Source organism: Onychomys torridus, chromosome 11, assembly GCF_903995425.1.
Source record: "Onychomys torridus chromosome 11, mOncTor1.1, whole genome shotgun sequence".
Taxonomy (NCBI): domain Eukaryota; kingdom Metazoa; phylum Chordata; class Mammalia; order Rodentia; family Cricetidae; genus Onychomys; species Onychomys torridus.
This window is the reverse complement of record NC_050453.1, coordinates 21,206,441-21,316,984: the sequence shown is the minus strand read 5'-3', so window position 1 is coordinate 21,316,984 and position 110,544 is coordinate 21,206,441. Positions and strand designations below refer to the sequence as shown.

The 110,544-nt window shown below is 38.2% G+C and overlaps 2 protein-coding genes across 2 annotated transcripts in view; both read right to left on the bottom strand.

The window, feature by feature from the left end:
* Positions 1–4,972: 4,972 nt before the first annotated feature.
* On the bottom strand, positions 4,973–83,709 carry LOC118593284. Its single transcript, XM_036202653.1, has 16 exons — positions 83,491–83,709; positions 73,751–74,041; positions 72,719–72,831; positions 72,137–72,295; positions 68,209–68,625; positions 66,623–66,811; positions 65,649–65,785; positions 56,929–57,047; positions 17,308–17,598; positions 16,053–16,205; positions 15,259–15,344; positions 14,074–14,241; positions 11,226–12,311; positions 9,813–10,229; positions 5,662–5,850; positions 4,973–5,134 (listed from the first exon to the last, which is right to left on the bottom strand). Exons 2-16 carry the CDS (start codon positions 74,016–74,018, stop codon positions 5,099–5,101), a joined length of 3,828 nt encoding a protein of 1,275 aa, XP_036058546.1. The 5' UTR covers positions 74,019–74,041; positions 83,491–83,709; the 3' UTR covers positions 4,973–5,098.
* Positions 83,710–105,326: 21,617 nt separating this feature from the next.
* Positions 105,327–110,544, bottom strand: part of Mnda (myeloid cell nuclear differentiation antigen) — a 10,956-nt gene continuing 5,738 nt past the window's right edge. The window contains exons 4-6 of the mRNA XM_036202651.1: positions 109,569–109,991; positions 107,689–107,877; positions 105,327–105,463 (exon numbers count right to left, since the gene is read on the bottom strand). Coding sequence (XP_036058544.1) covers positions 105,407–105,463; positions 107,689–107,877; positions 109,569–109,991 — 669 coding nt within the window. The 3' untranslated portion in view covers positions 105,327–105,406. The remainder of the gene's footprint in view (positions 105,464–107,688; positions 107,878–109,568; positions 109,992–110,544) is intronic.

Below are 110,544 nucleotides of genomic sequence, written 5' to 3'. Positions count from 1 at the left end.
AACCACAAGAATATGTTATAAGGAGTTCAGCTGTGTATTAAAGCTATACCTTGACCAGGCCAAGAGTCTGTCAAGTGGGAAGCCATATAGCATGAACTATTTGGTGTTACACAGCTTAATATTCAGCTGTGCCTTGTTCTGAATTGCTTGTATTCACAATTCCCCTAGAATTGTGTACGTGAACTTCTTTGCTCAGGCCAGTACTTGGATAAGGTAACATAGGCAAAGACAAGCTGGCTGGAGATGCATAGCTTTGTTTCTTATGCAATGAAACTCAGACCATCCCTTTGCCTTGAGGCCTAGTGGTTCTCCAGAGCAATTGACTGAAACAAAAGAGGTTTTTACAAATCAAGGTGGAAGGGAGGGTGGAGCAACATTCCTGAGGAAGGAGAGAACCACCTGTCCATGCGAAGAAGAAGACACAGGTGTTTTCTGTAGAGGCAGACAGAGTAGCATGACCAGGGAGAAGGGAATAACACAGAGGTTTTGTAGATAGTAAGACAGAAGCTTTGTAGAGTTCATCAGAGCCAGGTGCTGTGGATACCACTCTGTGTAAATAAAACACTGATTGGTCAGTAGCCAGGCAGAAAGTATAGGTGGGACTAAGAGAGAGGAGAATTGGGAGAAGAGGAAGGCAGGGGGAGACCAGCCAGTGTCCGCCAGGACAAGGAAGATGTAAGGTACCAGCAAGCCACCAGCCATGTGGCAAAGTATAGATTAATAGAAATGGGCTGAATATAAGAGTAAGAGCTAGACAATGGTAGGTAGGCCTGAGCTAATGGCCAAGCAGTTTAAATAATATAAGCATCTATGTGTTTATTTTATTATTTTATAAGTGGGCTGTCTGACTAACAGGACTTGGCGGGGGCTGAAGAGAAGGTCTCTAGCTACAGCCAGGAGTAGAGAGTAAGTAGAAATGGAGGACGAAGAAACGGAGGACAAAGATGAGGCTGGAAGCATAAGAGTTTAGTTGTTAGCAGGAGATTGAGAGGGCAGTAAATGAGGGGACAAAAAGAAACTGAGTGTCAGGACAGAACTGAAGCTATGTAGACAGGATTCCATCCCAGAGAAATAAAGTAGAAGGGTAAAGATCTTGGTGTATCTAGATTTATTCCTGTCCTGAATGCCCGACAGAGCTGTAGCAGAATAGATAGAATTTTGTCTTAGAGGTGTAAAGATAACAGACATTAAGAGCATAGTATATGTAGATTTCATCCCTCAGATATCCAACACTGGACGTAGTGTCTTCCCTGGCCTCTGGGCAATCTGTTGATACAGACTAGCAGGATAGTCTCAGAATGGTTGAAATCTCACATCACGCAGGAAAAATCATTAAGATAAAGAAGTAAACAATTTAGAGGCTTCAGGAAGTCCCTGAAACCAGATATAATAGGGTCCTCCATCCTCAAGAATATACACGTTGTAAGGAGTTGTGCTAGGCATTCTCATATAAGCTGATATGCCTGGAAATTGTTGAGACCAGTCATGCTGTCCTGAAGAGGCTCAGACCAACTCGACTACCTCAGAAGGACACTTTCCAATACATTGTACTATCTGTACATTGTTAAGGGTGCCCCAGGTTTCTTGCTATTGTGAGCTTTTACTCATTTTGAATTAATTGGTGACATAGCTGTCTTTGAGTCATTTCTGTTCCTGTAAGTAACACTTCATCAATATTCCTATAATAAACACAACAATAAATAAATAAATCCCATTGGCTCACCAAATTGAAGTTCAGTTGTATCTGAACTTTGGCCTGGGGTGAGTAGATATTTGTTTACACCCCCCAGGAATATTGTCATACAAAGTAGAAGACAGTTCCAGCCAGCTGTATGTAGGTAGATTTGGCACTGTTACTTTCATCCTTCTTAAATAGCATTTGTGGATTATATAAATTGAAACTTTAGGTCTATATAAGATACAATTTTCTGTCTCTGACACATAATTTTCTTCTGTCTTAGAATTTTTTGTGTTGTATCAGGACACTGCAGATACAGCGTTAATTACGAAAAAGAAATGTAATACATTTCTACAAGTTTGGGAATCCAAGAACTAATCTTTGGCATTTGATGAGATTTCTTCCTGTATCTTTGTTACAGGATGTTGTGGTGGTTAGAGTCAAAGCCAGGTGTTTCCAAAATGTTGCCTTTCATTCAAAGATTTAGGGTAAAGGCTCACACAGATTTTAAAGAAGGAGTGAAACTTTATTCAAAGCAAAGTGTCAGTACAGATCAGGAAGGAATATGTGTGAAGAGCATCCATGGGCCATGTGAGGAAAGGTGCTCAAGTGCCCTGGTTTTTGTTTGGAGCCACTTTCATGGAGTTCAAGAGAAGGAGGAGTTGGGGTGCTGAAGGGGACTGACATAGGTTGGTCTTTATTTCAACTAATGGGCTTAGATTAGGTACGCACTTACTTCCTGTGCATGTACCTTTCCACACAGCATTTTATTTTGATTATATTCACACAATTATACATAGGAAAAAGTTGGTAAGTAGGATATTCATCATAAAAGTTCCCTTTGAGGACACAGGTTGTCTTGTTCATGGCCTGAAACTAGTCTAGGCTGGATCAGATCATCTTTCTTGGTATCAAAAATGTTCTGTGACGTATTTGAATATAAATGTTTTATGAAGGTATTTCTAAGGGCAGTAATCATTTTCATTGTTTGCAACATAGGTATCTATAACCTCATATATGCAGGTGTCCATGTTGCCAACAGTTTTCAGGTATATTGTTAGAAGAACATTGTGTGTACACAGGAGATGGAGATAGTGGTCTCTGGCTGGGAAGTGCAATTGTGGTTATCAGACTATGGTGGAGTCTCAAGTTGCTAAACTGTGCCCCATGCTAGCCTGTCTCATCCCTATGTGCTGGAAGAGCAAAGTTAAACAAAACAATTAATAAAAGAATGTAACATGAATCTTGAAGCGCTCTTATTAATAAGAACAAACCCAAGGCAGGTTATTGGGGTGATTGCTGGAAGATCAGAGAAGCAGAACAAGCCACAGTTTTCTCACCTCACCAGTTCCTCAGCTGGTCTTGTTTCCTCAGACTGCAAGCTTCTGAATCCTCATTCCAATGGTTCTCAGATGAACTGTGCTCGAAAGCCTGAATGCTTAACCAGCTGAATGCTTTACTCACTACATGCTTTTTTCTTTCTCTCCTCTATTTCCTGGTCCTCATGCCTTATATACTTTTCTCTTCCTGCCCCCACTCCCTGGGATTAAAGGTTGGGTTTCTGGAATTAAAGGCATGGGTCACCATGCTTAGCTGTTTCTAAAGTGGCCTTGAACTCAGAGATCCACCTGGCTCTGCCTCCCAAGTGCTGGGATTAAAGGTGTGTACCACCACCGCCCAACTTCTGTTAGGGCTTACTCTTCCTATTTTCTAGCCACCATTTTTGGCTTTGTTCTAGTGGCTGTCTGTTCTCTGACCCCAGATATGTTTATTTCGGGGAACACACAATATTTCAGGGAACACAATACACACCACAAAAGAAAAACAGGCAAACAGAATTCCCTTCTACAAATGCTTTTCTAATGACATTGATCTATTGATGGGAAGTGACTATGAACTAAACACACCCCATTAAGCCCCCATTAAATGGGAAATAAGATATGGATTTCCAAGATGAGAGATGAACTCATCCTTAGCTCTTCCCTCTTCCTGCCTTTATTGCTTCTTTTCTCACCTTCTCTGTGATCTTTAATCCATGTCAGATCATTGCCCCATGTGACTATTAATACTGTTAGTAAACCTGACAGATCTAGTATCACTTATGAGATCCTTTGAACACATGCATGAGGGGCTTTCTAGACTTGGTTAAGGAATTTGGAAACACTCATCTCAAGTGGGAGTGGTATTGTTGAATAGGTTCAGGTCCTGAAGTGAATAAACAGAGAGAGACAGAGAGATAGAGGGACAGGGACAAAAACATAGACAGAAAGACAGAAAAAGGAGAGAGGGAGAGAGAGAGAGAGAGAGAGAGAGAGAGAGAGAGAGAGAGCGAGAGAGAGAGCTCAGCTCTAGAATTCACCTCTTTCTGAGTCCTGCTATAAATACAATGTGACCAGCCATCTCAACTTCCTCTACCATTAAACCATAAGCAAAACCCAAACCACTCTTTCTCCACTTGCTTTGGTCAGGTATGATTTCACAGCAGTGAGAGAAGTGGACAAAACCCCAGCAGGACCTTTCTGGGAATCCTAACACATTTCTTCATTCCTTTATCATAGGGCTTCCTCATTTTGAAGGTTTCCAGTGACATTATTTCATTCTAGAATTGGAGTTGAGATTCCTTACTGCTACAGATAGTATTCCTCATTTTTAACACCCAAAATTTGTGAATTCTTTGCTCAAATAATGAAACTGTATAATACAGTCACAATGACTCACTGAAAATCATCTGAAGACCTACCAGGTCCTCAGCACACTAGTTTGGGAAACTGCATTCAAGGCTGAATTCAGCCTTCTCTTGTGTATTACTAATGTTTGGTTTTTCTGGGCAGGACACAGGCTATTTCTTCTTGAACAAGGTTTGTCCTTAAACATCACACTTGAAGCCTGTATTCCACAGTTTTATCTGCAGATCACTAATATTTTATGTTAGAGCAACTTCAAATGGTTTAAAGATATTCCCAAGGAATCACCACTTTATCAAAAATTGGATTTTTTTAGTTTTTTATATATAAAACTTATAGATTAAGAATTATAAAAGTTTAGATACAAAATATGGAATTTAGATGATACAAAAATGTACAAAGAATATAAGAAAGCACCATTTCCTAGATATAATAGCAGGCAGGGCACTGGAGTCACATGCCTTTCATCCCAGCACTTGGAAGTCAGGGGCAAGGCAGATCCTTGAGTTCCAGGACAGCTTGGTTTACAAAGTGATTTCCAGAATAAAAAGAACTAAACAGAGAAATCTCCTCTTGAAAAAACAAACAAGCAAACAAAAGTTGGCTCTCATAGGTGTGGTATTTCAACAGGTCATATATACATTTACTCTCTGGACTTGTTTCTTATCTCCATAAACAGTATCCTTGGCATTAAGATTGTCAGAAGTGTGGTTCTATAGAGGTTTTCATAACTGAATCAGGGTTGAGTGCCTCTCCTTCTGGCAATGATGACCTTAAAGAAGAAAAGATGAGGTCAGAGCAGTTGAAATTCAGATGGTTCACACTTCTCTCTATATTCCTACTGACTGTTTATATTGTAATAGTGGCCGTTTAAGTGTAAAATGAATCCCACGGAGTGTGTAAGCATGAAAAGGAATGTAGATTTTAGCACATTGTGGTCTGATTTGCTCAGGGCATCCTTGGGAACTTACAGTTTCTGTTCACCATCCTCTGCAACAGACAGTATTTGAAAGTTACAAATAAAGACCCCAAGGTTCTTTGTGTTTAGTCTTTGGTCAATTTGTAAAGTCAGTGTTGTGTGATATTTTGTTTGTGTTCTGACAAATAAAGCTTGCCTGGAGATCAGAAGGTAGAGCTAGCCACTAGTTAACCATAGAGGCCAGCCAGTGGTGGCACACACCTTTATTCCCAGCATTTTGGAGGAAGAAGCAGGAAGATCAGGAGTTCAAGGCCACCCTGGGCTGCAGGAGATTGAAATATATGATCCTTAGGAAAAATTTTATTTCCCAAAGCACACACCTGCATGTAACTGTGCCTTACAGACTTCAGCTGCCATGTATCTTCTCTTGAGGTCAATTCAAAGCAGACAAGTCGAAGTTTATTGCCTGGCTCACACTTGATACTGGTCAGTCGTCCATAGACCACCACTTCCATTTTCCCAGTATCATCTTCAATCCCATAGTAAATGAAGTCACCCCTTTCATTTTTCTGAAAAACAAATTAACATTCATCTTTTAGGAAATATGTGAAAGCTTATCACTTCTATGAGAAACAAAGAATATTAGCATAAACCTGTCCTTGACAAGGCAAGTGTGGCTCTTAGGTTTAGAATCATAGGTAAAAGGCCAGTGAGGTGGCTCAGTGGGTAAGGATGCTTGTTGGCAAGCCTAATTACTACTCAATCCCTAGGACTCATGGGAGAAGGAGAGAAGTCATTTGTGGAGCTTCTCTTTTGACTTCCACACTATTTTCATGGACTTTGTGTTTCCTTCAACACTCACAGACACAATAAAAGAATAAATGATAAAATAGAATTGATTGAATGGAAGAGTTTAACATGCTATGGTGAATAAATCTTTTCTTGGAAATCACTCTGGAGGTTTTGTGTGCCTAGCCCTAATGACTGAGCTGTAATTGAAGCCTTGGAAGCCACTCTTAAGTTTTACCTACTTGAGGTCTTTATTTGCTAATGTCTTTAGAAAAAATGAGTATCTTCCTAAGTACTAGTTGTAACATATCAGAATAGCTGAGATTTCTTAAGGTTCCAAAGTAAGGGATCAAAAATGAAAAAAAAATATATAAATACACAGCAAACCCCATTTGGTTACCATTTCAGGTTTCTTAGTTACATCCAGGAGGCCAGAGAAGAAAAGGCTGCTTTTGGCTCATTGTGAGTCTGAGAAAGACTATTATAAGACCCTTTTCATTTAATTTATTTTACTTTTTATTGAAAATAAAGTTATTTTCACACATCATATTCTAATCACAATTTCCTCTCCCTTACCTCCTCCAACATAATCCTCTCCTCCCCACTTTTCCAACTCCAACCCTTCTTTCTCTCTCTTTTTGTCCCTTTTTTAGGGGCTGAGGACTGAACCCAGATCCTTGTGCTTGCTAGGCAAATGTTCTAACACTGAGTTAAATCCCCAACCCATCTTTCTCATTTCTTTCTTTCTTTCTTTCTTTCTTTCTTTCTTTCTTTCTTTCTTTCTTTCTTTATTTATTTATTTTATTTATTCATTATTTATTCATTATATTTGTGTTTTAATTTTACACATCAGCCATGGATTCCCCTGTCCTCCCACCTCCCTCCCCTACCCCCATCTTCCCCTCCATTCCCATCTCCTCCAGGGCCAAGACTCCCCTGGGGATTCAATTCAATCTGGTGGATTCAGTCCCCCCATTCCAGGCTGAGCAAAGTGTCCCCGTGTAAACCCGAGGTTACAAATAGCCAGCTCATGCATTAAGGATAGGTCCGGGTCGCACTGCGTGGGTGCCTCCCAAACAGTTCAAGCTATTCAATTGACTCACTTATTTAGAGGGCCTGACCCAGTTGGGGGCTCCACAGCCTTTGGTTCATAATTCATGTGATTCCATAATTTTGGCTATTTATCCCTGTGCTTTTCCAATCTTGGTCTCAACAATTCACACTCTTACAGTCCCTCCTCTTTCTCAACAACTGGACTCCTGGAGCTCCACCTGGGGTCTGGCCAAGGATCTCTGCATCCACTTCCATCAGTTATTGGATGAGAGTTCCAGCATGCCCCTTAGGGTGTTTGACCATCTGATCACCAGACTAGGTCAGATCAGGCTTTCTCTTGACCATTGCCAGTAGTCTACAGTAGATATATCATTGTGGATTTCTGGGGACCTATCTAGCACTCTGATTCTTCCTGTTCTCATGTCATCTGAACCTGATAGAAGAGAAAGTAGGAAATAGTCTTGAATGCATTGGCACCGGAGATCACTTTCGAAATATAACACCAGTAGCACAGACACTGAGAGAAACAATCAATCAATGGGACCTGTTGAAACTGAGAAGCTTTTGTAGAGCAAAGGACACAGTCGAAAAAACAAAGCGACAGCCTATAGAATGGGAAAAGGTCTTCACTAACCCCACATCTGATAGAGGGCTGATATCCAGAATATATAAAGAACTCAAGAAATTAGACATCAAAATGCCCCAACAGTCCAATTAAGAAATGGGCTATAGAACTAAACAGAATTCTCAACAGAGGAAGCTCAAATGGCTGAAAGACATTTAAGGAATTGCTCAACATCCCTAATTATCTGGGAAATGCAAATCAAAACGACTCTGAGATACTACCTTACACCTGTCAGAGTGGCTAAGATCAAAAGCACAGAAGACAGCTTATGCTGGAGAGGATGTGGAACAAGGGGAACTCTCCTCCACTGCTGGTGGGAATGCAAGCTTGTACAGCCACTTTGGAAATCAATATGGCACTTCCTTAGAAAATTGGGAATCCATCTCCCCCAAGACCCAGCTGTAGCACTCTTGGGCATATACCCAAGGAATGCTCAATCATACCACAAGGGCATTTGCTCAGCTATGTTCATATCAGCATTATTTGTAATAGCCAGAAGTTGGAAACAACCTAGATGCCCTTCAACTGAAGAATTAATAAAGAAAATATGGTACATATACACAATGGAGTACTACTCAGCAGAGAAAAACAATGACATCATGAGGTTTGCAGGCAAATGGATGGATCTAGAAAAAATCATCCTGAGTGAGGTAACCCAGACTCAGAAAGACAAATATGGTATATACTCACTCATAGGAGGATACTAGATGTAAAACAATGATGACTAGACTGCTATACAACCCCATGGAGGCTACCTAGAAAAGGGGACCCTAGGAAAGACACAGGGATTGCCCAATGATAGAGAAATGGATGAGATCTACATGAACAACCTGGACGATAGTGGGAATAATGAAGGGCAAGGTTTGAGGGAAAGAGAGCTTAGGGGAGCAGGAGATCCCAGCTGGATCAAGAACAGAAAGGGAGAACAAGGAATAACAGATCATGATAAATGAAGACCACATGAGAACAGGAAGAAGCAAAGTGCTTTCTCTGTCTTTTAAGAAAACAGTCAAATAAAGAAGACAAACCAACAAGAATAAAACACAATGAACAAACTAACAGACATAAAAAAGAAATAGCATGAGAAACAAATACATAGTCACACAAAGACACACACACACACACACACACACACACACACACACACCCCTCTTGTTTAAGTGGATCACATTTGCTCAGTGCACACATCGATTCACTCTTCTACTTCCTAATCCCTCAAAAGTTAAATCTACAGCAATATTTCTGGTGTTTTAGTTTGTGTCCCACTTAGTTTATTTATTAATTGTGTAAACAATTTTAGCAGCACTGTCATAAACAGCGTAGATAAAAGGAATAAGCCATGCCTGATTCATACACAATGAATTAAGAAATCATACATTGAACAAACGAGCATACTAATGAATTAGTACATCAGCACTTAAAGAAACATACAAAAGTCATAGAATTCCTTAAATTTCTTCACTTTCATTCTATATAAATTTTGAAATTAAACTAGATTGTTTAACTCCTCTTTCTCTCATTATTTAAAATGTTATTCACTTATTCAAAAGATCTTGATAAAAAGTAAAGAATGTGATAATGAGAACACATTAAAGAAATAATCCTGGCTTGTTGGACATGGCTTCATTCTAGGGCAGAATTGTCTATATGGTTTTTTATTCTCATCATTGCAAACTGTATCTAGACTATGAGTGTGACTCTTCATTCAAAACTGAGTTGCCAATGAGATGGGTTAGGAAACTATGAAAGAAATAAAATCTAAAAGGAAAGTGTGCTATAAACTGAACAGTGTCTGGGAATAGGATGGCTATAGATGGATTGTCAGCCAGGAAAGTGACAAAGGTTATTGATGAATCTCCTTGTAAAGAATTCTCATGCTGGTACCTTGAGGAGAGGAATTGTAAGAGACTATCCCAATACCCAAAGTATGGAAACCTTACTCATCTCTTTCTGATATGAAAGGTGATTATTTCCTGTGTTAAGTAAGTTGAAAAACTTCCAGTACCAAGTTAAAACTTAAAATCTCAGAATGCAAAGGCATTCTACAAATAATGGATGGCTTACCTTAGTTACCACAAACTCTCCATTCACATATGTCCCTTTTTCTTGAGAGAAAAGATCCTTAATTTTAGGAGTTCCATTGGCTCTTCTCCTCAGTGTATTTGAGATAACCATCATTTGGTTAACATTGACATCAGACACACAGGAGGCTCCATATATCTCCAGAAACCCATTGGCGCCAAAATAATCTGATATGGCGATGATCTTTTGTGGGATGAACTTGTTCTTTAGGGCTGTGTCAAAAACCTTCACTCTGAAGAATTCAGTCTCAGTAGCCACTGTGGCATGGAACATCCTTTTGTCATCAATCAAATCGTAAGTAAATGGTTCTGTTACTTTCAACACCACCACTTCTTTGGGAACTCGATGGTGACCTTCCACCTTAGAAGGCTCCTTTGGTAAGTTTCCCTTCTTTGGTGTCTACATAAAACATACACAAGTTAATCATGCATATTTCAGACAGATCTTAGGCACAGCTCCACTGACTAGAGTGGAGAACATCTATACAATGATTCCCATACCTTAACCTAGATAAAGGAAGAAATGGACTAAGTCACTACTTAGTGATTCCACTTACTAATCATACCTGGTAAATAAGAAGACTATACTTATAGTTATGGGGAATGAACCCAAAGCCTCCATGTTCTAGCAAAATCTTCTATCTAGGAATATTTTAAAAATTCTAATTACAAAACATTTTCTATACAGTCAGAGCTTTCTTGTAAAAGAAAGATGCCCTCAAATATTGTTAATCGGCTAGCAGCTCTTCTTTTTGCATAATAGCAGGCATGGAGGAGAATCCTGGAACCAGAAAAAGTCCTGAAGTCATCTTACTTTGATAACCTGCCTCGTCAGTATCCCATTCCATTTCTGAGCATCAGAAGAGCACTATGAAATGGAGGCAACACTGTAGGGCTGAAAGAAGAATGTTGGCAGTCACGACCAACCTGGGTACCAGCTCAGGGAGGCAGCTATAACTGGTAGCACTCTCTGAAATTTGATTTGGAAACATACAGATTTCACTCTATGGATGGTAGGGTTTAACTCTGATTCCTCATCAACGTGTTCTAACTTCAGGAAGCACATTTTCGTTATAACTGTTTCAGCAATTCAAAATATGAAAATAATATCTTGACAAAAAGTTCAAGGTGTAAAATTGAATAAGCAAGTGTCTCACTGTACTCCTTACAGAATAGGAATGATCAGGTGATCACCGAGTCAAACATTTTCTTAATCAAATAGAGCATACAAAGTTTTTTTAAAGTTGAATGTAGGGAAGGATCAGTAACTAAACACAATAAAAATGAGTTGATTATTTGAATAAAAGATTATGTGTGCATATAGATTAATGAAGAAAACTTCCAAGTTTGTGCTGATCTCTGCCATTAATTACACTTTGAGAACAGAAAGGTTTACCTTTGATAGACTGCTGCTGACTGTTTCTGGAGGCACCAGAGGAGCCTGGAGAGCACTGGATGCCATTGCTGGGAACACACGAGGATCCAGGAGTCTGCTGGACGCTTTTGGTGGAGATCCACATAGAGCCAGGAGACTTTCTAATGTTGTTGCTGAAGGCAATTGAGGAGCATGGACGTTGGATGGTGCCCCTGTGTGTGTTTGAGTGGTCTGGGCCCTGCTTGTTCCTATTGGTATGGAAACCTGAGGAGCTGAAAGACTGTTGCACGTTGTTGGTAGACATACCTGAGAAGTCTGGAGACTACTAGATGCTGTTGCTGGAGAAGCCGAAGAAGCTAGGAAACAAACATGTCCTGTTCCTAAGGGACCTGGGACATTGGCATTCCTGGGTGCTCTTACTGTAGCAGAGTTAAGAGTCTGAGTGCCACTGGATGTTGCTCTTTGAGATGTGTGGGTGGTGCTGTCATTTCTGGACACTGCTTCTGGAAGAGCATGGGGAGCCTCAATATTGCTGGATGCAATTGCTGGAGTCATCGTTCTGGACTGGGCTTCACTTTTCAATGTTGCTGAAGGCCCTTTAGGGGTTTGGGCAGGTCTGGATGTTGTTACTTGAGGACTGTGAAGAGACTGTTTGCTTTTGGCTGTTGCTGCTGTAGGTATGTGAATATTCTGGGCACTGCTGGACACTGATACTGGAGACATCTGAGGAGCACTGAAAGAGCTGGACAGTGTTTCTGAAGGCATGTGAGGGACCCAGCTATTACCAGATATTGTTGCTGGAGGTACATCAGGAGCCTGGACACCACTGGACAGTGTTAGAGGCACTGGAGAGTTCAGATGGATGCTGGAGTCTGATGCTGGAGACATTGGAAAATTCTGGCAAAGTGGTGCTGGAGAGCCTGAAGACATTTTCAAAGTGAAGCATGTTCCTACAGGTCTCTGAGAAGTCTGGAGGTTGTTAGGTGAAGCTGCGGCTGCTGCAACTTCTGGAAGAGTCTGGAATTTACTGGCAGCTGAAAAGTTGCTGGTTGCTGAAAATTCTAGAAGCTGGTGTTTTTTCTGGGAAACGTGTGTCTCTATAGTACTCTGTTTTTTTTGATGTTTGTGTTTTTAAGGAAAATAGGATTGAGATATTTTTTAGTATTGCTTATTGGTTTTTGAAAATAAGACCAAACTCATCTTTTCACTTTCTCTTTTCAGAAGAGAACTTTTACCCTGTCATCTCTTTACTGAGCTGAAAGAAGTATGTCAGAACAAACTTAGGTGTTTCCTACACCTAGCTTCCACTCTTACTCATCAATATTACAACTTCTGTTAAAAGCTAGGTATTGAATTTTCACTGTGCTGGGATAGAATACTAGCTCAAAGGGTCTTACAAAGCTGATATTATTTGTCCTCATTCAGCTTTTAGTATTATCTTGTGGGAAATGAAGTTTGTAGTAAAATTGGCTCTTTGTGTACTTTTTTTCAGGTAGACTTTTCAGTCCATCAAATATTCAATCCTTATTGTACACAGACCATGCTCCACACTTCCAGGTGAGGTGATTGAAATTGTGGTACAAATACCCTCATAGATGGATTTTGGTGCATGGGGATGTAGCTCAGTTGACAGCGTGCTGGAATAGCATGCCTGAAGTCAATCCATACTCATTCAAACCTGTATTTAGGTCTTTAAAATGACCATTACTCCAGTTAAATTTTAAAAAAGCCAAAAAAAAAAAAGAAAAGAAAACACCATGAACTTTCCCTTCCAATTAAAAACTAAAAAAAAAAAAAGAAAGAAAAAAAACACCTTCTACATATGTGAGAAATACTTGTACTTAGGCAACAGATCTAGTTAGGGGGTCCTCATTACACTTTTATAATCTGAGAAGTAAAAATGTAAATATTATAAAATTTGCTTTAAAACTGAAGGTGAGTTAATATGCAAATTGTTTAATTGTAATGGCCATTTTTACTGTTTTTGCTTTATGTTTTTGGTTGTTAAAGGTAAATATTCTTCTAAAATGCTACAATGGTTATAAAGCTGACTCCTTTCAAGCCCAAAGTATTACTAACTGTAGCCTATTTTCCAGGCTTGTGTACATTTTGAAATATATTGCTGTCATCATTTACAAACATGGTTAATTAGATGTGCCTAAGGAGTTCCCATGCTAAATAACAGGACTGTGCCTGTTAAAAAGATTAACTGCTGGTCACATGGAGTGTTCATGCAATGAAATAAGGATATTTGTGTACATTGCAATACTGATCCCAAAATACATGCATTATGAATGGATTATATATATATATATATAGGTTATGGTTGTTGTAATTATATTAAAATGCTTCAAAATGGGAACAGGAAGCTATTCTCTTTGATGAGCAATGGCTGGGAGTGTTTAGTGTGTGCCTGGGATGGTCTGGAGCTGACTGTCAGCAAAAGTGACCATTACAGTTATACAATATTTGGTCAGTGAATGGACAGGGATAAAACCTTCCAAGCAAAGAAACTGAATGTGTCAAAAAAAAAAAAAAAAACTACTGAGAAGAGCATAGAATGGTGAAAATAACCTCTGGAGTTGGGTCCCCAGCAAAGGGAAAATGTCTGAGAAGAGTCTGTCTCCCCTCTTTCTTTCTGTACCCTAAGCAGAAAGTTGGTTGACAACATTAGAAATCACTTCATAAATACTTACCTGTTCAATACCACAGAGGCTTTGTGATACATGATTACATAACTTACTGAGCTATTTAATAATAAGAGGAAAATCTTTGCAGTAGAGGATCAGTGACATGTTTTTCCAAGGTTGTGGTGAGCCCAGAGATGTGCTTTGGGAAGGAGCAAGCACTGGGAACAGGAAAGTGGTACCTTGTTTGAGGAACTGCTGGATGGTGTTGGTGGAGGCTTCTGAGGAGTCTGAAGACAACATTCATCTTTTTGTGGGTTGCATCCTGAAGACTCTAGAAACTGAGTCTGCTTCTGGGTAAGCTTCCTTTTCTTGCCACCTTCAGTTTTTGTGGTTTGTTTTCTCTTTTTCTAAAAGAAAAATGTTTGTCTTTCCTTATTAATTTCCCCATGTGTTGGAAATCGAACCCCAGGCTTTGTACATGGTATGTTGTGCTTTCTCATACAGTTTTATCCCCAGCCCTTAGTAATGTCTTTAGTATTAAGTAGAGCACAATATTTTAAGGACTATAAGAATCTTGGTTTTATTACTGTATTCTAATTATATTTGTGTCATTGTGCACACCTCATTCTTAACAGATGCATCATATGGTGTGGTAGTTTGAATAAGATTGATCCCTATAGACACATTGATTTGAATGCTTGGTCATCAGAGAGTCTCAGTATTAGCAGATGTGTCCTTGTTGGAGTAAGCAGGTGTGGTTTGTTGGAGGAAGTGTGTCATTGAGGGGTGGGCCTTGAGATTTCAAATGCTGAAGCCAGGTCCAGCGCCATTCTTTCTTACTGCTGCCAGTGGAGATACAGAACTCTCAGCTACCTCTCCAGCACAATGTCTGCCTGCACACTGACATGCTTTCTACCATGACAATAATGGACTAACCCTCTGAATGTATGCAAGTCCAATAATTTTTTTTTAAATAAGAGTTGCCTATTATTCATGACATCTCTTCATAGAAACCCTAACTAAGTCATATAGGGTTGTCTCATAGAGGAGTAGAAAAATTATGTTTATCTCATCCCACTTATCCCTGTGGTGGCAGAAGGGCATGAAGTGTAGAAATATAAAGTCAGTATTTAATATAACCTTTTTGAAAGCCCATCCCAAACAACTTCTATTTCAGTAAATGGTCTTTAAAAAGCCACATGGTGATTTTTTGTTTGCATCCTTGGGGGTTGTACTGCATGAAGTTAGAGACATTGTATATCTGACACTGAGTGAATGGCAGGTCCCTATGAATTTGTTGACTTAGAACCTATCCTCACTAGAGCCTTGGACTAGATAGACAGAGTACTGAATCTTCCTAAAGAGTTAAGAAGGGGAAGAACCTGGGGAGAAACTTTTTGGTGAGAGACTAGCCACCACCTTACCTCTGAAGAGGGCTTGCTCATGGCTGATTCATTATCAGTGGAAAGAGATCGGGAACTACTGGGTTCTTCTTGCTTTCTTTTTTTCACTGCAGTTTCATTTTTTCTTTTCTTTTGCTTTTTAACTGTAGGGATAAAGAAAATAAAATAAACCCTGGGAAGTGGTTAAGATGGCTGAAGCTCATTCAGAATTATTTATTTTCTGATTTTCAAATGAAAATGACAATTCATTCCATCTTTGTTAATAATTTTACAGAAAAACAATGATTTCACATTGTTTTTTTAAAACAAAACCTCATTCAATTTTACTATTAAAGACTCAGGAATCAGATGTTGGTGTGAAAGCCTGCTAGCTCAAGAGGCTGAGAAAGCACCCAGCTGACCTTCATATTCCACTATTGTCCCATAATCTCCCTTTTCCTATGCCATCTCCAACCAAAACCTCTTACATTCAATGTCTCTCACTTCTACTTCATGTCCTTCTCTCAAACCACCCTCTTGAATTTCTCTTAATTTTTCCTAAACAATCAGTTGTTCACTTCCATTTGCATGATTTGCCTCTTGACTTATGCATGATTTTTATTTAATACCATTTACTTTATATAAGCAGAAAGCTCTTGGAATAAAGGTGTGTGCTAGGGCTAAGCCACACCAGACCTAGAAACAGTTTTTTATTTTTCAGTAAATAATGCAATCTCAGGAAGCACAGTGTGATCAAATATCCTTCAACAATTTTAAGAACTATTTTGCCTCTACTTGTGTCTGTGTGTTTACTTCTTCTGTTGCAGAGGCCCTACTTGGCCAGAAGGCCACCAGTGGTACCAAGTCAGGTACAGGCACTACCTCAGAGGATTCTTTGCCCTTTCCAGGTGTAGTAGACTCAGCTTCTCCATCTTGGGAACATCTTTTTAAACCAGTACAACCCTGTCGCAGCCCTCTGATCACACAGACTGATTTATAAACATGAAACTTTTATGGTAATAGCAATAGGTTACCTTCTAAGGATGGTAATTCCAAATCATAGAAAAAGAAAAAGTATTATGATTTGATATTTGATGTAAGAAAATAGTAACATTGGATTTTGACATCTATATTGGGGATACATTTTTCTATATAACTCATGTATTCTGAATCTGCAGGTCTCCTTGACTGGGCCTCCTTATGCTAAATTCTCAGGTCAGAGTTGTGTACCAGTATATGCAATATTTTTTTATCCCAGTGACTTTATAGAGAGAAAATTCTTCCCATCTCCAAAATGAAGGATTCTACATAAACATTAGATCACATTTCTTACTGGAAAGAGTACTAAGTAATGTGTAAGACTGTTAATCAAGTATTAAATTTACTCTATTTAAATGCTTCAAATGGCTTTTTCAATTTTTACTTTATCATTTTCTAGTTTTTCTACATGTTTGGATGTTCTAATGTATCTCAACAACTGCCTTTTATAGTATTTACCTCCAATGCAAAAGATGTCTACCCTGAAATATATCAAGTTTCTTTTTAAGAAAAGATTTCTTGAAATCATCCACTGCTGTGGGATGTTCTGTATGTCAAATGTGTTGCTCTGATTGGTTAGTAAATAAAACACTGATTGGCCAGTAGCCAGGCAGGAAGTACAGGCGGCACAAGGAGAGAGGAGAATTTAGGAAAGCGGAAGGCTGAGGCAGAGAGATCTGCCAACCATGACAAGCGAGATGTAAGGTACCGGTAAGCCACAAGCTACATGGCAACTTATAGATTAATAGAAATGGGTTAATTTAAGATAAAAGAAGTAGATAACAAGAAGCCTGCCATGGCCATACAGTTTATAAATAATGTAAGCGTCTGAATGATTATTTTATATGTGGGTTGTGGGACTGTGGGGACTTGGTGGGAGATGGAGAGAAAAGCTCAAGATACAATCCACTTGTTGACATCTGAGATACTTCAACCCCATTGTTTCTAAGGCACACACTGGGAAAGACACATGTCAGCTCTGATTGCTGCAGGGAGCCAGAAAGTTTAGGGAGGGTGGAGAAGGGATGAGTGTCCAGGATGCTCCCATGTTACCTTTTGCTCTTTCTGTTTTAAGCCTTTTAGCAAGGTCTTCAAGTTCTTTAATGCTTTTGCACACATTTATCAACAGGTTCAGTCCAGCATCCTTTGGAAATGTGTCCTCCATGAGGTCAGCTATCTGAATTCTGTCATACTCATCTTGCATCATTTTTGTTAGATTTAGTTTTTTTCTTAGTAAGGACTTGATTTTCCTAAACTGGTAGTCATCCACAGCCACATCCTCTAATCCTTGTTGAAGAACAATTGTCTTGTATTCACTCATTATCTCTACAATTATGAACAATCCTAAAAGATGAAAATAGACATAAGATTACAGACAATTCCAAAACAAGCATATTCCTGTGTGAGTGAATGACTGCACTTGATAATGTCCATAATTGCATGTAAGACAAAAATAGAGTTAAATACAAGCTGTGTCATTGTGCAAAATGGATGTAGAACTTCTGTATTAATAAACAAGCCTAGGATATTCTTCCCCATAAGCCATGTTAGGTGACTTAGACCAGTGACTTGTGGTGGAAGAGAAGTGTTGGAATCAATAATTGTTGCAGTGTTTAGAGTCTGGGATATAAGTGTTAATATCCTGGATGCTTTTTCCACTCTTATTTGGTTCTGGAGCCTGTCCCTGGATATCTGCATGTGGGTTTCTCATTTTTCCCATTCTAAAGTGACCTATGTGCAAATGGACTGTATCCTATCACAGTGTACCTGGATGAACAAAGTCACATGACCATGCTGAGCCACCGACCCTTGTCTACTAGGCTTTGCCTCAAACACCCATCGTTAGCATCCTGTCTCTTCTGGCCTTGGATTGTGATCTTTTGGTCCTTGTGCTCATATTAGTGTCAATTTCTCCAACATCTACATAGTTTTCAGAGCAGCACCCTAGAATTTATTGGATGGAATTTTGTCTGTAGTTTCTTGATTTTAACCTTTCAGGATTTATTTGGTGGTTCTTATTTGTTCATAGATGAAATTTTCCCCCGACTAGCCATGCATAAATTCCACTCAGATCTTTTAATAGTTTTCTAGTTTACTAACAATAGTCATTCCTCCAAAAATATGTTGGAGGTACTTGAATAATCTGAACTCTTCCATTTAAGTTTATTTTTACTCCTGAGATCATATGATTCAAAATATACAAAATAAACTCCCATTGTCAAGTTTTAAGGTATGTATAATTTCTTTTTCATTGCTTGGAAAGTCATTCTCACATTTCTTTCTCTGTTTACTTTTCATAAATTTAGAAAACTTAAGAGTTAAATGGGGGTGTTATGGGAGGGTAAGCTAGTAGAAGAAATAGAGAGAGGAGTAACTAACACTAAGTATATTTCCAAAACTAAGATGGAAACTTATTGCTGTAGAAGCTTCATATATATATATATCCTATCTATCTATCTCTCATCTCTCATCTATCTTCTCTTTTCCTTGCTACCTAAAAATCTATCTATAAAGAATTCACGTGAAGTTACTGTATAATGGGGCAACAATATTTCTACTAGACAGGTTAACAAAAAGCCCAGTGCTAGGTATGAATTTGCTGTCTTGAAGTTATTGGCCAGTCTGTTCTCATAGACTCCCAACATATAGCCTATTGACAATGCTCTTTGGTACCAGCCAGAACTTTATGGTAAGACTCTATTGCAGAAACAGCACACTTTGAGTTACAGAACATGGAGAAATCAAGTTAATATTCCCCTGAAGCATCATTCCTACTGGCTAGATTTTCAAATCTGGAAAGCACTGTGCACAGTAATGGAGGACCAAAATAATTATTAACCTTACTCAGTTGTGGATCCTTGCTCATACAGTAACAACCAGTCTGGTAAAACATGCTCACTGGTCCAACAGTGGCATGAATGTTGTGGGATTAACCATCCATTTTGTGATTTGATCTAAGGCCTGTATGAGTTGAAACTCATACCCAGCACCATTCTAAGATTGAAAACCTGTGACTAGACTACTCACAATCCCTATTTGAGAACATATTAATTTTTCACTGATAAATAGTAGTAGAATTAAACTTATTATTATGCCCACAAATCCTTCCGCTCTCATCAGAGATATTTGTAAGAAACTAATAACAAAAATAGAAAATTAGAAACATCAAAAGATTGGCTCTCTGGAAATTCTCAAAATTCCCCCAATGAACTGAGTTTTCCTCTTTGTAGATCATTCACATTTTATATACTTCTTTCATGATCTTTAGAGAATGGAATGAGTTCAACATTCTAATTCAATTTATGGTATTTTAATTTGAATCATACATGTTTGGACCTCAGCTAAATTGGATAATAAATTTCTAGGGCTTTAATTGCATCCCTTTTTTGGAGAAAAATTGAGCATTCTCCATGCTCAAAAAAATCCAAGACTGAATATAATTTCACACAAGGACATATGACAGGGAAGAGGAAGAGTATTAAGAAAAAGACATACTCTGCAAGCCATAAGACATTAAAAGTAGATCACCTATATATTCAAGGAGGAGATTAAAGCTGATTCTTCACAATAAAACTCCCTTCTTCAGAGCAATATTCCAATTTTCATACAATAATGATCTCCAAATGCCAGGAAAACTAAAATAGAAAGCATTTCTTTGGGTTGGTACTTGTAAAAACACAACTATTTCAAATACAGTCAGATATGAGATGACAAAAACTATTTGTAATTTTTTTGTTTTTATTATTATTATTATTATTATTATTATTATTATTATTATATGTTTTAATTTTATACATCAGCCATGGGGCTGAGCATGTGTCCCTGTGTAAGCCCAAGGTTCCAAACAGCCAGCTCATGCACCAAGGACAGGTCCCGGTCCCACAGCCTGGGCGCCTCCCAAACAGATCAAGCTATTCAATTTTCTCACTTTTCCAGAGGGCCTGATCCAGCTGGGGGCTCCACAGCTGTTGGTTCATAATTCATGTGCTTCCATTCATTTGGCTATTTGTCCCTGTGCTTTTTGCAATCTTGGATTCAACAATTCACGCTCTTGCAGTCCCTCCTCCTTCTCGACAGTTGGACACCTGGAGCTCCGCCTGGGGCCTGGCCGAGGATCTCTGCATCCACTTCCATCAGTTATTGGATGAGAGTTCCAAGACGACTGCTAGGGTGTTTAGTCATCTGATCACCAGACTAGGTTAGATCAGGCCCTCCCTCGACCACTGCGAGCAGTCTACAGAGGATATATCATTGTGGATTTCTGGGGACCTCTCGAGCACTCTGCCTATTCCTGTTCTCATGTGGTCTTCATTTATCATGGTCTGTTATTCCTTGTTCTTCCTTTCTGTTCTTGATCCAGCTGGGATCTCCTGCTCCCCTAAGCTTTCTTTACCTCAAATCTTGCCCTTCATTACTCCCACAGTTGTCCAGGTTGTTCATGTAGATCTCATCCATTTCTCTGTCATTGGGTGATCCCTGGGTCTTTCCTAGGGTCCCATTTACATTCATTTTGTTATTGAAGTGTTATTGTTTTTGAATTTGTACTAATTATCCCAACCTCAGTAGACTTTCCTGTATTACATAATATACTATTCATGCATCAGTGGCAATCTACAGCCATTAGATTCTGGATATCAATGTGTTCATTCTCACTGCTAAAAAGCTAAATACTTTAAATGTTCAGTCTCTTTAAAACACCTAAAGTCTCTTCCAAATTTCAAAGCCTCTCTAAAATTCTAACGTCTTTAAAAATTCAAAGTTGCTCAACTGTGAGCTCTTACAAAATAAAAAATAAGTTATCTACATCTTTTTCCAAGATGGAAAAACCAGGTTATAATTTCACTCAAATCAAAGCAAAATCAGATTCTACAGTGTAAAAAGATTCTCTGGTCTGCTAAGGGCCTTGGCAGCTCCATTTCTCCTGTTCTTCCATCCAAGCACACATAGTGGTTCTCCTGTGCTTAGGTTACCTCTCTCCATGTTTGCTGCTGTCCTTGGTGTCATCCCATGGTACTGACATCTCAAAAAGGCTGGGGTCCCTTTGTACCTGTTTTGTATCATCACCAATGGTCTTTCATGACTTTTCACAGTGGCAAGCTTCAGTTATTTCTTATGTCCTCATTATACCTCCAAAAACAGTACCACTGGGTGAGTCTTCTAAATTACAAAGTTTGGATGTCAGCACAACGTACACCCTTGACTCCTCTGGGTCACAACTTCAAATTCTGTGTACTGACAGTGAAAAGACACTTTGCAGATTATAACTCAATAATGCTTGTCTCTTCTTAATCACAGTCAATTATTGAATCGCAGGTGAACAGAATCACAGATTTGTAATACAAATATTGAGTGGCCTTAAAAGATTCTTTAGGAAACGCTGAACCTCTTCTCTGAAATTTCTAAGACAGACCTTTATCATCTGCATGGCCCTCTGCATTATCTTGTTAATTCCTACAATAGTTGTTTAATCTCTAAACACTCATTATCTTTTATGTCCCAAAGTTACAAAGTTCTTCCATAATCCTCTCTAAAAGACAGTCAGGTGTGTCACAATAATATCCCACAAACCCAGTATCAATTTCTCTCTTAGTTACAGGTTCTATTGCTGGGTTAAAACACCGTGACCAAAAACAACTTGGAAGGAAAGGGTCATTTACACTTCCACATCATAGTCCTTTGGTGAAGGCAGTCAGAGCAGGAACTCAAGGCTGGCTGCGGAGGCAGGAACTGAAGCAGAAGTCATGGGGAACACAGATTACTTGCTTGATCCTCATAGCTTGCTCAGCACTCAGTGCTACCTGAATGTGGGTGGCACTGCCCGCAATGGGTTACACACTCATGGGCTTTGTGGAGCCCACTACCTATGATGAGACACCTCGTGCAACCTTGAGGCAGGGGGAAGGGCTTGGACTTGCTTCTACTGGATGTCCCTCCACATGGGAAGACTTGCCTTCTTGTGGGTGGGAGTGGAGGCTGAGGGGCAGGAGGAGGGAAAAGGGGGATCTTTGATTGATGTGTAAAATGAATGAAAAAATTCTTAATAAAAAAAAGAATATGCTCTACACACTTTACTACAGGCAGTTTTGAAGGAAGCATTTTCTCAACTAGGGTATTTCTTCCCAGATAATTTTATCTTGTGTTAAGTCGACAAAACAAACAGACAGAGAAAAAACTGGAACATACCCTTAGAAAGAGACAATACTTAAAATGTTGGTTTTATATACCAATAATAGTGTATGGTAATTTTTAGTGTTTTATGTCTCTTGTTATATAATAAGTAGCAACATTGTATATGTTTTATTCTAAATGTGCCGATGCACACATATCCTCTTCATGTGTATATGAAAGAGCATACTCATCTGTGAATTTGAGAAAACCAAAATATTTTGATAGATTCAGTAGTATATTTCTCAATTACTAAATTAACAAGGTATAAACATCTGTAAAAATATTAGAATGTTTCAGAAACATAAATGATACAACAAGAGAGATACCCTTACATACTTACATATCTGAAATCAGCTTCTAAAATACACGTTAAAAACTCTAAAGGGTACATAGAAAGCCTTTATACTATTTTAAAGGTAGGCAATGGAGATATACTTCTAATTAACTCTCACTCAGCCCCCTACATTTTCTACCAGAAAATAAGAAACAAATCCAAACAATCTAAAATTAAAACAAATGACTTTCAAGATGACAGAAACTAATTCACTGTGATTGAAATACTGCTGATGTAAAAGATAATGATAAGTGTGTTCCTGGATGATTGAAAAAAAAGATGTACTTGAGTAACTGTGCATCTGTGAAGCTTTGTACTATACCTCCATTGTTGCTCATACTTTGCAATAATAGGACATCAGAATGCAGCTCCATGTCCTGATATATTTTCATTAAATACTATTTCACAGTAATTATTTGATGTCACTGTCCTATCATTTATGTAGTCAATTACTACAGCCAACAAATTCTTTCACACCCTGCAGCCAAAGTAACTGAAGCCTTCTTGTTTTCCATTTACTCATACTTAGAAAGTTAGTTTATTATCAGCCATAATCAAAATGCTCTTCTGTTAACTCTAGTCCAAGTAAGGATGCAGTAAAGATGTCTGCCATCTTCCCTAGTGAAGCATCAGAACCTAGCTGCTGTGGGTTCCCTGCCCTGAGAGCAGTTGGCGCCAGCTCTGCTCCCTCCGCTCACCTCTCAAAGAAGCAGAGCTGATTTCCCTATGACCTTGTGCATTCCAAAGAGCTCTCAACTCTACATAGCAGGATCAGGTCTCACTTTCTTGGAGATTTTTTTCAGCGGTGTCCAGATCCTAGTTCAACTGAAAGGTTAAGAATAGTGGTAGTTTTCTTTGAATAAAAATATAAATGAGTAAATCCCTCAGACTGGACAGGGATGTTGCAATCTGCAAACTGCCAAGAACAGGAGTAGTTTGTAAGAAGGGAAGAAGGACACTGGTCAGAGTCATTTCAGTTTGACTCAAGTGGTGCAAACTTGAGTGTTGTGCACTTTACTCTCTCTGGGGAGAGAAAGGCTGCCAAAGTGAGGCCTCCTCCCATTGGTTTTCCTAGCTAGTGTGACTGAAGGGTTTCCATCTGGTATACACTTCCCTACACTGAAAAACAAAGGTCTGCTCTGCTCAGCTGTTCTTCTTACATGTCTTCATAGGTGGATGATCCGACCTTAACATTTCATGTCCAGCATACTTACCTTGGGTCACTGAGTATCGCATTTCTTTGAATAAAGGTAATTTCTAAAAGGAAAAGTGTGAGCCACCCAGCCACCTCCTCTCTTCCTCTAAAGGTGAAGGTGGCAGGAGGAGAATTCAGCAGGTTCCATTGGACAAAGAACAGAATGTGTTTCCTGGTTAGAGGAATATTTCTGGTGCAGGTACTTTTGGTTTAAGCACTTATTAAAGCATTAACTTATTTTTCATTTGTTGCTAATCCAGGAGATTGTTTAAGCAGTGTGTTGTACATTTTGCCTTCAATTAATAGAAAAGAGTTTGTCATTGCTTGCTGCTTATGGACTATAGTGAAACTGTTCTTTCTTAGGTGACTCGGTTAATGATTCCACAGTGTTTCTACATTATTTATCAAATAATTACCTTTATAAAGGTAATAGGTAGTGGGCCTATTAAATGTCAATGTGGAAACCTTGAAAACAAGAAATTCTGAACTTGGAGTCAGACCAAGGACCTGAAATAACTTTGCCCTACTGTGCTTTTCTGTTGAGGAAAGTGGAGAGTCTATGCTGTGTTGTAATTCTGAGACATTGTTTTGTGTGTAATCTAACTCAACCATGGCCCATGGTTAGCTGATCACAAACACTACTTGATGCGTTTTTAAAAAGAAAAGAAGATACAAAGTTGGATGGGTAGGGAAGGGAGTGTGTTTCTGGAGGGAGTTGTGGGAGGGGGTGATTATGAGCAAAGGATTATTGACTACAAAATGTTGATCTATACTGCTGGATTTTGTTTTTATTTTTGTATTATTGTTCCTATGCCCAAGTTATACCCTTTTGAAATTAGAAATCTGTGACTCACCCTTTATTTTACAGGATTCTATAATTACATTTGGGATACATAGGGTTTATAAAGGGACTTTGGATTTCTATAAAGTGTTGAAAAATGTAAGGAATGTGGGATTTTAAAACATGGAACTATGTTTTATACTGTGATTGCATGAGCTCCTGGGGAACAGTGAAGGGAAATTAGGATTTAAAAGAGATGCTTTCAAGGGAGAGGGGCCAGAATGAAGTGGTAGTTAGGTGGAAAGTGGAATACTGAAACAATAAGTGCAGTTGGAGAATGTGGGACAGAATTGTGGAGGGAATTTGTAATTAGAATTACAATTCTAATGGCCTTTCAAAAAGTCATATGGAAAACTACTACTGTATATACTTCATTATATATGTGTGTGTGTGTGTGTGTGTGTGTGTGTGTAGTGTTTGCATGGACTTATAATCCATTTACAATGAGTAACAATGATCCTACTAGATACCAGGAGCTAACCAATGAACATCCTAGTGTTAAGAATAGGTTACCTCCTTCGGAGTTATCAGTGAGGTTCCATGACACCTCCTCTCTCTCTCTCTCTCTCTCTCTCTCTCTCTCTCTCTCTCTCTCTCTCTCACACACACACACACACACACACACACACACACACACACACACACACACACACACACACACACACACACACACACAGACACACACACACATGCACGCACGCACGCATGCACACACACACCACAAGCTATTGCCAATGTTCTTGGTTTCTTTCCAGACCTTGATAAAGACATCACATACTTAAGACATAGAACATGGAGACATCAGCTGGTAGTGACCCTGAAGTTACATTCACATTAGTTAGCTTTTATACTGCCGGGAGGTGCTATTCATTCTACCAGCAAAGAAAAAACAGTCACTAATCTTACCCTTCTTCTCAGGAATCCTTGAAGAGGAGGGGGAACAGAAATTTAGGAGCCAGAGGTACTGGATTAGTAGAGGGACACAGAGTTTGCCAAACACAGCTGGGCAGTTGTACACATAAACTCAATGTAGTTGTAGAACATCATAAGACTTGTGCAAGTTTAAGCCAAACAAAATTCCAGCATGAAGTGAAGGGAGGTAGACACAATTTCCCATAACCAGCTAAGGAATATTTGTCTTTTGATGGCTGCTGGGAGAGGGAGAATCATTGTTATTAAGGGCATGGCCCATGGTTGGCTGATCACAAACACTACTTGATGGGTTTTTAAAAAGAAGAGGCGATACAAAGTTGGGTGGGTAAGGAAGGGAGTGTGTATCTGGAGGGATTTGTGGGAGGGGGTGAATATGAGCAAAGTACACCACGTGAAATTCTCAAAGAACTAAGAAAAAAATGAGAAAGAATCAAAATACAGTTCATCTACAATGAAAAATGCAAACTTGCCTAGGTACACATATGCTATAAAATAAAGACATGGTATTTTGTTTTTGTTTTTTTATGTGAAAGAGGAAGTTCATAACATGGTTGAGGGACAGGCTAAAGAGAACATTCAGTTTGTTGATGTAAGATAGAAACATCCCATAGTGAAATGGCGGGAGCAGAAGCAGAACAGAAACCTGCCGGTTACCAGCCCATAATGAAGGACCTGATCAGTTCAGTGAAAACTTCTGTCAAATGTGATTTAAGATGTGTGTCCTGACATCCTGCCCCCACACCCATTTGTCCGAGACCCCAGCCAGTTCCTGAGAGTCAGAGACCAGCCCCCAGCTTCTATCCTGCCCTGGAACTCCCACCTGGACCAGAGGTGAGTGCCTGGGGTCACACCAAGAGATGCCCACACCTGGGTCCCAGCTCTGGGCACCAGCCACGCCAGGGAAGACCTGCCCTACTGGGCCCCAGGTTCTGGCCATAGGGCAGGACTCCCCCCCATCCCTACCGGGAAGGTTCCCACTCTCCAAGACCCTCTGGTGAACCCTACAACCTCCACGCCCTGTCCCCACACCCATTTGTCCGAGACCCCAGCCACTACCTAAGACTTAGAAACCAGCCCCCAGATTCCATCCTGCCCCAGAACTCCCATCTGGACCAGAGGTGAGTGGCTGGGGTTGTAGTCAGAGAGGCAACCACCTCTGGGTCCCACACCTGGGCACCAGCCATCCCTGGAGGTCCTGTCCAACTTGGCCCCAGTTTCCAGCCTGAAGGCTCCCCTATTCCAAGACTGCAGGCAGACCCTGCAATATCCACACCCTGTCCCCACACCCATTTGCCTGAGACCTCAGCCACTTCCTGATACTCAGAGACCAGCCCCCAGGTCCCATCTGCCCCGGAACTCCCAACTAGACCAGAGAGACCCTCTGGTGGACACTACAACATCAACACCTTGCCCCCACACCTATCTGCCGGAAATCCCAGCCACTTCCAGAGACTTAGAGAACAGCGTCCAGCATTCCATCCAGCCCCAGAACTCCCATCTGGAACAGAGAGCCCCCAGCTACTATTTGCCCCAGAACTCCCATCTGGAACAGAACTTCCATCCTGTCCCATAACTCCTATCTGGACAAGAGGAGCTCCCATCTAGACAAGATAAGGAGACCCCAGGGAGTTCCTGAGACGCAGAGTCCAGCCCCCCAGTTCCTATCCAGCCAGCACTCTCATCTGGACCAGAGCTCCCATCCAGCCCAGAGCTTCCATCTGGACCAGAGAGAGGCTCCCTAAATCTGTCAACTCTCTCTGGACCAAGTGCACTGATAAGACCAAGAACTAATCCACAGGAGATGGGCAGACATCAAAGCAGAAGTACATACAACAAAATAAAGTGCAATACATCATCACCAGAACCTAGCCCTTCTCCAAAAGCTAGACCTGAACATCACAGAATGGAAGAAGAAGAAGAAAACAACCTTATAAGTAACATCATGAAGAGGCTAGAGCCTTATATAGAAGAAATAAAAAATAAAGTGGAGGAACAGACAAACAAAAAATGGGAAGAATGCTATAAAAAACTAGAGGAAAGGACAATTAAAGCAGAAGAAAACACTAAATCCTTGAATGAAAATCATGAAAAAGCAAGGGAGACAATCCAAGACCTGAAGAGGGAAATAGAAAAAATGAAGAAGACACTAGCAGAAGGAATGCTGGAAATAGAAAGTCTGAGTAAACAAACAGGAACTTCAGAGGCAAGTATAACCAAAAGAATGCAAGAGATGGAAGAGAGGATCTCTGGTATTGAAGATAAGGTAGAAGAAATAGATTCATCAGTCAAAGAAAACACTAAAACCAACAAAGTCATGACCCAAAATGTCCAAGAAATTTGGGACACCATGAGAAGACCAAGCCTACAAATAATAGGGATAGAGGAAGCAGAATACCAACTCAAAGGCACAGAAAATATATTTAACAAGATCATAGAAGAAAACTTTCTCAACTTAAAGACCGAAATGCCTATGAAGATACAAGAAGCCTATAGAACACCAAACAGACTAGAACCCCCCAAAAAGTCCCCTCGCCACATAATAATTAAACAACTAAACGTACAGAATAAAGAAAGAATATTAAGGGCAGCAAAGAAAAAAGGCCAAGTGACTTATAAAGGCAAACCCATCAGAATAACACCCCATTTCTCAGTGGAGACTTTGAAAGCCAGAAAGACCTGGACAGATATAATGCAGACACTAAGAGACCATGGATGCCATCCTAGACTAATATATCCAGCAAAACTTTTAATCATCATAGATGGAGTGAACAAGACCTTCCAAGAGAAAACCAGATTTAAACAATACTTATCCACAAACCCAGCCCTACAGAAAGCACTAGAAGGAAAGTTCCAACCTAAGGAAGGCAGATACACCCATGAAAACACAGGCAATAGATAACATCACAGCAGTAAACCCCAAAGAAGAGAAGTACAAACACTACCATCAAAAAATAAAAATAATAACAGGAATGAAAAATCACTGGTCATTAATATCCCTTAATATCAATGGAATTAATTCACCTATAAAAAGACACAGATTAACAGAATGGATATGAAAACAGGACCCATCTTTCTGCTGCATATAAGAAACACACCTCAAATTCAAAGACAGACACCTCCTAAGAATAAAAGGTTGGGAAAACACTTTCCAATCAAATGGTCTTAAGAAGCAAGCTGGTGTAGCCATCCTAATATCCAGCAAAATAGACTTCAAACTAAAATCAATCAAAAGAGATGATGAAGAACATTACATACTCATTGCAGGAAAGATCCACCAAGATGAAGTTTCAATTCAGAACATTTATGCCCCAAACACAAGGGCACCCACATATGTAAAAGAAACATTACTAAAGCTTAAATCACATATAAAACCACACACATTAATAGTGGGACATTTTAACACCCCACTTTCACCTCTGGACAGATTGGCCAAATTGAAACTTAACAGAGAAATGATGGTCTTAACTGATGTTATGACTCAAATGGACTTAATTGATATCTACAGAACATTCCATCCAAACAAAAAAGAATATACCTTCTTCTCAGCACCCCATGGAACCTTTTGTAAAATCAACCATATACTTGGCCACAAAGCAAATCTCAATAGATACAAAACAATTGGAATAACCTCCTATGTTCTATCAGACCACCAAGGTTTAAAGTTAGAATTCAACAACAAAAAAACTAAAGAAATCCTACAATCTCATGGAAACTGATTATGCTCAACTGAATCACCAAGGGGTTAATGAAGAAATAAAGAAAGAAATTAAAGACTTCCTAGAGATCAATGAAAATGAATACTCCACATACCCAAACTTATGGGACACTATGAAAGCAGTGCTAAGAGGGAAATTCATAGCACTAAATGCCCACATAAAGAAGCTGGAGAAATCTCACGCTAGTGACTTGACAGCACACCTGAAAGCCCTTGAACAGGAAGAAGCAAAGTCTCCCAGGAGGAACAGATGCCAGGAAATTATCAAATTGAGAGCTGAAATCAATAAAATAGAAATAAAGAGAACAATACAAAGGATTAGTGAAACAAAGAGTTGGTTCTTTGAGAAGATCAACAAGATAGACAAGCCCTTATCCAAACTAACCAAAAGACAGTGAGAGAGCATCCAAATTAACAAAATCAGAAATGAAAAGGGGGACATAACAACAGACAATGAGGAAATCCAGAGAATCATCAGGACATACTTCAAAAACCTCTACTCCACAAAACTGCAAAATCTAAAAGAAATGGATAATTTTCTGGATAGGTACCACATACCTAAGTTAAATCAAGACTAGATAAACCATTTAAATAGTCCAATAACCCCTAAGGAAATAGAATCAGTCATTAAAATCTCCCAACCAAAAAAAAAAAAAAAAAAAAAAGCCCAGGACCAGATGGTTTCAGTGCAGAATTCTACCAGATCTTCAAAGAAGACTTAATACCAAGACTCTTTAAATTGTTCCACACAATGGAAGCAGAAGGAACATTACCAAACTCCTTCTATGAGGCTACAATTACCCTGATTCCTAAATCAAACAAAGATACAACAAAGAAAGAGAACTACAGACCGATCTCCCTCATGAACATTGATGCAAAAATACTCAATAAAATACTGGCAAACAGACTCCAAGAACACATCAAAACAATTATCCACCATGATCAAGTAGGCTTCATCCCAAGGATGCAAGGGTGGATCAACATACAAAAGTCTGTCAATGTAATACACCATATAAACAAACTCAAAGTAAAAAAACCACATGATCATCTCACTAGATGTAGAAAAGGCATTTGACAAAATCCAACACCCCTTCATGATAAAGGTCTTGGAGGGATCAGGAATACAGGGAACATACCTAAACATAATAAAGGCAATCTACAGCAAGCCAACAGCCATCATCAAATTAAATGGAGAGAAACTCAAAGCAATACCACTAAAATCAGGAACAAGGCAAGGCTGTCCCCTCTCCCCATACTTATTCAATATAGTACTTGAAGTTCTATCCAGAGTTATAAGACAACATAAGGAGATTAAGGAGATACAAATTGGAAAGGAAGAAGTCAAGCTTTCCCTATTTGCAGATGACATGTTAGTATAAATGAGTGACCCCAAAAATTCAGTCAAGGAACTGATACAGGTTATAAAAACTTTCAGCAACATAGCAGGATACAAGATCAACTCAAAAAAAATCAGTAGCCCTCCTATATACAATAGACAAACAGGCTGAGAAGGAAATCAGAGATACATCACCCTTTACAATAGCCACACATGATATAAAATACTTTAGTGTTACTCTAACTAAGCATGTGAAGGACCTATATGACAAGAACTATTAATCCCTGAAAAAAGAAATTGAAGAAGATGTCAGATGGAAAGACCTCCCATGCTCATGGATAGGCAGGATTAACATAGTAAAAAATGGTGATCTTACCAAAAGCAATCTACAGATTCAATGAAATCCCCATCAAATTACCAACACAATTCTTCGCAGATCTGGAAAGAATAATACTAAACTTCATATGGAAAAACAAAAAACCCAGGATAGCCAAAAGAATCCTGTACAATAAAACAACCTATGGAGGCATCACAACCCCCGACCTCAAGCTCTACTATAGAACTACAGTAATAAAAACAGCTTGGTACTGGCATAAAAACCTACATGTGGACCAATGGAATCTAATTGAAGATCCTGACATTAACCCGCACACCTATGAACATATAATTTTTGACAAAGAAGCCAAAAATGTACAATGGAAAAAAGAAAGTATCTTCAACAAATGGTGCTGGCATAACTGGATGTCAATGTATAGAAGGCTGCAAATAGATCTATGTCTGTCACCATGCACAAAACTTAAGTCCAAGTGGATGAAAGACCTAAACATAAATCCAGCTACTCTGAACTTGATAGAAGAGAAAGTAGGAAGTACTCTTGAACGCATTGGCACCAGAGATTACTTTCTAAATATAACACCAGTAGCACAAACACTGAGAGAAACAATCAATCAATGGGACCTGTTGAAACTGAGAAGCTTTTTTAGAGCAAAGGACACAGTCAACAAGACAAAGCCACAGCCTACAGAATGGGAAAAGATCTTCACCAGCCCCACATCTGACAGAGGGCTGATATCCAGAATATATAAAGAACTCCAGAAATTAGACATCAAAATGCCCAACAGTCCAATTAAGAAATGGGCTATAGAACTAAACAGAGAATTCTCAACAGAGGAAGCTCAAATGGCTGAAAGACATTTAAGGAATTGCTCAACATCCCTAATTATCAGGGAAATGCAAATCAAAACGACTCTGAGATACTACCTTACACCTGTCAGAGTGGCTAAGATCAAAAACACAGAAGACAGCTTATGGTGGGGAGGATGTGGAGGAAGAGGAACTCTCCTCCACTGCTGGTGGGAATGGAAGCTTGTACAGCCACTTTGGAAATCAACATGTCGCTTCCTTAGAAAATCGGGAATCAATCTCCCCCAAGACCCAGTTGTAGCACTCTTGGGCATATACCCAAGGAATGCTCAATCATACCACAAGGGCATTTGCTCAGCTATGTTCATATCAGCATTGTTTGTAATAGCCAGAACCTGGAAACAACCTGGATGCCCTTCAACTGAAGAATGGATAAAGAAAATATGGTACATATATACAATGGAGTACTACTCAGCAGAGAAAAACAATGACATCATGAGGTTTGCAGGCAAATGGATGGATCTAGAAAAAATCATCCTGAGTGAGGTAACCCAGACTCAGAAGGACAAACATGGTATGTAGTTACTCATAGGAGGATACTAGATGTAAAACAAAGATGACTAGACTGCTACACAACTCCAGCGTGGCTACCTAGAAAATGGGACCCTAGGAAAGACAGAGGGATCACCCAATGACAGAGAAATGGATGAGATCTACATGAACAACCTGGACGACAGTGGGAGTAATGAAGGGCAAGGTTTGAGGGAAAGAGAGCTTAGGGGAGCAGGAGATCCCAGCTGGATCAAGAACAGAAAGGAAGAACAAGGAATAACAGACCATAATAAATGATGACCACATGAGAACAGGAATAGGCAGAGTGCTGGAGAGGTCCTCAGAAATCCACAATGATACATCCTCCCTAGACTGCTGGCAATGGTAGAGAGAAAGCCTGATCTGACCTAGTCTGGTGATCAGATGGCCAAACACCCTAATGGTCATGCTGGAACTCTCATCCAATAACTGATGGAAGTAGATGCAGAGATCCTTTGCCAGGCCCCAGGTGGAGCTCCAGGAGTCCAATTGTCAAGAAAGAGGAGGGCCTGTAAGGGTGTGAATTGTTGAGACCAAGATTGGAGAGGCACAGGGACAAATAGCCAAATGAATGGAAGCACATGAATGATGAGCCAAAGGCTGTGGATCCCCCAGCTGGATCAGACCCTCTGGATAAGTGAGACAATTGAATAGCTTGATCTGTTTGGTAGACACCCAGACAGTGGAACCCATACCTGTCCTTAGTGCATGATCTGGCTGTTTGGAACCTTGGGTTTACACAGGGACACTTTGCTCAGCCTGGAAGGAGGAGACTGGACCTGCCTGTACTGAATCCACCAGGTTTAAATGAATTCCCAGGGGAGTCTTGGCCCTGGAGTAGATGGGAATGGAGGGGAGGGGATGGGGAATAGGTGGGGGTGGTGGCGTTAGGGGCGAGTACAGAGGAACCCATGGCTGATGTGTAAAATTAAAACACACATATAATAATAAAAAAAAGATATGTGTCCCTAGGTTGTTAATCAAACATTCCCTAAGAGTGGTAAATCCAAAATTGATTAAAACTAAAGACAATCCTGTTTATCTGCATTAGTGGAGCTTTACTAGAACTGAAGGCAAAAATTCTTATCAAATACCAAATATGATAAACATCATCCTAGGAGGTTATAATCGTTTTAATTATGTATTTAGCTACTAATAATTGTGCCTGCTATTTGTTATTATTTTGTTTCTTCACAGCTCTGTAAAATCATGGAATATATTTTCATATAGTGCACCTATCAACACACATACATACATCATGTATAATCAATGTCTCTGAGAGCACATAAGTCTATGAATTTGAAAAAAATCAGTACGAGAATCCAATTTCATGGGCAATACAACAGTGTATCAATCACTTAATGACTAAGGTGAAAACATCTGTAAAAGATCTAGAACTTTGTGCAACATGACTAGCAAACTTAGCAGGATGGGTCTAATACTTGTACAATACTGAAATCGACATTTGAATTATGAAGTTCAAGTATACATGGAGTTAGTGGGTAGCCATTCCAGCCGTGGCCTGGAAGTTCCAACCCCATTGAGGCTTTGGTAATGGTCAAGCCTACAAGGCAGGGCTGAGGGAGGACACTGAAGACCCAGGACAGAGAGGAGAGGATTCTCTTGGTTCCAGGACCCTGGATACTGGAGGTAGACAGAGCAGAGTTCTCCAGAGAACACTGCAGGACTGCGCCATACCTTTACCAGACCCTACAACCTACCTATCCTTTCATTTGTAAGCTACCCCACAAAATAAACCTCCCTTTTAACTATGTGGAGTGGCCTTAATAATTCCTCCAATAATGGAGTCCTATGTGAGGAGACACAGACAGGCTTTAAAATATTCTAAAAGTAGAAAATAGAAGTATGTTTCCATTTAAATCTCCTTTAGTCCATACATCTTATGACCAAAAAAATGAAAAAAAAAAACTAAGTAAAAAGAATAACTTCCATAATGACAGAAAGTTTAACCAAGTGACGAATTACTATTTTTACTACCTTGTGTGAAGGGGAGAATAAGAAGTATTAATATGCTTATGAAAAGACTATGTATTTGAATAACTCTGTTTCTGAATCTTAGAAAATTTTTATTACACATATCTGATGGCTTTCCTGCTGTGTACTATCAGGAATTTACAAGATAATTCATCTCCATGTGCAGATGCATTTACACTCAATATTACTTCATGGTATTTTTTCATATCACTACCTTGTGCTTTATGCAGTCATGTTCCATAGCATCCAGTATTCCATGTACTCTCCATCCAAGATAATTAAAGCCTTCTCACTTTCTATTAATTCATACTTACACTTAGAAAGTTTATTTTACGTACATTCTCCAATTAATCAAAATGCATCTTTTCTTGTCTCAATCCCCAGAGATAAAGAAACAAAGATGTCTGCTATCTTCTTGAATAAAGCATTAGACTCCAGCTGCCCTTAATGCAGCTGGAACCATTCTTGCTTCCCCCACCCTCCACTGGAGAAACCACTAGTGATCCTCGTGTTCTTGTGGATTTCACAGAACTATCTGCTCTTTATATAACAGAGGCAGCACTTACCTCCCTTGAAGTTTCTCAGTAATGTCTAGATTGTAGATCCTCAGCCGGGCAGGAAATAGGGCTTGTCTATTTCATGTAGGAAGATCAATTTCTCAAAAATAACATAGCATGGGGTTGAAATCTCATTAAATGTTGAGAATATGCAGTATTTACAAAATAACAGGGAAGACAAGGGAACTGTTTAAAGTAAATTCCTAACTTCAGCAGTGCTAGCTGTCTTACCCAGTGCTGTCTTCCTGGGGAGAACTGTGATGAAATTGGACTCTGCCCAGTAGTGTTCATAGCTTTCGATTTCCCCAGCTTCTAAACCAGAACAGCTCACTTCCTCTGACTAATGTAGTTACCAGAAAGAAAAAAAATAACCACGAAAATAGAGTTTCTCTTTACTCAGTTATTTTTCTTACAAATATAAGTAGGCACAAAGCCCAACATTGAGCCTTTATATCCAACAGATTCATATGTGGGCCACTGGGAATCTTACACTCAATTTAATGAAGATGAAATCACCAAGGGATAAAAGTGAGTCACTCAGCCATCTCACCTTCCTTTCTTGTCAGATTCTGTTCCTCAAACTTGGTTGAACATTTCCTGGATAAAGAAAGATCTGTGATGAATCATTTTTGTTTAAGCACTTTCCAAAGCATTCATTAATTTATTGATGGTCCCCATGCCATAGCTTTTCAGAGCATAATTTTACAAGAAACATGTAACTCCAAATTCAGCTAAATAGAAAGTTATTTGACATTAATTGCTGTGTGCATTACAGCTAAGCAGTCTTTTTCAGTGATTAAGATAATGATCCCTTAGGCATCTTTTTGGGAAAACACAACAGATCATGGGCTATCTGTAACACTGAACTGAACTTTCTGTATAGTACTGACAATACTTGCAAACTTATGAAAAGTTCTGAACTTTTGGTAGCTTCAGAGCCTAGAACAATGGTTTTCTGACTGATTTTTTCTGTTAAGGATTTTGGATGGCATCTGTACTATTGTTACAGCCAAGGCAGGGAACAAATGGCACCAATCAGTGGAGGCTAGTTAGAGATGTTTAAAGGTGATCCACATACAGGGTAATGTCATGGATTTGGTAATAGTAATGGCAATAATCAACAGTAATGCCATCATGTGGCAGGAGTCCACTGATTTGCCTGGATAGATGACATGAACGTATGTTTTCCAGTGGCTGGTGTTTGGCAGCTCTTGTCTCTCTCTGTACGCAACAATCCATGAGACTGGGAAGCCTTTTATCTTCTTCAAGTTCTTTCATTGTTTTAATGTTTTCATTGTGGAAACATTTCCTTTCCTTGGTTACTTTCTTTCCAATACAATGTAATTTCTAGGCTGTTTTTGGGTTTTTTTGTTTGTTTGTTTGTTTGTTTTTTCAAGACTTTTTCTATGTAGTTTTGTGCCTTTCCTGGAACTCACTCTGTAACACGGGCTGGCCTCAAACTCACAGAGATCAGCCTGCCTCTGCCTCCTGCGTGATTGGATTAAAGGAGTGTGCCACCACTGCCCAGCAGGCTGTTTTGAATATGATTTTTTTCCTTGATTTTATTCTAGATACATGTCATTTTTATATAGGAAATCTACTGATTTTTTTTGTGTTACATTTATATTTTTATATTTGCTGTGTATGTTTTTCAGCTGTAGAAGATTTCTGGTTATGTCTTCAGGGTATTTAATATAGAGTATCATATCATCTGAAAATAATGATGCTTTGAGTTGTTTTCCTTTTATTGAAAATAGCTTTTGTCCCCACTAAGTTCATTTTGTTTTCTGACCAGTTTTATTTGGTGTACTCTAGGTCCCTAGACTATCTAATCTCTGGTTCTCGGTTACTCAAGCAGTGTCAGATACGGGTTCCAATTTGTGGAGTGTGCCTTAATTCAAATCAGATATTGGTTGGTTACTCCCAGAAGCTTTGTGCCGCCATAGCATTAGCTTATCTTACAGGGAGGACCCCACTGTAGATCAAGGGGCTTGTGGATGTTTTGGTGCTTATGTTTCTCTTTTGGTAGTGTGCAGAGCACCTTCCTGTACCAAAAATGTTCAAATGTCAGGGTGAAGATTCTATATAGGCATCAGAATGTCTTCTTCATGCTCAATGAGTTGTGTAGACATTGCTTTCAGCAATGGGATATTGTTGTCACTTTGTGGAGAGCAACTTATTTTCTTGACAACAGGCTACATTGCTTAGAGATTCTCATGGGACCCCTTTGGTCAACAAATCAATTAGATGTAACCCAGTCTCAGCACTGGAAGTTTTGTTTGGTGACAAGTGATGGCCAATTGGGACTCTGTCTCTTCCATTATTTAGGGATTGCATTTATATCACTTTCTTATATGTATATATTTTAGAAATTTTCTACTGTTTAGGTTTCCATAATACAGCATGCACAGGTCCTGCACAGGTCTGCACCAGGTTCTCTGCACATATTTTAGATCTTCCTGTTTATGGTTGTTGAAGAATTCCTGAGTGCACTAATGACTGAATCTCTGATTCTTGTACCTTCTCCTGAGTTCTTTTCTTTCTGTTGGCTTATCTTGTCTAACTTTATTGTGATAATTTTTGTTTTATATTATCATATTTTACTTTTTATATTTTAAAAAAGGATGAAAATGGGAAAATAGGTATTTTTCACATTATATATTCTGATTACAGCCATCCCTACTTCTCCAATTCCTTTCTACCCATCCAAATCTATCCCCTCTTTCTGTATTTAGTCAGATAACAAACAGGCATATAAAAAATCACAATAAATTAAAAAGCAATATATTTGAAGGTTTGAGGAATGTCAGATGTTTTGAATGTGGAGAAACAATCTGTGTCTATCTACTCTCATAAGACTTTCAATAGTTGCTTGCATCCTTCTCCCATTTTCTCAAGTCATATTATATCCTACTGAGATCTTTGATGTATTTGAAAGCTGGATAGTTATAATTTCCTTAGTTGTGATAATAGATAAGTTAGATATAAAATCTTAAACTCACAAATGTAGAATAGATATATTATCTTCTTTAATTTTGCCAAATACAAATAGACTAGATATTATAAGTATAATTCTTGCTTGCTAATTGTTTTGCTATACGTGATTTTACTATGTTAAAGTTAAAACCTTATCTTTGAAAAGAAGAAAAGGGGAAGTGCTGTAGATGTCTTCCTGTATTCTGTGAATATGTGTTGCTATGACTGATTGATAAGTAAAATGCTGATTGGCCAGTAGCCAGGCAGGAAGTATAGTATAGGTGGGATAAGATGCGAGGAGAATTCTGGGAAGTGTAAGGCTGAGTCAGGAGATGCTACCAGTCACCACTATGAGAAGCAAGATGTAAGTACGGGTAAGCCACAGCCACGTGGCAACTTACAGATGAATAGAAATGGGTTAATTTAAGATATAAGAACTAGATAGCAAGAAGCCTGCCATGGCCATACATTTTATAAGTAATATAAGTCTCTGTGTTTACTTGGGTCTGAGCAGATGCAGGAGCCAGGTAGACACAGAAAAACTCCAGCTATATTATGACAAAATAACCAAACAAGAAAAAGTAAACAAATACATACATACACTGAGACACACACATTCTCTCACACAGGAATCCCCTAAAAAGCCCAAACCAAAATCCATAATGTATACAAAAAGGACCTATAAGACAAAAAGAAAAAAGTTCCTGACTTAAAATTATGAGACAAAAACATCCAATGATCCTGTTGTGTTTGTTTTGTGTTGGCCATTTACTCCTGAGCATGGGCACTACCCTTAAGAGTGTTTTGTTTCTCCCTTGGAGAAAACAAATTCTTCTATCTAAATGCCTATCAATTGTGCATAGCTTCTGGGACAGGATGGGAGCAATTGTCCACTTCTCCTTTAAACTCTATGATCCCACCTGGTGCAGACCTACCCTGGCCCTGTGCCTGCTGCCACAGTCTCTCTACCTTCCTTTGCTCTGTTTGATCTTCCCATTCCTTTTGCCCCCTCCTTGTCCATCCGTAACTATGTATTCTACTCATCCTTCCTAGGGAGATACATCCATCCTTCCCTAGTCCCTTAATCTCTAACTAACTTCTGTGGTTATATGGATTGTAGCTTGCTTATCATTGGCTTAAGAGCTGACATTTACATATAAGTGAACATATATAATATTTGTCTTTCTGGGTCTGAGTTACCTCACATAGGATGATTTCCCCCTACTTATATCCATTTACCTGTGAATTTCATGATTTCATTTTTTTAACAGTTGAGTAACATTCCACTGGGTAAATGCACCACATTTTCTTTATCTATTAATCCATTGATGGGCTTCCAATTTCTGGCTATCATGAATAGGGCAGCAATGAACATGGTTGAGCAACTGTCTCTGTGGTAGAATGAAACTTCCTTTATACCAAGATTGGTATAGCTGGAACTTGAGGTAGATAGATTCCTGTCCTACTGAGGAGCCATCACACTCCCATGCTCATTCATTGGTAGAATTAATATAGTAAAATTCTTACCAAAGCAATCTACAGAGTTAATGCAATAAATTCCAACACATTCTTCACAGAACCTGAAAGGACAATTTTCAGCTTAATATGAAAACACACTGTGGCAGGTTGGAAAGCTGCCGCTGAGATCATGAGAGCTGGCCCTATCCTTCACCAGCTACAGCACTCGGGAGAGTAGGCCCTGCACCTCACCTAGGCAACACAGTAGAGCTGGCCCTGCTGGTGTGGGTGAAGGTGAGCTAGCCTTGAGGGCATGGGAGCAGGAGAACTGGCCCACTCCTTGATGCCTGGTACATTGAGCAGGCTAGCTGGGATAGTGCTGGTGAGCTCTTCCTGGTGGTAAGGATGAGGGAGAGCTGGAGGGCTGACCAACCCAGCTACCACCCAGGCCCAGAACTAGTGCTATGTGTTGGCCACCCCAACATCCATACTATGAACTGCTGGAGCATGTGAAGGGGCTGGTCCTGCAGAACCAAAGCTACAGGATCTCCATGACACCAGGCAAAAATATGATATGCAAGAGAAGTCCCAGTGAAGGTGCAGTATCTATAGTGTAGCAGAAGACAGAGACCTAGAACCAGACCAATGACTCATTGTAAAGAACACTTGTAAGTAAACTTGTGTGGACTAAGGGGTCCACTCTGTCACACTACAGCTTCAACCATGAGATATTTTTCTACTAAATTTTACTTTACTTTGTTGATGTGGAGTTGTAAGGGCAGAGGGTGAATGCGAAGGGATGAAGTGATGAATAGGATGGGGATGCACAAGGTGAAATCTACAAAGGATTAATAAAAAAAAAAAAGCTTTTAAAGAAAGAAAGCACCCAAACCCCACATGATAGCTAAAATAATCCTGAATTTTAAAAAACTGTTAGAGGTATTATCATCTCTGATCTCAAACTGAACTAGAGAACAATAGTAATAAAAGCAGCATGGTATTGGCATGAAAACAGATATGTCAATCAATGAAATAGAATTGAAGACCCAGACAAAAGCCAACACACCTAAGGATACTTGATTGTTTGTAGTGGGAATCTTAACAGGTTTTATTAATAAGAAGAAACCTGAGGCCAGTTATTGGGGAGAATGCTGAAAGATCAGAGAAGCAGAACAAGCCACAGTTTCCTCACCTTGCCAGTTCCTCATATGGTCTTGTTTCCCCAGACTGCAAGCTTCTGAGTCCTCATCCAAAAGAATCTCAGCTGAACTGTGTTGCTCCAAAACCTAAAAGCTAAACCAGCCAATTTCTTTCTTCAATATCTTAATTTTTTCATATGTCTTTTACTTGCTTGGTTAGACTTTATCCTAAGATATCTTATGTTATTTGAGACTTGTGAAAGTTGATTTATTTTCTAATCCATTTGTCATTTGTATATAGGAAGGCTAATGATATTTGTGAGTTAATTTTGTATCTCGTTACTTTGATGAAAGTATTTACCAGCTGTAGGAGTTCCCAGGTGGAATTTTATAGGTCACTTTTATATACTAACATAACATCTGCAAATAAAGATACTTTGACTTCTTCCTTTCAAATTTGTATCCCCTTGATCTCCTTCAGTTGTCTATTGCTATGGCTAAGATTTCAAGTACTATATTCAATGGTTATGGAGAGAGTGGGCATCCTTGTCTTATTCCTGATTTTAGTGAAATTGCTTTGAGTTTCACCCCGTTTAACCTGATGTTGGTGATGGGCCTGCTGTAAATCATCTTTAGTTATGATGAAGTATGTCCCTGGGTCTTTAGTCTCTCTAGGACCTTTGTCATGAAGAGGTATTGATTGGATTTTGTCAAAGGTTTTTTCTGAATCTAATAATATGATCATGTGGTTTTGTCTTTCAGTATAGATGAATGGTGAATTATGTTTATAAACCCATTTATGTTGAATCATCCCTGAATCTCTCGCATGAAGCCTTATTGATCATGGTTGATGATCTTTTTCATGTGTGCTTGGATTCAGTTTGCAAGTATTTTATTGAGAACTTTAGCAGCTATACTCCTAAGGAAAATTAGTCTGTAATTTTATTTCTTTGTTGGGTCTTTATGTGATTTCTATATTACAGTAACCATGGTCTCTCAAAATGAACTGGATAATGTTCCTTCTGTTTCTTTTTTGTGGAATAATTTGAGGAATATTAGAGTTAACTCTTCTATGAAAGTCTAGTAGAGTTCTGTGCTAAAACCACCTGGTCCTAGGCTTTTTGTAGATGGGAGACTTTTAATTACTGCCTCCTTTTCCATAAGGGGTATAGATCTGTTTAAATAGCTCTTCTTGTCTTGATTTACCATTGGTTGGTGGTATATATCAAGAAAAATATCCATTACTTTTAGATTTTTCCAATTTTGTGAAGTACAAGTTTTGAAAGTATGTCTTTTGAGTCTCTGGGTTTCCTCAGTATCTATTAGTATGTTCCCCTTATTGTCTCTGATTTTGTTAATTCATATCACTGCTCACAGCCTTTTAGATAATGTAGCTAAGGGTTTTTCAACCTTATTAATTTTATCAAAGAACCAACTACTTTTCTCACTGATTCTTTGTGGTACTTTATTTGTTCATTCTATTTTAATTTTTCAGTCCTGAGTTTCATTATTTCTTGTTACCTACTACTTTGGGGCATTGTTTCTTCTAGTTGTTCCAGAGCTTTCAGGTTGGATGGTAAGTTATGTATTTGCAATCTCTCCAATTTTTTGATATAAGCATTTATTGCTATGAACTTGGATCTTAGAACTGTTGTCATTGTGTCCCATAGATATAGCTGTGCTGTAGTTTCATTTTCACCCTCTCTGGTTTTTCTGAGAGTGTGATAGCTGAGCATTTCCTGGTAGGGGATTCTTCTGAGATCCTCTCAGATGTGGTCACTGGAGATTCCAGTTAGAATGTGTTTCTTGGTATTGGGATATAAGGCGTAGGTTTGGAGATGGGATAGAAGTGGACTGAGGGATTCCACAGGAGGAAGGAACGCAAGGTATTCCACCAGAATCTGCTTAGTGTCCTGGAGACGGAGGCAGAAAGGGAAGATAGGCCTCAGTTAATAGTCTATTGCTGAGCTGGGGATGAGACTAAGGGATTGGATTCAGAGGAGAAGAGGAAGATTAAAGATTTGTAGATTTTCTTCCTGCTTCCCTGGGCTATCTATTTCATTGTCTGGTGTGGCAGGATGGTTCCCATGGAATGTCTTGTGGTTTAGACCGAGGGATAAAACATCTTGAACAAAGCAACTTGGGGAGGAAAGGGGTTACTTGACTTACACTTCCTTATCACAGTTCATCAAAGAAGGAAGTCAAAACAAGGTCTCAAACTGGGAAGGGACCAGGAGGCAGGAGCTGATGTAGAGGCCATAGAGGATTGCTGCTGACTGGCTTTATCCTCATGACTTGCTCAGCCTGCTTTCTTATTCAACCCAGGACCACCAGCCCAGGGATGACACCACCTACTGTGGGCTGGGCCCTCTCCCATCAATCACTAAGTAAAAATGCCCTCTAGTTGGATCTAAGGGAGGCATTTTGTCAATTGAGGATTCCTCCTTTCAGATGACTCTTGCTTATGTCAAGGTGGCAAAAACTAGCTAGACAAATGGGTTGGGTAAGGAAGGCTATCGGAGTTCTGCTTGATCCTCTGGAGGTAGCAGCAGAAAGGAAGAGGAGGCCACAATGAGTGCTCTGTTACAGAGCCAGGGCTGAGACTGCGGGATTAGATTTGAGGAGAGAAGGGATAATGGAAGTCTGAGGATTGTCTACCTACTTCTCTGACTGGCATGGCTGGTGGGTTCCCAGAGAGTATACTTTGCTTTCTTCTTTTTCTGTTTATATGCAGTTTATCTCCTTCACTTGTCTTATTTCTCAATGGAGAATAAAAACAGCATGATACTGGTATAAAAGCAGACACATAGATTGATGTAATGGAAGTAAGAACCTACATGAAAGCTCACATTTCTATGTACATTTAATTTCTGATAAAGAGGCCAAGAATATGCATTGGAGAAAAGACAGCAACTGCAACAAAACATATTGGTTAGATAACTACGCATAGAAATATGAAACTATGTCCTTATCTCTCACCTTGCCCAAAGCTCAACAAAGGGTTCAAGGAACTCAACATTTGACCCATTAACCCAAACCTTATAAAGGAGAAGATATGAAATATACTTGAGCTCATTGTCACAAGGAAGTATTTTATTTTCAGGATTCTTATTGCGTAACTACTAAGACTAACAACAGATAAATGAAATCTCATAAAACTTAAAATCTTCTGTGCAGAAAAGAATACCATTAAAATGAGAAGGCAGTCTCTACAATGGGCAAAATTTATTTTTCATTATGTTTTTGATAGTTTGAATAAAAATGGCCCCCATAGGCTCATTGAGTGTCTGGTCTCTAGTTAGTGAAAAAGGTGTAGTCTTGCTGGATTAGGTATGGAATTATTGAAGGGAGAGTGTAATTGGCAGTGGAATTTGAGTTTTTAGAAGCCCACACAAGGTCCAGTTTCTCTCTACCTGCCTGCAACTTGCAGATTATATATGAGCTCTCAGAAACTGCCTCAATGATATACCTGCTTACCCTTCACCATGCTTTCTGATAGTGATGGGCTAACTCTCAGATACTGTAAGCAAGCCTCCAATGCTTTCTTTTATAAGCTGCCTTTGAAATCATGTTTCTTCTCAGAAATAGAAAGTAACTAAAACAAAGTCTGATTGGAGGTTTGAATATAGAAAATAAAAAGAACTGAGAAAATGTAACATCAAGAAAACAAATAACTCAATTAGAAATGGATGATGAAATCCAAATAATTGAGAAATATTTTAAAAAGTGTTCAACATCCTCATACATTGTGAAAATGCTAATTAAAACCATTTTGAGGCTCTTCCCCAGCCCGCTTGCCAAGAAAACAGCCCCTTGTGACACCAGTAAAAACCAGAACCATAAGACAAACTTCATCCAACAGGTAAGGCCCCATCTCTGGACTGAGCAGAACAGGACCCTAGCCTCCATGCACCAGGGGCACATTCTGTGACCCTCCTCCAAGCCTTTAGAGTAATAGGTACCTGCCACCTACCTCTTCCCCTGACCCCTCATCAAGAAAACAGGTCCCACCCTGCACCAATTGGGGATAGATGTCCCCTGATACAGAGCCTGGTGGTGCCCATTTGACTGTAATCTGTTCCCTGAGACATAGAATCCATCAGCACCTATTGGACCAAAAGCACAGATTAGACCAAGAGCTCCCATTAGACTAAGAACATCAATCAGACCATAAGAGGTTGCTCAGACACAGACACCACTTCACTTAGTGGAGAAAGAAATGGGTAGACACCAGTGCAAAAATAGAGTCAACAATGTAAAGACAAGTATGGCACCATCAGAACCTAGTAGTGCTAGATCATCAAGACCTGAACATCCCAAAGCAGAAGAAGCAGAAGAAATCGACCTTAAAAATGACTTTTACAAGATGATAGATGCCTTTAAAGAGGAAATGATTAATTTCCTTTAAAGAAATTGAAGATAAACAAAAAATTGGAGGAAATCAATAAATCCTTTAAAGAAAGCCAAGAATGAAATAGTCCAAGATTTGAAAACTGAAATAGAGGCAATAAAGAAGACACAAACTGAAGGAATGCTTGAAATGGAGATTCTGAGTAAATGAACAGGAACTACAGATGCAACCATAACCAACAGAATGCAAGAAATGGAAGAGAGAAACTCTGGTATTGACAGTACAATGATGGAGTAAATAGAGACATCAGTCAAAGAAAAAGACTAAAGCCAAAAAAGTAATAACATAAAATGTCCAGGAAATTTGGGACACTAAGACCAAATCTAAGAATAATAGGGATAGAAGAAGGGGAAAAGTACCAACTCAAAGGCACAGAAAATATATTCAACAAAATCACAGAAGAAAACGTTCCCATCCTAAAGTAGGAAATGCCTATGAAGATACAAGAAGCTTACAGAACACCTAATAGACTGGATAACAAAAAAAGTGCCCTTGCCACATAATAATCAAACCACTAAACATAACAAAATAAAGAAAAAAAAATAAGAGTCACAAAGGAAAAAGGCCAGGTAACATATAAAGGCAGACCCATAAGAATAACACCTGACTTCTCAATGGAGACACTGAAAGACAGAAGGTCCTTGACAGATGTTATGTAGACACTAAGAGACCATGCCAGACTATTATATCCAGCAAAACTCTCAAATGCCATAAACAGAGTAAACAAAATATTCCAAGATAAAACCACATTTAAACAATACCCATCTACAAATCCAGGCCTACAGAAAGCACTTACTTAGAAGGAAAAAAATCCAACCTAAGGAAATTTGATACACCCATGAAAACACAGGCAGTGGATAATCCCACACCAAAAAATACCAAAGAAGAGAAACACACAACAATACCAACAAAAAATAACAGGAATTATCAATCACTGGTCATTAATATCCATTAATATCAAAGGCCTCAATTCCCCTATAAAGAGACACAGGCTGACAGAATGAATACAAAAACAGGATCCATCCTTCTGTTGCATAAAAGAAACACATCTCAATTTTAAAGACAGACACTGCCTCAGAATAAAAGGCTGGGAAAAGACTTTCTAATCAAATGGAATTAAGAAGCAAGCTGGTGTAGCTATCCTAATAGCTAGTAAAATAGACATCAAACTAAAATCAATCAAAAGAGATCAGGAAGGATATTACATACTTATCACAGGGAAAATCCACCATGATGAAGTCTTAATTCTGAACATTTATGCCCCAAACACAAGGGCACCCACATTTGTTAAAAAAAAAACAAAAAAACAAGATGACTGTTAGGGTGTTTGGCCATCTGATCACCAGACTAGGTCAGATCAGGCTTTCTCTTGACCATTGCCAGCAGTCTACAGAGGATATATCATTGTGGATTTCTGGGGAACTCTCAAGCACTCTGCCTATTCCTGGTCTCATGTGGTCTTCATTTATCGTGGTCTGTTATTCCTTGTTCTTCCTTTCTGTTCTTGATCCAGCTGGGATCTCCTGCTCCCCTAAGCTTTCTTTCCTTCAAATCTTGCCCTTCATTACTCCCACTGTCATCAAGGTTGTTCATGTAGATCTCATCCATTTCTCTGTCATTGGGTGATCCCCAGGTCTTTCCCAGGGTCCCGTTTTCTAGGTAGCCTCCATGGAGTTGTGCAGCAGTCTAGTCATCTTTGTTTTACATCTAGTATCCTCCTATGAGTGACTACATACCATGTTTGTTCTTCTGAGTCTGGGTTACCTCACTCAGGATGATTTTTTCTAGATCCATCCATTTGCCTGCAAATGATGCCATTGTTTTTCTCTGCTGAGTAGTACTCCATTGTGTATATGTACCACATTTTCTTTATCCATTCTTCAGTTGAAGGGCATCTAGGTTGTTTCCAGGTTCTGGCTATTACAAACAAAGCTGATACGAACATAGCTGAGCAAATGCCCTTGTGGTATGATTGAGCATACCTTGGGTATATGCCCAAGAGTGCAACAGCTGGGTCTTGGGTGAGATGGATTCCCAATTTTCTTAGGAAGCACCATATTGATTTCCAAAGTGGCTGTATAAGCTTGCATTCCCACCAGCAGTGGAGGAGAGTTTCCCTTGCTCCACATCCTCTCCAGCATAAGCTGTCTTCTGTGCTTTTGAACTCTCATCCAATAACTGATGGAAGTGGACGCAGAGATCCTCAGCCAGGCCCCAGGCGGAGCTCCAGGTGTCCAACTGTCGAGAAAGAGGAGGGTCTGCAAGAGCATGAATTGTTGAATCCAAGATTGCAAAAAGCACAGGGACAAATAGCCAAATGAATGGAAGCACATGAATTATGAACCAAAGGCTGTGGAGCCCCCAGCTGGATCAGGCCCTCTGGATAAGTGAGACCATTAAATAGACCATCTGTTTGGGAGACATCCAGTCTGTGGGACCAGGATCTGTCCTTAGTGCATGAGCTGGCTATTTGAAACCTTGGGCTTACACATGGACACTTCGCTCAGTCTGGAAGGAGGTGACAGGACCTGCCTGTACTGAATCTACCAGGTTTAAAGGAATCCCCAGGGTGCCTTGATCCTGGAGGACATGGGAATGGAGGGGAGGGGCTTGGGGGAAGGTGGGGGTGGGGCGGGAGGGGGGAGGACAGGGGAACCCATGGCTGATGTATAAAATTTAAAACACATAAAAATAAAGAAAAACAATTAAAAAAAATCTTCTCAGACAAAAACAAAAAAACAAAAAACATTACTAAAGCATAAATCACACATCAAATCCCACACACTAGTGGGAGATTTCAACAACCTACTCTCCCCACTGGATAAATCTGCCAGACTGAAACTTAACAGAAATAAGGGACCTAACAGAAGTCCCCCAGCAGACCCTGCAATCTTCACACCCTGCCCCCACACCCATCTTCCTGAGACCCCAACCACTTCCTGAGACTCAGAGACCAGCCCTCAGCTCCCATACCACCCTGGAGATCCCATCTGGACAAAAGGTGAGTGCCTGGGATCATACCCAGAGAGCCCTGCCACTAGGTCCCATCCCTGGGCTCTGGCCATTCCAGGAAGACCTGTCCAACTTGGCCCCAGGTTCTGGCCATCAGGCAGGACCCCCCCATCCCCACTGGGAATGTTCCCCTTCTCCAAGACCCCCAGAAGACTCTGCAATCTCCACACCCTGCCCCCACACCCATCTGCCCGAGACCCTAACCACTTCCTGAGACTCAGTGACCAGCCCCCAGCTTCCATCCAGCCCAGAGAGTCCATCTGGACCAGAGAGAGGCTTCCTGAATTTGTCAGCTCTATCTGGACCAAGAGCACTGATAAGACCAAGAATGAATCCACAAGGAGATGGGCAGACATCAAGGCAGAAGTACATACAACAAAATAAAGAAGAATACAGCATCACCAGAACCTAGCCCTCCTCCAACAGCTATACCTGAACATCACAAAAATAGAAGAAGCAGAAGAAAACAACCTTATGAATAACACCATGAAGAGGCTAGAGGCTTATAAAGAATAAATCAAAAATGTAGTGGAGGAACAGACAAACAAAGAATGGGCAGAATGCTATAAAAAAAAAAAAAACTAGAGGAAAGGACAAATAAAGCAGAAGAAAACAATAAATCCCTGAAAGAAAATCATGAAAAAGCAATGAAACAGTTGAGGGAAACAGTCCAAGACCTGAAATGGAAATAGAAAAAAATGAAGAAGACACAAGCAGAGAGAATGCTGGAAATAGAAAATCTGAGCAAATGAACAGGAACTTCAGATGCAAGTATAACCAATGGAATGCAAGAGATGGAAGAGAGGATCTCTGGTGTTGAAGATACAGTAGAAGAAATAGATTCATCAGTCAAAGAAAACACTAAAACAAACAAAGTCATGACCCAAAATGTCTAAGAAATTTGGGACACCATGAAAAGACCAAACTACAAATAATGGGGATAGAGGAAGGAGAAGAATACCATCTCAAAGGCACAGAAAATATATTCAACAAGATCATAGAAGAAAATTTCCCAACTTAAAGAATGCCTATGAAGATACAAGAAGCCTATAGAACACCAAACAGACCATACCCCCCAAAAAAGTCCCCTTGCCACATAATAATTAAACAACTAAATGTAAAGAATAAAGAAAGAATATTAAGAGCAGCAAAAGAAAAAGGCCAAGTGACTTATAAAGGCAAACCTATCAGAATAACACCTGATTTCTCAATGGAGACTTTGAAAGCCAGAAGGACCTGGACAGATATAATGCAGACACTAAGAGACCATGGATGCCAGCCTAGAATAATAAACCCAGCAAAACTTTCAATCATCATAGACAGAGTGGACAAGACCTTCCAAGACAAAGCCAGATTTAAGCAATACTTATACATAAACCCAGCCCTACAGTAAGCACTAGAAGGAAAATTCCAACCTAAGGAAGGCAGATACACCCTCAAAAACACAGGCAATAGATAACACCACAGCAGTAAACCCCAAAGAAGAGAAGTACACACATACTACCACCAAAAAATAAAAATAATAACAGGAAGGAACAATCACTGGTCATTAATTTCCCTTAATATCAATGGAATTAATTCACCTATAAAAAGACACAGGCTAACAGAATGGATATGAAAGCAGGACCCATCTTTCTGCTGCATACATGAAACACACCTCAAATTCAAAGACAGACACCTCCTAAGAATAAAAGGCTGGGAAAAGACTTTCCAATCAAATGGTCTTAAGAAGCAAGCTAGTGTAGCCATCCTAATATCCAGCAAAATAGACTTCAAACTAAAATCAATCAAAAGAGAACAAGAAGGGCATTACATACTGATCGCAGGAAAGATCCACCAAGATGAAGTTTCAATTCAGAACATTTATGCCCCAAACACAAGGCCACCCACATATGTAAAAGAAACATTACTAAAGCTTAAATCACATATAACACCCCACACATTAATAGTAGGAGACTTCAACAGCCCACTTTCACCACTGGACATATCGGCCAAATTGAAACTCAACAGAGAAATAATGGACTTAACTAATGTTATGACTTAAATGGTCTTAATAGATATCTACAGAACATTCCACCCTAACACAAAGAAATATACCTTCTTCTCAGCATCCCATGGAACCTTCTCTAAAATTGACCACATGCTCAGTCACAAAGCAAATCTCAACAGATAAAACAAAAATTGAAATAGCCTCATATTTTATTGTAACACCATGGTTTAAAGTTAGATTTCAACAACAACAAAAATTGCAGAAATCGTACAATCTCATGGAAACTGAATAATATGCAAATGAATCACCAATGATTCAAGGAAGAAATAAGAAAGAAAATTAACAATTTCCTAGAATTCAATGAAAATAAAAGTACAACATACTGAGGCATATGGGACACTATGAAAGCAGTGCTAAAAGGAAAATTCATAGCACTAAATGCCCACATAAAGAAGATGGAGAAATCTCACATTAGTGACTTAACAGCACACCTGCAAGCTCTAGAACAAAAAGAAGCAAACTCACCCAGGAGGAAGCCATGCCAGGAAATAATCAAATTGAGAGCTGAAATCAATAAAATAGAAACAAAGAGAACAATACAAAGAATCAATGAAACAAAGAGTTGGTTCTTTGAAAAAATCAGCAAGATAGATAAGCCCTTATCCAAATTAACCAAAAGGCAGTGAGAGAGAGAGCATACAAATCAACTAAATCAGAAATGAAAAGGGAGACATAACAGCAGACAATGAGGAAATTCAGAGTCATCAGGTCATACTTCAAAACCTTGTACTTCCCCAAATTGAAAAATCTGAAAGAATGTACAATTTTTTTTGGATAGATACCACTTACCAAAGTTAAGACCAGATAAACTATTTAAATAGGCCAATAACCCCTTAAAAAATAACTCAGGTCCAGATGGTTTCAGCACAGAATTCTATGAGATTTTCAAAGAAGAGCTAATTCCAATACTCTTCAAATTGTTCCACACAATAGAACCAGAAGGAACATTACCAAACTTTTTTATGAGACTACAGTTGCCCTGACACCCAAACCACACAAAGATGCAACAAAGAAAGAGAATTACAGACCAATCTCGCTCATGAATATTGATGCAAAAATACTCAATAAAATACTGGCTAGCTGAATCCAGGAACGCATCAAAAAAATTATCCACCATGATCAAGTAGGCTCCAACCCAGGGATGCAAGGATGGTTCAACATAAAAAAATCTGTCCATGTAAAACACCACATAAACAAACTGAAGAAAAAAAAAAAAGCATGATCATCTCATTAGGTGCTGAAAAAGACTTTGATAAAACCAACAGCCCTTCATGAGAAAGGTCCCAGAGAGATAAGGAATACAAGGAACAGACCTAAACATAATAAAGACAATTTACAGCAAGCTGACAGCCAACATCAAATTGAATAGAGAGAAACTCAACGTGATTCTACTAAAATCAGGAACAAGACAAGTCTGTCCAGTCTCCCCAAATTTATTCAATATAGTACTTGAAGTTCTAGCTAGAGCAATAAGACAAGAAAAGGAGATCAAAGGGATAGAAATTGGAAAGGAAGGAGTCAAACTTTCACTATTTGCAGACAATATGATAGTGTACATAAGTGACCCCAAAAATTCTACCAGGGAACCCCTCCAGCTGATAAACACCTTCAGTAATGAGGCAGGATACAAGATTAACTCAAAAATATCAGTAGCTCTCTTATATAAAAATCATAAAAGGGCTGAGAAAGAGATCAGAGAAACATCACCCTTTACAATAGCCACAAATAATATAAAATACCTTGGGATAACTCTAACTAAATAACTGAATGACCTGTATTAAAAGAACTTTAAGTCTCTGAAGAAAGAAATCGAAAAAGATATCAGAAAATGAAAAGATTTCCCATGCTCATGGATAAGTAGGATTAACATAGTAAAAATGGCAATCTTACCAAAAGCAATCTACAGATTCAATGTAATCCCCATCAAAATCCCAACACATTTCTTCACAGATTTGGACAAAACAATACTCAACTTCATATGGAAAAACAGAAATCCAGGATAGCTAAAAGAATCCTATATAATAAACAACCACTGGGGGCATCATGATCCCTGACTTCAATCTCTACTATAGAGCTACAGTAATAAAAACAGATTAGTACTGGCATAAAAACCATTCAAGCTCCACTCTAGAGCTACAGTAATAAAAAAAAAAAAAAACAGCTTGATACTGGCATAAAAACCAATATGTGGACCAATGGAATAAAATTAAAGACCCTGATATTAATCCGCACACATATGAATACCTGATTTTTGACAAAGAAGCCAAAACTGTACAATGGAAAAACAAAGCACCCTCAACAAATGGGGCTGGCATAAGTGGATGTCAACATGTAGAAGATTGCAAATAGATCCATATCTGTCACCATTTACAAAATTCAAGTCCAAGTGGATCAAAGACCTCAACATAAATCCTGTTACACTGAACCTGATAGTAGAGAAAGTAGGAAGTAGTCTTGAATGCATTGGCACCTGAGAACAGTTGCTAAATATAACACCAGTTGCATAGACACTGAGAGGCAGCAATTAATATATGGGACCTCTTGAAACTGAGAAGCTTTTGTCGGGAAAAGGATATAGTCAATAAGATAAAATGACAGCCTACCAAATGGGAAAAGATCTTCACCAACCCCACATCTGACAGAGGGCTCATCTCCAGAATATATAAAGAACTCATGAAAATAGACATCACAATTCCTAAGAATCCAATTAAAAAATGGCCTACAGAGCTAAACAGAGAATTCTCAACAGAAGAATCTCAAATGGCCAAAAGACATTTAAGGAATTGCTCAACATCCTTAATAATCAGGGAAATACAAATCAAAACAACTCTTGAGATACCATCTTACACCTGTCAGAATGGCTAAGATCAAAAACTCTGAAGACAGCTTATGTTGGAGAGGATGTGGAGCAAGGGGAACACTCCTCCACTGTGGGTGGGAATGCAAATTTGTACAGCCAGTTTGGAAATCAGTATGGGTTTCTCAGAAAATTGGGAATTAATCTTCCTCAAGACCCAGCTGTGCCACTCTTGGGCATATACCCAAGGAATGCTCAATCATACCACAAGGACACATTGCTCCTCTTTGTTCATAAAAACATTACTCATAATAGCCAGAACCTGGGAACAACCTAGATGCCCCTCAACTGAGGAATGGATAAAGAAAATGTGGTACATATACATAATGGACTACTACTCAGCAGAGGAAAACAATGACATCATGAAATTTGCAGGCAAATGGTTGGAACTAGAAGATATCATTCTGAGTGAGGTAACCCAGACTCAGAAGGACAAACATGCTATATATACACACTCAAAAGTGGATACTAGGTGTAAAACAAAGGATAACCAGACTGCAACCCACAGCTCTAGGGAGGCTAGCTAGAAGGGAGGACCCTAGGAGGACACATGGATTGCCTAGCAAAGGAGAAATAGATCAGATCTACATAGCAAACTAGTGGTGAGGGGGGTAATGGAGAGCAAGGAATGGAGGATGAGATCATAGGGGAATGGGAGGTTCGAGCTGGAACAGGGACAGAGTGGGAGAGCAAGAAAAGAGATACCATGATAAATGAAGACATCATGGGAATAGGGAGAAACAGAGAGCTAGGGAAGTTCCCAGGAATCCACAAGGATGACCCCACCATAGACTACTGGCAATGGTCAAGAGGGTGCCTCAACTGGCCTACTCTGGGGATCAGATGGCTGAATACCCTAACTATCATCATAGAGCCCTCATCCAGTGACTGATGGAAGCAGATGCAGAGATCCATGGCTGGGTGCCAGGCTGAGCTCCAGGAGTCCAAATGATGAGAGAGAGGAGTGAATCTATGAGCAAGGGACATGAAGACCATGATGGGAAAAAGTACAAAGACAACTAGCCAAACTAGTGGAAACTCATGAACTGTGGACCAATAGCAGAGGAGCTTCCATGGTACTGGACTAGGCTCTCTGGATAGGTGAGACAGTTGTTTAGCTTGAACTGTTCAGGGGGCCCCCAGGTGGTGGGATAGGGACCTGTCCCTAGTACATGAGCAGGCTTTTTGGAGCCTAGTGCCTATGATGGGACACTTTGTACAGTCTTGGTGTAGGAGGGCAGGGCTTGGACCTGCCTCAACTGAATATACTAGGCTCTGCTGAGGAGGAGGTGAGAATGGGGGGTGGGTGTGGGGGGAAGGCTGGGAGATGGGAGGATGGGAATCTGTGGTTGGTGTGTAAAATGAATAGAACATCTCTTAATAATAATAAAAATTATCTTAAAAACATTTTGAGATTTAGTCAGAAAGCTAAGTTAAAAAACAAATAAGTTGGCAAATGTTGGTATGGATGTGGGGAAAGGTAAACACTCATTGCTGGTGATATTGCAAACTAGTGAAGTCACTATAGAAATCAGTGTGTAGGTTCCCCAGTAAAGTACCACATGATCCAGCATATACAATTATTCCTGTTACTTTTCTGCAAAAGAAATTAACATTCATCTTCTGCAAAAGATGTCAAAATTTATCACATCAATGAGAAATAATTTAAGTTAACAGAAGCTTGTCTCTGCTAAAGCAAATACGTATATTAGTAATAGAATTGCAGATACAAAGGACAGTGAGTTGTCTGAGTAGGTAGGGCTGCTTGTTGTCAAGCCTGAGGACCTGAGGTCTATCCCAGGATTCATGATTTAGAAAACAACCCACTCTCTGAATTGTTCTCTGACCTACACAGGAGCACCGTGGCATGAGTGCTTCTCCTCAAACCTCACAGTCTAAATTAAAATTAATTAATTAATTCAAAATAAATATAATTATGTAAGTACACAATTTAAAAGCAGAGTGACAGGAACAAAACATCTTAAGATATTTGTTTTGGCAAATTCTTCCTTTGATACTTCCTCTAGTAAAACTGAGTGTCTTCCTAAGTACTGATGTTAACTTACCAGAAGAGCCAAGGTGTCTTAATGAGCAAAAAGAAGGGAACAAAAACAAAAGAATATAAGTAAGCAACAACAGAACAGAACTGGTTACCTTTGTAAGGTATCTAGTTACATTCAGGAGATTTGATGAGAAAAGCTGTAGCTCATTTGTGAGCCTAAGAAAGACTATTGTAGTTCTCATTTAAATGGACCACATTTAATCAATCTTGCATTCATTCACTCTACTCTATGTTTGTTAAAGTTAAAGCCACATCTCTGCTCTTTAGGTTTATAGTCAATCTAATTTGTTTATTAGTTGTATAGACTCATGTATATTCACAGTCATTTAATCAGAGTGTAGATAAATAATACAAATAGAATTGATTAAAAATCCACTGCCAAACACGTGTATAAAATATGATAGAATATATGTGGTTAGGTCAGCTAAGCATGAAATTTGTGGGATATTGGGACTTAAAGACACTCCCTGAGTCCAGAATTCCTGAAAGTTCTTGCATTCATTGTCTTCAGTTATAAACTATGAAACTAAACTGTATTTCTCCAGTCAGTTCAACTTCTCTTTCTCTTGTTATTTAAAGCAGAAATCACTTTTTCAATAAGATCTTGATATAAAGTAAAGAATAGGAGAGAGAACTCTTTAAAGACATGGGGGTCAGAATCCCAGCTTTTTGGACATGGATGCCTTCTAGGGCAGAATTGTCTATTTGGTTTCTTATTCTCATTGTACCAACCTGTACCTAGCCTAGGATTTGACTCTTCATCACAATTGGATTATCCACAAGACAGGAAAGGAAGCTATCAAAGAAATACAATTTAAAAACAAAGTGTGTTACACACTGAACTGTGTCTAGGACCAGGGTGCCAATAGATGGATCTTCATGGTCAGGAAAATGCTGAAGGTTTTTTATGAATCACTGTCCAAAGAATTTTCATGGTGTTACCCTGAGAAAAATATTAAAAGAGATGCTGTCACATACCAGACTTTGATACTCTGCTCATCCATCTCTCTCTCTCTCTCTCTCTCTCTCTCTCTCTCTCTCTCTCTCTCTCTCTCTCTCTCTCATGTAAAGCCTATGTTTCTAGTGTTCAGTAACGACAATATTGCTGCTGCCAAGAATTAAAATGAATTTTTCAGAAGAAAATTTACAAAATAATCTAATGGCTTAAAATATGTACTTTAAACTCTCCATTCATGGTCATTTCTCTTGTTTTTTTAGTAAAGTTCATAAATCTTAGGATTTGGGATGGCTTTTTCATCCAATGAACGGAAGATTTCCATAGTTTGGCTGTTAGTCACCTCAGACACACTGGAGGCTTTGTGTATCACTAGAGTCCCATAGCTACCAAAATAATCTGAGAAAGCCATGAATTTCTTTGGGGTGAACATTTCCTGTAGGCTTTGATTGAACACCTTGACTCTGAAGAATTCATTGTCAGTAGCCACTGTGTCATGGAACATCTTTTCATTTCCTATAATATCATAAGTAAATGGTTTTGTAGCTTCTAACACCATCATTTGTTTGGGAAACCATCTTCATCAGAAGGTTAGTTAGGTAGTTTTTTCATTCCTTGTTTCTACAAAGAGTGTATACTAGAAAACCAGCCACAGTTAAGACAGATAAGGAAAACTTTCATTGGATAGAATGGAGAAAATAAAATCTAAACAGGTGGCTTATGTGCCACTTGTTTGGAATGGAAGAAATAGAGATTTAGGTTGCAATTCCAGTTTATACAAATCTTATATAATAGATAAGGGGATTGCATTGATATTTTGGAGGGCACAGATGAACCCAAGTCTGCATATTTTATGATCAGGTGTACTTGAAAGCTTCTTCATGAGCCCAGCCTGGGCATTTTAAGGACTGGAGTTACAAAACCTTTTCCAAAATATTAGTCTTGCCTTTCAAAATGCTTAGTTTGGCAGCCACTGGATTCACTTCAAGGGCTTTGCCAATCTTAATGGTTTGGATTAGAAGCTCTTCACATGCAAAATAACACGCATAGAGAAGAATCCTGGAGCTGAAAAACAGGCAGGAAGGGACAGATGATTAATGAACTCTCTCTACATTGCCCTTCACTTTTCCTTTCCCTCCATCTTTTCCTTGCTTGCTTGCTTGCTTGCTTGCTTGCTTGCTTCCTTCCTTCCTTCCTTCCTTCCTTTCTTCCTTCCTCCCTTCTTTACTTCTCTCTTTCCTTCCTTCCCTCCTTCCTTGCTTTCTTTTGGAAGCAGGCTCTCAATATTTGGCTTGGAATTTGCAATCTAGACTAGGCTCATCTACAATGCACAGAGATCCCCCTGCCTCTGCCTCCTCAGTTTGGTAGCTTTACAAAGCATTACAGTTGTGCATCACCACAGCTGGCTTTCTTGCACTATTTCTGAATTCCAGGGGTGCGATTTGAAATAGAAGGGGCCCCAAAGAGCTGTAAGAGAAATTATGACAGTAATTAAAAAGAAAACCCAAAAAAACATAGAGACCAGTCAGTATTGGGAGGTTCCTCTGAACCTCCCAACTTGCTATGTACTATCATGCCCCAAACCCAGTTAGAACTCACTTCAGTATCTGTTTAGGTTAAAGTCTTTTAAGGGATCATAACTCTGCTTAGATAAAACATTTGCATGTACAAGAAAAAAATGTACAATGGATGATACTTCTTTCTATTGTCTTTAATACATTTTTATAAACTTATAAGAAGTATAAAACTATAAAGATTCTAAGTTTTATTTTAAAAGTAAAGGCGAGTTGCTATGCAAACCTTTCCTTATACCTGTGGTGTTCACTACTGCTAGTTGCTTTGTGTGTTTATGATCAAACAGGGTACCAGTCTTCTAAATGCAAGGTCTCTTGGAAAATTTTATAAATCACTTTATAAATTTGTTGTCATTAAAAGGCAAATAATTATTAAATCAAAAAATTATTATTAACCAAATTAATTAATTAATAATTCAATTAAATCCAGGGTTATGCTTGTTTCTAATTATATCACTGTCATTACTTATGAGCACAAATAGTTGGATGTACCTAAGAATCACATGTTCCAAATTACACTTTAATATGTTACACACAGAGTTCTGCAGCAAATGGTATAATGCAATAGAAGGAGTAGATATATGTAAATTACAGCCAGTGTCTCATATGAATGAATGAACACATTAAATAAATAAATTTGTGGGAGGTTAAAGAAGTTCTTTCAAGGTTATAACCATTGTAATTATATTATGAAGATATCACAAAAGAAACAGAAAATCATAAAATTTGATGAGGAATGGCTGGGAGAATTTGGTGGATTCCTGTAAAGAGTCTGAGATTGACTCACAGAGACTTGAGAAGTCGTCTGAGGCTGACTGTTAGCAAGGCCTGAAGAATGGCTGTGAGGGGTCAGATGTTGACCTTCAGTATGATCTGTGCTGGTAGGTAAAGTCAGGCTAAGCTGGGTCATTCTCGGGAACAGTGTGTCTCTTTGCTTAGGAACAGATATTTTTGCTTGAATTCTTCTGTTTACAAAGGGGAAAAAAAGATTGTTCTCCTTCATACTTGAGTAGTTATTTTCAAACTCACAGAGAATACAGGAATTTTTCATCTTTATTCCTTTTCACAGAAGATCTTTGCTCTCTAATTTCCCTGGAATGACAGCACGTGCACAGATACCTTTACCATCTGTCTTCCAGCTACCCTAACAGCCATGATGAACACCGGAGTGTAAATATATTTTAAATACTTTGCTCGAAGGTTTCTTTGTGTCCTCCACCCTATCTTGTGGGTTTTCTCTCTTCTCTATAAGATTGTCCAGGTTCTGCTTTCTTGACTTGCTCACATGTCTGTCTGGCTCACATGTCATAAGACTTACTTCTTCCTGTTCATGTTTTCTAGCTTCATGCCCCTTCCCCCCCACACACACACACACACAGAGAGAGAGAGAGAGAGAGAGAGAGAGAGAGAGAGAGAGAGAGAGAGAGAGAGATTGTTAATGTAGATCTCATCCATTTTTCTGTCACTGGGCGGTCCCTGTGTCTTTCCTAGGGTCCCCTTTTCTAGGTAGCCTCCCTGGAGTTGTGTAGCAGTCTAGTCATCTTTGTTTTACATCTAGTATCCTCCTATGAGTGACTACATACCATGTTTGTCCTTTTGAGTCTGGGTTACCTCACTCCGGATGATTTTTTCTTGATTCATCCATTTGCCTGCAAACCTCATGATGTCATTGTTTTTCTCTGCTGAGTAGTACTCCATTGTGTATATATACCATATTTTTCTTTATCCATTCTTCAGTTGAAGGGCATCTAGGTTGTTTCCAGGTTCTGGCTATTACAAACAATGCTGATATGAACATAGCTGAGCAAATGCCCTTGTGGTATGATTGAGCATTCCTTGGGTATATGCCCAAGAGTGCTACAGCTGGGTCTTGGGGGCGATGGATTCCCAATTTTCCAAGGAAGCACCATATTGATTTCCAAAGTGGCTGTACAAGCTTGCATTCCCACCAGCAGTGGAGGAGAGTTCCCCTTGCTCTACACCCTCTCCAGCATAAGCTGTCTTCTGTGTTTTTGATCTTAGCCATTCTGACAGGTGTGAGAAGGTATCGCAAAGTCATTTTGATTTGCATTTCCCAGATAATTAGTGATGTTGAGCAATTCCTTAAATGTCTTTCAGCCCTTTTGAACTTCCTCTCTTGAAAAATCTCTGTTTAGTTCTATAGCCCATTTCTTAATTGGACTGTTGGGCATTTTGATGTCTAATTTCTTGAGTTCTTTATATATTCTTGATATCAGCCCTCTTTCAGATGTGTGGTTGGTGAAGAACTTTTCCCATTGTGTAGGCTGTTGCTTTGTGTTGTTGACCATGTCCTTTGCTCTACAAAATATTCTCAGTTCAACAGGTCCCATTGATTGTTTCTCTCAGTGTCTGTTCTACTGGTGTTATATTTAGAAAGTAATCTCTGGTGCCAATGCGTTCAAGAGTACTTCCAACTTTGTTTTCTATCAGGTTCAGAGTAAATGGGTTTATGTTGAGGTCTTTGATCCACTTGGACTTAAGTTTTGTGCACGGTGACAGATATGGATCTATTTGCAGCCTTCTAAATGTTGACATCCAGTTATGCCAGCACCATTTGTTGAAGATGCTTTCTTTTTTCCATTGTACATTTTTGGCTTCTTTGTCAAAAATTACATGCTCATAGGTGTGTGGGTTAATGTCAGGGTCTTCAATTCGATTCCATTGGTCCACATGTAGGTTTTTATGCTAGTACCAAGCTGTTTTTATTACTGTTGCTCTATAGTATAGCTTGAGGTCAGGGATCATGATGCCTCCATAGGTTCTTTTATTGTACAGGATTCTTTTGGCTATCCTGGGTTTTTTGTTTTTCCATATGAAGTTTAGATTTTCCAGTTTTGTGGAGTAGAGGTTTTTGAAGTCTGACCTGATGATTCTCTGGATTTCCTCATTGTCTGTTGTTATGTCCCACTTTTCATTTCTAATTTTGTTAATTTGGATGCTCTCTCTCTGTCTTTTGGTTAGTTTGGATAAGGGCTTGTCTATCTTGTTGATCTTCTCAAAGAACCAATTCTTTGTTTCATTAATCCTTTGTATTGTTCTCTTTATTTCTATTTTATTGATTTCAGCTCTCAATTTCATAATTTCCTGGCCTCTGTTCCTCCTGGGAGACTTTGCTTCTTCCTGTTCAAGAGCTTTCAGGTATGCTGTCAAGTCACTAGCGTGAGATTTCTCCAGCTTCTTTATGTGGGCATTTAGTGCTATGAATTTCCCTCTTAGCACTGCTTTCATAGTGTCCCATAAGTTTGGGTATGTGTTGTATTAATTTTCATTGATCTCTAGGATGTCTTTAATTTCTTTCTATTTTTTCCTTAACCCATTGGTGATTCAGTTGAGCATAATCAGTTTCCTTGAGATTGTAGGTTTTCTGTAGTTTTTTTTTTTTGTTGTTGTTGTTGTTGACATCTAACTTTAAACCATGGTTGTCTGATAGAACACAGGAGGTTATTCCAATTGTTTTGTATCTGTTGAGATTTGCTTTGTGGCCAAGTATGTGGTTGATTTTAGAGAAGGTTCTATGGGGTGCCGAGAAGAAGGTATATTCTTTTTTGTTCAGGTGGACTGTTCTGTAGATATTGATTAATTCCATTTGAGTCATAACATCAGTTAAGTCCATTATTTCTTTGTTAAGTTTCAATTTGGCCAATCTGTCCAGAGGTGAACATGGGGTATTGAAGTCTCTCACTATTAATGTGTGGGGTTTTATATGTTCTTTAAACTTTATTAATGTTTCTTTTACTTATTTGGGTACCCTTGTGTTTGGGGCTTAAAGGTTCTGAATTGAAATTTCATCTTGGTGGATCTTTCCTGCAATGAGTATGTAATGTCCTTCATCATCTCTTTTGATTGATTTTAGTTTGAAGTCTATTTTGCTGGATATTAGGATGGCTACACCAGCTTGCTTCTTAAGACCATTTGATTGGAAAGTCTTTTCCCAGCCTTTTATTCTTAGGAGGTGTCTGTCTTTGAATTTGAGGTGTGTTTCTTGTATGCAGCAGAAAGATGGGTCCTGCTTTCATATCCATTCTGTTAGTCTGTGTCTTTTTATAGGTGAATTAAGTCCATTGATATTAAGGGAAATTAATGACCAGTGATTGTTCGTTCTTGTTATTATTTTTATTTTTTTGGTGGTAGTGTGTGTGTACTTCTCTTCTTTGGGGTTTACTGCTGTGGTGTTATCTATTGCCTGTGTTTTCATGGGTGTATCTGCCTTCCTTAGGTTGGAATTTTCCTTCTAGTGTTTTCTGCAGGGGTAGGTTTATGGATAAGTGTTGTTTAAATCTGGTTTTCTCTTGGAAGGTCTTGTTCACTCCATCTATGATGATTGAAAGTTTTGCTGGGTTTATTAGTCTAGGCTAGCATCCATGGTCTCTTAGTGTCTGCACTATATCTGTCCAGGTCCTTCTGGCTTTCAAAGTCTCCATTGAGAAATGGGGTTTTATTCTGATGGGTTTGCCTTTATAAGTCACTTGGCCTTTTTCCTTTGCTGCCCTTAATATTCTTTCTTTATTCTGTATGTTTAGTTGTTTAATTATTATGTGGCGAGGTGACTTTTTTGGGGGGTCTAGTCTGTTTGGTGTTCTATAGGCTTCTTGTATCTTCATAGGCATTTCCTTCTTTAAGTTGGGAAAGTTTTCTTCTATGATCTTGTTAAATATATTTTCTGTGCCTTTGAGTTGGTATTCTTCTCCGTCCTCTGTCCCTATTATTTGTAGGCTTGGTCTTTTCATGGTGTCCCAATTTTCTTGGACATTTTGGGTCATGACTTTGTTAGTTTTAGTGTTTTCTTTGACTGATGAATCTATTTCTTCTACTGTATCTTCAATACCAGAGATCCTCTCTTCCATCTCTTGCATTCTGTTGGTTATACTTGTCTTTGAAGTTCCTGTTTGTTTATTCAAATTTTCTATTTCCAGCATTCCTTGTGCTAGTGTGTTCTTCATTTTTTCTATTTCCCTCTTCATGTCTTGGACTGTTTCCCTCATCTGTTTCATGCCTTTTTCATGAGTTTCTTTCAGGGACTTATTGTTTTCTTCTGCTTTATTTGTCCTTTCTTCTAGTTTTTTATAGCGTTCTTCACATTTTTTGTTTGTCTGTTCCTCCACTTTATTTTTGATTTCTTCTGTATAAGGCTCTAGCCTCTTCATGATGTTACTTATAATGTTGTTTTCTTCTGCTTCTTCCATTCTGTGATGTTCAGGTCTAACTGTTGGAGAAGGGCTAGGTTCTGGTGATGCTGTATTGCTCTTTATTTTGTTGTATGTACTCTGCCTTGACATCTGCCCATCTCCTTGTGGATTCATTGTTGGTCTTATCAGTTCACTTGGTCCAGACAGAGCTGACAGATTTAGGGAGCCTCTCTCTGTTCCAGATGGAAGCTCTGGGCCTGATGGGAGCTCTGGTCCAGATAAGAGTGCTGGTCAGACAGGAGCTGGGGGGCTAGACTCTGAGTCTCAGGAAGTCCCTGGAGTCTCCTTATCTTGTCCATATGGGAGCTCCTCTTGTCCAGATGGGAGTTCTGGGGCAGAATGGGAGCTCTGGTCCAGATGGGAGTTCCAGGGCAGGATGGAAGCTAGGGGCTGGTTTCTATGTCTCATGAAATGACTGGGGTCACTCTGGTTCAGATGGGAGTTCCTGGGCAGGATGGGAGCTGGGGGCTGGTCTTTTTGTTTCAGGAAGCGGCTGGGGTCTTGGGCAGATGGGTGTGGGGGCTGGGTGTGGAGATTGCAGGGTCTGTCTGCAGTCTTGGAAAAGGGGAACTTTCCTGCATGGCCTGCCAAACGGCAGGAAACTGGGACCAAGTTTGGCACGTCTTCCTGCAATGGCTGGTGCCCAGGGGTGGGGTCTAGAGGTGGGTGCCTCTCTGACTATAACCCCAGGCACTCCCCTCTTGTCCTGGTGGGAGTTCCTGGGCAGGCTGGAAGCTGGGGGCTGGGTTCTGAGTCTCCAGAAGTGGCTGGGGTCTCAGGCAGATGGGTGTGGGGGCAGGGTGTGGAGGTTGTAGGGTTCAATGGATGGTCTTGGAGAGGGGGAACCTTCCCGGTGGGGACTGGGGGGTTCCTGCCTTATGGCCATAACCTGGAGCCCAGTTGGGCAGGTCTTCCCTGTAATGGCTGGTGCCCAGGGCTGGGACCTAGGTGTGGGCCTCTCTCGGTGTGACCCCAGGCACTCACCTCTGGTCCAGGTGGGAGTTCTGGGGCAGGATTGCATCATATTTTCTTATAGCTTTTTTCCTAAAAGGCTCTATAAGTAGTATCATGGAATATGTTTTGTTCTATGTGCACATGCATTTATTCATGTACACATGTATCATACATTCTGTGTGTGTGCAAGAGTACACATATCTGTGAATTCATCCCCTGTCCAATTTTATACTAGATTTAGCAGGTTTTTTTTTGCAGCCTCTGGGGCAGAAAACAAGTTATACACCTCTTCCTTTGAAGAGACAAAACTTCATGTTTAACATTCCTTGTTGTCCTTATGCTTGTCTGTGAGCACAAGTACCTACATGCTTCCTAGAGGCTAGAATAGTGTAGTAGCAAAAGTGGATGGATAAGTATAGGGAACCACTTTACATATATAACAGGGAAGTTGTCCTTATAAATATCGGGTAGTTGTAAGAAAACCCACAAGACATGTATAACTCAAGCTAGACAAAAGCCCAGCATGGAGAAAAGAGATTAAGAGAAAATATTACCCTTAGCTGAGAGAGAGCCATTTTTATTAAGATGTGGCTTCTGGTAGACTTAATATGCTCCAGTGTATGACAATAGTTAAGAGTATATAGACACATTAATTAGACATAAATTACTCCTTAATGTAACCTTGGTATGTGAAGAGTATTGATCTCCGAGGAACTGAAGAAAAGGAAGATGTGAAATTGATCAAAATTTAAAATGCTATTGCTAGATATATTGTACTTCATTGTACTTAATAATGTTGGCAAATGATTTTTAAAAACTTTTATCTATATGCATGTTTGTAAGGTAAGGGAGTATCAAATATGTTGATTTCCATATCATGAAATATTGAAAATTATAATATTTTGTCTATTATTTTGTAAAGACAATCAATTTTTCAGTGTGGTTTTGCATTCAAAATACAGAGGAACTGTAGCTCAAAAACAGTAAATAATCTAGAAAGCTGCCTTTGGACCAAAGTAAGAAGCAAGTAAGTGGAAAAAGGAGAGTTTATTCAAGCATATTTTTCCAAGAAAAATCATCTTAATGAGACAAATTCTATATTCATAATACTGTAAATCCCATCTCACATCTTAAAAATAAGGAAAAATCAGATAACAGTCTAAAAGGAAAAGAACTAAACCATAAACTTTCTAAACATAGCAAAACGTACAATCTTATTGTGTTGAGCCTGGAAAAAGCTTCTTAGATAAAAACAGGAAAAAAAATGTGAACTGCATTTAAAATGTGTCAAGGAGACTGGAAGAAACTGTACAAGTTGGCACTCCATCAGCAATGGATGACTGTTCTCTTTACTCCACATCCTCACCAGCATGGGCTTGTTCTACTGATCTTAGCTGTTTAGACAGGTTTAAGATGAAATCTCAAAATAGTTTTGACTTGCGTTTCCTGATGACTGAGGATGTTGAACATTTCTTTAAGTGTTTCTCAGCCATTTCAGTGTCCTCTTTTGAAAATTCTCTGCTTTGTTCTTTACCCCATTTTCCAGTTGGGTTATTTGTTTTCTTGATTTTCTAGATTTTGAGTTCTTTTTATATTGGGGATCCACTAACAGTGCAGTTGGCAAAAATTTTTCCCCATGCTGTAGACAGCTTCTTTGTCTGAATCATTTTTCTTTTCTTTTTTTATCAAAAAAAATTCTATTCATTTTACATACCAACCACAGATCCCCTCCTCTCCCTTCTCCCACAACTCAGCCTTTCCCCCCATCCTTTTTAAAAATTTTATTATTTCTACCCTTGAGAATTTAAATTCAAGTGTTATTTTTACAGCAAAAGAGAATAAGAAATTTTGAAAATGAAATTACATAATCACAAATCAGATATAAAAACTATTAAATTCTTGGATGTACTACTAAAGCTGTTGTTTATTACCAATTGCTTGGTGGCTCTATTTTAAAAAAATCACTGTTAAAAGCACTGAATTGATTTAGTAGGTAGCTGCTTTCTCCTTCATCTTTTGGGTTCAAATGGGTAGTAGGTATTTTCTTTTTTCTCCTAGCCTTGGTGACCTGGAAGGAGAAGAGAGAGAGAGAGAGAGAGAGAGAGAGAGAGAGAGAGAGAGAGAGAGATACTATAAGATCCTAGCACTTGAGCTAAAGCATTGTTTATATCTCTCCAGTCACCCATTCCCCCCCCCCCCGCCCTCAAGGGCCTTACATGACCTTTTTCCCTCTCAAAGGCTATTGATCTTCTCTGCTTCATTGTCTTCATTGTATTTGCCTTATTTTGAGTCACCCCTTTCCAACTGTGGGTTTCTTGAAGAGAAGGCTGTTCATACTCAACATGACTTTATTTGAGTAGGTTGGATATTTCCATATGTAGTGACATTAATAGTGTCGATTCATTCTTTCATATATTTTATGCCATTTCTATTTCCTAGACCTCTCTCTCTCTCTAGTATCTTTACCCAATTAAAAAAGTAGTACCTACTTATTTCCTATGAAGTGCTAAACACTGTGATAACTCATAAATGTATAGGCATTTCTTCCCTTAAAATCCAGATTAAGAGTTAAACTTTCCCCAATATCAGTCAACTCCTAATTGTTAAAGCTGGTATTCAAATCAAAACTCTTGCTCTTGATCTCTATTCAAATGTATTTCTATGTCAATTTAACTTCTTCATGCATCTTGTTATTTAGCATATATACAATATTCTTTGAATTATTTCTTCAATATCCATTTTTTTAAAAATCTTCCCCAGAGAAATGGGTATAAAGACCTCATCTGAATTCTGTCCTCCACAGACAGAATTATCTATGTAACACAATGAAAATTTCATGTTTGGAGTCCTAAAAAAAAAAAGTCATTTTCCTCTTTGGTTAATCTGCTCCCTGTCTTCTTCCTACCTTAATGAAACTGTGATCACCACACACCAACTTAGGTTGCTTGTTAATTGTTTTCAGTTGAAAGCAGAAGAGTTGAAGTTTATCTCCTTCATCACAGTTGATGTTGTACCATTTTCCATTCCCTACAACTTCTATCTTTCCTGAATTATCTTCTACTTCATAGATTGTGTTCTTTGGGTACACCGTTTTCTGCAAAAGTAAAATTAACATTCCTTTTCTGAAAGTCATCATATTCACAGTTGTTGTTATGCATTCAAAAAAGACATTTCATGACAAAAATCACAGAAAAATATGAAATATGTTACAGACACAGGCATATAGGTATCTTCACTGAAGTCTTCCCAAAGAATTTTCTCTTATTCCTGCAATGATTTACCTTTGTTATCTAGAAGATTTGTGCCTGGAAATGTTAGGAAAACAAATGTTCTTCCTGTTGTTCACTACTCCCTATTCCTCAACATCTGGATTCTCCACAAACCACCCTGACTGATCTCAGGAATCAGAACTTCGGGCAACCATCTTTATATCTTCTGCTTATAAAGGGATGAGTGAGAATTTGCTCCCATTGTTCATTTGTTCAATAGTTTAAAGGGAAATCTACAGACAGGCAAGATCCCAGCAATTCATTCATTTAGACCCTTTCCATTTACTTACCTCTTTCCAGTGTCGTATCCAAGTAAGCCAATATCCCCCAATTCATAGTGTATGAGCTTCACAATTCACTGTACTTTGTTCATAAGCATAGTCTCTAAAGAGTGTGCTATAAAGTAGGTGTTTATAGTGAAGGAGCTTTCAAAAGAAGATTTAAAGAGGCTTAAAGTTGTCAAGGTTATAAATAAAATATTTGCTGAGCTCGCCAAGGTTGTCATTTTTTTTTAAAAAAAAAACTGAATCCTAATACCCTGAATTTGGGGATTGATGCATCAATGAAATGTCTGTATATATTTTCATTTGTAAGTGAGAAAACTGGATTTACTTGCCTTACAAAGCTCATTTAATACAGTAGTACTTAGTTGCTAAGGTCTTCAGAAATAATAAGATAATTGAATAAGATACAAGAGTCATCATTAAACGGTCAAGCTACTATTTGCAGAGATAGTGAATTCATTATACTGAATGTTTTTGGATTTGTGAGGATGCCAGCCAATCTATTTATTACTCCAAATGCATATCACAATAAATATTCACCCTTGTTCAGGGAAGCTATAGAAATAGTGTATAGAAAGAAAAATAATATGTATTGTATACTTATGGTATAGCTTAAAAAATTGAGACTATTGGCATGACCCTGACCTGTGTCCTGAACCATTCCTTCTCATTGTGGCTGAGGGTAAGAATTGTAACTAGTAAAATAAAGTTTCTTGGTAAGTCATTTTCAGACAGCTGTTTCAGAGATATCTTAAGAAGTAGGCTGTTAAAGGGTCACCCACTCTTATTCTCCAATGTGTGGAATGATTTTATCTTCTATCCCTAGCAAAGGTAGAGTTCTGTTTTACAGTATTGCCATAAGCAATGACTGGAAAGTTATCATATTTGATTCCAGGTGTTGGTGGAGAAAAATTAAAAGACAAGTTTTCAGGCATTACCTTGTGTAATATAAACAATCCATAAAACACAGTTCCAGCTACACCGTTTCGAATATGACTGATGTTGGGAGTTTCATTTGCTGTTTTGATAAGACACTTGGGGACTTCAATCTTTTGGTTAGGACCAGCATCACACACAGTTGAAGCTTCATTTATTTCCAAGATTCCCTTGAACTTGATGAAATTGGAGATGACAATGATATTCATTTTTGTGAACTTCTCTTTCAGGTTGATGTTGAAAACTTTTACATGGAAATACTCATTCACAGTGACCACTGTAGCATGAAACATCTTCTTTCCTTCTGATGACTCATATTCAAATGGGTCTATTGCATTGAGCACCATCACTGTCATGTCATCCTTTTGGAGAACAGCACCTCTGGTAATGCTCTGAGTTTGGATCTGTGTTTTTTGGTTCTGAGTTGGACAAATACGGGGGTATAATCATGTAAGTTTACCAGCAAATATAAATTAGCTTTCACATAAAATAAATCACAATCTCCACATTGGTTCTAACAATTTTTATGTATTTCTATCACTATGAATAAGCTAAAGAGGAACTCTTTCATTGTCTAAAAGTCTAATGAATGAAAGCAGTGGGCTTCAGCCACAGAAGTTTGAACACTAACTGAAAAATCAGAGGAATCTTTCTACCAGGAAGCAAGATGTTCAGCATGAACACATAACAAGAATTTAAGAGCAATTTTATAAAGGACTTAAGTGAAATTATAATTAATTCAATATATCCGTTACTCTTATGGCAGAGGAATATAAAAGGGAAAAGTTAAATATTGTTGAAAATATAGAATGATAAATACAAATCATAAAGATGACATAGGACTTTAGTTACAACTGAACTATCTGCGGTTATTCTGAGGGTACACATTACAGTATGTTTCCTCTGGATATAGCAGTCTGCTATAATTAAATGATCAAAACCAACATGAGCCTGCCCTTAGGCATCTCTTTTAAATAGGATCAACTACAGTCAGTTACTTTGGTTAGAGCCCTGTCCTTATGCATGGATAGAGAGTTTTCCTCAACAGCAGGTATTTGGAAATCCAGAAAAATATTGATAGGCATCCAATCACTATTCTACATAGTGTTCTGAGCTCACTGGGTTTCAACAGAGTATTTCAATGAAGGGAATATTGCCTAACTCTAAGGCAGAGTATGAAAAGCTATGAACTTCATAGATTTGAGTATAAAGGCGATAGTATTGTCTCTATGGGCCCAAGGGAATGAAAATAATACAAGCTATCATGTCACAAACAGTCATCACCTATGAGTGATTAGAGTTCACTTGAATCTGGTATTTTTCATCAGTGTGAACAGTTAGTATAACATAAAAATCAAAAAGCAATATAGTTGGTGGTAGTGATGGGTGAAACAGTAGCAATGACTAGATTTAAATTAATAATAAAGTTATATGATATGCATAAGATGAAATAGTGGGTTATTATGAAGTCCTCAAAATGATCCTTAACGCACACATTTCAAGGATAATCACTGAAAGTGGTACTGGGATTGTGGTAGTAGATAATCAATCTAAAATGAATTATTTTAAAAAGAAACATAAATACTGAAATAGTCACTGAATATTCTATTCATTTTAACTTAGGGACTTGGAAAGATAGTCCTGATATGTTTAATTGGGAAAAACAAGTAGTAAAGTAATAGGTATTGTAAGATGTAACACCAGAAATTTTTCCACATAATTGCAAAACTATCTGAAAAAATACTAAGAAAAACCTTTAAATTACTTGAATGGTAAGGTTTGGAGTGAGTGAAAATTGCTTCTGCTTTTGCTTAACTGGCTGACAATATTTCCTCAAGTGAGAAAAAAAAGGGGGGGGGGAGAAAAGAGGGATAGAGAGAGGAAAGGGTGAGTCCAGAGAATGGATGCTGATAATGTTGTGATTTTCCTTCTGTGACAAATTATTTATTCCTTCAATGAGAACTCAGAAAAAATAAGAGGCATTAATCACCCCATTTCTCATGTGTTATGAGAGTAACACTGACTTGATACTGGAGAAATAGTTGCCAGTCCAGAGTGGAAGAGTCAATACAAAATAATCAGTTGTAGCTCACTTCCTCTTACTCCCAATTGCTCATGAACTGACTTCTCCCAAATTCCCAAAAATTCTTTAATTTTCCTCGCTATGTATTTTTTCTCCCAGAGTTGATATTTTTTCTATTATTTTTACTTAAAACCTTTTTATACAGTATATGTTAATCACGATTCCCCTCCCTGTACTCCTCCCAGATCCTCCTTCCTTCCCATTCAACTTTGTGTTCCTTCTCTTAGTATCAAAGACTAAAACAAAATGAAAAGATAGAAAATAAAACCAAGCAAAATAGAAAAAACCCCAAACAATACAAAATACAAATCACCCCTCCTCGCTGCACCCACACACAGTCTTATTGTGTTGGCCCACCTCTCGGGGCATGGGGCCTGCTCAGATTGTGATGGATAGTGTTCATTGGAGAAAACTGACTTTTCCCTTTGTTAGTAGATATCAACTGAAAATAGCTTCTGGGTTAGGGTTTGGACATTTTTGTCCACTTCCTCCTCTCGGTTCTGGGACCCCAGGTGGCTTGAACCTGTGCTTATTGATGTGTGCTGCCACGGTCTCTGAGCTCATATGTGCATCAGTCCTGTTTGTCTGAAAGACACTGTATCCTTGGAGTCGTGCACCAGCTCTGGCCCTTACACTCTTCCATCCTCCTCTTCCACATAGATCCCTGAGTCTTGAGGAGAGTGATTTGATGAAGACAACCAATTGAGGAGTGAATACTATAAAGTCTCTCACAGTCTGCACATTAGCCAGTTGTGGGTCTCTGTGTTAATTTCCATCTATGGCGAGAAGAAGCTTGTCTAATGAGAGGTGAATGAGGCACTGCTCTATAAATGTGACAGCATGTCATTAGGAGTCATAGTATTGCTATGTTCCTTTAACAGAATAATACATAGTAGTAGGTTTCTTGCAGGTCCATGGCCTACCTAGTCTCAGATTCATGGCTGCTTTTGTAACGTCAGTTATGGGTTCCATCTCATGGAGTGAACCTTAAATCCAAAGACTGGTTGATTACTCCCTCTTCACCTATGTTATCACTTTGTTTTGTGATCTCTAAGTCTCACAAGTCACCTATCAGAGCCTTAACTGGTATGGACAGCTCTCATCTTCCTTATTAGGTGTGCTGATTCTCACTTCTACACTTCTGGAAATTTCAGGTCTGTAAGTATCTAAAGAAAGAACAGGACAACCATAATCTTACAATACACAGTAAAAGGGGGGAAAACATTAGCTATGTGTCATAACTGGTAATAAAACAAGAATATTTTATTAAGGTAAGCACTATCCATTTTTAACCTAGTGTGGATAGGGCTTCTAGAAGTATATATTAAGGATAGAACAAGATACCAACATTAAAATTCAGAAGATGGATGTGTTTGGACACTTACATGCTTTTGAGCTGGAGTGAAAATATAGTGTGACAAAAATTCTGAAGAAAGAAGTACCACCGATTGGGGTTAAAGAAAAGTAATTAACAGGTTATTCGTATAAAAGGAAGAGATATGTGAAAGTGAAAGAAAGAAGAAATAAAGCCCATTGATACTAAAACTTGCATGTACTAGAATATTCACCTCTCTCTCCCTGCCTGGGATTAACACAAGCCTTATTGTCAGAAGAAATGCCAAATTCATCAAGTTTCCCCAGGGCAACACAAGATTATGGTACAGAAAATTCTATTTGTATCACCTACATTTCTGTGCCTATTTCTGTCTTTGTATGATGATCTATATTTATCATAATCAACCCTGTGTATTTTTAATTAATTAAATCTCAGTGATAAGTGCGTGACATGGTCAGAACATCAAGATCTGATTCTGATATTTGGATGAGAGGCAGAAATATGTGTGTACCTTAGCCAAAGGCGTGTTGGATGAAGCTGAAGATGAGACCTGGAGCACTGGGGACTGGCAGCTGGCTGTGGCTTCTTCAGGACAGGGAGGGTGATCTGGTCCTTCAGACTGCTTGGTCATTTTTGCTCCAGTCTTTCCTTTATTAATACTTTTTCTTTTCTGAAAATATATCCATTAGCCTGTTAATGAGTCTCAGTATCAAGCAAACAGAATGCATCTTCATTATTAGGTGGTAAATTTATTATGCCTGAATATGTTGGGAATTCAAAGAAGGAACATCAACCCTCTCGCCAGCTCTAAAATGCGATCATAAATAATCATAAAATGTGTGCGTAACTGGTTTAATTAAATAAAGGGAGGGGGGAAAAGCAATATACTCTTTTTTTTCTGACATTACCTCTTGGTAGGACATAATAGAATTTGAATTTGAAAACTATGGTGGGGAAATATAAACACCATTGTTCTAGCCGATATTAAAGTTCACAAACTAATAAAGCAATGAGTCCTTGATAGACAGTTTAGGGAAGAGGCACTACTGACAGCTCTGTTGACTGCCAGCCTGCTGCTGTTCCTCAAGCTCACCTGAGCTGTGGAAGTCTCCCCTCCATCAGATGTTGCAGGGTTGCTTGTAGTCGATGTGGGTGTATCAGAGCCTGCTTCTTGCTTCCTTTTTCTCAGTGGGGTTTTTCCTTTTACTGGGATGAGTATAATTTTCATCACAACAAATACATGAACAAAAGAACCCACATCAACCAAAACAGAGGATCTAGGAACCATCTAGTTTTCCTGCCATTTTCTCTCCATTGCATTCACATCTATGTTTAATCTATTAGTTTACTGTGGGAGCACACCAATAAAGGCACAGCCTTAGACCCAGTCTCCACTACTTGATGTTTTCCTTACTTGTCCCCTCAAGAATGAGAAAATGCTTCCTGTCCTTGAACCCATGTCCATCAGCTAAGCTTTTCTCATTCCCATTCTCCAAAAAAAAATCATCCAAATTTTTATCACAATGACTAGTCATGTTTTGTGTATAATACTCTCAAATCATAGAAAGCAATGAAAGGAAATCTGATATAAACTTGTGCAATGTAAACTGCAGTTTCAGAGCTTCATTATGCTAAATGCTGGGGTCAGAGGGGTGTACCCATATATCTAATATTTTTTTAAATCCAGTGACTTTATAAAGAGAAGCTTCTTCACATCTTTAAGATGCAGACTTCTACTTAAATGTTAGATTATATTTGTTACCAGAAAAGATATTAATGAATGGGTAAGATTGTTGAGTATTAAATTTATTCCATTTATATCCTTTAAATGATTTTTTTCTATGTTCACTTTATCATTTTATGGTTTTACTACCATGTTGGGTTTTCTAATCTATCTCAACAACTGCATTTTATTTTATTTACCTGCAATGTAAAGAAGCTTACCCTGAAATACTATATTTCTTTGTGAGAAAGGGTTTCTTGAAATCAACTTGTTGACATCTGAAATGCTTTAAACCCTATAATGTCTAAAGCACACAGTGGTAAAGCGACACATCAGCTCTGATCGCTGCAGGGAGCCAGAAAGTTTAGGGAGGGAAGGAAAGGGATTAGTGTGCAATGTTACCTTTGGCTCTTTCTGTTTTAAGCCTTTTAGCAAGGTTTTCAAGTTCTTTAATTCTTTGACACACTTCTATCAGCTTGTTCAGTCCAGCATCTTTTGGGAATATGTCCTCCATCAGGTCAGCTATCTGAATTTTGTCATACTCATCTTGCATCTTTTTTGTTAGGTTTAGTTCTTGTCTTAGTAAGGACTTGATTTTCCTAAACTGGTAGTCATCCACAGCCACATCCTCTAATCCTTGTTGAAGAACAATTGTCTTGTATTCACTCATTATCTCTAAAGTTATGGACAATCCTAAAAGATGAAAATGGACATAGATTACAAACATATACAGACAATTCCAAAACAAGCATATTCCTGTGTGAGTGAATGACTGCACTTGATAATGTCCATAACTGCTTGTGAGAGAAAACTGAGTTAAGTACCAGCTGTGCCACTGTGAAGACTGGATGTAGAACTTCTGTATTAATAAACAAGCCTAGGATATTCTTCCCCATAAGGCATCTTAGGTGACTTAGACTATGGCAGTTGTGGTGGAAGAAAAGAGTTGGACTCAGTAATTGTTGCAGTGTTTAGAGTCTGGGCTATGAGTGTTAATATCCTGGATCCTTTTTCCATTCTTAGTTGGTTCTGAAGCCTGTCCTTGGATATCTGCCTGTGGATTTCTGATTTTTCCCATTCTAAAGCAGTCTATATGCAAATGGACTGCATCCAATTACAGTGTACCCGGATGAACAATGGCTGAAGTCACATGACCATGCTGAGCCACTGACCCTTGTCAACTAGGCTTTCCATAAAACACCCCTCATTAGCATCCTGTCTGGCCTGGCCTTGGATTGTGATCTTTGGTTCCTTTGTGCTTATATTACTGTCAATTTCTCCAACATCTACATACTTTGCAGAGTAGCACCCTAGAATTTATTGGATAGAATTGTGACTGTAGTTTCTTGATTTTTATCCTTTGAGGATTGACTTAGTGGTTCTTATTTGTTCATAGACACAATTTTCTACCTCCACGTTATGTTTAAATCTTCCCCAGACCTTTTAATAGTTTCCTAATTTATTAAAAATATTCTTTCCTCCTAATATATATTGGAAGACCTTGAATAACTGGCACTTTTCCATTTAAGTTTATTTTTACTCCTGAGATCATATGCTTCAAAATATAAAATATACTCCTATTGTCAAGGTTTATGGTATGTCTAATTTCTTTTTCATTGTTTAAAAAGCCATTCTCACATTTCTTTCTCTGTCTACTTTTCAGAAACTTTGAAAACTTTAGAGTTAAGTGGTGTATGTGATGAGAGTGTACAGTAGTAGAAGAAATAGAGAGAGGAGTGACTAACATTAATTATGTTTCAAAAACAAAGTTGAAAGCTATTAATGTAGAAGCTTCCATATATATATACACACACTATATATACACACACACACACACTATACACACACACACACACACACACACTATATATATCTTCTTTCTATCTATCTTCTATCTTCTATCTTCTCCCCTCTATTTCTAGCTATCTAAACATCTGTCTATCAAGAGTTCACATGAAGTCTGGTGGTGGTGGTGGTGGTGGTGGTGGTGGTGATGGTGGTAATGCACACCTTTAATCCCAACACTCAGGAGGCAGAGCCAGGTAAATCTCTGTGAATTGGACGCCAACCTGGTCTACAGAGCAAGATCCAGAAAGGGTACCAAAACTACATGGTGAAACTCTTGTCTCAAAAAGAAAAATATTTAAGAAAAAAAATCATGTGAAGTTACTGTATAATGGACAACAATGTTTCTACTAGACACCACAGGTTCACAAAAAGCCCAATGCAAGGAGTGAATTTGCTTTCTTGAAGTTATTGGCCAGACAGTTCTCATAGATCCCCAACATACAGCCTATTGACAATGCTCTTGGATATACTCCAGAACTTTATGGTAATAAGACTATATTGCAGAAGACACCACATTCTTGAGTTATAGAACATGGAGAAATCAACTTGATACTCACCTGGAGGCCTCTTCCCTACTGACTTCATTTTCCAATTCTGGAAAGTACCTGGCACAGTACTGGAGTAACAAAATAATCATTAACCTTATTCAGTTGTGTGTTCCTGCAGGTAACAACCCACCTGGCAAAACATGCTCACTGCTGCAACAGTGTCATGAATAATGTGGGATTAACCATTCATTTTGTGATTTGACCTAAGGCCTGTATGAATGGAAACCCATAGCTGACACCATTCCTGAGACTGAAAACCTGTGAGTAGACTACTCATTGTCTCTAGCTGAGAAGCTACTAATCTTACACTGCTAAATAGGAGTAGAATTAAACTTATTATTATGTCCACAGGTCTCTCAGACCTCATCAGTTAAATCTGTAAGAAACTAATAACAAAAATTAGAAAATTAGAAGCAAGAAAAAATTGGCTTTCTGGAATTTCCCAATATTTCCCCATGGACAGATTGTTCTGCTCTGTATTTTCATTCACATTTTATACACTTTTGTGATGATCTTCAGAGATTGGAATGAGTACAATAATCTAATTCAATTTTTTGGTATTTCAGTTTTGAAATCATGCCTGTATGGACCTCAGTTTAACTGGATATTAAATATCTAGGTGTGTCAATTGCTTCCCATTTTTTTGGAGAAAAATTGAACATCCTCCACACTCAAAGAAATCCAAGGCTAAATAGAATATCAACACAAGGAGACATGACAGGGAAGATTAAGAGTATTAAGAGAAAGACATACTCTGTAAGACATAAAATATTAAAAAATAGATCATCTATATATTTAAGAAGGAGATTAAAGTTGATTCTCAACAATGAAACTACCTTCTTCAGAGCAGCATTCTAATTTTCATACAATACTGATCTTCTGGTCCAGGGAAAATGAAAATAAAAAGCTTTTATTTGGGTTGATGTTAGTGAAAACACAACTATGTCAAATATAACCAGATATGGGATGACAAAGACTATGTGTAATTTTTATGGGTTCCATGTATATGAGGACCTTCATTTTGTTATTGAAGTGTTATTGCTTTTGAATTTGGACTAATCATCCAAACTCCAGTAGAATTTCCAGTATTACACAATATAGTATACATGCATCAATGCCAATTTATGCCCACTAGATTCTGGTATCAGTATGTGTTCAGCCTCACCACTGAAAGCTAAACACTTTAAATGTTCAGTTTCTTTTAAACATCTAAAGTCTCTTCCAAATGTCAAAGCATCTCTAAAATATTCCAAGTCTCTCTAAAATTCCAAAGCCTTTAAAAATTAGGGGAACCCATGGCTGATGTATAAAATGTAAAACACATAATAATAAAGAAAAAAAATTCAAAGTATCTCAACTGTGAGCTCTCACAAAGTGAAAAAAATCAGTTACCTACATTGTTTTTCCAAGTTAGAAAAACCAGGTTGTAATTTCATTCAAATTAAAGTAAAGTCAAATTCTACCATGTAAAAGGATTCTCTGGTCTGCTTAGGTTCTTGGCAGTTCCATTTCTCCTGCTCTTCCATCCAAACACACATAGTGGTTCTCCTGTGCTTAGGTTACCTCTCTCCAGACCTGCTGCTGTCTTTGGTGTCATCCTGTGGTACTGACATCTCAAAAAGTCTGGAGTCCCTATGCACCTGGTTTATATCTTCACCAATGATCTTTTACTGCCTTTCACAGTGACAAGCCTCAGCTATTCCTTATGACCTCATTTTGCCTCCAAAACTAGTACCACTTGGGTGAGTCATTCACATTGCATAGTTTGTCTGTCAGCACAAGATATAACCTTGTCCCCCTCTTGGCCACAGCCTCTGCTTCTGTGTATTAAGAGAGAGAAGACACTTCCCAGATTGTACCTCAGTTATGCTCATCTCTTTTAATCACAGCCAATTCTTGAGTCCCAGCTGACCAGAATCACAGCTTTGTAATTGAAAATGTTGAGTGTCGTCAGTAGATTCTTTAGGGCACTCTCAACCTTCCCTCTGAAACTTCCTAGCCAGGCCCCCATCATCTACACTGCCCTCTGCATTATCTTATAAATTACCATAATAGTTCGTTAATCTCTAAGCACTCAATAGCTTTTATTCTCAAAGTTACAAAGTTCTTTCATAATCCTTCCCAAAACACAGTCAGGTGTGTTACAATAATACCCCACAAACCCAGTACCAATTTTTCTCTTAGTTACAGGTCCTACTGCTGGGATAAAACACCATGACCGAAAACAACTTGGAAAGAAATGGATCATGTCATTTTACATTTCCACATCATAACCCTTTATTGAAAGAAGTCGGAGAAGGTACTTAAGGAATCTGGAGGTAGAAACTGAAGCAGAAGCAATGGGAAACACTGGTTACTGGCTTGATCCTCATGGCTTGCTCAGCAGTCAGGACTACCTGCACATGAGTGGCACTGACCCCAATGGGTTACACACTCATATCAATCATTAATCAATCATATGCCCTACACACTTTCTTATAGACAATTTTAAAGAAAGCATTTTTTCAACTCAGGTATCTCTTTCCAGATAATTTTATCTTGTGTTAAGTTGACAAAAAACAATATGAATATACCCTTAGAAAGAGATAATACTTTAAATGTTGGTTTTACATACCAATAATAGTGTATGGTATATCTTAGTATTTAATGTCTCTTGATATGACAATAAGTAGCAACATAGAATATGTTTTGACCTAAATGTACAGATGCACACATACCCCATTCATGTGTATATGAAAGAGCATACTCATTTGTGAAATTGCAAAAACCCAAAATATTTTGATAGGAACAGCATTACATTTCTCAATTACTAAATTAACAAGATATAAACATCTGTAACAAAACTAGAATGTTTGAGAAACATAAATGATAACCCAAGAGAGACAACCTTACATATATACACATCTGAAATCAACTTCTACAATATTCTGCTAAAGTACACATTAAGAACTCTAAAGGGTACTTGAGAGCCTTTAAAGTATTCTGAAAGTAGGCAATAGAGATGTATTTCTAATTAACTCTCACTTAGCCCCCTACATTTTGCACCAGAAATAAGAAACAAATCCAAACAATGTAAAACTAAAGAAAACAAATAACTTTCAAGATGACAGAAACTAACTCACTGTGATGAAGATACTGCTGATGTAAAAGATAATGGTAAGGACAGTCATGGATGATTAAAAAAATGTACTTGGATAATTTGAATCCATGGACATTGTACTATACATGTCCATTGTGTCTTATGATGGGCAATATCAGAATACTAGAGTGCAGATCCGTGTCCTGATATATTTTCACTAAATACTACTTCACAGTAATTCCTTGATGTCACTATCCTATCATTAGCGAGTCAATTGCTACAGCCAACAAGTTCCTTCACACTCTCCAGCCAGAATAACTAAAGCCTTCACCTCATTTCCCATATACTCAAATTTACACTCAGAAAGTTATTTTAATACCTGCCATAATCAAAACACATATTTGATGGCTCAAGCCCCATAAGGATGTAGTAAAGATGTCTGCCATCTCCCCTAGCAAAACATCAGAACCTAGCTGCTGTGGGTTCCCTGTCCTGAGAGCAACTGGCTTCAGCCCTGATCCCTCCACTCTCTTCTGAAGGAAGCAGCACATATTTCCCACTGTGACCTTGTGGGTTCCACAGAGCACTCAACTCTTCAAAGGAGTGGCAGACTAACCTTCTTGGACATTTCTTCAGCAGTGTCCAGATCCTAGTTAGTCTGCAAGGCAAGAACCAGGGCTAGTTTCATTTGCGTAAGAAGACAAATCTCTCAGAGATTGGACAGGGATGTTGCAAACCCTGAACTGCCAAGAACAGGAGTAGTTTGTAAGAAGGGAAGAAGGACACTGGTCACAGTCATTTCAGTTTGACTCAAGTGGTGGGACCCTGAGTGTTGTGCACTGTACCCTCTCTGGGGAGAGAAAGGCGCCAAAGTGAGGCCATTGGTTTTCCTAGCCAGTGTGACTGAAGGGTTTCCATCTGGTACACACTTCCCTACACTGAAAAACAAAGGTCTGCTCTGCTCACCTGTTCTTCTTACATGTCTTCATAGGTGGATGATCTGACCTTAACCCTTCATGTCCAGCATACTTACCTTGGGTCACTGAGAATCACATTCCTTTGAATGAAGGTGATTTCTAAAAGGAAAAGTGTGAGCCACCCAGCCACCTCCTCTCTTCCTCTAAAGGTGAAGGTGGCAGGAGGAGAATTCAGCAGGTTCTATTGCCACAAAGAACAGAATGTGTTTCCTGGATGATGCAGATACTTTTGGTTTAAGCACTTATTAAAGCATTTCCTTAATTTTCATTAGTTCCTAAGCCAGATGATTGTTGAAGCTGTATCTTGCCCATTTTGCTTTCAATTAATAGAAAGGAATTTGTCATTGCCTGCTGCTCTCTGGTCTATAGTGAAGCTGTTCTTCCTTAGGTGACTCAGTTACTGAATCCATAGTGTTTCTCAATTACTTATTGATAAAGATAATAGGTAGTAGGCCTATTTCATGACAATATGGAAACCTTGAAAATGGGAAGTTCTGAACTTGTAGTCAGACCAAGGACCTGAAATCACTTTGCCCTGATTACTATTCTGTTGAGGAAAATGGGGAGTCTCTGCTCTGTTGAATTCTGAGACATTGTTTTGTGTTGTGGGAGCCTCCTAACTAATCTACAAGCAGGATCACTGAACTACAGAATTTGGATTTGCACTGCTGGATTTTATTTTTATCTTTGTATTATTGTTCCTATGCCCAAGTTCTACCCTTTTGAAATCAGAAATATGTGCCTCACTTTTTATTTTAAAGGAGTCTATATTTACATTTAGGATACCTAGGATTTTTAAAGGACTTTGGATTTCTATAAAGTGTTGAAAAATTTAAAGAATGTGGGATTTTAAAACATGGAACTATGTTTCATACTGTCTTTGTATGAGCCCCTGGGGAACAGTGAGGGGAAATTAGGATTTAAAAGAGATGCTTTCAAGGGAGATGGGACAGAATGCAGTGGTAGAAAGGTGGAAAGTGGAATACTGGAATGACATGGTTAAGTGCAGTTGGAGAATGTGGGGCAGAATTGTGGAGGGAATTTGTAATTAGAATTACAATTCTAATGACCTTTCAAAAAGTCATATGGAAAACTGCTCCTATATATACTTCATAAAATATATACATATTCATATATAAAATTGTTTAAATGGAATTATTCTCCATTTAATGAGTAACAATGATCTTACTAGATACCAGGAGCTAACAAATAATCCTAGTGTCAATAAAATGTTACTTCCTTTGGAGTTGTTGATCAGTGAGGCCCCATGATACCTACTCTCATACACACACACACACACACACACACACACACACACACACACACATACACACACACACACACTACAAGCTATTGCCAATGCTCTTAATTTCCTTCCAGAACTCGATAAAGACATGACATACTTAGAACATGGAGACATCAGCTGGTAGTGACCCTGAAGTTCCATTCACATTAGTTAGCTTTTATACTGCTGGGAGGTGCTATTCATTCTACCAGCAAAGAAAAACAGTCATTAATCTTACCCTTCTTCTCAGGAATCCTTGAAGAGGAGGGGGAAGAAAAATTTAGGAGCCAGAGGTACTGGATGAGTAGAGGGACACAGAGTTTGCCAAACACAGCTGGGCAGTTGTACACATAAACTCAATGTAGTTGTAGAACATCATAAGACTTGTGCAAGTTTAAGCCAAACAAAATTCCAGCATGAAGTGAAGGGAGGTAGACACAAATTCCCATAACCAGCTAAGGAATATTTGTCTTTTGATGACTGCTGGGAAAGGGAGAATCATTGTTATTAAGGGCATGGCCCATGGTTGGCTGATCACAAACACTACTTCTTTTCTTTTTTTTGTTTTTCGAGACAGGGTTTCTCTGTGTAGCTTTGCGCCTTTTCTGGAACTCACTCTGTAGTCCAGGCTGGCCTCGAACTCACAGAGATCTGCCTGCCTCTGCCTACCGAGTGCTGGGATAAAGGGGTGCACCACCACCACCTGGCATGGGTTTTAAAAAGAGAAGGAGATACAAAGTTGGGTGGGTAGGGAATGGAGTATGTATCTGGAGGGAGTTGTGGGAGGGTACAACCACATGAAATTTTCAAAGATCTAAAAAAAATGAGAAAGAAACAAAATACATTTATTCTAAAATGAAAAAAATGCAAACTTGCCTAGGCACACATATGCTTCAAAATAAAGACCTGACTTTTTTTTAAAGGCAAAAGAGGAAGTTCATAACATGGTTGAGGGACAGGTTAAAGAGAACATTCAGTTTGTTGATGTAAGATAGAAACATCCCACAGTGAAATGGCGGGAGCAGAAGCAGAACAGAAACCTGACGGTTACCAGCCCATAATGAAGGACCTAATCAGTTCAGTGAAAACTTCTGTCAAATGTGATTTAAGAAATGTGTCCCTAGGTTGTTAATAAAACTTCCTTAACAGTGGAAAAATCCAAAATTGATTAAAACTAAAGACAATCCTGTTTATCTACATTAGTGGAGCTTTAATAGAATTGAAAGTAAAAACTCTTATCACATACCAAATATGATAAAACTTCTCATACTTGAAGGATATAATAGTTCTAATTATAGAATTAGCTACTAATACTTGTGCCTGCTATTTGTTATTATTTTGTTTCTTCACAGGTCTGTAAAATCACGGAATATATTTTCATATAGTGCACATATCCTCACACAGACATGCATCATATATTTTCAGTGTCTGTGAGAGCACACAAGTCTGTGAATTTGAAAAAAATCAGAATGAGAACCCACAGTTTCATGGTCAACACAACAGTGTATCAATCACTGAATGACTAAGGTGAAAACATCTTTACAAGATTTAGAACTTTGAGCAACATAACTGATAAACTTAGCAAGATAGGTCTAATAATTATACAACTCTGAAATCAACATTTGAATTATGAAGTTCAAGTACACATTGAGTCCTATGTGAGGGGACACAGACAGCCTTTCAAACATTCTACAAATAGACAATAGAAGTATGTTTCCATTTAAATCTCCTTTAATCCATACATCTAATGACCAAAACCCAAAACAAATAAAATATAACCAGTAACTTCCACAATGACAGAAATTTACTCCCAGTGACTAATTACTATTTTTAATACCTTGTGTGATGGGTAGAAAAAGATGTATTAAAATGCTTATGTAAACTGTCTGTATTTGAATAGCTGTCGTTCTGAATCTTAGAAAATTTTTAATACACACATCTGCGAGTTTTTGTGCTGTGTACTGTCAGGATTTTACAAAATAATTAATCTCCACGTGCAGATGCATTTACACTATTACTTCACAGTAACCTTTCATATCACTATCTTGTACTTTATGCAGTCATGTTCCACTGCCACCAGGATTCTGTGCTCTCTCCATCCAAGATAATTAAAGCCTTCTCACTTTCTATTTACTCATGCCTACACTTAGAAAGTTTATCGATCGATCTCCAATTAATCAAAATGCCTCTTTTCTTGTCCCAGTACCCAGAGATGAAGAAACAAAGATGTCTGCTATCTTCTTGAATGAAGCATTAGACTCCAGCTGCATGGTTTCACTGCCCTTAATGCAGCTGAAACCATCCTTGCTTCCCCCACCCTCCACTGGAGAAACCACTAGTGATCCCTGTGTTCTTGTGGATTTCACAGAGCTATCTGTTCTTTACATAACAGAGGCAGCACTTACCTCCCTGGAAATTTCTCAGAAATGTCCAGATTGTAGATCCTCAGCAGGGCAGGAAATAGGGCTTGTCTATTTCATGTAGGAAGATAAATCTCTCAAAATTACACAGCAGGATGTTGAAATCTCATTAAATGCTGAGAATATGTAGTATTTACAGAATGACAGGGAAGACAAGGGAACTGTTTAAAGTAAGTTTCTAACTTCAGCAGTGCTAGCTGTCTTCCTGGGGAGAACTGTGATGAAATTGGTCTCTGCCCAGCAGTGTTCATAGCTTTCAATTTCCCCAGCTTCTAAACCAGAACAGCTCACTTCCTCTGACTAATGTAGTTACCAGAAAGAAAAAAAATAACCACGAAAATAGAGTTTCTCTTTACTCAGTTATTTTTCTTACAAATATAAGTAGGCACAAAGCCCAACATTGAGCCTTTATATCCAACAGATTCATATGTGAGCCACTGAGAATCTTACACTCATTTTAATGAAGATGAAATCACCAAGGGATAAAAGTGAGTTACTCAGCCATCTCACCTTCCTCTCTTGTCAGATTCTGTTCCTCAAACTTGGTTGAACATTTCCTGGATAAAGAAAGATCTGTGATGAATCATTTTTGTTTAAGCACTTTCCAAAGCATTCATTAATTTATTGATGGTCCCCATGCCATAGCTTTTCAGAGCATAATTTTACAAGAAACATGTAACTCCAAAATCAGCTAAATAGAAAGTTATTTGCCGTTACTTGCTGTGCGTATTACAGCTAAGCTGTCTCCTTTCAGTGATTAAGATAATGATCTCTTAGGCATCTTTTTGGGAAAACACAACAGATCATGGGCTATCTGTAACACTGAACTGAACTTTCTGTATAGTACTGACAATACTTGCAAACTTATGAAAAGTTCTGAACTTTTGGTAGCTTCAGAGCCTAGAACAATGGTTTTCTGACTGATTTTTCCTGTTAAGGATTATGGATGGCATCTGTACTATTGTTACAGCCAAGGCAGGGAACAAATGACACCAATCAGTGGAGGCTAGTTTGAGATGTTTAAAGGTGATCCACATACAGGGTAATGTCATGGATTTTAGTAATAGTAATGGTAATAATCAACAGTAATGCCATCATGTGGCAGGGTTCCACTGATTTGCCTGGATAGACAACATGAATGTATGTTTTCCAAGAGCTGGTGTGAGGTATATCTCTGAATCTACCCTGAGAAAAAAGATAAAGAAATAATAGGATAAATGGGTAGATGACTGAATCTACTGTAAAAAGAAAAAGGAGAAGATATAAAAATGATAAAAGGTGATTACTGAATCTGTTATGAAAAGAAAAAATACTTTTAAAAAGGAACTACTTGTATTAAATAGGATAAGTAATGAAAATTTTATTGTCTGAGTTTATCAAATGTTACTGGACTGGATATTGTTATATATTAATGGAGTTTTTATCTGAATCTGTCAAATGTTAATGGACTAGACATCGTTAATGTAAATCTTGACTATGTATATTGTATATACTTATTGGATATGATTTTTATTGTATTAGTTATAAGCTTTTTTTAAAATTTTAGACAAAAACAGGGGAAATGTGGTGGTATTGTGTTCCCCAAAATATTGTGCAGACTAATTAAACTTATCTGGGGTCAGAGAACAGGACGGCCACAATATTAAACATAAGGATAGGCAGTGGTAGCACACGCCTTTAATCCTAGCATTCCAGAGACAGAAATACCTCTGGATCTCTGAGTTCAAGGCCACACTAGAAACAGCCAGGCATGGTGACACACCCGTTTAGTTCCTGAAATCCAGCCTTTAATCCCAGGGAGTGATGGCAGAAAGTAGAAAGATATATAAGGCATGAAGACCTAAACTAGCAGCATTTGGCTGGTTAAGCTTTTAGGCTTTGGAGCAGCACAGTTCAGCTGATATTCATTTGCATGAGGATTCAGAAGCTTGCAGTCTGAGGAAACAAGACCAGCTGAGGAACTGGCGAGGTGAGGAATGTTCTGTTTCTCTGATCTTTCAGCATTCACCCCAATAACTGGCCTCAGGTTTGATTTTATTAATAAGTACCATTTAAGATTCCTGCTACACTGGTGTTTGGCAGCTCTTGTCTCTTTCTGTATGCAACAATCCATGAGATGGGAAGCCTTTCATCTTCTTCAAGTTCTTTCATTGATTTAATGTTTTCATTGTAGAAACCAAGGAAAAGCCTTCCTTGGTTACTTTCATTCCAAGACAATGTAATTTCTAGGCTGTTTTTGTTTGTTTGCTTGTTTGTTTGTTTGTTTTTTCAAGGCAGGGTTTCTTTGTGTAGCTTTGCCCCTTTTCTGGAACTCACTTTGTAAGCCAGGCTGGCCTTGATCTTACAGATGCAGCTGCCTCTGCCTCCTGAGTGCTCTGATTAAATGTGTGCACCACTACGGCCTGGCAAGCTGTTTTGAATATGATTTTTTTTCCTTGATATGTTTTTTTATTTTTATATAGGAAATGTACTGAATTTTTGTGTTACATTTGTATCCTTATATTTGTTCACTGTGTCAGCTGTAGATTTCTGGTGATGTCTTCAGGGTATTTAATATAGGCTATCGTATCATCTGAAAATAATGATGCTTTGAGTTCTTTGTTTTCCTTTTATTGAAAATAGTTTTTGTCCCCACTAATTTAATTTTGTTTTCTGACTAGTTTTATTTGGTTGTACTCTAGGTCCCTAGACTATCTAATCTCTGGTTCTCGGTTACTCAAGCAGTGTCAGATATGGGTTCCAATTTGTGGAGTGGGCATTAATTCAAATCAGATATTGGTTGGTTACTCCCAGAAGCTTTGTGCCACCATAGCATTAGCTTATCTTGCAGGGAGGACCCCACTGTAGATCAAAGGGCTTGTGGATGTTTTGTTGCTTACGTTTCTCTTTTGGTAGTGTGCAGAGTAGCTTTCTGTACCAAAAATGCTCAAATGTCAGGGTGAACATTCTATGTAGGTATCAGAATGTCTTCTTCATGCTCAATAAGTTGTGTAGGTATTGCCTTCATCAATGGGATCTTGTTTTGAGTTTGTGGAGAACAACATATTATCTTGACAACACACTACATTGTTTAGAGATTCTCACGGGACCCCTTTGGTCAACAAATCAATTAGATGTAACCCAGTCTCAGCACTGGAAATTTTGTTTGGTGACAAGTGATGGCCAGTTGGGACTCTGTCTCTTCCATTATTTAGGAATTGCATGTATCATGTTCCTATATGTATATATTTTAGAAATTTTTTACTGTTTAGGTTTCCATAATACAGCATGCACAGGTCCTGCACAGGTCTGCACCAGGTTCTCTGAACATACATTATATCTTCCTGTTTATGGTTGTTGAAGAATTCCTGAGTGCACTAATGAGTGAATCTCTGAATCTTACGCTTTCTCCTGGGCTCTTTTCCTTCTGTTGACTCTTATCTTGTCTAACTTTAATATAATAATTTTTGTTTTATCTTATATTTTACTTTTTATATTTTAAAAAAAGAATGGAAAAATAGATACTTTTCACATGATATATTCTGATTATAGAAATCTCCACCTCTCCAATTCCGTCCTAATCATCCAAATCTATGCCTTCTTTCTGTATCTAGTCAGAAAACAAAGAGGCATCTAAGGAATCATAATAAAATAAAATGCAATACATTCAAATAAGTAAAAAAAAAAACCCAATTGGACTATGACAAAATAACCAAACAAGAAAAAGTAAAATAAACACATACAGACACTGAGACACACACATTCTCTCACACAGGAATCCCCTAAAAAGCCCAAACCAAAATCCATAATGTATACAAAAAGGACCTATAAGACAAAAAGAAAAAATTCCTGACTTTAAAATATGTGAAAAAAAAATCCCAAGATCCTGTTGAGTTTGTTTTGTGTTGACCATTTACTACTGAGCATGGGCAGTAACTACCCTTAAGAGTGGTTTGCTTCTCCCTTAGAGAAAAAAATAGCTCATTTGTAAATGCCTATCAATTGTATATAGCTTCTGCGACAAGGATCAGGGCACTTGTCCACTTCTCCTTTAAGCTTTGTGACCCCACTTGGTGCAGACCCATCCTGGCCCTGTGCCTGCTACCACAGTCTCTCTATGTTCACGTTTGCCGGTCTTGTGTCTAGATGGCCTTGTTTTCTTGGTGTCCTCCATCCTCTCTGGCTCTTACACTCTTTCCACCTTCTCTTCTGCAGAGTTCTCTGATCCCGGAAGGGAGAGACTTGATGGAGACATCCCACTGAGGGCTGAGTGTTTCAAGGCCTCTCACTAGTGCATATTGTCTGTTTGACCCCACTGTGGGCTCCTGGAAATAGTTGAGAAGGTGCCTGATCTGGCCTACTCTGGTGATCAGGGGTTGAATATCCTAACTGTCATGATAGAGCCCTCATCTAGTGACTGATGGAAGCAGATGTAGAGATCCATAGCTGGGTCTCAGTCTGAGCACTGGTAGTCCAATCAATGAGAGAGAAGAGGGAGTCTATGAGCAAGGGACATGGAGACAGTGATGGGAAAACATACAGTGACCACCAGCCAAACTAGTGGAAACTCATGAACTGTGGGCCAATAGCTGTGGAGCCCCCATGGTACTAGATAGGCCAGACAGTTGTTTAGCTTGAACTGGTTAGGGGGGACCCCAGGCAGTGGGATCAGGATCCATCCCTGGTACATGAACCGGCTTTTTGGAGCCCAGCAACTATGGTGGGACACCTTATGCAGCCTTGGTGCAGTGGGGATGGGCTTGGACCTGCCTCCACTGAATGGGAGACCTTGATTTGGAGGAGGTGGGAATTGGGGGGTGCATTGGAGGGGAAGGCTGGGAGGTGAGAAGAGGGAGGAGAGGGGGACCTGTGGTTGGTTTGTAAAATGAATAGAAATTTTCTTAATAATAAAAGTGATAATAATAATAATAATAATAATAATAATAATAATAAAGAAAATTGTAGGTAGAAACAAGCATGATGTGTTGAAGAAATATTGTTAGAGTGGTATGCAGGATGAATAAGCATGACAGATTTAAACAAACAGCAAACCAGCTGCTGTGGGCACGTTCTTGCACTGCGCAGCTCCATCCCATCCCTCAGAAAAATAACAGTGATAACAAAACTAAGCAGCAGCAATGAGAGCAGAGAACATGATGAGGCCAAAAGGACCTCAAGCTCACCAACTACCCTTGGGGAAGAAGAGAAGATGAAAATCCAAGTCTTTCTCAGTATATGCTTTCGAATAGGTATCGTTTTGTTGTTTCAGGTAGATCAAATGAGATGCTATTTTGAGCTGTTAATTAGAATACAGAATATGATGCAAAAATACAGTAAAAGCATAGCATTTTAGCTGAGGGAGCATGCTTTCTTCTTCTTATGACTACTCATAGGACACTCCTCAGGCTGTGCTCTACAGAAACCCTCAGAGTTCTTCCCTTCCCTGGAACAGATGTTTGGGATTTTCAGAAGCGTAGGCATCAGAGTTTGTTTTCTAAGAGTGGGAAAAGAGATTATTAAGTCTCTCTAGAGGCTGAACTGCAGAATGTGGTGAAAGGCTAAGGAAATAAAAGACAGTAGGAAAACAGAAGGCTTGAGTCACTCAGTGTTGATGAGAAGCAGCTGATTCACATGGTCATCTAGTAGTCTCTCTCCATGTGCTCTCCCCCAGAAAGTGACAAGTTACGAATGATGCTGAGATACCTCCATTATTTTCAGATTTTTTTTTTTTTTTTTTTTTTCGAGACAGGGTTTCTCTGTGTAGCTTTGCGCCTTTCCTGGAACTCACTTGGTAGCCCAGGCTGGCCTCAAACTCACAGAGATCTGCCTCCCAAGTGCAGACCTTTTTTAATTAGGTAGGAAAACTGCATTTCCTCCTCATAAAAACCATGTTGGAAAGTAAAAGTGATAGCAGAAATGTATACTTTGATCTTATATAATATATTCAAGGCAAGAAAAAAAGTTCCAACATGAATATCTCCTTCTTCAGCAGAACCACATATGGACCATTAGAAGAAATAGTCACTATACAGGGTCAAATGAGGTTACTAATTCAATATCTCCTTCCTTTGCTGTTGACAGAGTAGCAGAAGCAGAGGAGATTTGGGGAGAGGCAGCCATCATCATCAAGACCTAAATGTACCTCTTGAATGGAAGATGATTTGCTATGAAATTGCTTATAATTTCCATATCATGTAATGTTGTAAATAGTTGGCATGCCTGGCATATATGAAGTAGAGAAATAAGTTTGTTATAATTATGGATCTCTTCTTTTAAATATTTGTGAATGAATTTTGTCAATGTGATGTTTTGCCTATGTCTACAGTGTTGAATGATTAATTTTTTTCCTTTCTGAATCAAATATAAACTATACCAGTAAATAATTGGCGCATGAAAATTAAACAGTCATATATTTAACTTCTATGTTAAAGATTTTATTAATAATAATAATGTTATTATTATTATTATTATTATTATCATTATCATTTTTACTGTGTGTGTGTTTGCCTGCATGAGCTTATGTGTACCAAAGTGGAAAGGTGCCTTCAGTGGCTGGAGTAGATCATATCTCCAGGAACTGATGACAGGGGGTCCTAATATTTTGGTGTAGGTTCTGGGAACTTAACACAGGACCTCTTCAAGAGTCCCAAAATCTTTATGTTCTGACAACCTCTAAAGGGAAGACATGAAAAAATACATTTAAGCACTTTTCAGTGACAAAGTTATTGGATGTGCAGTCAAAAATCAAGCCCTAAGGTTGATAAAACTTCCAGCAAAGAACACCATCATTTGATTGAAGAGGCAGTCTACAGATTGTGAGAAATTAATCTTTTTTAGCTATGCATCTGACAATAGTTTACTGTCTAGAATACACAAAGAACAAAAACATTAAAAACCAAGAACACAAAAATCCACACAGAAAAGGATGAATTTGGAACTGAAAGGAATCTAAAAGAAGCCATTCAGTTCCCATCTCTTCTTGGGCTTGTTTACCCATCTATTTATACTTACATATTCCTTCTGGGGTCCCCCATTTTGAATGTGTCTTTGGGTCTGTTTCCTGTTAGTTACCTCAACTTGTTAGATTGGAGGCCAGTTAAATGGGCCTTAGGGGACTCTCTTGGGACAATTCAGGCATTCATCATTCTCTACTTTCTCTGTACATCTGGGTCAGTGGTCATGGATTTGTTAAATGCTTTTATTATGAAAAATATTCATTTTGTCATTAATCACACCTGTAGACTTGCTGGTCTAGTTATCTTGGAGGATATTTGTGGTATTTTACTCCTTAAGCACATCTGCTCAAGCTCAGTCAGTTTTTTGTGATGGACCTTCCTTTGTATGTCGGCCAAGCTTTCTCTCTTGCCTTTTTCTTGTTGGTCTAAACATTGAGTGTCTTTAATGTTATGTTGGAAGGTCCTTTTGTTGACCCTGCCTATTTGGTATTTTGCATGCCTCTTGGACATTGGTAGGCATCACTTACCTTAGATTTTGGAAGTTTTCCTCTATGATTTTGTTGGAAGCACTGCTTTACATGCTGAGTTTATTTTTTATGCTATGAAATGTTTATCTAATATTGGAGATGACATTCCTCATACTTGCAGATAGGAGATTACAGTTTTATGGGGGTATTATTTCAAATGGCAAAACTGTATAATTTTCTGAAATATACGAAGGAAAAATAATAGACAGAATTGTATCCTTCAGCTACATTCTAAGCCACATTTCGGTTCTTGCCTATGTTTTATTAAGTTTGATTTTTCTGAAGAGGACACAGCCTATTCCTTTCTACAGAAGGTTTCCAGTAAATATCACACTCAAAATATAAATTTGAATATGTGTTGACTTCAATCTTACTCCACTCTGATCTACAGAAGACCACCAAATATTTGTTTTAAAGCAACTTACAGGTCTAAGAAAGAAATCACTGGAAACACTGATTTACATACAGAGTTTATTTTTCATTTTGTGAAACTTATGCATACAAACTATGCAAAGGAGGAGATTCAGCAATCTATAAAGAATAAGGTAAAGAAAGTACTATTTCCTATAATTAAGAGCTGGCTTCTGTATATATTGTATTTTAACATGTGTACATTTTTTTCTGTACTTGGATCTTATCTCCATTTTTAGTGGCATCCATGTTCTCATAAGGAAGACTCTGGAAATTTCCATGATTGAATTAGGGTTGCATCTTTGTTCCTCGTTTTCAGATTTGATGATCTTGATGAGAAATGATGAAGTCAGATTAGTTATTATGTAGCTGGTCCCATAGTTCTCCCTTCCTCACACTATCTTGTCTTTCTTTCCTCATCCTTGTCTGCCTTCTCTAATGAACTTTTTCTCCTGTTATTCAGCTTTCCTTCATTGCCCGAGACCATGACATGTGCTATTCATGCCTACCAATTATGAACAGTGTAGAAGAGTAGGAGGTACCATGATGTAATGGGAGAATAGAGCCGGAGCACCTAAGGTAAGATGTGCAGAAAGTCTCTCTGCTTAAAATGGGAAGAGACCACTAAAGGCATACTGAGTACATCTGCTGTGGGACAAAGTCTGGAAACTTTGTGAGGATCCTTAGAACAATTTTGTTCTGATAATATTTCTATGAGACTGGTGTGGTCAGCCCTTGGATGTTTTCAAGTTGAAGTTTCTGTTAGTTTACTTTAGTGTACTGAACACCCTACAGGGATGTGTTTGTCAATTTGACAAAGAAAGTGGATTCTAGTGCCTTTGTGGCCTGATTTTGTTCTGGGTATCCTTTCAAACTTAGGTGAGCTGTGAGTTCTGCTTATTTTCCTCTGTGATGGACATTATTTCCATGTTGTAGGTAAAAATCCTGGATGTAGCAGAAATACTTAATGGTACTTATTAATAAAATCAAACCTGAGGCCAGTTATTGGGGTGAATGCTGGAAGAAACACAGAACAAGCCACAGCTTCCTCACCTTGCCAGTTCCTCAGCTGGTCTTGTTTCCTCAGACTGCAAGCTTCTGAATCCTCATCCAAATGAATCTCAGCTGAACTGTGCTGCTCCAAAGCCTAAAAGCTTAACCAGCCAAATGCTAAACCAGCCAAATGCTGCTAGTTTAGGTCTTCATGCCTTATATATCTTTCTACTTTCTGCCATCACTCCCTGGGATTAAAGGCTGGATTTCTGGGGTTAAAGGGGTGTGTCCCCATGCCTGGCTGTTTCTAGTGTGGCCTTGAACTCAGAGATCCAGAGGTATTTCTGTCTCTGGAATGCTAGGATTAAAGGCGTATGCTACCACTGCCTATCCTTATGTTTAATATTGTGGCCTCCTGTTCTCTGACCCCAGATAAGTTTAATTAGCCTGCACAATATTTTTTGGAAGACAATACCACACTTGAGTTTCTTTAAATATATAGTTAAGGTGAAAAACTAATGAGCCAGAATTTAAAAGAAATTAATCTAAGTTTCTCCTAAATAACATGTCTTTCTAAATAAATACAACTGTTTTATTATTTATCTTGGGGGATTACAGTTTGGGAGTTTTTCCGAATTTCTTCTTTTTACTATGGTCAAAAAAATAAACTTATTTATAAATGGTAAGAAAAAATTACCCACATTAATAGGACAAAAGTGAATTTTCCTGCTACCCATTGAATTTTCTACATAAAACCAGCAACCAAGTTTTGGTAGAGTATTAAACAAAATTATTGTTAGGAAGAATACCGTTGCCCTAGAGTATATACCTCCATGTTACTGTACCTCACAGCTCTCAGAAACCAATCACCCACATTTGAGGTTAATTCAAAGCAGACAAGTCTGTGTCACCAATCTTGCAGTTGACATTGGTCAGGGGTCCAGATACCACCATTTTCATTTCACCTGTATTATCCTTAATTACATAGCATGTACAATTATTTCCGTTACTTTTCTGCAAAAGAAAATAACACTCATCTTCTGAGAAATGTGTCAAAATTTATCACATCAATAAAAAAGAATGTGGGTTAACAGAAGTTTGTCTCTGTCAAAGCAAATGTGTATTTAGTATTAGAATTGTAGGTACAAAGGACGTTGAGGTGTCTCAGTAGGTAAGGCTGCTTATTGTCAAGCCTGAGGACCTGAGTTCAATCCCAAGATTTGTGATTTAGAAAACAACCCACTCTCAGAATTGTTCTCTGATCTCCATAGGAGCACTGTGGCATTAGTACTTCTCCTCAAACCCCACAGTCGAAATAAAAAATAAATAAATAGATAAATAAAATTTCTTTCTTAAATATTTGGTAAAATTTATCAGTAAAACTTCCTGGGCCTGCCATCTTCTTTAAGAGAGTTATTAATTGTTGATTCATTTCTTTAATAAGATTATTTGGTAAAGCTGTTTCTCTTTCCATGAGTTTTAGTAGTTTCTGATTTTCAAGGAGTTGGCCCATTTTATCTACGTTATCAATTATGTGGCCAATGAGTTGTTTAGTGTTCTTTAAAAAAGAAAAGAAAAAAAAGTAAGTACACATTTTAAACAATAGAATAACAAGAACCAAACAGCTTAAGATATTCATGTTGGTAAATTCTTCCTTTGAAATATTCTCTAGAAAAATTGAGTGTCTTCCTAAGTACTGGTGCTAACTTATCAGAAGAGCCAAGATCTTAATTAGCTAAAAGAAGGGAACGCAAACAAAAGCCACAACAAAAGTACACAAGTAAGCAACAACGGCAACAAAACAGAACTGGCAACCTTGGCAGGGTTTCTATGAACATTCAGGAGACTTGACAAGACTGAGAAGAACGGCTGTAGTTCACTGTGAGCCTAAGAATGACTATTGTAGTTCTCACTTAAATGGACCACATTTAATTAATTTTGCATTCATTCACTCTACTCTATGTCTCTCAAAGGTTAGAACCACGTCTTCTAGCTCTGTTCTTTTTGTTTGTATTCAATCTACTTTACTTATTAGTTGTATAGACTCATGTATGTTCACAGTCATTTAAACAGACTGTAGTCATTTAATCAGTACAGATAAAATTGATTAAAAATCCACTGCTGAACACATGTATAAAAGAATACAAAAGGATATTATAAACACGTGGTGAGGTCAGCTAAGCATGCCATTTTGTGGGGGATTGGGACTTAAAGACACTCACTGAGTCCAGAATTCCTCACAGCTCTGGCTTTCATCATCTTCAGTTATAAACTAAGAAATTAAACTGTATTTAAGTCATTTAAACTTCTTTTTGTTTTGATATTTAAAGCAGAAATCACTTCCTCAGAAAGATTTTGATATAAAGTAATGAAGAGGAATGAGAACACTTTAAAGACATGGGAGTCAGAATCCCAGCTTTTTGGACATGGCTGCTTTCTAGGGCAGAATTGTCTATTTGGTTTCTTACTCTCATTGTCTCAACTTGTACCTAGGCTAGGAGTGTGACTCTTCATTCACAATTGAGTTTCCAATAATATGGGTAAGGAAGCTATCAAAGAAATAAAATCTAAAAGGAAACTGTGCTATAAACTGAACAGTGTCTGGGAATAGGATGGCTATAGATGGATTGTCAGCCAGGAAAGTGACAAAGGCTATTGATGAATCACTTTCTAAAGAATTGTCATAATGTTGCCCTGAGCAAAAAACATATTAAAAGAGATGGTACCACACACCAGAGTTGGAAACTCTTGCTTATTTCTCTCTCTTGTACAGGAGGCCTGTGTTTCCTGTGTTCAATTACTTGACAATATTGCAGTTGCCAAGTGTAGATTTAACATGAGTTTCCAGAAGAAATTTTTCAAAATTTTGGCTTACCCTACATACTTTAAAATCTCCATACACAAGCACTTCTCTTGTTTGCAAGTGAAGATCATAAATTTTAAATTTGCTTTGGTGTTTTCCTTAATTGTGTCTAAGATACTCATTTTTGAGCTACCAGTCACTGCAGACACACTGGAGGCTTTGTGAATCATCAGAGATCCATTGCTGCCAAAATAATCTGTGAATGCAATGGGATTCTTTTTGTTGAGCATCCTTTGAAGTGTTACATCAAACGCCATCACTCTGAAGAATTTGGTCTCGGTAGCCACTGTGACATGGAACACCCTTTTCCCTCTGTCATATCATAAATAGATGGTTTTGTTGTGCTCAGCACCTTCACTCTTTTGGACCTTTGTGGTAACCGTCTTCCTCAGAAGCTTCTTTTGGTTCCATCTTCATTATTGGGCTCTGCATAGAGTGTACACAGGACAATCAGTTACAGTTGTGACAGGTGATTAAAAAAAAAAACAAAACTTTCATCCAATAGAATAGTGAAAATCTAAACAATGGCTGGTTATCTAGGTGATGAAGAAATAGGGATTTAGGCAGCAATTCCAGCTTATTTGTACTAGTCTTACATGGTAGAAAAGGGGATTGTATTGGTGGGTTTTTTGTTGTTGTTTGTTTTTGTTTGTTTGTTTGTTTGTTTGTTTTTTGCAGTGTTTGGGAATGAACCCAAGACAGCATTCTGTAATCAGAAACTCTTCCTGTGAGCTACTTCATGAACCCATGGCAGCATTTTAAAGAATTATAAAACCTTATCCAAAATATCAGCATTGCTTTGCAAAAGGCCATGGGAAGCACTCCAAAGACTTTGGGAATCAGAATGATTTGAATTAGAAGCTCTTAACATGCAAAGTAATAGTTATGAAGGAGAATCCTGGAGGTGAAAAACAGCCAGGAAGGGACAGCTGATTGATGAACTGTCTCTACAGTGCCCTTCACTTTTCTTTTCCCTCTATCTCTTCCTTCTTTCCTTCTTTCATTCCTTTCTTTCTTTCTTTCTTTCTTTCTTTCTTTCTTTCTTTCTTTCTTTCTTTCTTTCTTTCTTTCTTTCTTTCTTTCTTTCTTTCTTTCTTTCTTTCTTTCTTTCCTTCCTTCTTTCCTTCCTTCCTTCCTTCCTTCCTTCCTTTCTTCATTCCTTCCTTCCTTTCTCTCTTTCTTTTTTTTGAACCAGGGTCTCATTATTTGTTTTGGAATTTGCAATGTAGACTAGACTTTTCTAGAATGTGCAGAATTTGCCTCCTTAGTGAAAGGATTATAGTATGTACCACCACATCTGACTTTCTTATACTATTTCTGAATTTCAGGAGAGCAATTTCATGTCATTTTATTTTTAATTTTTTATTATTAAGAAATTTTCTATTTATTTTACATACCAACCACAGATCCCTCCTTCCTCCCTCTTCCTGTCCCCCAGCATTCCTCCTCAACGAATCTCCCATCCCACCTCCTTCAAGGCAAGGTCCTCCATGGGGAGCCTGGTACATTCAGTTGAGACAGGTCCAAGCCCCTCCCACTGCACCAAGGCTGTGCAAGTTGTCATGCCTTAGGCACTGGCTCCAAAAATGTCAGCTCATACACCAGGGACAGATACTGATTCCCCTTGTGTGCGGGGGTGGGGGGACCCCAAACAATTCAAGCTAAACAACTGTCTTGAATGTCCAAAGGGCCTAGCCCAGCCCCCTGGGGGATTCACAGCTATTGGTCCACAGTTCATGGGTTTCCACTAGTTTGGCTGGCTGTCTCTGTAGGTTTTCCCATTATGATCTCAGTGTCCCTTGCTTATAGAATCCCTCCTCTCTCTCACTGATTGGACTTCTGGAGCTCGGCCTAGCACCCAGTTGTGAATTTCTGTATCTGCTTCCATCAGTCACTGGATAAAGAATCTTTGATGACAGTAGGGTATTCACTAATCTGGTAACCAAAATAGACCAGTTCAGGCACCCTCTCAACTTTGCTAGTAGTCTAAGGTGGGGTCATCCTTGTGGATTCCTGGGAGCTTCCCTAGAACCGTGTTTCTCCCTATTTCTGTGATGTCATTTATCATGGCAGCTCTTTCCTTGCTCTTCCACTCTGTCTATTTTAAATAAGGGAGGCCCCACAGAGCTGAAAAAGAAATTACAACAGCAATCACAAAAAATCTAGGTACCAGTCAGGATTGGGAGGTACCTGTGAACTTTATCTTGCTGGGCTAACATGAACAAAACCCAGTTAGGACTCAGTTCCATATCTATTTAGGTTAAAATTTTTATAGGGATCATAACTCAGCTTAAATGAATAAAATTTCTTCATGTACAAGAAACATTTCTACATTAAGAAATACTTATTTCTATTGTCTTCAACATACTTTGTATAAATTTATAAGAAGTATGAACTTTAAATATTTTAAATTTTATTTTAAAAATAAAGGTAAGTTGCCATGGAATCATTTCAATATAACTGTGATATTTACTACCGCTGGTTGCTTTTTGTGTTTATGATCAATCAGGGTACCAGTCTTCTAAATTCAAAGCCTCTTGAAAATTGCTTTACAAAGCTGGTGTCACTCAAAGCAAAATAATTATTCAATCAAATTGTGTTTTTTCCTCAGGCTTATGCACATTTCTAATTACATTTAACATTATCATCTGTGAGCACAAATAGTTAGATGTGCCTAAGGACATCATGCTCCAACTTATGCCGCTCTGAAATGTCACATACAACACAATGCAATACAAAGAGTAGACTTACATAAATTGCAGGCAATGTCTCACCCAATGAATGAATGAACACATTAAATAAACTAGTGGGAGGTTTAAGAAGCTCTTTAAAGGTTATGACCATTGTAATTATGTTGGAAAGATATCATAAAGGAAACAGTGAATCACAAAATTTGATGACAAATGGCTGGGAGAGTTTGGTGAATTCCCATAAAGGATCTGAGGTTTGACTCTCAGCAAGGCCAGGAGCAGCAGTAGGTTGACTCTCAGCAGGGCCCGAGGAATGACTGGGAGGCATCTGATGTTGAGCCTCAGCAAGATCTATGCTGAAAGGTGAAGTTCTGTTAAATTGGAACATCCTCTGGGACACTGTGTCACTTTTGCTTGAGTTATTCTGTTTACAAAGCAGGTAAAAGAAAGAGTGTTCAACTTTATACCTGAGTAGTTATTTTCTAAATGACAGAGAATATAAGAACATTTTCACTTTAGTTCTCTTCATGGGAGGTCTTTGCTCTCTAATTTTTCCTGAAATGACAGCATATCCACAGATAGCTTTGCCATCTGTCTTCCAGCTACCCTAACAAACGTTATGAACCGCAGTCAGTAAATGTGTTTTCCATACATTGCTCTCATCATTCTCCACTCTGAAGTCTTCTTTGTGCCCTCCCACCCATTCTTGAGGGTTTCCTCTTTTCTCTACATGATTGTCCCCAGGTCTGCTTTCTTATCACATGGATTCCCCCCTCCATTACCATTTGTCCCCTCTCTTAAGACTTACTTCTTCCTGCTCATGTTCTTTTCTAGCTCTATGGCCTACGCACACACACCACACTGCTCTGTAATCAGGATAGGTTCAGAGGACACATGCCCATCGGGGGATGGGGCATAGGTTATAGTTATATTGAACACTGACTTCAGATAACTTCATCAAGTACAGCTCTTAATTGTCTTTGGTTTTTTATTTAACATTTTCTTTGACTGAGATAAGCTATCCATCTTTTTCTTCCCTGTGTTCAAGATCTAAAATCCTATTTTCCACATCTTTTAATCTGTTGGTTATATTTACAACTGAGATTTTGTTTGACTTCTTGAGGTTCTTTTTTTTATTTCCCATTTTATTTAAGTTTGGGATTTCTTAGTGATTCTATATCTTCATTAAATTCTACTTTCAGGTCTTGAATTATTTTCATTGTTTCATCCAACTGTTTCTATTTTCATCACCTTTATAAAGGATTTTTTTTCATACCCTCAAACATATTTAAAATTGCTATTTTAAAGTCTTTGCTTCATGCTACATATAAATGGCTTTTCTTGAGGCCTGTTACAATATGATTACTGTGTTCAGGAAGAGTCAAATACTCCTGGTTGTTCATATTTGTGTTTCTGTGATGGATATCTAGATATCTAGATATCTGGAGTTATGACATTTCAAGAGTTTGTGGACTAGCTCTCAATCTCTCTGAAGGTGGCATGCAAGCTGCCAAGGAGAAAAGAAATTAATACTCCTTCCCAGCTATAAAGCCTATGGACAACAACAATGACCGGCACAGAAAGATATCCCCAATGAGGCAATGGTAGCCCCTGTATTTTGGGGGTAGCCAACAATTGTCCAATTGGACTTATAGCCCTCTCCCTCTCCATAGGAGGGAAATCGCACCTAGTATTGAAAACCTAGCAAGCTCCTGGCTGGTGAGGTCACAGTCCCTAGATGAAGGAGAACAATCACTGTCTTTTCCTAGACCAGTATAATTGCAAACTACACTCCAATCTAAATACCCATCCTTATACCTACAGGCAAGCATAGCTATCATCCTTCTTCAAAGAAGCTACTTTTGTAGCGGATGAGAGTATTACTTACATCCATAACTGATAAAAATCAAGAGGATAAGACTATGGAGTGCTCATCCCTAATTGATGCATCTCTAATACAAACCCAGCACCCAGGTCAGGGAATACAGTGGAAGAAAGAATGTAAGAGCCAGATGATTACATTGTTTATTGCAAGATAGTGTCTTCTATATATGACACAGCTGAATATCATAAAAGTTTAATAACATGACTGCCTAAATAAGACATTCATAATGACAACACCAGTTCACATGTCAGCCTAGGTGGAGGAACTCTCACATACCAGATGATGAGCTACAGACATTAAATGTTGTAACAAAGACAGAATCAAGCTGGACAGTGATGGGACACTCCTTTAATTCCATACTTGGGAGGCAGTGGTAAGCAAATCTTTGTGAGTTCAAGGCCAATCTGTTCTAGAAAGCGAGTTTCAGAGTAGTCAGGATTATTACAGAGAGAAACCCTGTCTCAAAAACAAAATAAATCAAGCAAACAAAAAACAAAAGAAAAGTAGAATCAATCTTCTCCAGACAAGCCCTCTAACAGGTTATCAGATCCAAGTCAGCCCTGGTTATATATCCATACAAACAACACACATATGCATTCATATACATAAGTATATACTATTATATATAAAACATTAATAAGCAAAGAAGTCATGAATTTGAGAGGGAGTGTGAGGGACACAAGAGCAGTTGGGGGCAGAAATAATGGATAAAATTGTCAAAAAGTATAAAAATACATTATATTAAATTTTTAATGAATTAATTAAAACATTAATTTACCAAAATTGTAAAGCCCAGATTACAGAGAAAAGAAAAAGAAAATACTGCAACATAATTGAGGGAAAAATGAAAGAGGACATAAAGATAAATAATATTGTTGTCTCAAAATGTAAGATAGATATATTATAAAGTGAAATGAAACCAACAGAATCAAGAAAAATGTTCATTGACATAATGTTCATGAATGATCCAGCCAATCAAGTGATAACTATCAAATTTTATTTAAGACATATACCTGAATATTGTAACAAAGCATGCTTCAGTGATGGAAGAATTAAAAACAAATTACTTTTTATACTACCTAAAGTAAATAATTATATGTGTCTGTCTGTCTGTTTGTGTGTGTGTGTGTGTGTGTGTGTGTGTGTGTGTGTGTGTGTGTGTGTGTGTGTGTGTGTGTGTGTGTGTGTGTGTGTGTGTAGCTTTAAATAAGTTAAGATTGAAAACTACTCTCAAATAATACAAAGAAATATGTTTTCCCTTCCTAGAAAGGAATGGCAGCTTTAATAATGAATTTGTCCAATAATAATGCAGGCATCATATTTTCTTACAGCTTTTATTTCTCAATACTCTATAGTTAGTATGATGGAATAAGTTTTGTTCCATATGTATATGTATTTATTCATGTACAAACTGCATACATTCCCTGTGTGTGTAAGAGTACACATATCTGTGAATTTAAAAAAAAAAAAGAGCAACCCCACCCTAATTTTATGGTAGATTTAGCAGTATTTTGCACTTAACTACATGAGCAGTGTGAAAACATCCAAAAATATTTAGAAATTTTGTCAAATCCACTGGTAAACTTACCAAGATTGGTCTAATATGAGCATAGTTTTCTAATCAACATTTAAAATATCAAGTTCAAGTATACTGAAGTCCTAGACCTTGGTTTACCAGGAGTCTTTAAAATACTTTAAATATAGTTAACAGAAATGAATTTCTATTTAAATCCCCCCTTTGTCTTCTACATTTTAACACTAGGAAAAAACGAACAAAAGCAAGCAGAGAAACCAAAATAATAAGTTTTCAAGATGAAAGAAAATCTAACAGAACAGGAAACACTGCTTTTTTAACTGGTGTAGAAAAGAGTAAAGGATGATGGTAAATGTGGGCTAGATAAGAAATGTGTTTGTGAATCTGAGAAATTTTCTACTGCATATGTTCATCAGCTCTCATGGGGTTAAACATGGTAAGAAAACTAGACAATACCATTTAAAATCCACCATGCTTTTTCACTTAATGTCATTTCCTGGGTGTTCCTTCAAGTCACTTCCTTTTCTCTCAGCCAGTCGCTCACTACAACCACCATGTTTCCTGTACACTCTTCAGACAGAATAATCAGGCTTCTTTCTACTTTTCTACATGTTTAGACTTATACGAAGTTCATTTGTATAAGTACAGAACAGGGGCAGAAATCACCATGCTGGAAATTTGTCCAGAGATGTCCAGCTCCTAGATCCTCAGCAAGGCATCAAACAGGACTTGTCTGTTTTAAGTAGGAAGATGAGTAAATCTTCCAGAAACTAGATTGAAGGATGGTGTTAACATCAGATGACCAGAAGATAAAGAATTGATAAAAATAATAGGAAAAATGAGGCTGGTTAAATACTCCTCTCTGTATGAGCTGTTCTGGGTATCTCTGGGTGACTCCCTGAGTTAGCAGTGACTAATTAGTGAGGACTCATCCTATTCACAGGTTTTGACTTGTTAAGTAAGGAACTCCTGCCGTCACAGGGAAATTCAGCTATACTGGTAGTTGTCCTGAGAAATGTTAACAAGTATAAGTTCAGATTTGGAGATTTTCTTATCTAGCAGACTTATAGGTAGATAACTAGGAGTCTACATTCCATTAAAGTTACACAACATCTCATTGGAGAAAGATCATCCATCCACGCCTCCCTTTCCTGTTGAGGGTCCTAAAAGATGGTAGAGGGTTGGGGATTTAGCTCAGTGGTAGAGAGCTTGCCTAGCAAGCACAAGGCTCTGGGTTCGATCCTCAGCTTAAAAAAAAAAAGATGGTAGAAAGAGAGCTCATCAGCTGCCTATTACCACCAGTACTTGAATGTATTTACTGAAAAAAGGATAAACTTAATTTGAGTCACTTCTTTCTCAAGCATTTTCTGTCACCAGACTAGTAAGCATATCCATTCCTAGGCTTCTGGGCAGAAAACAGTTTATACATCTCTTCCTTTACAGAGACTATCACGTGTCTTTAACATCCCTGATTTTACTAGTGCTTGTCTGTGAGCACAAGTACTTCCATGCTTCCTACAGGCTCAAAGAGTGTATGGGTGAAAGTGGATAGATGAGTATAGGAAAGAGAGTTTTACAGATATAACAGGGAAGTTGCACAAATGAACATTCAGCGGTTGGGAGAGAATTCACCAGACGTGTGTAACTTAATTCAGACAAAAGCTCAGCAAGAAGAAAAGAGATTGACTCAAAATATCACCCTTTGCTGAGAGAGAGCTATTATGATTAGCGTGTCACTATTGGTACATTGAATATGCTCCAGAGGATGACAATAATCAAGAGTACATAGACACACTAATTAGACAGAAATTACTCCTTAAAGTAGGCTGGGTATGGCATAGGTATGGATCTCAGAGGAACTGAGGGAGTAGGAAGAGGTAAAATTGATCAAAATTTAAAACTCTATTGCTAGATATATTGTAATTCATTGTACTTTATAATGTTGGAAAATAATTTTTTTAAAACTGCATGTTTGAAAGGTAAGGGAGTGTCAGTTTTTTATATGTTGATTTCTATATCTTAAAATGTTGAAAATTATAATATTTCGTCTGTTATTTTGGGTTCCTTGTAAAGACAAACAATTTTTTGTGTGATTTTGCATTTAAAATGCAGACGAACTGCTGGTTAAATACAATAAAGAATCCAGAAAGCTGTTTTTGGACTACAGCAAATAAGTGGAGAAAGGAGAATTTATTCAATTCTAGTGTATTTATCAAGAAAAATGGTTTTAATGGGAAAATTCCATATTCATATTAAAGTAAATCCCATTTCATATCTAAAAATAAGAAAAACCAGATAATAGACTGGAAAAACACTAAACTACAAACTTTCTAGAGAGGGCAAAGGATACAACCTTATGGTCTTGAGTTTGAAAAATCTTCTCAGAAAAAGAAAACGTGAATTACATTGAAAGTCATCAAAGGAGACTGGAAAAGCTGTACAAGTTTGTATTCCACCAGCAATGGATGACTATTCCCCTTACGCCATATCTTCACTAGTATGGGCTGTCAACTGTTCTAGTGATCTTTGACATTCAGAGTGGTGTAGCAGGAACTGCTAAACAGTCTTATTCATTAAAAAATTTTGGAATCAGATATTGGGGTGAAAGCTGGAAAATCAGAGGAATAGAATAAGCCACAGCCACATGTTCTTACTGCTAGGAAGTCCTCAGCTCAAGAGAGAGCCACTTCCTGTATACTCATGCCTATATACATTTCTGTGCCCTGCCATCTTTCTTCCTCTTTCCACCCAGCTACATCACTTTCCTCTTTCCACCTAGTTCTATCACTTCCTGTCTGTCTGAACAGACCTCCAAGCCTCTATGGGTTAACTAGTGCTGGCATTAAAGGTGTGTGCCACCACATCTGGCTCTGTTCACAGTGTGGCCTTGAACTCACAGAGATTCAGAAGAAACTCTGCCTCCCAAATGCTAGGATTAAAGGCCTGTGCTACCACTGCCTGACTTCTATGTTTAATATAGTGGCTGGCTTTTTTCTTTGATCCCCAGGCAAGCTTTATTTGTTAGAGCACAAAAAAGATATCACCACAGATGGGTTTAAGATGAAATGTCAAAATAGATTTGATTTGCATTCCCCTGATAGCTAAGGTTGTTGAACATTTCTTTAAGTGTTTCTCAGCCATTTCATTTTCCTCTTTTGAGAATTCTCTGTTTAGATCTCTCTTTGTAGACCAGGATAGCCTTGAACCCACAGAGGTCTTCCTGGCTCTGCCTCTTGAGTACTAGGATTAAAGGCCTATCCCACTGTGCCAGCTTGTACGCCATTTTTATTTGAGTTGTTTGTTCTATTGATTATCTAGTTTTTTGAGTATTTTATATATTTTTGATATTATGTCTCTATCATACGTGTAATTGGTAAAAATCTTTTCCCATTCTGTACACTGCTTTCTTGTCTCAATGATGGAGTCCTTTGTCATGTAGAAGCTTTCCAATTTCACAAGCCATTTATTAATTGTTGATCTTACGGCTTGTACTAACACTGTTCTGTTCAGAAGGACTTTCTTAATTGGACTTCATACATCCAGGAACGAAAATCAACAATTGACTAGTAGGACCTCATAAAGCTTTAAGTTTGTGTACAAAGAAGAGAAAAATCAATAGAGAGAAGATGCATCCCACAGAGTGGGAGAGAATCTGAATAGGTCCTAAACTCTGGAAGTATTATCAGAATGTAGAACTCAACATTGATGGAATTCTGTGTACTCCATCCTATGTGTCCCACAGAGCACAAATACACCATTGCCAAATAGTAAACCCATGAATTAAATAAATTACATACAGCATTTTATAATGATGTTCTTTTAAAAAGAATTTTTTATTATTTTTACACTAGAGAAATTAAATTCAAGTGTTATTTTTGCAGAAAAAGAGAATAATACAAAATTTTGAAAATGAAAATACATAACCACAAATCAGAAAACAAAACTATGAAATGCTTAGATGTACTACTAAAGCCATTGTTTATTCCCAATTGCTTGGTGTCTCTATGTTAAAAGCTCCACTGTTAAAAGTGCTGGATTGACCTTATGGGTAGCCATTTTTTCTTCAACTTTTGGCCTCGAGTGCACAGTGGGTGTTCTTTTTTTTCCCAACCTTGGTGACCTTGAAAGAGACAGTGAGAAATACTATAAGACTCTTGCAATTGAGCGAAAGCACTGTTTATATTTCTCCAGCCACCCATCCTTGCCTATAGCCCTCCTGGGCCTTATATGATCCTTTGCCCTCTCAAAGCCTGTTATCTTCTCTGCTTCATCTTCATTGTATTGCCTTATTTTGAGCTACCCGTTTCTAACTATGTGTTCCTTGAAGAGATGCCTTTTCACATTCAACATGACTTTATTTTGGGGCAGAGAATTATAACAAAAAAGAAAAAGTGAAAAGTATTGGTTTATCCAGTCTAAAGCTTGGTTTGGAGTAGAAAAACAAAACAAAATTACATGAAATTCTGATTTTCCTCAGTGCTACTGCTCTGGGTTATCAGATATAGTTGAAACTCATGGATTCTTATATTCTTGAAAATGGAACAACTAATGTGTATATCCCTGTATGAAAATGTAGCAGCAATTACATTTTGACTGTTATATCTAGAGTATACCTTCTGTTTAAACCATCTCTAAGGTCTGGCATAAACTATGTTGATCCTATTCCTCTTTAAATTTTCTAAATCTATGTTTCATCTATCTTTCACTTTATCTTGACCTCTCAATTTGTTTGTCTTAATTTGTAGTATGGTTTACCACTGGCTGCCCATTCACTGTCCTGTGATCCACAACTCCATCCCTGATCTGGATACTCATCTTGTCTAAGAATCTGCATTCAGTGTCAGGTAGCATAGTTATAATTCAGTTCCCCCACTTGCTATCTTTGTCAGTGACTATTTATGATCATCTACAAAATGGAAATTATTATCTCTCTATTGCTGTTTAAAGTCTCAGCTCATAGTAAGTATTTGGCAGGTGTTCTCTATTAGTAAATTTGTGAATTTCCTAAAGAGAGTTCAACATCAACATCAACCTGAGCATCCTTCCACCCACTAGGTGGTGTTTTTTGTTCTCAGTGTTAGTATCAGCACAATTTATCCTGTTTCTCAATGTTATCTCTGATCACATTTGGATATTCTTTGAACCAACTTTCTCTCTCACCACCATTACCATGCTGGTTGTAAAAATAATGAGGGTCTTTCTTCTTAAACATTAGTCATCTCCATTACTCAAAGCCCCATTTATATTTTCCCTGCTTAGTACTATTATGAAATAGCTTCTGTTTTGTCTTGATAAAGTAGCTACCTATTTTTAAAATCATGCTCCATAGCCTTTGCATGTTTTAGTGGCACAAGTCTATGGTGATATTCAAACCGCCAAAGATTTCATAAGCAACTTACAAAGTTCCTCAATATTTAATGCAAATACTTAATATGAAAGTATATAATAGCACAGAGTTGTGTCTAATATTTCTGCCTCCAAGTCACGTTTCTGTGCAATGCAAATTTTCAAGACAAAATACTTTTTACTACTGTGTCAAAATGATCAACCATTCATCTTCATAAACCTTTCCGTATTTGCCTTATCTACCATGAATGGTCCTTATTTCCTTATTTCTGACAATGCTACATTTATCTGACCATTTAAACAGCCATTTGGTCTTCTGTTCTCAGAGTTGTCATCTTGCATATGTAGTAGAATTAATAGTGTTGACCCACACTTTGGTGTGTTTTCATGCCATTTCTATTTCCTAGATATCTCTCTCTCTCTCTCTCTCTCTCTCTCTCTCTGTCTCTCTCTCTCTCTCTCTTTCTGTGTGTGTGTGTGTGTGTGTCTGTTTCTCTCTGTGTCGCTGTCTCTTTCTGTGTCTCTGTCTCTCTCTTTCTCCAGTGTCTTCACACAGTTAAGAAAACAGTACATACTCATTTCTTATGATGTGCAAAACACTGTGATAACTCATAAATATATAGGCATCCCTTCCCTTAAATTCCAGTTTAAGAGTTTAACTTTCTCCAGAATCACCCAACTGCTATTTGTTGAACCTGACATTTAAATCACATCTGACTTATTAAAACCCTTGCTCTTGATCTCTATTCAAATGTATTTCCATGTCGTTCTAACTTCTTCATATATTGTGTTATTTAGTTTATATACAATATTCTTTGGATTACTTCTTCAGTATCCATTTTAAAAATCTTCCCCATAGAATTGAGTATAAGGGTATCATCTCAATTCTCTCCTCCAGAGACAGAATTATCTAGGTAATACACTGAGAGTTCATGTTCAGAATCCTAAAGAAAGCATTAATTTCCACTTTGACAACTCTATTCCTGGTCTACTTCCTACCTTAATGAAACTGTGATCACCACACACCAACTTCAGTTGCTTGTTAATTGTTTTCAGTTGAAAACAGAAGAGTCGAAGTTTATCTCCTGTTTCACAATTGATGTTGTACCATTTTCCATTCCCTACAACTTCTATATGATCTTTACCTTGCTTTATTTCATAGATTGTGTTCTTTGAGTTCACTTTTTTCTGCAAAAGTAAAATGAACATCCATTTTCTGAAAGTTATCACAAACAGTGCCATAATTATACAATCAAAAAAAGACATTACATGGCAAAAATCACAGGAAAATATGAAATCTGTTACAGACACAGACATAGGTATCTTCACTGAAGTCTTCCCAAATAATTTTCTCTTATTACTGAAATTATTTACTTTTTTATTTAGAATATTTGTGCATGGAAGTGTTAGGACAATGGTCTTCTATTGGTGAAATTATTAAGGCCACTCCACGTAGTTAAAAGGGAGGTTTATTTTGTGGGATAACTTACTAATAAAGGGATAGGTTGTAGGGTCTGGCAAAGGTATGGCACAGTCTGGCGGTGTTCTCTGGAGAACTCTGCTCGGTCTACCTCCTGCATCCAGCATCCCAGAACCAAGAGAGAAACTTCCTCTCTGTCCTGGGTCTTCTGCTTCCTCCTCCACCCCGCCTTGTGGGCATGACCATTACCAAAGCCTCAATGGGGGTTGGAACTTCCAGGCCAATGCTGGGATGGCTACCCACTACAGTCTTCCTAATTTTCACTATTCCCTATTCCTCAACAGTCTGAATTCTCCATAAATCACCCTGATTGATCTCAGGAATCAGAACCTTGGGCAACCATCTTTATATCTTCTGCTTATAAAGGGATGAATGGCCATTTGCTCCCACTGTTTATTCATTCAGTTGGTTAAAGGAAATCTATAGAACAGATAAGATTCCAGTAATTCATTCATTTAGACCCTTTCCATTTACTTACCTCTTTCCAGTATTATGCCAAAGTAAGTCAATGTCCCCAATTCATACTATATTGAGTTTCTCTCAAGCTATTGCTCTTCAACTTTTCAATTGTGTTCATAAGCACAGTCTCTAAGGAGTGTGCTATAAACTATGGGTTTAAACTAAAGGTCTTTTTAAAAGAGGATGGACTAAACAGGCTTAAAGTTGCCAAGTTTATAAAACATTTGTTGAGTTTCCCAAGGTTGTTTGTTTTAAATACTGAATCCTAATACCCTGATTTGGGCCATTGATGCATCAATGAGATATATGTATATATTTTCTTGTGTAAATGAGAAAACTAGGCTCACTTGCTTCCCAAATGTCACTTCATACAATAGTTCTCAATTGCTATGGTCTTCAGAAATAGTTAATTAAGATATCAGAGTCAACATTGAATGATTAAACCTACTAACTATAAAAGTGGGAGAGTCATTCTATTGAATAGTTTTTGATTTAGAAAGATGCCAGCCAATCAAATACCTGTCATAATCAATAATCTCCCTGATTCAGTCAATCTATAGAAACAAAGTGTGTAGAAAGAAAAGAATGAGTATTGTGTAGTTGCAGTAGAGCTTAAAAAACTGAGACTATTGGCATGGCACTGACCTATGTTCTACACCATTTCTGCTCATCTTGGCTGAAGATAGGTATTTCGTAACTAGTAAAATAATGATCCTTGGTAATTCATTTTCAGGGAACTCTCTAAGATATATCTTAGGAAATAAGTTGTTAATAAGTGACCCAGTCTTATTTTCTTAATATGCGGAATGATTTCATCTGTAATCCCCAGCCACAGTAAAGTCTTCTGCTACAATATTGTTATTATAATGACTGGAAAGTTACCATATTTGTGTCCAGGTGTTGGTGGAGAAAAAGACAAAAACAAATTTTCAGGCATTACCTTATGTAATGTAAACAACCCATAAACCAGTGCTCCAGGACCATAATTGTGAAAATCAGAAATCTGGGGAGATTTATTTGCTTTTCTGATAAGACTGTTGGAGACTTCAATCTTTTGGTCAGGACCAGCTTCAAACACAGAAGACGCCTCATTTATCTCTAGGATTCCTTTGAACTTGAAGTAATTGGAGATTATGATGACATTCTTTTTTTTGAACTTCTCTTTCAGGTTGATGTTGAAAACTTTCACACGGAAATACTCATTCACAGTGGCCACTGTAGCATGAAACATTTTTTTTACTTTGTCTTCTGATGACTCATATACAAATGGGTCTATTGCATTGAGCACCATCACTGTCATGTCATCCTTTTGGAGAATAGCACCTCTGGAAATGCTCTGATTTGGGGTCTGTGTTGTTTGGTTCTGGGTTGATCAAACATAGGGATATAAATATATAAGTTTATCAGTAAATACAAATTAAACTTTGCATAAGATTGCAATCTCCACACTAGTCTTAACAATTTTTTTTTGTTTTGTTTTGTTTTTGGAGACAGGGTTTCTCTGGGTAGCTTTGCGCCTTTCCTGGAACTCACTTGGTAGCCTAGGCTGGCCTCGAACTCACAGAGAAGTGCCTGTCTCTGCCTCCCAAGTGCTGGGATTAAAAGCGTGTGCCACCAATGCCCAGCAACAATTTTTATGTATGTGTAGAAGTGTGGATAAACAAAAGAGGAATTCTTTCATTGTCCAAAAAGCTAATGAATGAAAGCAATGGGCTTCAGCCACAGAAATCTGAACACTCTCACTGAAAATCAGAGGAATATTTCTAACACGGAACAAGATGTTCAACATGAACACAGCACAAGATTTGAGAGCAGTTTATGAAGAAGTACTTAAGTGAAATTATAATTAATTCTAATACATCATTTACTCTTATGGCCAAAGAATATAAAAGGGGAAAGTTGAAAATACAGAATTG

Excerpts from the sequence above, each read along its gene's own strand:
- LOC118593284 (XM_036202653.1), bottom strand. The coding sequence starts at position 74,018 with ATGAGTGAATACAAGACAATTGTTCTTCAACAAGGATTAGAGGATGTG. Across the intron at positions 17,599-56,928 it reads CAAACTAAGCATTTTGAAAG|GATTGTTCATAATTGTAGAG; the intron begins GCAAGACTAATA and ends TTCATCTTTTAG. Across the intron at positions 14,242-15,258 it reads TGAGCAAGCCCTCTTCAGAG|AAAAAGAGAAAACAAACCAC; the intron begins GTAAGGTGGTGG and ends TTTTTCTTTTAG.